The sequence below is a fragment of the Leucopleurus acutus genome (genome assembly GCF_964270905.1).
Source record: "Leucopleurus acutus genome assembly, chromosome: 17".
Taxonomy (NCBI): domain Eukaryota; kingdom Metazoa; phylum Chordata; class Mammalia; order Artiodactyla; family Delphinidae; genus Leucopleurus; species Leucopleurus acutus.
This window is the reverse complement of record NC_139159.1, coordinates 23,246,698-23,368,593: the sequence shown is the minus strand read 5'-3', so window position 1 is coordinate 23,368,593 and position 121,896 is coordinate 23,246,698. Positions and strand designations below refer to the sequence as shown.

The 121,896-nt window shown below is 38.1% G+C and overlaps 1 protein-coding gene across 1 annotated transcript; it reads left to right on the top strand.

The window, feature by feature from the left end:
- Positions 1–829: 829 nt before the first annotated feature.
- On the top strand, positions 830–102,955 carry MRPS28 (mitochondrial ribosomal protein S28; the record flags this gene model as incomplete). Its single annotated transcript, XM_082858874.1, has 3 exons — positions 830–1,045; positions 17,419–17,600; positions 102,534–102,955. The coding sequence occupies 3 exons, from the start codon at positions 830–832 to the stop codon at positions 102,700–102,702; spliced, it is 567 nt and encodes a 188-aa protein (XP_082715000.1). The 3' UTR covers positions 102,703–102,955.
- Positions 102,956–121,896: the final 18,941 nt, after the last annotated feature.

Genomic DNA, 121,896 nt, shown 5'->3' with positions numbered 1-121,896 from the left:
TAAAAATGCTGGGTAGAAGCTGGGTGGACAGCTTAATTCATAAACACTTCAAGCATGGAGTTAGGCTCGGTTTTGAAGAAGGTGGGCAAATTCTGGCAATTAACATGGGGCGGGTAGGGAGAAAAGCATAAGTGAGGGTGGGCCTCTGGTGGTGTATGTTTTGGCATTACGAAATTCCTTAATTCCCTAGAAGGGATTGTAGCTAAGAGGTGACCAAAAATGTCTCAAGTTAATATTTTTGTAACGAAACTTAGATCCGGGATTTCACAAGTGTTTGCGCCCTACCATGTGCCCGCTGTCAGGTATTCAACAGCAAAATTCCTGCCCTCAGTTTACAAATCGAGAGAGCAGACGCTAAACAAAAGTACTAGTAAGTAAACTACGTGGCATATTGTCTGGGATTCCAATTCTAAATAAGATAGTCAAGGAGAACCTCGCATTTGAGCAAAGACCTGAAGAGCGGTGGCGACCAGAGAGAGCCTTGCGGCCATCTGGGGAAGATATGCAGGCGGCGGGGCCAGCAAGAGTCGCATTACCAGAATTTACAGCAGTACAGGCACAAAGGGCACCCGCGAGGGCGAAATTGCTCCGAGTCAAAACCCTTTCCATGCAAAACTTAGCGGGTCGCTGCTAGCAGGGGACTTGAGCCACCAAGGATTTAGTCCCCCAATTTTACCTTAAGTCTCTCTCACACCACCCTTCTACCTTACACCGATTAGGCCACGCCCACCGGCCCACAGTGCTCCGCAAGTGGGCGGACCTCTCATTGCCCCGCCCCGTGACCTGCACGTTCGCGGAAAAGCCAAAGGTCAGAGGTTGTGGAGCCGTCATGGCGGCGCTGTGCCGGACCCGTGCCGTGACTGCCGACAGTCATTTTCTGCGAGTGCTTCTCTTCTTTCGGCCCTGTCGAGACGCAGGCACTGAAAGTGGCTCCGGAAGCGAGAGTTCTGATTCCACGGAGCCTAGGCCGCGCCTAGGCGGCTTCGCGAGCTCTTTGAAGCGGCACTCAGAGCTGCAGCGGAAGGCGGAGCTCGGGCGGATGAGAGTGAGTTGTGGGAGCTAAGCCAGCGACGCGTTGGCGGGCGGGGCCCGCCGTTGTGGGTGGAGCCGGGAGCCGGGACGGAGCCCGGCGTAGGGGGTGGGCCCGGCAGGGTGGGTGGGACCGAGAGGCGGGGACGGGGCCCGGCGTAGGGAGTACAGTTGGGGGCCGCGGTGTGGCTTGTCCCACCTGCTGGCCACTTAGAGCGTGTGGTGGTGTTTTTCTTCCGTTTGTTGTACTTTTGTACAGTATCTACATGCTGGGCGTGCGCTGCTCACATTGCTTTGCACGCGTCTTCCACAGGCGAGTGCTGGAAGGGAAACCAGCAGCGAGCGTTGATAGTGACGCGCCTAGGGCGACTCTTGGGACTCCGAGTAAAGTTGGACTCACACTGGGAGAGGCAGGGCCATCTGCTCCTCTTGTTCTACCCAGTAGCTGCAGTGTGCACCTTAGTGTCTGGCGTACCAGGCTCATAAATATTTCTTAATTCAGTGGAGAGGTGAATCAGAGAATTACTGTCACTATGAACTTGAGCAAGTAATGTAACTTGTCAATGCTTCACTTTCCTTTTCTGTAAATGACCTTTTTTTTTTTAATCCATCTGTCCGAGGCAATAATTTTGTAAAATGCGATAGAATTACTAGATAAATAAAATGGAAGAAATAGACGTAAATACAAGTCAGATTTTTTGAGTTAGCGGACATGAAATTGGATGTCTGGCAATATTAAACTGTATAAAAATAAACTGTCTCAATTTCTGTACTCATCGCCTTGGGAACCAGTACCAAACAGTTTACCGATGGGTAGTGTCGTGGGTTATAGAAAACTGCCCAGCATCTAGCACGGTGCTTGACTCTTAGTGGGCACTCCGTAAGTGTTTGCCCAATGCGTGAATAAATGAATAGAACAGAAAGTGCACATTTGAACTTCAGGACAATCTGAGCAGTCTTTGAATTGAGATCTTTGTGTGACTGCTCACAAACGGTTGTATAAGTGAGGATAGGACAGGCTTGAGCATGTGAATTAAATGTGCTACTCCAGAGTAATAACTGAGCAAAAACAATTGTCAGAGTAATAAGAAAACTGAAGGTACCACATTAGTTTTATTTTAGTGTTTATTGGAAGCTTTCAGTACTTTTGTGACATATTTATGATGAGGAATATGAGTATTTGTTAGGTATTGATGTAAAGGTTCAACTTTGTGAAAAATCTTTCACTTCACTCTTTGAAGTTTCTGGAACTATTTAATTGAAGAGTATCCTGAGATTACAAGATGAATAAAGTTCGTCTTTATTGTGTGATCAGGATTTTTGAAAACAATTGTAAAATATAAAAATAGTATTGCAAAAGGAGCATGTAAATAGCACTGAAGGTTACTATGGGAAATATAAAAGCCCCCTTTTTCTTTTCCTCACTTTCTCAAAGCTGGAAGGTGTATTTTTAATAAATGCATACTGCTAGAGATTTTATGTATGCATATATGAATATAAGCTAATTATATATATATATATATATATACTTTAAAACGTACACGTTTTGAACTACATTATTAATGTTTAACAGTGTAAGCTCTGGATTCAGACAGACTTGGTTTGAATTCTAATTTTTCTGTCATTTACTGGCTGTGTTTCCTTGGAAGGTTACTTGATATCCGTGTATCTTCTTTTCCTTTTTTTATAAAAGGAAAACCTGTCATGGGATTATTATGAGATTAAATGAATTCATTATTTAAACACTTAGCACAAGTACCTGATAATAAACACTCAGTATATTTTCATTGCTGCTGCTGAAAATTGCTATTCTCACTTAAGTATAACTTTGAATATTTTTCCTTATCATTATATATGTGTAGTGTAGTGTACTTACTGCTGTCCCTAGGTATCCACGGGGGTTTGGTGCCAGGACCCTCTGCCATACCAAAATCCCTGGATGCTCAAGTCCCTTATATAAACGGTGCAGGTAACCCTCTGCGGCTCCCGCATCTGTGAATACAGAGGTCTCACTGTATATCTCATTGAAAAAATACTTGTTTGGTATTCCATGGTGTGGATATAGCATAATTTATTTAACCAGGCCTTCACTAATGAGCTTCTAGGTTGTTTCTGGGGTTTTTTTGCCCCCTTAATACAGACAGTGGTACAGTGAGCATTTACATTTTTTTGCTTATTTATGGGATATATACTAGGTCAATGTGTACACACAGTTTGAGTTTTGATACATACAGACTGCACACTTCAACTTACAGTGCATGACAGTGCCTGTTTCCTCACCCACTTATACATGTGGGGTATTATAAGTGGATTTTCTTGGTAGTGGACAGTCAAAACAAAATACAAAAATTGGGAACTGGAGTTGTTTATCTCTCACCTCTGATACCAGTTTGTAATTTTTATCAAAATAACTGCATGTTCACATTTTTTGACTTAATAAGTAAATGCTATCAATTTGAACTCATAAAATACACCTATACCAACAAAATACTACACTTAATGTTATATATATTGGGGTTCTATGTAAGATTTAATTTGTAACATGGTTTCTGCTTAAAAAAATGTTTTTAGAAGGTAAACGGTTTGCTGTTCCCTAAACAAAGCATTATTTCTTTACCTTTGCTCTTTCCCCTAGAATTAGCTTCCCTGCCTGCAAATTCCATAGTAAAAATCACCTGTTCTTTTAGGCCTTGGTCATTTCACCAATCAGGTGAAACTCCTTCTGAATGTCTTGGGGCTTTGTTTTATGCTACCTTTATTTTACACACACAACTCTTTAAGTTATATTAGAGCCATTTGTGAACTTGTTTTATCCCGTCTCCTAGATTGTAATTCTTGAAGGTCGGGATAGTTTTTTATTTACCCTTTTCATTCCTTGCATAATGCCTTACACATAAGTAGGGATTTAATATATATTTGTTGATATGAATTGGAATAAGATTTACACAGTTTGATGTCCGAATAACTATAAATGAGAAATAACATCTCGTGTTACTGGATTAAAATGTATATATACATAGGAATGAAAGTTGACATCCTACCCATTGGTTTAATTCTTACTCTCAAAGTGCAGACGTGTATATATATGTGCACCTCAAAAATAAGTGATATTCAGTAAGAGCCAAGCAAGTGATCCTTAAAAGGGACTTTCCCCTGCAGGCAGGAATTTAATCAAGGACAGTTCATGGTGAATTCCCTATCCTAAAATTTCAGTGAGGTTACCAGTTAAAGGAATCTCAAGTTTAAATGACCTGAAAGGCCATTTACTCATCCATGCTCACTTATCCATTATCTTTTCCTTGATTCATTAGCTTTAAGATTGGTTTATGCATGTATCTCTTTAAGTGTTTTTTTGTTTGTTTATTTTTTTTTAGGATGGGACCAAGTCCTTTTCATTTTTGTAACCAACATAACACATACTTATGACTACAGGACCTGGTAAATGTTTGCTAAATACATTTTTAAAGTCAAATACCTTTTTTCCTTTTTTTTTTTTTTTTTTTTTTTTTACTATTTTAAAAACTTTAACCCTTTTATGTCACTTAGACAATAGAGATTTGTAGAACCTGTTAAGCCGATGGGGAGCTATGGTATAGTGAAAGATCCACCTTATAGCCACAGGGTGGCAATAGTTGAGCAAAGAATTGGTTTTCTGCTTTATGAATATTACTGTTTCTTAACAGTAGAGGGGGGCATATTACTTTTCAGCACATTGAAAAAATGGTTTGCAAGAGTTTTTGAGGCTACACAGAATGTTTTTTTTTTAAGATGGAGAATAACATTTTATTTTAGCTTATTTATATAGAATACTGATGTTATACTTTATAGTTTCATTTTAGCAATATATTAGATAGAGTTTATGTAAATATTTTTAAATGTTATTTTTTACTTTTTCATGAATATTTCTTATCGGTACTTTTTATTTCAAAATGCTGGAATATTCCAGAAGATAGAATATTTAAATCAGCTGTTTTGTCCTTTCAGAATACTGGGAAAATCCAAAAAATAGCTTACTTGAAGGATTTGTTTCAATTCTCTTATTTTTAGTATAAGTTTTAAGCCTTCTAAATTCATAAAATAGCAGTATTATACAGCTTTATTTAACCCTTTGTTTTCTCACTAGTTTTATATTGACAACTTAAAAAATTACACAAATGTTTTAAAAACTAATATGTAAAGGAATGATGAAAAATATTTCTGGTTTTAACCATGGTGCTCCCTGGTTTTTACATTAGAGAATTTTAGGAGAGGTATCTCCAACTAATAAATAAAACCTTCTGAAATGTCTAGTTTCACAGTAGAGTCTAACATTTTCAAAGCAGGTTTAGAGGAAATGACCAGCTAATATAAAAACAATGAAAGAGTGTATTGAGGTAGATATAAATCTCTAGGGAAAATAATTTTTTTAATCAACAGCTATAATATACCTATAAATAATACTATACACTTCCTACAAAGAAAAGATGAATATATTCTGTATGTATTTTGTTTTGTGGGTGGTCATATGCTCTGATCATACGCAGTCAGACTCTTAGGACTTCTCAAGTCAGCATTAGCTTTCACTAGTTGAATATCTTTCTTAACTCTTATTTTTGCTCAGGCATCTCACTCCCTTCTTTTAATGTGTTTGGATTTTGCTTTGTTTTTTCTTTTAAAGGTTATATTAAGATTTTCTCTTTTGATTAATTGTTCTAATGTGATTACAACTCTTAAGTTTGTTTTTATCTATAGGTATTAAATAACATAGGAAATAAAGGAAACTATCACATTTGAGTGGAGCCTGGTTTGTAGGGATTTGGGCCTGCACCTGGTAAAATGCCTAGTTGGTCAGTAGGCTGGGACATGTGAGATACAGAAGCAATCCCTGCTGTCATGGCAGCTTTGTTCTTGAACCCACTGGGGAGGTGAGCAGGAGTGGCTGGGGAAAGAGGTTGACTGACCTCCACATGACTAGTTATCTTATCCCTTGATTATTAAGATTCTTTTCTGCAGAAGAAATGATTCACATTTATTTTCTCACTCTGTCCATTCTATCTTCCTATCTTCCCAGACCTTCCCAGACCTTCTTGTTATCTATTTCCCAGTCATGTTCCTGCTAAATCCCTGACCATCCAGCAAAATCATTAGTCACTTCACACGAATCAATATAGATCCCACCTTAGGCCATCTCTCTTTCCAGGCAAAATGATCATTCAAGTATATGCTCATAGTCCTTTACTGCTGTCATTCAAAGGTACTCTAGCTCTGCACTACACTTCACCTAGGGAGGTCTGTCAGAATCTCATTCTACGTGTATATACTGCCACTGCCACATCTGCTGGGTTGTAAAACTCAAGTAGTAGAAGAGCTTACCTGATAGCCTAGACCTTTTACAGAGCCTTGTATTGTTCTGGGCACCACTCAAAACTGGCAACTTTTGGGGTTACTCGGTAAAAGAGTTGAAGAAGCATGTCCAAATGAGGTATTTGTTGCCTACAAAATTCAAAGAGACCCACTAGGCATTGAGCTTCTTTCTTAGTGGTAAGAAAGGGTAAGTTGATGTAGCCCAGACCATTGGCTCCCTAGGAATTTCACTAAGGCCCAGTATTTTTGTGGGATTTATTTCCCACCCACTGGCATATATGTGTCTTACCATGTGTCAGGAGGAGTTGCAGCTTTCTGCTTCCAGGTCTAATCAGCATATGAAATGGAGCAGCATGCTGTCCAGTGGAATGGAGTGGCAATCAAAGTCTTTGTAGACTAGATTGTGGCATAGAGCTAGAGAATTAATGTAACCTGGAGGTATATAGTCTTTACTAGCAGGTCTAGAAAAAGAAAGCATTTGTTAGATAATTATTGCATACCAGGTGCTGGAGGATATTTGATTTGCTCCAGCCATGAAATGACATCTGGAATAGCTGAAATCGGAGTTACCACTTGATTAAGTTTATGATAATAAATTGTCATTTTCTAAGACCTGTCTGTTTTCTGCAGGGCCTCACAGGCAAGTTGAATGGGCATGTGGTAGGAATCACCACCGTGCATCTTCCAGGTCCTTGATAGTGGCACTAATTGCTGCAATGCCTCTAGGAATGTGGTATTGCCTTTGATTTACTTGTTTGGTAGGTAGGGGAAGTTCTACTACCTACCAAACAAATTCATCTTTTACTTGACCTTCTGTACCTTAATAGCCTTCACTCCACAGATCAAGGAACCAGTGTAGGGATCCTGTCGGTTGCTGAGTATACCTATTCCAGTTGTGCATTCTGGAACTAGGGAGAGAACTATAGAGCAGATTCATGGGATAGAGCTGAGCTAAAACTCCATTTATCACGTGATCTCCGTAAGCCCCTGTTCTGACTGGCATTGAGTTGGTTCTTGAAGAGTTAGCATCAGTTCAGATAATCCCTGAAAGGTCTGATGATTTTTCCTTCCTCAGTGAACATTCTGGTAAATAGCCACAGCTCCTTTGGGGAAAGCTAGAAGGAAGATGGGTGATATAAATGTTTGCTTTTGTAGCGGGATCTTTCCTCAAGGGGACACAACCTTCATTCAGAAGGCTTGGTGTCTGAGAATTGCTTCAACTTTGGGAATTGGTTGAGGGGCCTTGATATTCATATGTGGTATTCAAGTCAGACTTCTGTTCTCTAGAACTAGAGTTTTCCCATCTATTTTATTTCTAAGGACACCATGACCAACCAGCCAACACCAAAGAGCTCTACAGGTCAGATTAGGTGGATTGCTGTTAGGCTCTGCTGCATCATGATAACAGTGCCCACCATGTTGTTGGCTAGTAAGTGCTGGCTTGACTCCTGCCACATTATCTACGTTGAATTCAGGGAGCTCTTGTTGGCAGCAGTTCTCACCGTCAGTCCTGGCCTACAGAGAATCACTGCCACACAGCTTTCAGGCATGTTGGTGCTCCCTTCACACAGGTACTTCTCTTAACCTTGGTGAAGTGAGTATCTTATAGATCCTCTTGGGGGCCATAGTAAGGAGTGGTGAACAGATCATAAACAGTAAATTCACTCCAGCATTCCATTCACTTCAAGCCTTTGGATACCTTTCTTTGTGGTATACTGAGGAAGTTCTGGTATTTCAGCTTCATCTAGTATAGCCTATAACTCTCAGCCATTTAAGCTAATGTATTGTATCTGAATCTCTGCTTAGTGAGCCTATATTGGTAAATTTGGCTCAAGGCAACACTGTCTTCCTCTCACCCTGATCCAGTATCCTTAGGATCCATTCCCACATATATCCTCAATTTCTGTGGATATAAATTAGCAAAATCATGCAAATCATTCTGGTTATCCAGTCTCCTCTTGTAACTATATTTCTCCCTATCCGGCATAATTATTCTCCTGCTACTATGATATACCTCTATTATAAAGGTTTCTAAACTTTTTTGATAATGCCCCTTCATTAAGAAATTTTTGAACACATCTTCCAATATTTACTTTATTTATTTCATTTATTTATTTTTGGCTTTGTTGGGTCTTCGTTGTGTGCAGGCTTAGTCTAGTTGCAGCGAGCAGGGGCTTCTCTTCATTGCAGTACGCGGGCTTCTCATTGCGGTGGCTTCTCTTGTTGTGGAGCACAGGCTCTAGGCACGTGGGCTTCAGTAGTTGTGGCATGCGGGCTTCAGTAGTTATGGCTCGTGGGCTCTAGAGCGCAGGCTCAGTAGCTGTGGCGCACAGGCTTAGTTGCTCCACGGCATGTGGGATCTTCCTTGACCAGGGCTCGAACCCGTGTCCCCTGCATTGGCAGGTGGATTCTTAACCACTGTGCCACCAGGGAAGCCCCAATATTTACTTTAAAAAGATTTATGTACTACAGTACTATTTATTATACACATTTTAAAGCATTCACAAAAAACAACAGTTTAAAGGGTGAAGTAAAAAAACCATCACTAGAAGTTCCAGAAGTTTCTTCTTTTGTTCTCTGGGTTATCATGGAGATAACTGTTCTTTCACATTTACTTGCCTTCTTTCCTTCAGCCTGCTCTCTAGGTTTGTATTCCTTGGTCCCAAGTCTCCTAAATCTTTCTGTGCACAGTCTCCCTTTAAGCTTCTCACAAGTGTTTCTTGCTTTCTTCCTCGATTTCGCTTGATAACACTACTTCTCAGATGGGTCTGAGAAGAAAAGGAGTCATTTTGGTTCTTGCTTCTCTACCATTTCAGACCACTGTTGTGTTAGAAATATTTAAGGAAAGATTTCTTGATAGAAATCTTCTCAATTCTTTGAGTTTTATTCTTCAGCATTTGACTCACAGCTTTTCTCTTTTCCCCTTCTTACTTGCCATCTTCATGGACTTCAGCATGTACATCGATGACTTTACTAACACTTGGGCAACAGAGATGCACATCGTATTCTAAGTATCATATTCTTAGACCTTCATTTCTACTTTCTTTTACTTGCAGATATACCATAATTTGTATGTATACAAATTCATTATCACTTGGAACGCTATCTTCAAGTTCTCAAACTCCTGAGCCCTCTTGGACCACAGTTTTACCCTCTTCACCTTCTCCATTTCCTGAATCCCACCTTTATCTACCAGTCTATCAACTTTTTTTCTGGGTCTACCTTTCTTCATACTCAGTCTGGAACTACTTGGCAGCCGTTCTATCTTAGGATCTCACTCCCTTAATCTTTTGTCTTGCCTTCCATCCTCGATCTCCCTAAATGCAACTGACATTGCTCCTATACCTGGCCTGCCATGTGCTCCTGGGTCTGCTGAGTGCAGGGTTTTTCAGTCTTGGCACTGGTGACACTTCGGACCAGATAATTCTTTGCTGTGGGGGCTGCCCTGTACATTGTAAGGTGTTTAACAGCATCCCCGGCCCCTACCCCGTGCATTCCAGTAACATCCCCAGTCATGGGAATCAAACATGTCTTCAGGCATTGACAAATGTCCCCGGGGAAGAAGGGGGATTTGGGGGGTGGGGAGAGGGAGGGCAGGCAAAATTGTTCTGTTTGAAAACCACTAGGGTTATCCATAAAACTTGATGGTGACTGGGTCTATAAGAAATTGATTAATATTTTGTTTAAAGCTACATTTTAGGAGGTGTTTGCCCTGTCAGAGGCACAGTTTGAGAGCTTTACGTATAGTCATGTGTTTATTTAATCCTCACAACAACCCTGTAAAATAGGTATAATTATTAACCCCATTTTATAGGTGAGTAAACAGCAGCACAGAGAGTCTAAGTGCATTGCCCCAACCACAGAGCTGGTAAGTGGTACCGCCAGGACGTGAACCATGTGGTTTGACTTCAGAGCCTTCAGGAGCCCGCCCTCCTACTCCAGGCCTTGCTAATTGCTGGTACCTTGCCAAAGACCTGTCATTTCCATTCTTTTCTTTCCTGATGGGCTAAGTTACCTATTGCTGCATAACCAACCCTCCTAACTTATTTCTCTAGACAATTTATTCAATTATTATTATGTTTTTTAGAGAAGAGAAAAAAAGTTTATTGTATTTATTTTGCCAGGGCAATAAATGCCTTATTATTAGGTATTGTGCACTTGGCCTTTCTGCCAGGTGTTCTGTGCTTGACAGAAAATTGCCTTCCCTGCCTGTATTCTTTTAATTATTCCCTTTGTTTTCAGCCTCTCTTCTCATTCCAGCTTTCTATAATTCCTGGCCTGATGGAGTCCAGCACCGTTATGGGCTTCTTCAGAATAGATTGACTTATTTTCACACTGCATGTGTTTTTAGCTGCAGTTTCCTTCATTCTGCTTCACTGGTTACCACCCTTCTACATGTTTTCAGTCCACTAAATAGTTGTTGAAATCTCATATACTTTTTGTCTCCATTTTCTTCTCTTTAATACTGAGGGTTTGTAATTTTTTCGTTCATTTTACCATCTGAATGGAATTTCAGGAGGGGAAAAGAGAAATGTAAGTACTCATTCTGCCATCTTGAACCACTAATCCATTAATTTTACTAAAAGAGCATTGTTACGAGCATAACATTTACTGGTTAGGGTTGAGGAAACTGAAGTTGTTGCAGCACAGTTAATAGAAGGGAGTCTTTTTTTTGTAATACATAAACATTTATTTCATTCTGATATCTTTTTTAAACATCTTTATTGGAGTATAATTGCTTTACGATGGTGTGTTAGTTTCTGCTTTATAACGAAGTGAATCAGCTATACATACACATATATCTCCATATCTTCTCCCTCTTGCATCTCCCTCCCACCCTCCCTATCCCACCCTTCTAGGTGGTCACAAAGCACCGAGCTGATCTCCCTGTGCTATGCGGCTACTTCCCACTAGCTATCTATTTTACATTTGGTAGTGTAAATATGTTCATGCCACTCTTTTTTTTTTTTTTTTTTTTCATGCCACTCTTTTACTTCGTTCCCGCTTATCTTTCTCCCTCCCCATGTCCTCAAGTTCATTCTCTACGTCTGCGTCTTTATTCCTGTCCTGCCCCTAGGTTCTTCAGAACCTTTTTTTTTTTAGATTCCATATGTATATATTAGCATATGGTATTTGTTTTTCTCTTTCTGACTTACTTCACTCCGAATGACAGACTCTAGGTCCATCCACCTCACTACAAATAACTCGATTTCGTTTCTTTTTATGGCTGAGTAATATTCCATTGTATATATGTGCCACATCTTCTTTATCCATTCATCTGTCGATGGACACTTAGGTTGCTTCCATGTCCTGGCTATTGTAAATAGAGCTGCAGTGAACATTGTGGTACATGACTCTTTTTGAATTATGGTTTTCTCAGGGTATATGCCCAGTAGTGGGAGTGCTGGATCATATGGTAGTTCTATTTTTCGTTTTTTAAGGAACCTCCATACTGTTCTCCATAGTGACTGTATCAATTTACATTCCCACCAACAGTGCAAGAGGGTTCCCTTTTCTCCACACCCTCTCCAGCATTTATTGTTTGTAGATTTTTTGATGATGGCCATTCTGACTGGTGTGAGGTGATACCTCATTGTAGTTTTTTTATATATAAATTTATTTTATTTTTATTTATTTTTGCCTGCGTTGGGTCGTTGTTACTGTGGGTGGGCTTTCTCTAGCTGCGGAGAGACGGGGCTACTCTTTGTTGTGGTGCGTGGTCTTCTCATTGCGGTGGCTTCTCTTGCTGCGGAGCACAGCCTCAGTAGTTGCGGCGCACGGGTTTAGTTGATCCACGGCATGTGGGATCTTCCTGGACCAGGGCTCAAACCAGTGTCTCCTGCATTGGCAGGCAGCTTCTTAACCACTGTGCCACCAGGGAAAGCCCCTCATTGTAGTTTTGATTTGCATTTCTCTAATGATTAGTGATGTTGAGCATCCTTTCATGTGTTTGTTGGCAATCTGTATATAGAAGGGAGTCATTTTTAAGTTACTTGTCAGAGAAGACACATGATGAAATGTTTTTCTTGCTAACTAATATGAATAAAGTACATAGAGCATTTCATTATTTTTGTTATTGTTTATGTTTAAAAAGGGACTGGGTAGGATTTGTCTTCCCTTTTCAATAGTTTATTACTTTAAAAAAACATTTTTATATTTTAGAATATTTAGGAATTCCTACTACTCAACTTGGTAGGTATCCAGTCTTTTCATTTACAAATGAGAAGGCAGACCTAGAGAGGTTAAAAGACTTATTACTCAAGATTTTTTAGTTATTTAGTCGCTGAGTTGACCATAGAACCCAGATTTCCTAAATATTTCTGTTATTCTACTGTACTATGTCCTTACTTTTAAGTTTTAAAATAATGTTTCTCTCTACTTTCCACCTGTTGAGGCAGTTGTATTTAAATCGCTGTTCAGCCTATCATGTGGCTGTGAGAAGCAGGTATGGTGATCGTCTGTGAAATGAGGTGGCTGGACTCGCTGATATCTTGTGTTTCCTTTAGTGCTAGTAGCCTCTGATTCCAAGCTATGTATTAAATGTCTTCATATGCATTATGTTTTTTTTAAGTTTATTTCTTTTTTTTCATTAATTAATTAATTAACTTATTTTCGGCTGTGTTGGGTCTTCGTTGCTGTGTGTATGGGCTTTCTCTAGTTGCGGCCAGCGGGGGCTACTCTTCGTTGTGGTGCATGGGCTTCTCATTGTGGTGGCTTCTCTTGTTGTGGAGCTCGGGCTCTAGGCGCGCGGTCTTCAGTAGTTGTGGCTCATGGGCTCTAGAGCGCAGGCTCAGTAGTTGTGGCACATGGGCTTAGTTGCTCCATGGCATGTGGGATCTTCCCGGACCAGGGCTTGGACTCGTGTCCCCTGCATTGGCAGGAGGATTCTTAACCACTGTGCCACCAAGGAAGTCCCTGCATGATAGTTTTATACATACATACATATGTACATGGGCTTTATATATTAAAAAATTTTAAGTACTACATATTCTTTGTGTTCTAGATTTTCTAATATAAATAATATAAAGAGGGCTTCTCTGGTGGCGCAGTGGTTGAGAGTCCGCCTGCTGATGCAGGGGACACGGGTTCATGCCCCGATCTGGAAAGATCCCACATGCCGCGGAGCTTCTAGGCCCGTGATCCATGGCCGCTGAGTCTGTGCGTCCAGAGCCTGTGCTCCGCAACGGGAGAGGCCACAACAGTGAGAGGCCCGTGTACCGCAAAAAAATAAAAATAAAAAATAATATAAAGAAAAAAGTTCTATATGTAAATTTTTACAGTTAACATTTGATATATTTCTTTTGAGGAATTTGTATCTATATAATATTACTGTAAACATATTTGTAAATTTATGTAAGTATGTATATGAATATGTGCACCATGGGAGTTCCCTGGTGGTCTAGTGGTTAGGATTTGGTGCTTTCACTGCCGTGGCCTGGGTTCAATACCTGGTTGGGGAACTGAGATCCCACAAATCGTGTGGTGTGGCAAAAAAAAAAAAAAAAAAAGTGCACTATTATTTTTAACTACCTACCAGACAGACAGTATTCCCTAAAATTTTATGGGTATCAGAAACCTAATAAGTGTGAAAATAACTTACTCTCTTACTTCTGCTGCACTGCTCTCCCACCTCGTCAGTGGCTCCCCTTTTCCCTTGCTTTCTACAGCCAATTGGGTATCAAGTCTTTGCTGTACTGTTTGGTAAATAGCTCTGTATCCCTTCTTCCCTATGGCCACTGCTTCAGTGTAGGCCCTTTATCATCTCTGCCCTAGTTACTGGAGGAGCTTCTCAACAGTTTGCCCCCTTTCCATTTCCCCCCCCACCCTTTCTCTGGTCCATTTTGCATACTGCTGCCAAAGTTTTTTTTTAAAACAAAGAACAAGTACTGTCACCCCATTAATGAGAAACTTCTTTTGATTTCCCACTGCTTATAGGATAATGTCTAACCCACTTAGCCTTTGGTATAGGACTCTTTACAACCTGAATGAGGGTAGCAATTGTTTTCAGCAATTTTTGGACCCTAATGTCTTCTCATGTTCGTTTAACTGTTTCATATATTTTCATATCAAGGCTAGAACGGAGTCTGGGGTACATGACAGGCACTCGGTATTCAACACATATTTGATGAATGAATGAATGAAAGTGGAACTATTACCTCTATCTGTAATTCATTTACCTTCCCCTGTTCTATCTGGGCAGTGCTATTCAACTTTCAGGCTTCAAAGGGAAAAAACAGTACAGCAGAGTAACAGGAATACTTTGGAAATCTGAGATTTATGACCAATACTTAAAGGAAGCAGTCCACCTTAAGGCACCTGCTTTACCTATGACAACTTTATGAATGAACTTTGTAGCAACATTTTCCATAAGCAGGATTAGACACTGAGATCTATGATACACCCAGAAGGTGACAGTGTGCCTGGAGTCTTTGCAGTCTGCAACAGCATGAGAGGAGCCTACAGTGTTGGTTGTCATCATGGATTGTGCTACATTTATTAGTTTTAGAAGCCATTTGACAAGTAAATGAGGAATTCAGAGATGATTCTAGACCATGTTTTTTTGAAGGAGGGCTTTGTCTAATTATTTGTTATAGCTTCCAAAAAGTATAGCAAGCATACAATTTAAAAGCAAATTCAGGTATTGATCAAGGTGTCTTATACTTGTGGTAAAATCATTTCACTCACTGAAAACACATTGACTTCCATTGTAAAATATAACAAAGTGAAGGCAAAAATAATGGAACAAAAAGCAATAGCATTCTGTTTTACTTGATTTTAAAATCTCCTTTAAAATAATTATTCATAATTTTATAAAGTTTATAATGTAAATATTTCACAACACATTTACTAAAAATCTCAAGAGATCATATTAAATAGTCAAGAACACTCTATTTTCTAAAACCTAGAGGGAAATACCATTTACTATCATACTAATCTCAGCCCTTCACAGTTGTAAAGGAGATTGTTGTTTTAGGAAGAGGCCCTAGTGATGGCTGAATTATCTTCAATAAGTATTCAAGTATTAGATCTACTATTGTATCTTCCTCTCATCTGCTGTTTTAATGACACCATGGCTTTAATTGAAAGTCTACCTGCCCCCCGTCCCCCCAAAAAAAAAACAGATGAAGAAGAAGAAGAATAGATATCAACCACAGAAGCGGAGTAATGGGAAAGCAGGTTATAGGGAAAAATGAGAAGGACCTTCCCAGGTTGTAAGCAGAATGAGACCCCCAAGCTGATAACCTGTCTGGTCTTGCCTGGAACAGTGCTCTTCCCAGCTGCTCTGGATGGTATAGTGGTTCCCAGCAGAGGGTTATAGTAGCTGCACTTGTCTCTGACAGCGTACTTCGTATTACTCTCTTTGCATCAAGAGGACAATTCATAGCTGTTTCTGTGTTGAACCTATAAGGTGTGTTTCACGCTTGGCTGTCTGCAAAAGAACTATTTTCAAGGTGCTTGTTTAAGGAATTAAATATTATACTGTGTAGAATCATAAAACTAGTATTATGGCTCAAAGTGTAATATTCCTGGCTACCTTTTCAGCTTTATTTGGCATCTAGGTCTACTGACTTGTCTTTGGTTTTAGATCAACCCTTATGTGCTAAGGATTCCTTCCCATTGGGTTTCAACCCACTGAAACAAATCTATCACCATATCCTCCCTCCAGCATCTAAGGGACTTGGTATCTGTCAGATGATTTGACTTTCTATTTCTTGAAGCAGAGGTCATAAACTTTTGGTTCATAGGTCAAAATGTGCTCTGATTTATAAAGTGAAAGACTTTTTTTCAATGTATAAACACCTAAAATTGGAAATTTTACATTAATATATGGATTTCTGGCTTTTCTTGGAAAATCAAAAGATGTGGCAACACTGGACTTGAACTGCAACTGCAGCTAGAGCTGAGTAGTGGCTATATTTGTAGTTTGGCATGTATTCTTCTGCTTAGTAAGCTCCTGGCTGGGCATTTGATTATTTTCTAATCCTTGGCGTATCCCATGCATTAACATTGTCATAAATATGGTTTTGTAGTTTTTAAAGTAAGTGTATTATCAAACTCTTAGTAATTCTCCCTTAAATAACAAATGTAAAATTCATTCCAGATACAGGATATACATAGGCAGATCAGATTGTTAATATTCTTCTGTGATGAGCTCTCACAAACAGAAACTCAGCTTCCCTTAGTTTGAACTGAAGTGCGCACACACCACACCACACACAAATTAAAGATGAGTAGAAGGCACAAATCTGTATTCGTGGATTTCTGAAAAAGCATGTGTTTGGAAAAAATTTTGGTAAGTTAAAAAAAAAAGTAATCGGCTTGCACTATATGTTCAGCCCTACCTCAAGTAAATTCAGTACGTCAGACGACTCCTAGAAAGTGAGTAGCACAAAATAATTAAAGCTGTCTTTGCTTTAAAATTTTACTTTAGGAAAAAGAAGAAAATTATAATGTTAAAATACAACATTAAAATGATAAAGTCAAGGCATTTGAAAATATTACATAACAAGAGCTCGTGTTCAGACTGCTAATTAAAGGACCCTTAATCATTTTTATCTTAATGCTCACTTAAATTTGTATTAAAGCATAGTTACTTTCATTAAACCAGTATTCGAAGGCATTTTGCTTTTTGCAGATGGTCAGTACTAGGAATGAAGCCAATTGCCTTCTTGGATGCCCTCCTCGCACACTCGCCTCCCTACCCCCTCCTTGCCCCAGGCCTGAAGCTTTGTCTAAGGGGGCTCCTTATCCCGCTCACATTCCAGATTCCACCCTGGGCCACCACATCTGCGCCATCCCCCACCAAGCACAGATGCCTGCTTTTCCCTGGCTCCTCTTCAAGAAGGAAAGGAAGGAAGAGGAAGTTGAAGAGCGTCCCAGGCTTTTTAAAGCAAAATTCCATTTCAGTATTTTTATTATTGCTACAAAACGTAAATATACAGCAAATTGACTTTTAAAAATTTCCCCTATAAGACATTACTGTACCTACCATATTATACCTTAGCAGTGAACTGTATGCATATAAATATCTCTTTTCATATTTAGGGCTCTCCAAAAGATGTGGAATCCTTCGCGTCTATGCTGAGACATTCTCCTCTTACACAGATGGGACCTGCCAAGGATAAACTAGTCATTGGACGAATCTTTCATATTGTGGAGAATGATCTTTATATAGATTTTGGTGGCAAGTTTCCTTGTGTATGTAAAAGACCGGAAGTGGATGGCGAGTAAGTAGAATCATTTCTAAGTGCTTTAAGCGTGTGCATAAAAGTTGAAATACCTCAAAAGTATTACTGGACTTTAATTGGTGATTTTTTGAAAAGACAGAAAATATGTTTATTTCTCTTCATCATGTCATATTAGTCAAGTTAGGCCAGATCCATGTCTTCTCAAAGCAGTGAGAGCAGTTTTGGGGAAGATTTGAATGTCCATCCTGATAATAAACCATTTCATGCCATAAAGTTAAAACCAGCTTGGGAATAATACATGCTGCTCAGGCCATTTTACGTGTAACTTTTTTGCCTCTTTTTTTTTTTTTTTTTACATCTTTATTGGAGTATTTGCCTCTTCTTTTCCACAGTCTCCATCTGCTTCTCAGAGAAATCTCTGCTTTCTGTTTCTTCATGTTCCTTTCTCTTACTTTAGCAAATTCTGATGCTTTATCATTTTCTTTTCTTACTATTTTGCATCTGCTCTCCGGATTATAATTTTTCCTGAACAGAATTCATTCTGTTTATAGTCTGTGTAGATAAAGATAATTGTGAATATAAATATGCCTTATGAAAACCACTAAGGTGGGAGACCTGGGAGTAGAATATAAAGAGTGAAAAGAGAGGTGGAACTAAGACTCTGAGATTGGAAAACAATAGTCATCAAGATAGAAATGAATTTTTTCCACCAATTTTTAATATACACATTTTTTTTAGATTTTAATATTTCTGACGCCAGGATGCATCTTATAGTTGATGCAATTTAATTGGCAATTTAAAAATTCTTAATAGTACATAAATTATGGTGACTCAGAATCAATGGCATCTTAGATAAGATGAATTACAGTGATGAAGAAGTTTGTGATGTTTAAGAATGAGTCAGACCATAGATATGAGTAAGGAAAGAGTCTACTCTAGTTCTGAGGGAGCAGTTACAAGAATGGGTTGCCTCTTTCCCGAGAGCTCTGGATACCTAAAGGTCTTCTTGATAACTGGGCTCACCCAGTTAGGAGACAGGAGCCCCTTCTACCTGAATCTGAATAGGACCTGACAAACTCAACTGAATACACATGTTCTCAGATCAGTGATATGTGAGTAGATACTTAACAGCCAGCTCTCCAATAAATAAAAGGCCTTGATTTGCCGATTTCTGTGGTATGAAATAGTTCCACCGTGGCCAATGTTAAGTTACCTGTGTGATGTCATTGAATGTGGAGTTGGAAATATGAGTGCACAGTCAGCTTTCACAAGCTGGTGCAGTCTGGCTCCAGCACACCTCTACTGCAGGTAGTCAGAAGCTAAACAGTGTCTTAGCAAGGTGAACGATGCAAACCAGGTGATACCTGGAAGAGAAAATGGGTTCTGTGCTACGTGGCATGAGAGGTAATGGCTAGGTCTTGACTTGCCCTGGTATATCAAATAACATACAAACTTAGTCAAAAATAGTAAAACCTAAAGAAATTTCTAAGTAAGACGTGTCTGTCCATCTAGATTTTAATACTGCAACCTGTATCTATTGTGTAATGGGGTATTGAAGGGATTAAATTAGATAATGTATGTAAAGATTTAGAACAGTGATTGGTATATAGTAAACAGATGCTACTATTATTATTCTTTAAATCCTGATGATTTAGGGTTTTTGTGACCTAATGATGACATCCCTCAAGAATTTCTATTGAGGGATTTTTCACCAGGCAAGTTGTGAAGATATGTGGTCTTAAAATTGTCCTTCAAGAGAGGCAACCTAAACTCTCTCATACTGTCAGCAGGAGCTGTAGCAGGTCATTTTTCATTAATAGAAAATATATCAGTAATTTGAAAATGAAGTACTGCTTTGTTTTATATAAAGAAATCCTCTCCTCTCTCCCCTACAATTGATAAGCTTTACATCATGCTACCATGGGTGCCACCCAGTTTTAGCGGCCATCCTTATTCTTACAAGCTGACCTAACATGCAGCCAGAACATCTGGTATTAGCTTTATAAAAAGATGTATTTTACATATAACTCTGCTGAATTATGGGTATTTCACCTGCTCAGTCAAATTTATTATAAATTGCAAATGCCAGTGATATACATGTTTCTTTATATTTGTGGATGGAATTTTGTTTGTGATATTTCTTTCATGGATATTTATTTCTTTATGGATATTCTTTTATCTAAAGTTTTTTCCCCCATTTTATGATATATTCTTGAGCATAAAATTTCAGAATGCTTTAGGTGTCTAGAATTTCTGATTTGATTCTTATGCCTTATTAACTAGGTCACAGAATTTTAAATATCAGTATTTTTGACTAGATATTTCTCTAATTAGTTCTATAATATGATTTGAATTTATTTTATGTGTAGTATAGCTCTAAATGGTTAAATATTGGAATCTGTTGCAACATTAATTAAATTAATTTTAATTAATTTAATTAAATTTCAGTTTAATGAATTGAAAAATTAAATTAACTGTTCATTGAAAACTATGTACATACCACATAAGCACACATCCTATTAACAGAAATTACTATATGGTTGAAACCCCCATCTCCACATGTACTCTCCTCCCAGTGAAGCAGTTTATTTAACAGAAGTGTTTGTGGGGGGAGAGCGGTGGCTCATAATAATTTTGCAAAATAAATTCTCTAGTCTAGGGGGCAGTCACTGTATTAGAGTCTTTTTTTTTTTTTCCTTAGGAGAATTAAATGCCTGTATCTCTTTGTTCTGTAGTTATCTGCCATAGTTACCTTTACTGCTTACATCTACCTGCCCAGTATCCAATCACTCTCACCAGGAATTCCCACTTAAACTTCCAAAGCACTCACAAAATCAGTATATTCATGATTGAGGATCATGAAAAGGGAGGAGCCATACTGGTGTAGGAGTTGATTTGTTCGTTCGTTTGTTCATTCATTCATTCATTTATTCAACAAACGCTTACTGGACCTCTTCAATTTGGCAGGCACTGTTGTAAATAAGGGCTGATAAAGAAGACAGACTAGCTCTCTGCTCTCATGAAGTTGGGGGAACTTAGTCTATTGGGGGAATGAGGAACAGATAGTAAACTAGTGCACAAATCAATTTTAGAAATTCATAAATAAGTAAGAAGTGGTAATATGGTGACAGGATGTCTGGCGAGTAGAAGATAACAGTAGTCAGAGAAGGCCTTTGACCTCTACTTCTATTGCTAAAAGTCTAAAATGCCACCAGATTGCTTCTTTTAAAAAAGGTGATAAACAACTGATAAGAATCCTAAATTGTTTTGGTTAACTGAATATTCTAATTAGCTAAGTTACAGCCTTTTAATAAGTTCTGTAACTTTTTTGTTTTAATTTTTTTTTTTTTTTTTTTGCGGTACGTGGGCCTCTCACTGTTGTGGACTCTCCCGTTGTGGAGCACAGGCTCCGGACACGCAGGCTCAGCGGCCATGGCGCACGGGCCCAGCCGCTCGCGGCATGTGGGATCTTCCCGGACCGGGGCACGAACCTGTGTCCCCTACATCAGCAGGCGGACTCTCAACCACTGTGCCACCAGGGAAGCCCTGTTTTAATATTTTTGATTATTGTTTAAAAGAACCAAGTTTTCAGTCTTTGACCCAAGAAGCTATAGAGTTATGCAGAAGGGCTTCAGAGATTGCCCTGGGAGTAGAGAGGGGAGTTAGGCCCTATTTCAGAGCAGCTCTGCGTTCATTGTTTTATGTTACAGTTCTGGGAGTGTTTTGTTTAAGGTGTTGTGGGGGAGTGGTGGTGAGTATTTGTATCACAAAAAAAAAGTTTGAAAAACACTTCTAAAAGAAAAATTAAGTCTAGAAAGATGTTATATTAATAGTAACAGAATATAAACTATAGTATTTAAGCATGAAAGGTAGTATTGTGATCTACTTTGAGTGAGTTGCAAAACAGAAATATTATAATTACATTCAGAAATTTTGGAGGTGTGGATGGGACCTAACTCTTACAATACCAACCTCAAAAGTTTTAACCATTATATGTTTTTAAATATCAATTTATGACTTGGAATCAGAAGTCAAATTATGACAAACCATAGTGACGCTGGTATTAATTTCTTTGGCAGTTTTCATTGAATTAACTGACTTGCTAAATTAATCAAGATTCTCTTTTATAAAACCCATTGACTCATACCAGCACTTAGACAATTAGGAATTAGTAGTCCTCTACTATAACTGGACACTTTTGCTTCTTTCAGTTGAGGTATGTGTTTAGCAAAAGCTAGTTGTGTTTATTCCAAAACCCATTTATATTATCGCTAGGTAATTTATTTGATTATTGCATAAATTAATAAAATATGAGCATAGAAAGGGTTTTTGTTCTTATACAAGCTGATTTTAATGTTTTAGAAAGGCTCCATAAAGGAGAGTTTTTTTAATGAAATTGCTATTGAATTAGTTTGAGCAAGTAAACCATAAAGATGCGGGGCGGGGGGCGGGAATCATAAAAATCTGGAAGGAATTGCTTTCCAAATGTCTTTTCTGTCCCTGCATTACTTTAAAGTGACTGACTCTGGCAATTGCAGACATTGCAGTCTAGGTATTGTTTATTTAAGGAGATCAGTGCAGAGCTCCAGCGAGTGAGCCTCTACTTAGCAAGAAAACCTGGCTCTGTGTCAGAATATTTGCATTAGTTGCTAAGTTAATATCTTTAGAGTATATGTGTATACTTTTTTAGTGAGTCCTCACTTTGACCTATTTTTCCATGAACCAACCTATGAGTCAGAGGGCTTCTACTGTGACTTAAAAATATAAAGCACTTTTCCCTTTAGACGTTTTTGTGTGTGTGTGTGTTATTAATACAGCACACAGTTTCACAAAATTTGTCCTAGTGTGGATTAAGATCATTTCCTTTCTATGTCTGATAATCCCAATAGCCAATTTTTTAAAAACTTATGTTGGCACTTTATGTACATCGTCAGATTTATTCTGCACAAGAAGCATAGAAAGTAGAAGATATTTTCCCCATTTTCCAAATGAAGAAAGTGAGTCTCTGAGCATAAATAAGGTGGTGCAGCCATACAATTATAGTTCACAAGGCAGGGATTCAATCCTAGGGCTGTGTGTATCCATCACCCAGGAATGTTCTTTCACTGTACTGTGCTACTCTCTAAATCCTACAACATACAGCTACTAAAGTGTCATAAAAACGTCCTAAAGTAGCCTCACGTATGAACCAGGTTTATACCAGGAACCCTGAAAACAGTATGGTGGTGAAGCTCTAATAGAGGTCTGTTAAAGACTGAGAGGTAGCCTGTTCTAATATCCTGGGTTATGGTGTCCATGTATAGTATATTTGAATAGTATTACCACCAATAAGCTAATGACCAGAGGGCCCAGGCTTTGTTTCATAATGGCTGTGAATCATAATTGTGGTGAGACCTGTAGTCACAGGAACTGGTTAACGTCTGACGATGATTAGTAGCTTAGAGTCAGAATGCCTCTTGTTATTTGGGAATGATATATTTCAAAAAAGTTTATTTTACGAATTGTAGAAAGTTGACTCTTTATGCATATAACACTTAATTTTTAATTGATTCGTTTTATAAAATGTGTCATTTATTTTCTTGAACCTTGTTAGACCTAAAGTTGTTTAACCTGTTTTTTGTCTTTGTTTTGATGACTCAAGGTCATAATTATAAACATTAATTCCTGTATTGTATCTCAACTCAAATATATAGAATTATTGTTTCTCAGCTACATAACCCTCCAGTTCTGTAGTTTTTGTGTTTCACCTTTGGGTGTCATCTTTCTTTTTCTACTGTTTTATCTGTGTCTGCATTTTTAGCTTTCTTAGACTTCCTAATTTTCCTCTCATATCTGATGCCTGAGAAATTGGTCACCAAAATTGTGCTTAAAAATAAGAACAACTAGAGTTTGAGTAAGGACCTCACAGCCTCTTATGTAAGTAAAGTGTATGTACTTTAGTACATGAACTTCAACATATATTTTGACCGCTCCTAAACTCCTCTGCTTAATTCTCATTGGGTTCTGTGGAGACTTGGTGTCACCAGATAACTAACTTCCTGATAAGTGAAGTGTAACCAGGTCAGGGTCTTGCCTGTGTTGACTGCCTGTTCACTGATGCCCTTGATAAGAGTTGTCACGTATCAGAAAAGTGTTTGCTGAACCAATCAAGGTGCTGAGTGTCTTGGATAAGAGCAGTTGTCGTGGTTGAGACTTTAACACCACCAGTAGGAATGGTAGCGAAAATAAGATAGGATTATTGGATCTCAAATACTACTTGAGATGGTGCCAATTCTTAACAGTGAATTTGTAAGTGAATGAGTAAATCTTTTAAGAATATTGTTACGTGCAAAGTATTGCTTTACGGCATTGATTAGTTTGGTTGGCTTGGAATGTACCTGTCGTACATTTTACCCATCTCAAGAACTAAGCTGTTGATTTTATTAATCTTTTTTTTTTTTTTTGCGGTACATGGGCCTCTCACCGTTGTGGCCTCTCCCGTTGCGGAGCACAGGCTCCGGATGCGCAGGCTCAGCGGCCATGGCTCACGGGCCCAGCTGCTACGCGGCATGTGGGATCCTCCCAAACTGGGGTACGAACCCGTGTCCCCTGCATCGGCAGGCGGACTCCCAACCACTGCGCCACCAGGGAAGCCCCTATTAATCTTACTTTTAAGTAAACTGGGCCATGGTACGATTTTTCACTGAGTCAGCAAACACTTAATGAGCAGCTCTTGTGTGCCACCTCTGCGTTTTATGCTAGAGATGTACAGATGAAAGACAATCCCTGCTTTCAGGGAGTTAGTGATTCAGTCAGGGGATAGAGAAGTAAACCGATATACATAGTACCGTATGAGTTCTATTTCCTGTGTCCTACAGGAACGGAGAAGAGGGCATTGATGATGGAGTCAGCTTGTGTCAGAGACGGTTTCCCAAAGGAGCTGAGTTCAACAGTTGAACTGAGTTGTAAAGGATGGGGAGGAGATACAAAGTGCAGAAAATGGGAGGGAGCTGTACTTGACAGAGTTTTCAGTGAGAGAGAGCCCGGCACTTCCGGGAACTCAAGTGGCTTAGTTGGCTTAAGTTTAAGAGGAGTGAAGGGGAAGAGTAGGGAGATGGGCAGGAGCCGGATCTTCAAGGGATTTATATACCATTCTAGAACATTGGGCCTTTATTCTGAAAGTGGTAAAGACACATTAAAGTATTGGAACAGGTAACATGGACCACACTTGTGTTTCAATGAGACCGTTCTGGCTGTGGTATGGTGTGGAGTACGTATTAGAAGAATGAAACCGGAGTTAGGGAGGCCAGTAAGGAAGCTTTTGGAAAGAAATGATAAGAATGTGAATTAAGTCTAGGGGTCAGGAAAGGAGACTTTTATTAATAATTTAGGAGATAGAAGAAACAGGTCTTGGTAACTGAGTAATGGTGGCTTGTGAGTCAGAGGAAAAGTTTCTGATGGTGTTGGATTTCAGACATGAATGACTACTAGATAGTAAATTGAGTTGTATTGGGGAGGTGGAGAAGGGAAATGTATTATATTGATACTTTTGCCTGCTTCAAAAATAAAAATTAAAATGCCCAGATTTAGATTAGTTTGATTCTCCTTTTCCCACTCCTAGTTATAATACTTCTGATTAGTATCAGTTAAGGAACATTCCTCTTTTTCACTGAAATATAAAATCCCTGTGGTTAAACCATGCATATCTTTTTGGTTAAAGAGTCTTATTCTCTAAATCTTTTTATTTCATTATGTTATATTTTAATTTTGATTTTTTTTAATAATTGTATACCTTTCTATAAAATCCTAAAGTTCAGTTTTACAAAGTCCATTGATTTCTTAATGTTTCATGAAGATTGCCTCTCTTAAAGCATTATTTCTACACCCAACATCTCTCTCAACACACATGATTAACAGCTCTGAAAATCGAAGCGTTTCAAAACAAGCATGATTGGCAGTTCTAAGGTAACTAGCACATGCACTGAATATTATTTGTACTTTTGTTTGACACTAAGGTGGAATACACAAGCTAATTTCCCAGTCTTTGTTTCTATTTCAGGTTGTGTGATGTATAGGGTCACATAAAGAGTTGGATAGATACTAAATGTTTCAAAAACTAAAGTTTTCAAGGTGTATTGGTAGGGGGAAAAAGAAAATAAGAATTTGAATTAAGTAGTTCTTTTTATTCCAGAGGACATGATTTACAGTTAAAAATATGCATGTTTTTAAATAGATTGGTGATTGAAAATCATTAGGTTTTCCTTAACAGATCTCTGATTATTTTTTTAGGATAAAGGAGCATCTGCTGTATTTAATTTTTTAATAAGAAATCTTAAGAATATTATAAATATTCTTATAAATACTATAAATCTTAAGAAAATTATAAACTATCTCAAGAATGATATGAGTTCATGAAACACATGTAATTCAGACTGGATAACATTAGACAAAAATGGGGGGATCATAGATGCAGAGAGCAGATCGGTGGTTGTCAAGGTGAGGTTGTGGGGTGGGTAGAATGGTGAAGGGGGTCAAAAAGTACATACTTCCAGTTATAAAATAAATAAGTCCTGGAGATAAAATGTACAGCCTGGTTACTACAGTAATACTGTGTTGCATATTTGAAAGTTGCTAAGAGAGTAGATCTTAAAAAGTTCTCATCACAAGAAAAAAATTTGTAGCTATTTATGGTGATGGATGTTAATTAAACTTCTGGTGATTATTTCGTAATATACACAAATATTGAACATTATGTTGTACTCTTGAAACTAATATAATGTCAAATGTCAATTATACCTCAATAAAAAAAAATTTTTTAATGAATAGCATTAAAGTTTCCCACCCACCCTCCTCACTCGGATATATGGCATAGCAGTGCTCTTTTGGATTGATTTTTTTCTATTGGATTCTACTTTGATTGATGTACAAAATTGATTTACTTTATGTGGCATATTCACATACATACAGCTATATTAACCCAGAGATTGTGTAAATTTACATGTCTAGTAAGTTTGCTGTATATGCCTTCCCAGGACTGTAAAGGTTAAAAGTGAATCTGGAAACTACTATGGTGGCTGCTTGTTAAGGAATGCAAGCAATTAAGTGTTCCCACAAAAGCTTTGAAGTTAATATCTTAATAGGACAATGAGGAGAAAAAGTCAAGGCTGCACTCCTACAATTGATTCAGGCTGTAGTTCTATTGACTTAAAAGTAGATTTTAGAAAAATTAAAAATTATCTTAATAGAAATTGTGAGTTCTATTTTAGTTTGTAGAATTTCGTATTAATTTAGATTGCCACTTGATAACATCTAGAGACTTTCAGGGACCCAGAATTTCAACATGTACTTTGTGGTTAGTAATAAGAACAATAATAGCTAACATTTGTTGAATCCTCTGTGCTAGGCACTTTGCTAAGAGATTTGCCTCTGTTTTTTAAAAATCTTTTTATTAATCTAAGGTAGATACTGTTAGAATCCTCATTAAAAAGCACTGAAGAAATGAAGGCTTACAGAGATTTTAAGTAACTTAAAAACTAGTCAGTGGCTAGTAAATAAGCAGACTGGTGAGAATGTTAGCTCTAAGTCCATATTGTCAACTCTACTTTTTGTATACTCATCAAATACACTTCCAGAATGAGTGTGTATGTGTGACTTGCTAATTTTCTCAGCAAATATTTATTGAGTATTTCAATTACAGTGTGCTGAATGCAGTTTAGAAGAACTGTATGGCATCTTTAGAAGGAAGGATGCATAGAGCCCAGCAACACAGAGGAATATATGAGTAAATGCCTAAATGAATGGTGTGGTTAAGCACAGAAGTGTTCAAAGGAGAACTGGAGAAGCGAGAGTTGAAATGGTTTCATGAACAAAAAAGAGGGCTTCTCAAGGAGATGGAACTTTGGCTAGATTCTGAAGCATAGGGGGAGGGGCACTGGGAGATGGATAATGAAAGAACAGTGGTGGGGGAGACGGCATGAGCAATGGCACAGAATTGAGAATGAGCTTGGGGGGATTGTATTAGTCATCTACATCTGTGCAACATATTACTCCAAAACTTAGTGGATTAAAACAATAAACATTTATTGTCTCACACAATTGCTGTGGGTCAGGAATCCATGGGTGTCTTCACTGGGCAGTCCTGGCTCAAGGTTTCTTATGAGCTTCAGTTAAGATATTGGCCAGGCTGAAGTCATCTGAAGGTTTGACGGGGGCTGCAGAATTTGCTTCCAAGGTGGCTCCTCACTTGCCTGGTAAGTTAGTGCTGGCTGTGGACAGGAGGCCTCAGGCCTCATCACATGACCTCTCCATGGGCTGCTTGAGTGTCCTCATGACATAGCAGTTAGCTTTCCCCTGAGTAAATAATCTAAGAGAGAGCTTGAGGTCGTTGTGATGTCTTTTATGACCTAGTCTCACATTGTCACTTGTGCCGTATTCTGTTCTTTAGAAGCAAGTCACTAAGCCTAGCCCATACTCAATGGGAGAGGAGTTAGTCCCCACCTTTTAGAGGGAGGTATATACATAATATGTGTACATATTTTAAAACCACCATGGGTCAAGAGCCCATGGCCTGGATGAAGTTTTAAGGAATAATGAAATATTTACTTTGCTAGACAGACAAGGATCCTGATAAAAAATTCTGAATTTCAAGCTGAAAAATTGTGATGGTGGAGATACAAAGGAGTTGTATTTGGGGATTGGTGTTTTTGAACGATGACACTGGTAGTGATGTGTGGGATGGAATGGATGGGCAAGGCCAGTTCTGAGACTGTCACAGTAATCCAGACAGTGGCTTACTAGGGGCTGGCCTGGAGTGAGAAGAAATGGGAAAGAAAAGCTTGGAGAGACTGTTTAAAGAATTGACTGATAGGCTTTGGTGACTGGGGCTTGAGGTTTCCAGCCCAGTGACTAGAAAAATGGAGGTCACAGCAAAAGGGAAGTTAGGTGGAGTTGCTGTTCATAGGGCAGGACATGGAGCTCAGGTTTTTTAATTATTAAAATTAATTAATTAATTATTTTTTGGCTGCATTAGGTCTTTGTTGCTGCAAGTGGGCTTTCTCTAGTTGCAGAGAGCGGGGGCTACTCTTCATTGCGGTGCACAGCCCTCTCATTGCGGTGGCTTCTCTTGTTGCAGAGCACAGGCTCTAAGCACGCGGGCTTCAGTAGTTGTGGCTCACAGGCTCTAGAGTGCAGACATAGTAGTTGTGGCACACGGGCTTAGTTGCTCCGCAGCATGTGGGATCTTCCCAGACCAGGGCTCGAACCCGTGTTCCCTGCACTGGCAGGCAAATTCTTAACCGCTGTGACACCAGGGAAGCCCGGAGCTCAGTTTTAGACATGTGGTTATTCTGTAGATGTTTGGCCATATGAAAGTGGATTTATGATAAATTAGGCTGTAGAATAACAGTAGACCTGAAATTAGCAACTTCATATTGGGCTCTAAGTTTCTATATCTTCTGACTTTATCAGCAAAACACACAACAAAACAAAAAAGAAAGGCAACGGCATCAGTGTAGATTCGTGTTTGTGCCACGTTAAGTGAGTGTGATTTTTTTTTTTCCCCAAAAAGAAATCTTGTGGTGTTCAGGTTCAAGCATCCTGTTGGAGCTGAATAGCTTTGTTTCTAAAAGTGAAAGGCAAATGTAGAAATAGTAGATGGGATCCTTTCGGAGAGGTAACATGTCTTGCCAGGTGTATTCAATATAGGATCATATTATATGACATCAACCAGAGTTCTGAAAATTCTTTCATTTCTAGTAGATTCTGCATTACTTTACCTTTTTCGATCTCAGGTCTCTTGTTCCTGTCTTCCACCTCCTTAGCATATCACCTTATCTTCTTCTTTATTAAGTTCATACATTAGTTTAATCTGTGTGAAATTGCTGGGTTTTTTAAAGTAAAAAAATAGTTGAATATCTGAAATTTCAAATGATTCAACCTAATACGCCCTGGCTTTCCTATTCTCTACCTTAAATTTTTTCTGTATCATCTTGTCTAAATTCTATAAAGTTTGAAACATTTTACCCTTCAAGCTATCATTCTGTTCCTCCCTGTCCCCCAAATTGCCCTTTTTTTCTAAATTTCCATTTCTTCCTCAGTTTAGCCCACCTGACTCTGCCCTCACCATTGTACTAATTGAAAACACCCTCTTAAATTCATCAGTGACCTTCTGGTCCCCTGCCCAGTCATTTTTGCTCAAGCTGTCTGTAATACTCAGCACTCTTTGTTGGCTGTTCCCTTTTCTGAAATTGTCATATACCTTCTTTTTCTTGGTTCTCCTTCTATTTCCCTGTTGTTTTTCTACACTCCTCTAAAAGTGCTTTATAAAATTTTTGAGGATAAAATGGTAGGAAGGAGATACAGTGGTTCTTGGAATGTGCAGGGAAGTTGAGTGGGGCAAGTATCAGGAAGAACATGGGCCCGGAGGGCAAGACGCCTTGGTTCTAATCCTACATCAGTCAGTGTGTACAGTGAAAGTTCCTTTATCCAAGAGTCTAAACCTAGGCTAATTTAACCAAGAGAATTGTTTAAAAAGGAGTGCTTTGGAGCTCCCCTAATTAAAAAAACCCAGCATTATAATAATTGAAAAATACTTTATAAGCCTGTAAATGACACTTACGTCTTCGTTTATATGTATCCCGTCTTCTTTTATTTGGTAAATTCAGTTTCAACATAGTCCTGTACTTGAAAATATGATGCTCTGCTTTGAGCTTGTTTTAATTTTTAAGAAAAGATTTTTCCATAAGTATACTACAGTTAGATTTCTTCTAAAGTTTTAATTCAGAACCTTAATTTTGGACCTAAAATAGAATACTTTGTGTTCATTTTAAAAATGCAGATTAGCTATTAATTAGCTTAATTAGTACTGATTGAGCATATTATAACGTTCACGTGGATTTTATGCTATTGCCTGTGTCATTTTTGAATTTATTAAGCAAATGATTCTTTCCTTGATGTATTTTCCTTGAAAGCATTTTCTTTTATATACAGTACTTTTTTGAAAATGTGGTTATCAATTATTGTTATGATATATAATGGAGAGAGCTATACCTCTTTCAGTGTGGAATATATGTTATTTGGCTTCCAAAAAATATATTGCTGTGAACGTACATAATTTGAGACTTAACGTTTTTGAGTTAACCTTACCTCAAAACTTCTACTTTATTCACCATCCATTTAGTTTTAGCCTTTACATTAATTTTTTATTTACTAGAAAGATACATGCCAAACTATTTTTGAAAGTTAACAACTACACATCAACTCTTTAGATCGCAATCTTTTCCAGGAACTAAATATCTTTTCCTAATTGCAGTTATCAGTATTTTAGCCTGTTTGCTGAATGTAATTTATTTAGAAACTTATTTTTGAATTTTGCTTGTTTTTCAAATATTGCACCTTCAGCATGAATTTTTTAAAGTTTCATTTATTTCACTGAAGGAAACGAAACATTCTGACATTTGAAGGAAAACGTTCCAAATGTGGTACCTAATGCTTAATATATGCGAGCTTGTGATATAAAATCTGTGTATGTTAGTAATGATGCTGATGATGTTGATGGTTGCTAACAGCAGCAGCCACTTCCTAATTTTTAGCACTGTTAGGATATTCTCCCTCTAAAGCAGTCTTAAGTCACTTTAAGAAAATAAACATATGCTATTTCTTTGGCAAAAATAATTTTAAAATATCTGGCATAGTGCCTTGCAGATTATAAGTTCACCATAAATATTCATTGCTCACTTTTTTTTTTGCGATACGCGGGCCTCTCACTGTTGTGGCCTCTCCGTTGCGGAGCACAGGCTCTGGACGCGCAGGCTCAGTGGCCATGGCTCACGGGCCTAACCGCTCCGCGGCACGTGCGATCTTCCTGGACCAGGGCACGAACCCATGTCCCCTGCATCGGCAGGTGGACTCTCAACCACTGCGCCACCAGGGAAGCCCCGTTGCTTACTTTTTTGATAGACAGGAGTCACAAAAGCATTTAGCTAACAGTAGGTATTGCAATTATTGGTTGATGTATACTGTTATTAGTTGCTCTTTGGTGTTATAAAGGAACAAAATTTCCTTCAATGAAGAGTAATGAGTATTCCTGTTTCAGTAAAGAAGTGAGATCATCGTAATTTTAAGAAGAAAAATAAAATTAATGTTGAATTAATGAGAATTTATTACTTTCCAGAATGAAAATTAGGATGTACTTGTTCTTGTCTTCATAGTTGTCTAACATTATCATAATCATTATAGCCAATGATTATTAGCTTTAGCTCTTATTATGTTGAGTCACTTTTCTAAGCATCGTAGTGGTTTAAGCTCATTGGCCCTGAAATAAGAATTCCTGAATTTGAATCCTGGCTGTACTACTTATTAATTGTGTGATCTTGGGCAAGTTGCTTAAATTCATGGAGCCTCAATTTTGTTGCCTTCAAAATAGATGAATGAAATGATTACTGCAAATGGCTTGTGTGAGAAATAAGATCATCATCATCATCATCATCATGAACAGCTGACATTACCTTTTCTACTTGTCAAACAGAAAACGATACCTTACTTACATATCTTACTATCTACTTACTATATACTTTACAGAGGAAGAAAAGTGAGCCCCAGAGAATTAAGTGACTTTTCAAATCATTTAGACTTGTGTCAGTTAAACTTAGCAGAAAACTTGAAGACTTGTGGATTAAACACATAGAGACTTATTTTTCTTGCATAAGAATCCTGGCTGCTGGAGCTTCCGGGGTTGCTTCAGCAGCCTGACAGCATTAGGGCTGCCTTCTCCTTGCGTCACAGGTACAATAAGGCTGCTGATTCTCCTGGGCTACATGTCTGTGTTCAAGAGAGGAAGAGAGTGGGGGAGGGTACAGTCAGCTTCTCTGTCCCTTTTATCAGGAAAACAAAAGCTTTTTTAGAAATCTCTTCCAGACTTCAGCCTACCTTTCCTTGATCAGACCTGTATAAGATGGCTCCGCCCTAACTGCAGAGAAAGCTCTGAAAACCAGCGTTTAATCTTTTCATTGTGGAGGCTGCAGAGGAGGAGTAATTCCCCTTCCGTTAACCGAGCCAGAGGGCCCTGCTGCTTTGCCTAAGATCCAATAACTCTTCAGTGGCAGAGCTGAGATTCTAGCCCAGGTGTATCTTGCTCCAAAGCCTATTTCTCCAACTCTGCCTCTCAAAGAATCAAGACCCCATCACAAACATTTTGAATAACCATTTTCCAACTTCCGTATGCAGGCACAGTTTTTCTTCTTGAAATTTTGTATTTTTCAGAATAAAAATTTATTTACCTTGTTAGTCTGGCTGAATTTTGAAGGTATAGGTTATGTGTCCCTCCCTATCTTCAAATAAAAATATAAACCCCAAATTAGTGACTGAATGCTTTTTCTATTAGAAATGATTACCAAGATATGTTTATTTCAGGGAATTTCTGATAACATTTTTCAGTTTTCTATAGTAAAAAAACATAATACATCATTAAGGTAGTGAGGTTTTGCCTCTTTCCGTTCTAATTATTATGTTTTAACTCATGGTAAATGAGTTTGTTCTATGCTCATTTCCTAAGGGGTGGTTATCCACTGATTTCATTTTCTGGAATAAAGTTATGTCACAATTCTTGGAAACTGCATATTTATTTTTTTGTTTTGTTTTTTCAGAGATGGGGGTGGGATGAGGAGTGGGTGAAATGAAGGTCATAATCCAAATTCTCTATTCAGCCCTCAAATATATAACCATAACTTACTCTTATTTTGTCTTTTTAATATTTGAGATAAGTTACATTGAATTTTGTAGAGAAAAAAAGGATAAGATACAGTAACATTTTGAACTAGGCAACATTATCCACATTTGTAGGCAAGCTGACTAAGCCTAGAGAAGTTAGGAAACTTCTGCAGTCAGTGAACTAGTACACGGTAGGGTTTGGAGTGGAGCCCGACCTGTTGCTCCATGCATCGAGAGGATAGAATCCTCAGCAGTCTGTTCACTTAAGACAGATCGTTCCGTTTCTTTTAAAATATTTAAATAACATGTTTATCAAATAAAACATACCTCTAGGTATCACTTTTTACATTTGAACAACTTTTTGTTGCAATAAGCTTTTGTAAAATAATCAAGAAACATTATTAAGTATAAGCCATAGTTTAACTTAAGCCATACCTTTTGATTTCTGTTTTACCAAATCACTTTACCAGAGATGTTATCAAGTAATATTTACCTCATGTAAGCTAAATTCACCCACATTGTTAGTGGTAAACCATCACTGACTAATAAACAAGTGAACTGTTCCCGTATTGACCTTTCTAGTCTGAATTGCAAAGTATGTCTTTCTAACTAATGACATTGTGATGTGGTCCATCTACATTTCTGTGTACATTTCTCTCTTTTCAGATTCATTTTTTTGAATTGGATAATTAACTAAGCAAAATGTTTCGAGTTGCATTTTTTATTATTAGGAAAGTAGAAAAAAGAAGTATTTATACATCTATAATTGTAAATATCATCAAATACTGTGTTCTTTTACATTAAAAATTTATGGGTTACTGAAAATGCATAAATTTCAATTTATGCAAGTATTCTTTCCCACTGTTCTATATACTTTTTTGTTTATTATAAAAAATATGCTACTGACCAAACCAAATCCAATTAATTCTGTTGGTTTCTTCATTTTAGATTAAAACTTTAATTCATTTATTTATTCTATTGATATATATTGATCACCACAATGTCAAAGCTAATGTTCTTCAGTGATCAAGCCAAATTACTAAAGTTACACCTATGTTGGAATTTCTGTTATAAATTTTTCTTTTTGTTTCAACTTGTAAAAGTAATGCAGTCTCATAGAAAAGCTATGGGAAATTCCCTAAGTAGGAAAATTTTGAAACTTCATAAGTCCAATTTTGTAACTGTGTATGGTGATGATGTTAACTAGACTTCTTGTGATGATCATCTTGCAGTGTATACAAGTATCGAATCATAATGTTGTTCACCTGAAACTAATATAACGTTATATGTCAATTATAACTCAATAAAAAAAAGTACTGCTAAAACTCTAAAAACAAAAGAAACAACAAAAAGAAAACCTTCATAGATCCACCAGTCATTTTGGTGAATTTCCTTTCAGTCTTTTCATCTAGACACAGGTTTTTGTTTTGGTTGTATATGGTTTTAATCTCTATATAATTTTGAATCACGAGTTTCTCAATTTTGTAGCATAGCCTTTTTCATTGTGAAGGATGCTTTATGTATCACTAAATATAACACAATTTCTTTAAGCAATCCTATTTATTAGACATTTAGGTTGTTTCTACTGTTTTAACTCTTATAAGTGGCACAGCCATGAACATCTTTGAGGGTAAGACTTCTAGGACTATTTCCTGAAGAAAGATTAAGTGGAATAACTAGGCTTAAAGGTTATTGATATTTTTCATGCTTAATCAAACAGATTGAACATTTCATAGGTTTTTTATTAATAGTATTTCCTTTTTTGTAAATTGTTAGTTGCTTTGCCTAGCTTATTTATCTTTTTGGGATTATAGTGTCTTCCTGAGCTATGTATATGAGCACTTGGTATAATTAAGGTTGTTCATCTTTTTATTTAAAAAATATTTTATTACAAAAGTAATTAAAGCTTATTGCAAAATACAATAAATTTACATAACTTAACAGAAATAAAGAACATCTAGTGAAAACATAATATTAAAAAAATTTCTTAAAGAAATCATATTTTTGAGTACTATTTTATAACTGGGTTTTCCCTCCAAATAGTTAGGTGTCTAAATATGTCATTATATATGGAATATATAGCATCCATTACTGTAATTTATTTGATGTTGTTGATGTTGTTTCCAGTTTTCACTATTTTTATAAACACTTCAGAGACAATTCTGTGCATAAATCTTGATATGATTATTGGATTATTTCCTTGAAATAAATTCTTTGGAATGGGAAGACTGGAAAGGATGTATATTCCTTAAAAATTTATACATATTTCCCATTTGCCACAAAGAAACTATTTGTCCCTAACACTAGTTATCATTTTATTTTTCATGTTTGCCAGTCTAATAGACAAAAATACTGTCATTGTTTTAATTTGCATTTCTGATGACTAGCAGTGGTGAACATCTTGCCATTTATTTAGTTCTGAAATGAATGTTGTATTCCAGTTTCATTGGCCTGTTCCAATTGCTCATTAGTCTTTGGATTTATCACGTTTTTATTAATTTATACCCTTTGTCATGCTGTTAAAACTATTTACTACCAGTATATTGTTGGTTACATTTGCCATACAACATTTTTCTATTATTATCTAATTGATTTTGCATATTTTTTCTTTTATAGTTTCTAGTTTGGTTGTCATACATAGAAAAACCATTCCCTCCATGGAAATATTGGCATATGTTTCCTTCTAGTATTTTGTAGTTTTATATTTCAGTCTTTTTTTTTTTTTTTTTTTTTTTTTTTTGCGGTACTTTCCTTCTAGTATTTTGTAGTTTTATATTTCAGTCTTTTTTTTTTTTTTTTTTGCGGTACGTGGGCCTCTCACTGTTGTGGCCTCTCCCGTTGCGGAGCACAGGCTCCGGACGCGCAGGCTCAGCGGCCATGGCTCACGGGCCCAGCCGCTCCGCGGCATGTGGGATCTTCCCCGACCGGGGCACGAACCCGTGTCCCCTGCATCGGCAGGCGGACTCTCAACCACTGTGCCACCAGGGAAGCCCAATATTTCAGTCTTTTTTTTAAACTGTTTAAAATTTATTTTGGGATAAGTCAGGACTCCTACGCCCCCCACCCCATAGTAATGATTACTAATATGCATTGAGCTCATATTACCTTCTTTTGTTATTCTTAAGACACATTTATTTGAATTTTAACCTCTCTTACTTCCTTGAAATCACTATTGTCCAGGTGACAACAATGACATAGTTGTCATTGCCTGCCCATATGCAGAATTAGTCTTGACTGTTTATATTATTAACTTATATTTTGAGCTGTGTTCTTGGTAGACTGTAAACCACAATGTATTGTGTCATTCTCAGCATTTTTTTCTTTAGTAAAATAGAGTAGGAGATATTAGAATGCACTGCATATAGCAAGACTAATTATAGCTTTTAGGAAACTTATTTCAGTTATGTGTTAATGTGTGTGTAGAAGGTAATTTCTTTATGGGGGTGCTGGGTTGTGATGTAAACCATGTTTCTTACTTTGTCAGCCATCATTGTCCAGAGATTGTAATGGTGAGGTTAAAGGCAGTTGTGGAAGACTGTAACCACTACTGACAAGAAAAGACAAAGTGGCTGGTGCTGGAATGGGATAAAAGCTCAGATTTCTGTGCACCTGGATCTTCTGAGGATCTTCACTCTCTCTTCTGCTCTTAATTATACTTTCCCCCTGGCCACTTGTCTACCTGCTGCTGTTCCCAATGTTGTAGACTTTGTCCTTGGCAGAAGCACCCAAGGGAGTTAGTCGTGCTTGGCCAAATTTTCTTTTAAGCTCTGCTTCACACTTAGTAGTCATAGATACTAACTTGCCTTGCCTTCCTATATAGGAAGCACACCTAGTATGTAGAAGCAAAGCCCGTCACTATCCAGAATATGCAGTTTACTGCATAGTTTATAAAGTTGTTGTTCCCAAATTGTTTACCACAAACCCATTGGACAATAACTCTTTATCATCTTTACTATATGGTTGTAGAAGCTAGCTTTCATTTTCTTTTCCAAATCAGCGTATTATCTTTACTTTGCCCTGTGAATATCCATCAGTTTTCCATCTTAAAGATAGTTTTTCTTCCTTCTAATGACTGAAAGTTTGAGCTATCACTTGATTAGATAAATTCTAATTTGGTTTTTTTTTTTTTTTTTGCGGTACGCGGGCCTCTCACTGTTGTGGCCTCTCCCGTAGCGGAGCACAGGCTCCAGACGCTCAGGCTCAGCGGCCATGGCTTACGGACCTAGCCGCTCTGCAGCATGTGGGATCTTCCCGGACCAGGGCACGAACTCGTGTCCCCTGCATCGGCAGGCGGACTCTCAACCACTGCGCCACCAGGGAAGCCCCCACTATCTGTTTAATTATTATCATTTTTAAAAGCAAGAACTTTCTGATGGATGAGAATATAAAATGCTGTAGCCACTTTGGAAAATAGTTTGGTTGTTCCTTAAATACTTAAACAGAATTACTGCATGACCCAGCAATTCCACTCCCAGGTATATAACCAGAAGAAATGAAAACATATGTCTACTCAGAAACTTATAAACAAATGTTCAAAACAGTATTATTCATAATAGCCAAAAGGTGGAAAGAACCCAAATGCCCACCAACTGATGAAATGATAAACAAAATGTGTGTGTGTATGTGTGTGTGTGTGTGTGTGTGTGTATGAATATGAATATTATTCAGCCATAAAAAGTAATGAAGATACAACTTGCCTGAACTTTGAAAATATTACACTAAGTGAAATAAGCCAGTCACAAAAGACTACATATTGTATAATTACATGTACATGAAATGTCCAGAACAGGCAAATATATTTAGAGGTAGAAAGTAGATTAGTCATTGCCTAGGGATGGGAGGATGAGGGGAGGGGCTTAAGGAGTTGATGGTTAAGGGCTGTAGAGTTTCTTTTTGGAGTGATGACGATGTTTAAGAATTGATTGTGATAATGGATGCACAACTCTTTTTAGTGAGTACAGTATACTTAAAGCCACTGAAGTGCTTACTTTAAATAGGTGAATTATATGGTATGTGAATTATATTTTATTTTTTTAATACAGTCATCATTATAATTCATGATTACATTAGAAACTGACATGGATCTCTTGAATAATAATAAATAAACCTAGGTTTTCATAGGCTTCTGCTTTCTTTTCATTCAGTTATGTAGTTAGAAAATCCAGTGTTTCCTTGAGAATGGTGGAAAAGGCCAAGTAATATCTTAGAGGCATTATGACAAATGTTCACCTCATAAGTACTCTGAAAGGGCCTCTGGGAGCCCAGGTCAAAAGACCATACTGTCTTATGAGAATTGCCGGTACTCAGTGTCTTCTGGAATTCCTTATAAATGTCAGTGGGCAGCTGGCCAACAGAACATTCCATTGCCCTACTGGTTTTCAAGGTGTGGTTCTGGGGCTACACGTTAGAATTTGCATTTCTAACCTCCTGTTCCCCTTTGATTTACCCTAATGGGCAATTTTTAAAAGGAGTCACATTGTACCTAAAGTTAGATTTTCATGCTGGCCATGCTTTTTTTTATAAAAATAGTGTATTACTCCCTTGGCCAACTCTCCCTGCCAGGTAAAAGACCCAAAAGCCTTATGTCACCTGCCAAAAAGCTAGGTGAGGCTCCTCCTCTCTCCCCAAATCAAGTTATTTGGAATCCCGAGCAAATGCAATCGCAGAACAATAGTATTTCCTGAAAAAGAGATGGCAGAGTAAGGGAGTCAGGACACTCAGTTTCTTTCTGTTTTGGTTTGTGAACTTGAGCAAGTCACGCATGGTCTTTGGTCCTCAGTCCCATCATCTTGTAGATCTTTTTACAGCCTTACCAACTCTAAAATCTATGATTTTAATTTGGGGGGAAATGATCTGATTACAGCTGTCAACAAATAGGCATTTAGACACACTGACTGCTTTTATTCATGGTTTCCCAAATTGCAGGCATGCTGATTTTGTAGGACTAATCCCGCTGCCCTCCTCTCCCTTATCATGGCTTCTAAAGGAAAGTCCATTGTTTGTTTATATTAAAGGCAGCATTTTCCCAAAGTTACTATACAGTGCAGTTCTCCTCATTTCTTAGCCCAAACAATACATGTGGTGCCACAGAGTCTACTGTCAAATAGCTTTAGTTGCTCCTTTATAAAACAAGCTAAGAGTAGCCCTTGTCACTGCCATGTTAGTCAGAGTATCTCAGCAAATAACCAGAGACTTTATTTATAGCAATGTATGTTTTGGATTTATAACATTTTATCTGTTATAGACATAGTATATTATTTGCTTGGTTACTTTATAATTGTGATAGTTTCATGCCACCCACCGTAGGTTGTTCTGCAGTGGTTATTCTAACCACAAATTAAGGAGTTATTTTTCTGTGGTTCAGTTATACACAAGAATTATATTGCAAGAGTTGCTGGAGCCCAAGTTCTGTAAACAGTTTTTTTGGAAGAAGTCTTTGTCTAACAGACTGACTAGATTGCTGGTACTCAGAACATTAGAGGATGGAATTTAGATGAGTAAAATGTAACTTGTCAATAAAATTGTTGAATATTGTGCTATAAAATGTCAGGTGAGAATTTGCCAACTGCCGTCTGTGTTGGTATATGGCAGCAGTCTTTTCAGTAGGACAGAACTGTAGGAATTTTCCTGTGCCTAGAACAGTGATGGTTTATACTTTGGGGGTCATAGGCCCGCTTAAGAATATAGTGAAATCACATTGTGTGTCTAGGAAAGTTCACACACGTGTATACATACACACATTTTGCATGTGATTGTACAGGGTTCACAGATTCCCCCAACTCATTCATTAACCTTCAGGGACCCATGAACCTAGGTTAAAAATCCATGATCTGGAAGTCTGGGAGCAAGGTAGATTTTATCTTCTGGGGTCACTAATGGTGATAATTTGGAGGTGGAGCCGTATGTTCTTCATGGCGGTGTATAAGGTGCGCTGGATTTGTTGAGTAGAGGCTCTTCCTATGATAAGCGCCATAGGAATGGCATCACACATGCCTGGCTCTCTGGTTTACTGCTGTGTCCAAATATGTATAATAGTAGGTGCTGGGTAAATATTTATTGAATGAATGAAGAGGTCCAAGGAGAAATGTGTTCTGTGGAAGAAGAGCTGACTCCTGTTTCCAGATCACTGTATCTTGTTTCTACCCTTTCTTAATAGCTGATAGTTCAGAAGCAAAATAAGACAAAATGAGAATGCATCTAGTAACATTACAGAGGATGCATCTGAGCACAAATATAGTTTTCCTATTTACTTCTCACCTTGCATAACCATAATTTTTCTTTTGTTGGAAATGGCCAAATTTTTCCCTCACTCTATCTTTTCCATTTCAGACATTACTTTAGTAATTAGAGAAAAGGCAGGATTCATAAAAAGTTTTTGTACTGTTTCTAATTATTTTGAAGACCTATAGGATTTCTTGAAATATATTTTTGGCTAAATTTTTAGTTTTATAAATAATGGAAATTTTGCTGTGTGAGAATTTAGTCCAGATTTTTAAGTTCTCTTACTATATATTTAAAAAATAATGGCTGAAAGCTAGGCTTAATATTTGCTTTCTTTTTTGAAATTCAAATAGGTATCTAAGATTTCTAAGTTTTTTCTGCTTCCCTAGTGAATGACTTCAAAAGACAATCCTTCCCATATAAATGCCTTTTTTTCCCTTAAATAGGTTTAGTGCATCATCCTCAGTCACCCTTTGAGAAGTAAATGAAGTTTCATTGAAGTTTATATATAAATTACCGTCTTTTTTTTGTTGTTGTTTTGTACCACAGCTAAGAAAGAGAGCTCTTAAATTGATTGACTTAATATAAAAGACTGGTTCATAGTCTAAGTGATATGAATAATTTCTAAACAGGAAGCTAATGGTTAATGACCATTTGCTATGATCCAGGCAAATGCTTTACATGTATTAACTCATTAACCTTACAGTATTATTATTCCTATTTTATAGTGTCGGCAACTGAGCACAGAGAGGTTGAGTAACTTGTCCAAGGCCCTGAGTCACTCACTTACTCATTAATAATTTGCAGAACCTGGATTCAAACATTTGGAGTCTGACTGCAGAGCCTATACTCTTAACGACCTCTAGACTGCCTCTTAAACTCTGTAATTAAGAATGGATAAATGCCAGAGGCAGTCAAGGAAGGCTTCACGAAAGAGTTCATATTTGAATTGATTCCTAAAGAATGAGTAGAAGATCCCTAAGTAGAGAAGAGAAGAAGGCAGAATGTGTGGACGCCTAGTAATATGAAAGGGTTGTGTGTTGTGAATAAGGCTGGGAAGGGAAAGTCGCAGGGGATGAGACTAGAAAGAGATTGAACTCAGGTTGTGAATTGACTTGTATTCTGTTCAGAGAGTCTTGGACTTTCCATAACACAAACCCAGAGATTGATTTTGGGCTGGTTACTTTAGAATCAAGAGGGGAGTTTGTTAAAAAGGCAAATTCCTGGGCTTCCCTGGTGGCGCAGTGGTTGAGAGTCCGCCTGCCGATGCAGGGGACACGGGTTTGTGCTCCGGTCCGGGAAGATCCCACATGCTGCGGAGCGGCTGGGCCCGTGAGCCATGGCCGCTGAGCCTGCGCGTCCGGAGCCTGTGCTCCGCAACGGGAGAGGCCACAACAGTGAGAGGCCCACATAACGCAAAAAAAAAAAAAAAAAAAAAGGCAAATTCCTAAGCCCCATTCTAAGAGATTCTGATTTAGAAAGGTTAGGATGAGGGGTAGGGATCTAAGTGGTTCTGATGTACAGACATGCTTGGGACCTCTGCTGCTGTGAAGAACTATCAGCAGTTTATAAGCAGGGGTGTGACAAGGACAAGATTTTGCTTTAAAATGGAAATTATTGAAGCTAGTACAAAATATATTGGACATTTGGAGGCAGAAAGGTCAATTAGGAGGCTCTTCTAAAAATTCAGAAAAGAGATAGTAAGATCTTGAATTAAGGGTCTTCCCTGGTGGCACAGTGGTTAAGAATCCGCCTGCCAATTCAGGGAACATGGGTTTGAGCCCTGGTCCGGGAAGATCCCACATGCCGCGGAGCAACGAAGCCTGTGCACTACAACTACTGAGCCTGTGCTCTAGAGCCCGCAAGCCACAACTACGGAGCCCGTGAGCTGTGACCACGGAAGCCTATGTGCCTAGGGTCTGTGCTCCACAACAAGAGAAGTTGCCGCAATGAGAAGCCCGTGCACCGGAATGAAGAGTAGCCCCTGCTCGCCGCAATTAGAGAAAAAGCCCAGACGCAGCAACGAACACCAAACGCAGCCATACATACATACATACATACATACATAAATATCTTGAATTAAAACTATGGTATTGTTGATGGAATTGAGGGGACTGATTAAAAAGATATTTCAGAGTAAGAATCGATAAATAAGCAGGAAGGAGACAGAGAAGAGATAGAGGATTATGCTAGGATTTATAGGCTGAGCGAATGGGTGGACAGTTATGCTTTACCTGAGAGATGAGCAAGATCCTTTTGCTATACTAACTTTTACTTATTTAGATATCTGTGTAGTCGACATAATATAAATAGTATGTATCAAATTATGTGAGTTGAGGCCAGGCAGACTGTTTAGTATAGGCAACAAAAACTCAAGATATTTAGTAAAGGCTCCAGGGAGAAGGAGCTCAGCAGTTCTGTCAGAAGTCTCTCTCCCCTAGCCAAATGCAGAGAAACTGGAGGGTCAGGTTCAAACATGACCTGTCAGCTTCTTGGGGCAGTGCTGGCCACACTTCTCTCTGCTGTACACTCTTGTTACTTGAGGAAATCTGCCCTCCACCTCTTTGTCTGAGCCCAATTAGTATCCCATCCCCCTACCCAAGACCTCAGGCAGTGTCTTCAACTTTGATTATCCAACTTGACACCTGCCTACCGGGCACAGAGCAATACAAAATTCCATCAGAAAGCATGTTGCTCATGCACAGCGCTTGTTTCTTGCTTATGCTGAGTGCCTTTTACAGTTTCTAACACAACAGCACTTTTAACTACCCCTGACCACCCAAGCAGTGGTCTGTGGGCAGCCATGTTGAAGCAGTGTGGCCTTTTCCACCTGATTAGACCAGAGTAGGCACCTATACCAAGCTGGAATCAAACCAAGTTCTATCCCCTGGATTTTGGAATTGTGAACAAGGGGAAGGTAATTAGTCTCTTTAACTTGTAAATTCAAGGGCTTTGAGTAGCCATATTTTATGCCATGCAGACTGGAGAACACAGAAAGCTGGTTCAAAGGAGGAGAGAATTATGCAGACATGTGGAGTGAAGACTGGTAAGAATCACGAGAGGGTTCACTGCCTGAGTCTCTCATGGCTTCTCAAAGTTTCTCGACCAGCCCTTGTTGAAGTCTGCTCCAGGGTTTCTGAAGGCACCTCTATATCCTTATAATGAATTCATTTTTTCTCTTTCTTCTTAAGCTAGTTTAAGTTAATTTCTGTTTGGGGGAGCTAAGAGTCAGTATCTACACATCAAATACTTCTTGTTCTCATTCTCCTTGGTTTTTCAAAGATATGCTACCAGGATGTGCTATCAGGCACACTAGGCTACCATTTTTGAAAGTATTTGGCTTTCAGACAACATCCTTGGATTCAGTGATTCAAAATACAGATCAGGCCTTCATATTTTCAGTTCAGCATATGAATTGGATTGAACATTACCAGAATTAGCCATTTAAAGTGGGAAACACAGTGGTGTGGGTTCCAACACAAGTTTTTTTAATCCAAGTACATATCCAGTATATCTCTAAACACTTATAATTCAGGGTTCTGGTTTTTAATGTTCTTTTCCTAACTTTTTTCAAATGATTCTTTGATTCTTGCCAAGTTTTATAGCTAGTTTTTGAATATAGAGAAAATTGGAATTTATTCAGTATCTTAGTCTCTTCAGGATGCTACAACAAAAATACCATACATGAGGTGCCTTGAACAGCAAGCCTTTATTTCTTACAGCCCTGGAGACTGGGAAGTCACATAATCTAGGCACTAGCAGATTTCGTGTTTGATGAGGATCTGCTTCCTGGTTCATAGCAGCTGTCTCCACGTTTTCTCACATGGCAGAAGGTTCAGGGGAGCTCTTTGGGGTCTCTTTTATTTTTTTATTTAATTTACTTTTTTGGTTGCATTGGGTCTTTGTTGCTGTGGGCGGGCTTTCTCTAGTTGCAGCGAGCGGGGGGCAAGCGGGGGCTACTCTTTGTTGCAGTGCACGGGCTTCTCATTGTGGTGGCTTCTCTTGTTGCAGAGCGTGATCTCTAGGCATGTGGGCTTCAGTAGTTTTGGCTCATGGGCTCTAGAGCACAAGTTCAGTAGTTGTGGCACACGGGCTTAGTTGCTCCGCGGCATGTGGGATCTTCCAGGACCAGGGCTTGAACCCATGTCACCTGCACTGGCAGGTGGATTCTTAACCACTGTGCCACCAGGGAAGTCCCTGGGGTCTCTTTTAGAAGGTCACTAACCCCATTCATGAGGGCTCTATCTATCCTTGTGACCTAATCACCTCCCAAAGGCCCCATCTCCAAATACCATCACCTTGGGCATTAGGATTTAACGTATGAATTTTGGGGGTACATAAACATTCTTTCTGTAGCGTTCAGGAATCAAGGGTGCTTTAAATGCATGTATGCAATTTGTCAAAAGTTTTTTTTTGAAGGACATTTACATTGGACTCAAAGAATGATAAATGTATATCTTCAAGATGGAAAATTTTAAGATGACAAACTAACTCAAACAGGTAATACCTTGGGATAGCCTAGTCAAGGAAGCTTCCTAATAAATATAAAGTAAGGTAGAGCATAATAAATAAATAATTATAATAAATAAATATAAATAAATAATTTATTTTACTAATAATAAATAAATAATTGTATTTAACGTAATAAATAAATTTATTTTATTTTGGTGGGGAAGTGTACCATGGTTTATTAATCAGTGCCCTGTTGATGGGCATCTGGATTGTTTCCAGACTTTTTTTTTTTAACTTTTTATTTTATATTGGAGTATAGCTGATTAACAAGTTGTGATAGTTTCAGGTGCATAGCAAAGGGACTCAGCCATACATATACATGTACCCATTCTCCCCCAAACTCCCCTCCCATCCAGGCTGCCACATAACATTGAGCAGAGTTCCCTGTGCTATACAGTAGTCCTTGTTGGTTATCCATTTTAAATATAGCAGTGTGTACCTGTTGATCCCAAACTCCCTGACTCTCCCTTCCCCCCATCATTCCCTTCCACCCCGTAACCATAAGTTCTTCCTCTCAAGTCTGGGAGTCTGCTTCTGTTTTGTAAATAAGTTCATTTGTATCATTTCTTTTTAGATTCTGCATAAAAGGGATATCATCTGATATTTCTGCATATAAGGGATATCATCTGATATTTCTCTTTCTCTGTCTGACTTACTTCACTCAATATGACAGTCTGTAGGTCCATCAATGTTGCTGCAAATGGCATTATTTCATTCTTTTTAACGGCTAATATTCCATTGTATATATGTAACACATCTTCTTTATCCATTCCTCTGTCAATGGACATTTAGGTTGCATCCATGTCTTGGCTATTGTAAATAGTGTCTTGGCTATTGTAAACAGTGCTGCAGTGAACATTGGGATGCACTTATTGTTTCGACCAAGAACATAATTTATTTTAATGAAAAAATATTGGTCACATTTTTATAGTTAGCATACATGATTATACTGTGCTAATCAAGTATTCTTCTTATGAATTATAAAAAACTAAAGCCAGACAAACTGCAGGCTGTTAAATAAATTAGTTTACAAGAATTAAAGTGCTTTATTAGTATATATTATGTTGTTATATAGTACAGTTGAACAACTTGGCTAATTTATATATTTTCATGTTATTTTCTAAGTCCCATTATTTCTTCTTTGAGGCGTGAGTTGTATAAAAGTGTATTTTAAATTTCCAAACAAGTAAGAATGTTTTATTATTAATTTCTAGCATAATTGTATTGTGACCAGAGGAAAAATACCAAATTTTTGAAATTTGTTAAAACTTCCTTTTTAGCCCAGTATTTGGTCAATTTTTGTAAATGTTCCATTTTCAAAGCAGTTTTAATGGTAGATTTGTCTTTTCTGCTAGTAATCCTTTAAATTTTTACTGTATATAACTTGAGACTGTTTTACCTCTTTCATACAAGTTTAGAACTTTCCTATCTTCTAGGTAATTTTCTTCTTTTTTCCCATTATGTAGTGACCCTTTATGTCTATAGAAATGTTAAAAGAAGCTCAAGTTTTGCAAAACCCAGCTTCAGTGCTCTGTTTATTCTTTGAGTTCCAGCTCTCTTTTCTTTTTCTGCCTTTCTATAATCAGTTCTAAATTGCTGACTCAGTGATACAATTAAAGAAAACATTTTTTGGTATTTTAACCACTGTGTTTATTTCTTTTTAGCAGGAGCTTTGGTCAGTTTACTTATCCTAACATACCGCTGGATATGGAAGTCTGTTACCTTTATTTTTAATTTAATTGTAATCAAGGTCATTCATGAATATTTGTCTATGTTTATACAAGTTTAGATTTTGAAGAATAAATTAAATCAGAGACATATGGAATGAATTTTTAAATAAGTGCAAAATTTTCCTTAAACTTCTGACATGGTTTTGCTTGGTATTGATGTTCCATTGACCAATACCATGAGAGATTTAAATGTGGGGAGGCATTCTGAAAGTTATTGAAATTGGGGACAGTTTTTTCTTTTTGTGATCATTTATATGCTTAAAGCATCTATCCTCAAGGCAGTTATTTTTCATTAGTTAACTTCTTTGCATTCTCAGAATCATTGCAGATATAATTAACATGTAAGATTAAATTCATAAGCGTGAAACTAATTATGGTTGTGTGGTAATGAAAGCAATTAAACAAAACTTTCTACTTTTTGACTCCTACTAGACTAGAAGTAGTCAGCAACTGCCTGTTCTTCAAAAAGGATATACCTTAAACATATTTTAATTAATAGTATATTATCATTTATGAGGCTACTTGTGGGTATATGGTTTGATTCTGTACCAGAATCTTCTACTGAAAGGACTTCTTTCCTTTGCTAAGTGTAAGAATAAGGATAGTACTACTTAGCAATTTGTTACAGTTGCTTTCATAGGAATATTAATGAAACGGTACAGTGTAGTGTTTATGAGCACTAGATGGGAAGTCATATTGCCTGGGTATACTTATTTAACAGTGTAATCTTAAGCAAGTTACTTAATGCTCTGTCCTTTAATTTCTTCACTGTAAAAATAATAGTACCTTAGATAAGTCACTTAAAAGAGTATCTGGACCCTAGAATATCAAGCATTTAATTAAAATTGCTGTTGTTTTCCCCCTTAGGAATATATATATTTTTTGGTATCTTTATCTTCTTTTTTAACATCTTTATTGGAGTATAATTGCTTTGGGAATAATTATTAGGCTGTACATTGATGTAGATTTTGGGAAAAATTCAAATCATATACCTTTTTTAAAGTTTTAATATTATTAAGCTTGTGTGTCTTATATATAGCTTATGTCACATGTATACCATCCATGAAGCTTGAATTTATTTACTAGAGACCACTACAGACAGCCTCTGGGTATGTGAAATATCCTCCTGGACTCAAGGATTAGCGATCTCAATCATCTGGTAAGAATTTTCTGTAGAGTCCTGAAAAAGCAGTTCTCTCTCTGTAGGAGTGGTAATGGAGTTTGTGATGTTAGTACTAGTTAGAGAATTATAGTAGTGGTTCTAATAGCAATAGGGGCTAGTGCTTAGTATAGGCAATATTTATTGAGTATTTACATAGTACCAGGTCCTGTTCTAGGTGCTTTACATGTAGTTTATCTTTACAGCAACCAGTGAAGTGTAGGTACTATTAATATATCAATAATTATTTTTTGGATAGAGAAATGGAGGGACATCCCACTTTACAGATGCAGAAATTAAGATTTGGAGGGGTTATACAAAGTCACACAGCTAGTAATTGGCAGAACCAGAATTTGAACACAGTCCTATCCCAAAACATGTACATAAACGCAGATGCATTTCTGCCAGGATGTTTTTGGCTCAGGGCAATGACATTTCATTCATCTTTCGCACTTGTCGCTTACTTTAGCTACGTTTCTTGGCCAGTTATCAAGCAAACCAATCTTAAGCCTATGGTACTGTCTATTCATAGTCTCCAATGAATTTTCTTAGAATTCTATTTTATCCCTGGGTTGGGTTCTTTATTGTTATACTCCCATTACCTTGGGAAGTAGGCATAAAGATAGATGTGTATATACTTGGGACAGTATGCTGTTAATATACAAGCAAAGAAATGCTCACTGCCAGCCTTGCTGATGCCTCGGATCCCTACCTGGATCTTGCCTCCTTACCTGCTCTTTGGCCTTATTCCTGTGGTCTCTAGTGAGTCCTGGCCTGCGTTACTTTAGTTCCATACTGTGAGCCAGTCCCAATTTCTCTTTGCACCTAACATAAGCTTTTGAAAAAGAAATATGAGAAATGTGACAGAAAGCAAAACTCCAAAAGACCAGTAATTCAATCAATTAGTATATTAATATCAAACCAATGGTGATTTTTCTGCTCTTTTCTGGGCACTCTAAATAATGCTTTCTTTGTATTTTAACGCAAAAATCACTTTATTTGGGTGAGCTGGGGTAGGAGGAGTTTTAGCAGGTGACTTTCCAGTTCTCTCTTGACCTGTTCTGTGCCTCTGGAGACAACTGCTGGCCACAGGGAAGAGTGTGGAGCATTCTTCCGCCTTCACTTCCTCAGCTCTTTAGCCCCCATTGAGCTGTGAACAGTGGCTGAGGACAAAAGCTGTATACACTGTACAAACAGAGCACCAAAGCAGCAGTACACTGAGTCATTCTTCGCTCTGTGTGAGAACTGAGGGGGACTCTATTCATTTCCTTTGTGCTGGTGTCTGTCAACAGCGCTGTTTGAGGCAAGGCCTATTGTGCTGGCCAGTGTTTCTTATTGACCTAAGTCTGTGCCTGCTATGTTCCCAGGGTCGAAGTTGCGAGTGAGAGAATGTTTGAAAAGGGGTAATCATAGGCTAAATGCATTTTGCTGCATTGTCATCTGACCTATTAAATCTAAACTGTGGTCTCCGTTAATGCAAACAGGTAATTATATAGTCACAGCTGCAGCTATTGACATCTGGTTACCACCCCCATAGGAAAAAAATATGTGTTTTTTTGTCTGTGTCGTGTCTAGGTTCTTATATGCTGGACATTAATGATTTTTAACTGAAAATAGATAATGGATTAGGAGGACTAAAAGAGCCGCAAGGTGGGTGCTTTAAAATAGCCTCTGCCACAGCTGTTTGCATATGTTTTCCTTTGATGACACAGTGCATTCCCATGACTCCAGAATGAGTAATCTCCATTCACTTTTAGTTTTTCAGGTGTGTAAGGTAAAGATAATTTTTATGTTTCCATCCCTTACGATCCCATCATACTAAGTCACTTTGGAAGGTCTACCTCTGATAACTTCGTCTTGATTGCTTGCCTACTGGTTTTATCCATTGTGTTTCATTGTCCCGATACCCCGGTATAGGACAGTATTTGCAAGAGCTCCACGCTCCCCAGTCGGTACAATTCTAAATACAAGTACATTGGAGTGAATTGAGGCCTTATGGCTATTAATTATATTAATAAATTCTGTGTTTTCTAGTTTCTTTCAGTATTCAAAGGAGCCAAAGTTATGAATAAATCAGTCCTGGTACATCACATCCTCAATGTCCTTTGGAGACAAAATACGTTTATATTAGTAGAAGAAAACATGTTTAGAAATATGTTCCCACCAACCATGAAAATCCATTTACCAAGAGAGCACTCTATACCTGTATTTCATTCACCTCCATAATTCATTATTTTACAGTATTTTTAAAAGCCTAGTAGGCGATTGACTCTGTGGTAGGTATTGGGTCACAATTTAAAAATAAAAATCTGCTGTCTTAGTTTTTCTGATTCACACTATTACTAGTAGCATTATGAAGTCTATCAGGACGGAACTGAGGCAGGAGACAGAGTAAAACAGTTTTAAGACCTTGTAACTTCGAGGTTTTTCTGATGCTTTGACATTTCCTGTCTCCTAAATCTTTTGCTGCAGTATGTCTCTAAGTGGGTAGTTACAAATCCCGTTGGGACCTTGAGGGGGAAGCACTCAGGATGCCTAAGCGCTTGGATTATGCTGCCCTTTGAGCCAGAGTCCTGTGGACTGGGCTCAACCCATGCCTCCTTGCTGTGCACGGCTCCGAGTGTGTTAGGGCTGGGTGCGGTGCGATGTTTGAGATTGTGGTGGTTATTCAGAGGATAGAAATTCATCACGGCCTCCTGTATCCTGGTACTGGAGATATAATGATGAATAATTGAAAACTCTTACACTCAGGGAACTCAGATTAAATGCCGCCTTTTTTTTTTTTTTTTTTTTTTTTTTTTTTTTTTTACCATCCTCAATACAAGCACAATTTTGGAAAAAAAAAATGGCCTTGTGATTGAATTTAATAGAATAAATGATACAATAAAATATCAAATACTGAATATATTCTGCATTTGAAAATGGGCAAAAATGAAGAAGTAACCTTTTTACTTTAAAAATTATATTTCCTGTTAATGTTCCTAAGTAAAGTTGGCATATTCTACGTGGAACAACACTATGTGAAATTAAAATATTTACTAAAATGCATGCTGGTCACTATGTTAACTCTCAGAAATGAAAACTATTTTCAAATTCTTACAATGAATTTTTTTTTTTTACAAATAATAATTTAAAAAATTTTAGTACTGTTTCATATATAGAATTATTTTGACAGATACCAAGTATAATCACTTCAAAAGGCTTTTCATATTTGTAAGAAATAACAAACCATATGCCATCTTGTAGAAGCCTTGATTTGGAAAGAACATGGCTCTTGGCCAGCAATTAATTAAGCCACTCTTTTGTTTGACCATATTGTGGTGTTGTATAGGTGTGAAATTTTCTGTCTTCACCAAATAGGAATATTCCTGTGTATCCATGATAGGTATTAGGGAAAGTAGTCAACTTTTGCTGTTATTTTCCTACAAAGTAATGGGAATTATAAGTACAAGTAACTGAAGCACAAGAAGAATTGGGAAAACTATTGGGATAAAATGGGAATATGAATTTGGTACTGGATAGCTGAAAAGTGACTCCTGTCACTTTGGTCCCTTTAAAATTGCCTCATTGTTATCAGGAAGGTAGAAGCTGAAAATCTGTAGATGTCTATTGCTACAGAATATAGAGTGAGAGAAGATTACTAAATTATCTGTTGTGTGTAGTGGGATACCCTGTTGTCAAAAAGAGAAAATAATTAGCCTGACCAATCAATTTCCTGCATTTCTCCTGAATCCAATTCAGATATTCTTAAATTATCTTCAAATGCAGATCTTCTATGATATCAGTTTGTAGGGGCTCAGTTAGGTTACTCAGTCTTCCTCTCATCATGCGACTTCACTTGCTTCTCATTAGAGCAGAATTAACTTTTTATTCAGGATATAGTAGTTAAACAGAGTTATGGGCTTGGGTCTAAAGATTGCAATCAGGGAAGGCTGGCCTCAACAGAGAGCTTCCTTTCACCCATTTTGACCATTGTCACTGCTTCCCCTCATTCATCCTCATTGCTGTTGATCTTAGCAAGAGACCCAGAGACACTATTGCTTTGCTTACAAATAAGGTTTTATGTTTGATCTTTTTCATTTTGTAAAAGATAAAGCACCTAAGTCTTAAAAGGGTGCTTTCTTTTTTTAATGAACAGCAGTGGCTCTGGGAATTTCAAAAGCTCTATAATGTTTTGTTCATATGGTAAAAAGGATTCACAACAGACATTGTGATCCGAATACTTGTTTTCTTTCTCTTAATGGAAAATTATTTCCCTGAGGTTAAATATGATTAAACTGTAGAAGTCTTCTGCACTTTACTCCAAACCCTAACAAATAAAACCAAACTCCACGTATATTTTGGAGTGGCTTCCTGAACCCTAGCCTTAGATATTGAGTTTCTCCTTTACAGTAAGTACTGGTAGCAATTACTGTACCGTGGTTACCTGCACGCACCCACCCACGCACCCTGCTGTGCACTGCTACAGTCTGGAATTTATCTTTATCTTTGGGAAGAGTGAAAGCATATCAAAGTGCTTCGCAAATAATTGTAGGTGGGTGCAGTACAGAGAGGGTTAACCATCCAGCATTTTCAGTGGCTTAATTAAGCTCTGGCAAAGAGCCAGGATCAGTAGAAAATGGGACAACCGCAGAAACCAGTGGGTTTCAGCATCTTGGCAAGGTCTGGAGCATTCAGCAGCAGTCTGTGCTTGTGCCTACCTGTTGTGGGAAAGTGAGAGGCTGTCCAGACAAGGGACAAAAGCAGCCAGGCATTTTCCCATCCAGCTTTCCTTTTGTATTTGTCTCTTTAAAAAGGAGGCAGGAGTACCTGTGATCCAGCAGACTGTAGTGGTTCACTGCACTGTGCTTTGCACCGTGCAAGGAGGGGCTAGTTTAAACCCCCTGAGGAAAGCCCTGTCACCTCTCTGAGGCTGCACTGTGTGGAAAGCAGTCTTCCCTGTAAAACAGGATGTTGTCAGGACTTGAGGTTTGGGAATGATCCATGGGGAGATTTGGCAGTGTTGAGAAGTTTCAATCAGTCAGTGTTTATTTAGCCTCAGTGTTTTTTCAAGAAAAGAAGTACTAGAGTTTTATTGTAGTTGTTATTGATAAAATTAATATTGATCATAAGATTATGAGCCTTTGAAATAAAATATCATTATCAATGTGTATTATTTTAAAAAACATACCCTAGTTTTGTGAAGTGTACAAACCTACACTTTACCAAGGATTGTAATTAAATACTTTCTGCTTCTCTTCTTAGCTAAAATAAATTGATTTGCTATTTGAATGGTTCATAACTCTCTTAGGACTAAAGCTTCTAATCTTTCCTTTATACCAAAAACCCATATTGTAAATGTGCTTGAATTTTTTTCTGCCAAAAAAATTTTCTGGGCAAAATTATTTCAGATAGGGGAAACCACTTTGCATTAGAAACGTCCTCTGTCCCATTTATTTAGAATTGTACTGTTTCATCTTTCAGGATGAAACCCAACTTTAAAAAACTAACTATAACAAAAATATAACAAAGTCTTGTATATCTTAGAGAAAGCTGTGTTGTCTTTTTATTTAGAAAAGCCAATTTTCCTATAATTATTAAAAATAGGTTTTTCAGCAATAAAAATAAAGTATTGATACATGCTAAAAAAAATTTAAAAATAATAAAATAAAATTAAAATAGGTAGAATACATCCCTGGGAGTAACAATTCTATTTTTTTTCATGTTCTATAGCCTTTGTATATTAATAACAGTATTTTGGAGCTGATTTGGTTTTACAATTAAAGTCAGATTAACAATAGAATGTCACTAGTTCAATAATCTTTGCTGCAGTTAAAATAACGTAATCCTGTACACCCTAATGTTTTATAAGCTCACATGTGAAAACAGGAAAGAATTTCATTTTAAAATCTGTTGTGTAGCTCCAGCTGTTAAAGGGCTACTGCCATTGTCTATACCACACATTTATTTTGGTACTCATTCATAGATGGGCTTGTATTATTTATTTAACTCTCCAAACTAGATTGTAACCCCATATCTATCTTTAAGGCAGTGTTGTACAAAGGCTTAGAGTGAGCCCTTATTAACTACAGTTGTGTAATTTGCTTGATTCAAGTGAGTTGAGCAGATCAAAAGTAGTTTGGGTATACTTGGGGGTTAAATTTGAAACATTTCTTACAAGATCTAAGAAAAATTCACCCTGACTTTTTTTTTTTTTTTTTTTTTTGCGGTACGCGGGCCTCTCACCGTTGCGGCCTCTCCCGCTGCAGAGCACAGGCTCTGGACGCGCAGGCTCAGCGGCCATGGCCCACGGGCCCAGCCGCTCCGCGGCATGTGGGATCTTCCCAGACCAGGGCACGAACCCCTGTCCCCTGCATCGACAGGTGGACTCCCAACCACTGCGCCACCAGGGAAGCCCCCACCCTGACTTTTTATACCAGCAGAATCTAGTGTCTGTAGTTTCGAGCACACGCCAACGTTTTTGAGTGTTTTAGCTGTGTGGACAGAGTGGAGCAGCGGGGCAGCTGCCACTCTCTACATCAGTTTGTGTTGATACACACCCATCAGCAAAGTCTCTGAACTCCCTTTTTTTTTTTTTTTTGTAAATGTCTTTAAAAACTTGTTGGTGTACCAATCAAAATTAGTTAGCAATAAAAATCATTTTTAAAATAGCCTTTGAGTTCCTCTGAATCTCAACATTTTCTCCTTCACTCACGGATCTCTTTTCATATGATGCTATCTGGGGGAGATTTGCAAAAGTGATGATAACATGTTTCTCTTCTAGCTCTTGCTTTGAAAATGTTGCAAAAGATAAAGACATTGTAATACAGCATTGATGAACCCTAAAAACATTATGCTAAATGAAAGAAGCCAGTCGCAAAAGACCACATATTGTATCATTCTCTTTATATGAAACATCCAGAACAGGCAAATCCACAGAGACAGAAGGTAGATTTGTCATTGCGAGGGGCCAGGAGAGGGGGAAATGGGGAGTTTCTGCTAATAAGTGCAAGGTTTCTCTTTGGGGTGATAAAAATGTTCTAAAATTAGGTGTGACCATAGTGGCACTAAATGAATATACTCTGTGAATATACTAAAAATCTGAATATACTCTGTGAATACACTAAAAATCACTGAATTGTATACTTTAAATGGGTAAATTTTATGATATGTAAATTATAGCTCAGAAGCTGTTTTAAAAAGCTGTAATAATGGGAAATATTGTAGATAAAAAAATTATTAATATTCTATGCTTATAGTTAACCTCTCCCAAAGTACCCCACTTTAGCATAGTAACTATAAGTTGTATGTGAACTAAACCATTAGCCTAGCTTGCAGTAATACTCACAATATAGCAGTTAATCTGTACAGTCCTGAAAGTTGACCATTTAAAAGACATTTTGTGTTCTTGGACCACATCATTATCAGCAGAGTTAAAATGCATTCATTCAGCAAATATTTGTTGACTTTCTACTATATTCCAGGTACGGTCCTACATGTTAAAAACACAAAGATGACCAGAGCATAGTTTTTACTCTCCAGAGTCTCACCATTAGGAGGGTGGACAGACAAAAGCAAAAGCATACCTAACGTGTGACAGTGTCATCATACTCGCCATCCTAGAGTGGGTTTTGGGAATGCTGTGTCTACCTCAAAGCACTTGGGAAGTTTCTTTGAGAATAGGAGTTTGGTCTAATTGGAGGAAAAAGACAATGGGCCAGAGAGATGAAAGCTTCTAGGCAGAGCGAATGAGTGGCTCATGCCAAGGCCCAGGGGACAAAGGGAAAACAAGACAAGCCCAGACAATTCAAGAACTGCAAGTGGCCCAGGTCTCATCTGAGGTCAGAGTTCATGTGGTGGGAGCTGCCACATGAGGCCAGCTGTGCCAGGAAGGCAGGCAAAGTTTCTAGTACCAAGGGCCTGATAGTCTTTGCTAAATTCTCAAAAGAACAGTTCTTAAGAACTGCTCATTTGTTATAAATTTGTTAATTTATAATCACTCAACTTAAGTGCAGAAAGGAAGTATTCAGTTCAGCCTTTCATTTTTTAGACCAAGGGCCAGAGAACTTTGTTCAAACTAGGACTGACACCTAGAACTCTTCTGAGTCCCATTCCAACGGGTTTGGTCCTATATCACTTGCCTTTGGAAAATCAGAGGCTGAAAAGTTTAGTAACCTGCAGTAAATGTTAGCTATTCTTAATTTTCAGAAACATTTCTAATACTGTCCAGTAATAACTAAGAAGTACTGAAAAATTGTCATCTTTACACATAGAAACACATAGAAAGTCAACTTTACCCATAGAACAAATGTTTCAACCAAAACCTTTGTTTCGAAATTTGATTAGAAGCATAGATTTATAAAGTGTATTACTTTTTTTTTTTTTTTTTTTTTTTTGCGGTATGCGGGCCTCTCACTGTTGTGGCCTCTCCCGTTGCGGAGCACAGGCTCCGGACGCGCAGCTCAGCGGCCATGGCTCACGGGCCCAGCCGCTCCGCGGCATGTGGGATCTTCCCGGACTGGGGGCAGGAACCCGTGTCCCCTGCATCGGCAGGCGGACTCTCAACCACTGCGCCACCAGGGAAGGCCCAAAGTATATGACTTTTTGTTTTAAGCCACTAAGTTTTGGAGTGGTATCTTACATAGAAAAAGATGACTGGCATAGATTCTAGTACCTGAAAGTAGAATACTGATATAAAAATAACCTAAGAATGTGACTTTGGCTTTGGGACCAGGCAGTGGATGGAAGCTGTATGAACATGTTAGCAGGAGCCTAAGGGGCATCAAGGAGACTGTCAGTGAGGGATTAGACGTTACTGGAAGTTGAAGGAAAGGGTATCTTTGTTGTAAAGTGGACGAAATTTGGCAACATAATCACAATAATATGGAAAATTGAAAATGTACCTAATGAACTAGATGACCTAGATAAGGAGCTTTCCAGGCAGAGGTTAAAGGTGCCCCCTGGCTTCTTCTACCCTTTATAATAAAATGAGAAGAGAGGAGAGATAAGCTAAAATACAAGATGCTAACTGTAAAATCAGCCAGGACTTGCTGGGTTCAAAAATAAATTTATTTTCTCATTCTTTGCCTCTCCAGATAGTAGATGATTCTAAAATTACGAAATGGCTTATGGGCAAAGGTGAAATCCAAGGGTGCTGTCAGGGAAACATGGTCTAAAGATGACGTCAAAGATGTCACTGTAAAACCCTTTATCCAGACCTCAGAATGATTTCATAAGGAGGTATCTTATATACCCTTTCAAATAGACAAAAGGTCCTCTTAAAATCTAAAGGGTGTGCCTCACTGATCTTCTTTCATTAAATAGATTAAATAGACCTTCTAATATTCTTAAGGACATTATTCGGTAACAGTTTTAAAGTTAGAGAAGGGCTTATCTCAACAAGATTTGTGGGTGTGACTTTGCTTTGGTCTAATGGAGTGAATTCCAGTATTACTCAGAAAATTCACAAAATTTTTAAGAGAATTGTATTGGAGGAGACACTGTTAGCTGTGACTAAAAGGGACAGAGACTGTCTAAAATGAAGAGGTATTTGGACTCCTGGATTTCTAAGGGGAGGAAACAGGCTGAGAAAACTACTATTCCACTGCAAATGCAGGCTACCTTTTATGAAAAAGGAAACATAGTTCAGAGGATGGAACCAAGAACCCAGAGGGCAGAGAAGAGCCCTAGAGAGTCATTCCCAGATAGTGGGACTAAGCCTTAATCAAGCATCTGGCAAGATTGACTGGATTTCGGAGTTGTTATGGGCCAGAACCTGCTATGTGCCTCCTTTTTCCCCCCTTTTTAGGACAGAGGGTCTAGAGCAGTTATCTTACGCCTGTCCCGCCAGTGTATGTTGGGTATTTATGTATAGAGGCGTGTACTTTGTTATTTTAGTTTATAGGGCTTCATATCAAGAGGAATGGCAATAAAGGATCTGTTCCCATGGAACCACACTAAAGGTGTCTCATTTGCACCTGGACTTGATTTAGATCATGAGATCTTGGACTTTGAGCCTTAGCCTGATGCCACCTTACTAAATGAGACTTTGTGGAGATCTTGGGAGGAGGGAATGTGTGTATTTTGTTTGAGAGGGGAAAGTAAATAATTTGTGGGCAGCATCAGACTGTGCTGATTTTTAAACATACCCACAAATTCTCTGATGCTCCTGCAATCTAGAGGTGGAGTCTAATTCCCTTCCTTTTGAAGATAGGCTTGTCTTACAGTACTCACTTTCACAAATTGAATGCACTGGAAGTGACTGAGGAAGTGACATGATTCTGAGGCTAGGTCATAAGACGATTCTACCTCGGTTTCTCTTTGGGAATTTAGCTGCCGTGCTGTGAGGGATCGCAGACCACATGGAGTGGCCAAAGGTAGGTAGTATTCTGGGTGATAGCCCCAGCTGAGGTCCCAGCCACATCCAGTGTCATGTGCCATGCCTGTGTCTGAGGAAGCGATGTGGGGAGCCCTGGGTGAGAACTGCTAGCTAATTTGGGGTTGGTAAGTTGCTTGGTCAGAGTGGTTATGAGTTTTGTCTTGTTTGGCAGTTAATCTTTTTTTTTTTCTTTTTTCAATCCTTTATTTGAAGAATACCACTCATAAAGAAAAGTGTACCGATCCTACTTATACAGCTCAATTATCCCAAAGTGAACACACATATGTAACCATCACCCAGGTTAAGAAATAGGAAACTACTAGGGACTTCCCTGGCGGTCCAGCGGTTAGGACTCTGTGCTTCCACTACAGGGAGCCCGGGTTCGATCCCTGGTCTGGGAACTAAGATCCTGCATGCCAGCGTGGTGTGGCCAAAAAAAAGAAAAACAGAAATAGGAAACTACTGGCACCTTAGGTGCCTCACATGTGCCCGCTCTCAATCACTACCTCCTCTCTCCTTTATACAGGTCATCCCCATCCTGACATCCACTGCCAGAGATTAATTTGGCTGCTTTTTACCTTTATTTAAGTGGAATCATAGAGTAGGTGGTTTTTTTGTCTGGCTTCTTTTGCTAGCCTGTTGATGACCATATTCGTGTGTGTGACAGTAGTGTATGCATTTTTGTCACCGGACAGCAGTGTACTAATGGAATTGAAACCTCACTGTCCTCTGCAGCAGCAGGAGAATTATGCATACGGCTTGTGTCATGAAATATGCAAGCAGAGTGGCATTGTATTTTTTAAAGCAAGAGAAAACGGCTGCAGCCTGCTGAGTGCAAGCAGCTGCTGCTTGATGTCTTCCACTGTGAGAGCACCTTTCTGACAGGTTCTCAGGCTCAAGTCTGAGGTCAGAACAGGATTAGGACAGGAACCCACTTTGCACTGACAGCTGCTCCGTTAGTCAGTGCACTGACTTCAGCTCCATGGCTTCCAAGGAATGTTTAATTAATTTTCTCACTACCAAAAGTTATCTCTGAGAAAGCTGTAATCGTGTTTTAACTGGGTTTTTTTTTTGTTTTTGTGATCGGTTATCATTTTTCCCCAAATCCGATGAAATTTTTGTCCCTAAAGCTCTTGGATGCTTTACCTAATACAAATTTATCAAATGTATCCAATTGTGAATGTTACTATCCAGTCTTCTCTTTATTATTATCCAGGAATAGATCATTTGCTTTGCAGACCTAGGCAGCTCTCAAGAGACACCCAATCATCCATCGTATTGAACAGCTGGTTCCCTGTAGCAGGAAAACTGCTCATGGGAAATAAGGAACTCTGTTGAGGGTGTGGAACGCTTCCCTATGTGGAGGACCCAGATACAAGGATGTGGGAGGAACTGAGCTAGTGAGGACAGGGATGCATCTGCTGTTGCTCTTTCTCTGATGGTGGCTTTGTTTTGTGGAGATGAAATTCCAGACCATTTGGATCTTGGCACCAGAATGCTTCATAGGAAGAACATTTCTACCTCTGCACGAAAGCTAATGTCATTCTCTTGCCAGATAGAATACAGTGAGATTTCTGTTTCCAGTGGAAATATGTTTGTTCCTATTCTCTATTTATTTGGTACACAGCTCATTGATGATGAGCTTAATTTTGGAAGGCCAGGGTAGGAAGAGAAAGAAAATAGGCTTACTAGAAAGTTAGTTTCTTTCTAATATACCATGTTAAATCCACCATGATGATACCCCTCAATCTATATGACTAAAATTGTTTCTATCTATCTAGCTATGATCTAGAAACCACTGAGAATATTCCAGCAAGTTTTGAAAGGGGGTGTTTTTGAATGGTTTGATTTAAAATATGGACAATGTAATACATAAAATTCACTTAGGGGAATAGGCATCTGTTTTCCAAAGTTGATAAAATAGGTTCTGTGAGATCTGTTATTACTACCAAAAGTGCAATATCTTATGTACCAAGATGTTTTCAGCGCTTAGAATTCTTCAGCTGCAGTTAACAGAAAGACCCACTTTAACTGTCTTAAACAATAAGGAAATTTATTAACTAAAATAACAAGGAATTCAGAGGTAGGACAGTTGTAATTTAGTTGTGATGAGTGCCCTGGGTCCTCCTCTTTGTAATTCTCTAGTCTAGACTAGCCCTCCTCTCCATATAGGTTTGTACTCAGGCTGATCCCTTTATGGTTGCAAAATAGTGGTGACAATGCCACCAGGTATCACATCCAGAATTGACAACTTAAAGATGCAGAAAAGGGGGTATCTCTTTCTTGTGTCTCTTTTTTTTTTTAATTTTTGTTTATTTATTGGCTGCGTTGGGTCTTTGTTTCTGTGTGTGGGCTTTCTCTAGCTGCGGCGAGCGGGGGCTACTCTTGGTTGCGGTGTACAGGCTTTGGTAGGGGGCTACTCGGCTTCTCATTGAGGCAGCTTCTCTTGTTGCAGAGCATGGGCTCTAGGTGCGCGGGCTACAGCAGTTATGGCTCACGGGCTCAGTAGTTGTGGCTCACGGGCTCTAAAGTGCAGGCTCAGTAGTTGCGGTGCACAGGCTTAGTTGCTCCGCGGCATGTGGGATCCTCCCGGACCAGGGCTCGAACCCGTGTCCCCTGCAGTGGCAGGCGGAGTCTTAACCACTGCGCCACCAGGGAAGTCCCCTTGTGTCTCTTTTAAGAGTAAGAAAACTTTCCCAGAAGTTCCCCTGCAGATATTCGTCTGTGCGTTATTGGTTGGAATTTCATCACATGCTAAGATACAAAGCAATCATTGACAGGGGGAGAGACCACCATGACTGATTCAGACTTGTCAGGATCCGCTAGGCTGGCTGCGAAATTTGCAGGATTCACTGCAAAGTGAAAATGTGATGCCCAAGCCAGGGGCAAGGAAATTAATCTTCCCTTCCCATGGTCCCACAACCCTAATTCACCATGGAGGGCAACCCCAGGAGATTGCTGCCTGTGTGCCAGGATGCACAGAGGAATTATGCCCTAATGTCCTGAGGCACATTGTATATAAAGAATTAACTTCTATACATATAGCTGATTAACTTTGTTATATAGCAGAAACTAACACAACATTGTAAAGCAGTTATACTCCAATAAAGCTGTTAAAAAAGAATTAACTTCTTATGATCCCTGGGAGAATTGATAAAATAGTCATTCAAACCATTATCTGTAGGGCTTCTGTCTCTGGCTGAACCCCAGTTGAGAAAGGCTGCTAGAGGGTCCACTGAAGACCAACGGCTTTGTTACTGTTTCATCCAAACTACCTAAAAATAAAGATCAACACCAAAATATTAGATAAGCAAATGTCCTATTGGTGATATGAGTATTATATGAAATATGAAAACCTTTTTAGTTGTACCCTTGGGGTGAAGGAGTGAGATCTAAAAGATGAAATATGGAAATACTAGTCAAACTTTATGGTCACATCCAGTATTTTATTTTTAGCTGGTGATTCTGTTAAGCCAGCCTCCCTCGCATCCCAGAGATTTGGTGTTTATTGGCAAATCGTTTTCCTATCAACAAAGTCACAAAAAATGATTTTCTGTCATGTGAGGGGAGCAACAATTACTATGAACCAACCTTCAAGTAGGTATATTATGCTAAGAACTATAATATACATATTAATTATGCCGTATAATATTTGGTCATAAGAGATACCTGGGAAGGTACAATTCAAGACAGTATTTAGTGAAATATAATCATGGTGACAGCACCAGTCCCTCTAAGTGTTAAAATTTAGAGCTCTGTTTTTGCTTCAGGTTCAGGCAAACCACTGCTTTATGCTGTATCATTGATGTAATTATCTTTACTCCACTAGTAATTGTCAGACACATCCCATGCTACTTGATTTCCCACTCTGTACCAACTCATGATAACAAAATAAATACCAGCTACCAAAACTAGACCAAAGTGTCACAAGAAAAGAGAACTACAGACAATATCTCATGAACTTGGATGTAAAAATCCTCAATGAAAGGCTAGCCGTCCAAAAGTAATTTTTTTAAAGGAGTAATACATCCTGACTCAAGTGGAGTTTTTTCTGGGAATGTAAGTTCACTCAGTGTAATTTATCATATTAATAGAATAATATTATCAGACACAGAGCATTTGACAAAATTCAACACACATTCATTAATTAACATTCAGCAAACTAGGAATAGAAGGGAACTTCTTCAACCTAATACAGGCATCTGTGAAAAACCTACAACTAAGATCAAACTTAATGGTGAAAGGTTCAGTATTTTCTAAGATCAGAAATAAGACACAGACGTCCATGGATGTCCCCTTTTCACCACTTTTTTTCAAAAGTAATTTTATTTTTTAATATTTAATTTATCTATTTATTTTTATTTTTGGCTGCCATCGGGTCTTTGTTGAGGCATGTGGGGTCGTCATTGTGGCATGCGGGATCTTTCATTTTGCCGAGGGGGGCTCTTCGTTGCAGTGTATGGGCTTCTCTCTAGTTATGGCACGCCGTCTCCAGAGCGTGCAGGCTCGGTAGTTGTGGCGTGGGCTTAGTTGCCCCGCAGCATGTGGGATCTTAGTTTCCCAACCAGGGATTGAACCCGTGTCCCCTGCACTGGAAGGCGGATTCTTTATCACTGGACCATCAGGGAAGTTCCCACTTTCACCCCTTCTATTCAACATTATACTGCAGGTCCTAGCCAGGGTAGTAATTAAGACATACAGTTTGGGGGCTTCCCTGGTGGCGCAGTGGTTGAGAGTCTGCCTGCCGATGCAAGGGACACGGCTTCGTGCCCCGGTTGGGGAGGATCCCACATGCCGCAGAGCGGCTGGGCCTGTGAGCCATGGCCGCTGAGCCTGCGCGTCCGGAGCCTGTGCTCCGCAACGGGAGAGGCCACAACAGTGAGAGGCCCGCGTACCGGAAAAAAAAAAAGACATACAGTTTGGAAAGGAAGAAGTGAAACTGTCTTTATTTGCAAAAATCACAGTCATATATGTGGAAAACCCAAAGAAATCAGCAAAAACCTAGTAGTACTAAAAGTAAACTTAGCAAAGTTGCAAGATATAGGATCAGTATACAAAAGCTAATGTATTTCTGTATACTAAGAAATAAACAATTAGAAAATTAAATTTTAAAAACTTTATTTACAATAGCATAAAAATGTCTAGGAATAAATTTAATGAAAGATGGATATGCAAAACCTCCACACCAAAACACAAAAGATCACAACAGGAAATTCAAGAAGACCTACATAAATGGAGGCATCAATATTGCAAATTAATCTATCGATTCAAAGCAATCTCAATCAAAGTCCTAGCAGACTTTTATGAAGAAATTGATGAGTTGATTTTTAAATTTATTGAAAAGGCAAAAGAACTAAAATAGCCAAAACAATCTTGATTGCTTCTTATCTGATTTCAGTACTTATTATAAAGTTACTGTAATGAACACAGTATGGTACTGACATAAGAAGAGACATATAGATCAAGGTTTGAAAGGGTTTGTTGGTTGGTTTTCATGGAGATCCTGCACATGTTTTATGTTTATTCCTAGATATTTTATCTTTTTGTTGTTGTTGTTGCTAGTGATATCTTTTCATCTACTATGTCTTCATACTAATTTTTGTTTATAACTATGATGACTGCTTGATTTTTGTATCTAGTCACTTTACTAAATGTATAGTTTGTAATACTTATTACTTTGATTATTTTAGGTTTTCCACAGCATAACCATCACTGTGAACAATGAAAATGTGTCACCTCCTTCCAATTTTTATGTTTTTCTGTTTCTTTTTGTTTTCTAAATACATTGGCTACATTAGCACTCCTTGTTATTAAAGTACAAGAGTACCAAGTTGCAGATTTTCTTTTTTGTCTATTAAGCTGATTTTTTAATACTTAGCATTCTGAAATTTTAAATTGAAATGATGCCTTTTAAGAAAAGCTTCTAATTTTAATTGGAAAGTAATCATTTTGTAGATCTATGATTAGTGACTTGCTGATACATTTTTTTCTTTACTGTAAAAGTAACTGGAAAATTTAGAAATTATGTAAGAACAAAGAAAGAAGAAAATGAATCCTGTCATTTGCAAGTAGTCATTGGAAATATAATGGTGTGTTGCATTCTAGGGATTTGTTTCCCAAGTAGGATATCTTGAACATAGAAGGTGTATTTTAATATGTAGTGAATGATATTTTTAAAAGCTAGCTATAATTTTGGCAAATTGGTTCTCTTCCTATAAGATTTTGAACCTTGGAGTAAATATTAAATTGGATTTCTGTCAAGAAAAGTAAGACTCTTTTGGCTAGGAGGATTGTTTGTATTTTCATTAGTAGGAAAGAGCTTATGTTCCAATATCTATTTCTGCCTCACTTCAAGCAAACACATATTAAGAGAGTAATCCAAGAATGCCACACTGTAGTATATCAAAACATGACTATTGTCATAGAATTTCCTGAGTTTTTTTTCAGGTGGAGGGAAGGGTGAGATGAGCCCAGAAGAGAGGTAACAGATTATTGCCATAGTCAAGGTGTGATTTAACTTTGACTTAATGATTTAACTTTGGACAGTGGTATTGGGGCTGTAACTTTGGACAGTGGTATTGGGGCTCATGAAATATTTAGAAAATAGTAAGCAATGGAATTGGTATTTAAAGTGGAGCATTGGGGTCAAAAAGGCTTTTTAGATTTCTATTTTAAGAACCTTGGATAAGAAAAATTTGAAATTCTGTTAGACCTTTTTGGATTGGTCCCTAACAAAAATTAGATTTAGTAGTTTTAGGAAGATTTCTCACTAATCTCTTTCACTCTTATTGTAAAATGTGGCTTTACAGTACGTACCTTGTAGTGTTGTTTGAAGGACTTAATAAGTTAATATTAAGAATATTGACTTGGGCTTCCCTGGTGGCACAGTGGTTGAGAGTCCGCCTGCCGATGCAGGGGACACAGGTTCATGCCCCGGTCCGGGAAGATCCCACATGCCGCGGAGTGGCTGGGCCCGTGAGCCATGGCCACTGAGCCTGCACGTCCGGAGCCTGTGCTCCACAATGGGAGAGGCCACAACAGCGAGAGGCCGCGTATCGCAAAAACAAACAAACAAACAAAAAACAATATTGACTTACTAAGAATATTGCACTGGGCACATATTAAGTTCCCAGTAAATGTTAGCTATTTTTCTTCTGATTTGCACAGCATTACTTGTATGGACTTGCTTTTTCTTTTATTCTCTCCCGCCTTTTTAGACTGTATAGTTTCTTTATATATAATTTTGAAAAATTTGAAGTCATTCATTATATTGACAATTAATGGGGTATTATATTTATTCAGGTAACATAGAAGTAAAGGAGGAAAGCTCTGGAGCTGCACATGTCCATTGAGTTGACTCCTTGACGTGAAAGCAATATTTAAATCTGTAAAAATACAGCATTCTTGTAAAATAGTAAAGGAATGGTTAACCTTGTTAAGTATATCTTAATAAAACCTCTTTTTAACTGGAAAACTATGGGAAAAAAAACAGCTACCTGAATGTCCACCACCTAGAATTAACAAAACACTGGTTTTGGTGGCGGTGGTTCTTCTTGTTATTGTTTTACTTCAGATTTCTTCTTAATCAAGGAGACAAATCAACAGGTTAAAAAAAATTGAGGCCCTCTCTTGTATAGTTGGGTGAGGCTAACTGAGACAGACCCAAACAAACCCCAGAATTCTAATGCCTTACCACTATTTCTCACTCATGTAACACTGCCATGTCACTGTTCCTGGGTAATGGCTGGCGATGTAAAGACCCAGACTCCTTTCATTTTATGGCTCCCGCATCTGCAGCACATGTTCCAAGGTCACAGTGCTCATGTGGATCAAGCTGATGGAAAAGGAAAGAGAAACTGTGGAAGGCATTCCCACTGATTAAGTTCCTTGGTCTTTGTGCGACCAGCCTCGTTTCTGCTCATATTCTTTCCATTGGTGAGAAAATGTCACATGACCCCATGTAAAGGTGCTGGGAATATAATCCTTGACCTGCCAGCAACAGCATGAAGAGGGTTCAGAAATCTATGGTTAATAGCCAGTTTTCTCTGGTATATTTAGTTTGTTTAACTCCCCCATACCATTTACCTTTCTCTCCAGGGGTAACTATCATCTTGAATATATAACATATAATATGTACTTTTTAATATTTTTACTCTATGTGTGCGTAGCCATAAAGAATATATGATACTGCTTTTTGTGTGTGTTTTTAATTAAAACATGTTATTTTATTTTAAAATGTTTTATTTTATATCATCTTGTAACATTTTAACTCAACACTGTATTTTTGATATCTATCCAAGAATCTACATTGAGATCTAGTTCATTCACTTTATCTGCTGTATAGATTCTACTCTATAGATATACCTCAGTGATTGTTCATACTTTTCCCTATTGATGAAACTTTAGGTGGTTTCTAGTTTTTAATATTTTAAATATTATGAGCATTAGCATTCTTATCTACATCTCCAGAGACAAATGCATTTGTTTCCTTATATTATCTGAAAGCTTAATCATTGGATTGAAGACTGTATATACATTTTCTGTTTTATTAAAATACTGCCAAATTGCTTTCTAACATTATTATTCCATTCAAAGCTTATGGTGGTTCCCATTTTCCCTCATATTCATCAAACTTTGGGGGGTTTTTTTTAAGACTTTATTTTATTTTGACAGTCTAATAGATGATATATTTTTATTTGCTTTTTCCTCATCACTATAAAGTGACGTTGAACGTCTTTTTTATATATTGGTCAATCAGGTTTCCTCTCCTATGGGTTGACTGTTCATATTCTTCGTCCATTTTTCTATTTGACTTTTTTTTTCCTACTGATTTATATATTTTTATATATTCTAGATATTCTTTCTTATATATGTTACAAATTACCTCTTTTCAAAATGTCCTTTTTGTACCTTTGTACCTTTTTCACAGTGACTTTTGTCATGCAAGCGTTTTAAATTTTGGTATAGTCAACTCTGCCCGTCTTTTCCTTCAGGAATGGCTCTTGCAGTCTTAAAACACAGCCTACAAATTCTTTGCACATTCTTCCCATCAAGGAAGGTCTGTATCCCCCCCTTGAATCTGGGCTATATGATTCCTTGAACAATAGACTAGCAGAGGTGACATTGTGCCTGTTTTGGGGCCCAGGCTTTAAGAAACTTATAACTTGCAATTCCTGTCTCGTGGGATGTTTTTGAAATACAACCACCATCCTGTGAGGAAGCCCAAGCCCCGTACAAAGTTACATGTGGACAACAACCAGCAGTCGGTTGTAACTTGCCATGTCTGTGAGTGAGCCGTCCTGGAACTGTCCCAGCCCAGTCACCCCAGCAGACATGGTGTGGAGCAGAGGTGTGCTGTCCCTGCTGAGTCCTGCCGAAATTTCAGATTCTTGAGCAGAAGAAATGATTGTGGTTATTCGAAGCCACTGTTTTAGGACAATTTGTTATCCAGCTGTAATAGTTGTATTCTGTGTGTCTCATCTGGAAAAGCCTTTTCTACCCTGAGGTCAAAAAGATATTTCCACTGTTTCTGTACAATGTATTCAAAGCTTGATTTTTCACACTTAGTTTCTGTAATATATCGGTAACTTATTGTTTTTATTGTGATAGTATACATATAACATAAAATTTACCATTTTAATCATTTAAAAGTATACAATTGGATGGCATTTAGTATGTTCACAGTGTTACGCAACCATCATCACTGTTTATTTCCAGAACATTTTCATCACCCTAAAAGGAAACTCTGTATCTATTATACAGCTTATCTTTGTGTATGGTTTGATATGGAGATATACGTAATTTTTTTTTCCAGATGTAAACCAACTTTCCCAATACATTTTATTGAATGGCCCTTCCTGTTTCTTACAAGATTAAAATGTTTTCTCTATTGTATACTAAGTTCCCTATGTATACTTAGGTTTGTTTCAGGACACTTTATTCTTCTCAGTTCTCTTGCTGAGGGATTTAGGAAAGTAAATTTATATTTATAAACACACTGCCTTTTGGGTAGGCTTCTTTCCAACATCCCTTTAGTAGTTCTCTCTGTACAGTTATGTGTATATATTTTTCTTTAATACGATAACAGATCTCTGAATGGCTTTCCATGTGAGCAGGATGCTAGGACTTTCCAAAATTACATACTGGCTTTGTCAAAACTTATTATAGGTTTTGTATAAAGTCATATGTTCCTATGCCAATCAATCTAACTATATTATTAATAAACACCCCTTGTTGATAGTAATAGTTGATTTGAAATTTTGTATTTGACAAGATTGTAGCTTTAAATAGGATTAATCTTAAGTATACATATCTTACTTCTGTTCCACACTGGCTTAAGCAAGTGTGGTCATGCTCTATTCTTGGGTTCCTTCTGTAGATAATGGTAACCTCCAAAGAAATTTGAAGCAGGTAAGGACTAGCTACTTCCTTTAACATCATTATCAAGTTATAATGAAAGCAAATCTCAGACCCAATTCTGCTGCACATAAAGACACACATACAGAGATTTGTTAACTAAGTATTAACAAGCAGGCACAGACAGGACAGTACTTGGAACAGGAGGAAATCCCTGTTCTCGGTCCTCAGAGGGGCTCTGCCCAACACCTTGCAGTAAAGGGGTCACTTAAAGGGGAATTCTGTCTCCTTTATACCAGCAACAGGCAAACAGAATCCTCCACGTTTCAGGCTGATAGAGGAGTGTTTGATTTAAAAGGAGGGCATCGTCCATCAAGGAAAGCATCCATGCCCAGTTGGTTCCTAGGCTTTTTTGGTGAAAGGATGGAACAAGTTGTTAAAATACTCTTTAGCCAGCCCATATTTCTTGAATGCTTTTTATTTCACAAATGGGAGCCCATTTTTAATATTCATCATGCTAGTTATGGGCCACTATATTCACCAATGAAACCTTTTCTGACATTCAGTATGGTGATTAGCAAAAGGTCAGTTGTCCACTGAAATACAGATATTAGAGGCACTTATAGGAGCCACCTTTAGAATATGGATTTTTATTATGACTACAATTGACCATCCCCTGAAATGTATGTAAGTGTATTTTAAATATTTCAAAGTAAATTACAGACATCATGATCAAGTATGGTGTACAGTATTTTTATTAAAATAAAAATGTTTTCTAAAAAAGAAATATAAATATCAGTTCTGCTTATAAACTCTATCTAGACTTTTAATCCATATTAAATATATTCAAAGAGGGCCATTTTAATGAAATAGAAACACTCTTACAAATGTTAGTTCCCATCAAATTATTGTCAGTCTCAAATTCAGTTGTACCCTGGGATGATTCTCAGATTATTCTGAAGCTTTATAACAGTGTTAATGTTAGAAAAATCAGTTGTTGTTTGTAACTCTTAAATTTTTGGACACAAATCTTTAAGATTCTTTGTTGCTTAATTTATTAAAATGAAAGTAGAAATCAGTACTGTTTATGTAGTAGTGAGGATTTGCCTCTGTGCATAGAATGCTGAAGAATCTAAAATTTTAAATATCAAAAACAATGTAATATCTCATAAAGAAAACAATTTGGAAACAGGATGCGTTACTGGTAGAAATTAGTTGTATTCATCCTTTCCTTGTTCTCTCGTAGCTATTGTCGCACAGCACACTCTACAGCAGTATGACAGGCAGGCAGCTGCCTACACAGCCATTGCCAGTACTAGAGATTTTTCTAGGCCTTTAGCACTCTTCTTTCATCTGTAAGGACAGGCAAGGCAGCTGTCTTTATGTATTGGTGTAGCGTTGGTTGGCATGGTTTGCTAAGGCAGCTGCTAGCCTGACTTCACAGCTGGGGAAATAGCACTTGGAATTAACAACAAAATTTAACAGAAGTATGAAAAAGACAATTGGCGGGGGCTGAGTGGGGGGGTGGGTCTTTTAATCTTAGATCTTGGCCAATTCAAATGGAGTAGGGCTATTGATTCCTCCTAAAAATATAGATAATTAATGGAAGGATATTGAAGTAGTTTTCATTGAGTTTCCTGCTAGCCTTTTATTCCCCCCCCACCGAATCTCCCCTTCCTGAGTTATTTAGGACAGGGACATACAACTGTTTGTTTTATTCAAAAGTAGGCCACATATTCAAAATTCCTTTTATCTGTAGACAGCACATGAGATTTTATCTTATATTAGCCATAGTTATTAATAACTTGTTAGAAACTTTTAAAATATTTATTAATTTTTTTTAGTATTGTTACAGCACTCTCAAGACCAGTCTAATTAACTTTAGGTGATAAAAGTGTACAAATAGTGGCCTAGTGTTGCCCAGAGATGCGTTTTGATGAAGTCAGTGAACACGCTGGTATTCTTGAGAACTCTTGGATAAATTCACATTGACCCGTAACAACTCTGACTTCCAGGCTTCTGGTACTGGTCCTCTCAGCTTTGTTCACAGAAATTTCATGAAAGAAACTAGTGTCACAGAACCAGATGGATACAAGTATTGCCTGGAATTGGTTATTTAGCCAGAAATTTGGGGATAATTCCGGGATTTTGAGACTCATCTTCAAAATTCCAGAGATGTCATGCCTTCACTTTGAGCAGAGTCAGTTCTTGAACCTGAGCCATCCTGAGATAGCTGCAAAGCATAGTTCATGCTGGTGACAATTTGTGGCTCTCTTGAAATTGTGACTTTATTTTTACCCATCTTCCAAATGTGTTGCTTCCTGAAGTGCAGCCTGGCCTGGCCAGGGAGAGTCAGTGCAGTCTCTGTCACCATCTCTCTACCCGCTTTCCTACAGGGTTAAAATACAGTCCCTGAACATCCTCAAGCAAATCAGAAATGTTCTCGTTTTTACCCGAAATTTTAAGTTCACTATTCTCAGACATCTTGTCCCCTCAGTAAGAAACTGTGTGCACTAGGGGGTCTAAGTTGAGTCTCAGACCTCCAGGAGCTTTAGCTGATGTAGCTTATTTACTAACTTCTTCAACATATTTCCTTGCCATCTGACCACATTAAACTAAGTTAAATAAACATACTACGCTTTTCCTTCTTCCATAGCAATGGTCAAAATAATTAACATGAGCATGAATATGAAAAACACTTTTCTTCTTAATCCCTTTCTCCCTACTGTACAATACTCAAGTTACAAATTCTTAGGATGGATGGTGCAATGGAAGATATACAAATCTATCTTCTCTTTAGATCTGAATAAATTGTTGACAGTTTTTTCTTTCTTTTGCAAGTAACAATGAACTTAACTTTTCAACATTTAAAACCAAACTTTCCAATTCATTTCCAGCTCATTAGTTCATGCTAGCTAGTTTGACTTAAAGAAAAATTTGAGCCTAAAATCTTGGAAGAGCTGTATTTCAAGCTCCTGTTGATTTAGGAGGGCTAAGAGCAGGAGGTTTGACTGGGTGACTTCTCAGAGAGCTTCAAGAATGTAAATTTTATACTATATTTAGTTTATTTTGCTCTGCAGATAGCTTTCTTAATCAATAATGGTTTAGTGTGGAGAACTGAGTGTGGCAAGTCTCTGGCTTTAAGATTGTACAAATGTAACAACAAGGACCACCTGTATAGCACAGGGAACTAAATTCAATATATTGTAATAACCTATAATGGAAAATAATCTGAAAAAGAACGTGTGCATGTGTGTGTGTGTGTATATATATATATATATATATATATATATATAAACTGAACATATACATAACTGAATATATATATAACTAAAAAATATATATATATATATAAATATAACTGAATCACTTTGCTGTACACCTGAAACTAACACAACATTGTAAATCAACTATACTTCAATTAAAAAAAAACGATTGTACAAACTCAATATGTTATATACAGAGAATAATAGAGGATGTGGAGAATAATAGTTACATCTTTGTGCTATTTGGAGCCTTTCTTCAGTTGGTGATCTGGAAGAATAGAGGGAGTAATGAAATGGATCAGGATGTTTATACTACCACATCTGGAATTGAGGAGGGGCTGGAATATTTGAGGATTTTCATATATTTCGCCAAATGATTAAATTTATAAAGTAACAGCCAAAGATTATCTCTTACCTCTTCTAAAGACACATATTTTTCTAATGTCCTACTAATCTGATTTAACATTCTAATTTTATATTTAGACATAGGATTATATAGGTGATTTCTCTATTAGTGGGGGGAAAGGGATTATACATATTTACAAATGATAGCTTCTTTTCAGGTATTTCAATACCTAGGTCCAAATAATAATGAAATATAATCAATGTTATATGCTTCATTGCTTTCTTCATGTGTGAGAAAACTTTCAACAATTCTTTCTACCCCAAGGGTACTATAGATTGCTTGTACTGTCAATACTTTTCTCCATTCCTTTTGTCCAGTACAATACACCTCCTTGTCCCTTTTTTTGAGAGTGGTGGTAGAATTTCACCTACCATTTAAAATGTAGATGATGCATTGTTTGGGCAAGTTGGCTTTGAAAAAAGTAGTTTAAATCTGAATGAATTATCACCTAGGTTGTGTGTGTACCTAGACCAGCAACCTGATACTGTGGGAAAGCTATACACCACCTTTGGAGACTGTGAAAAAAGAAAGATTCTGCTGTATAGTTTCTTTTGCTGTGACATAAAGGCAGTGCTTCTTAATCACTTGCCTGTTGTTCTTTCCAAATTTATGGTATATACCCCATCCTGCAAGACTGCTGTCAAGACCAAAGTTTATAAGAGAAACTTTAAAAATCATTTATCTAGAATAAGACTCCTATAATGACAGCTCTTCAGAACAGACCAGAGAACCTGAAAATAATGTGGGATTCTAAAAACAGTGGCCACAAAACCTCTGTAAAAACCTGGTCTCTTCTTAATACGTTTCTGCCCAATATGTAATCCCTTAATTTCACCCCAAATGTAAAGAATCAGAATATCTGGGGATGAGGCCCAGAAATCAGCCTTCAACACATCCCCCAACTGCTTCAAGCGCTAACTCAAAATGAATGTTTGTATACTTCCAACCCTCTTAAAGAGCTTCACCAACCCTCATTAACCTATATTTCTTAATAAGATTTTTTGGTTTCTCAGTCAAGAGGAGATCAGAAGTGGTTTACTTCTAAAACCATGTGGGAAATTGAGACAAGTACCAAGTCATCTTAATGACGACTGAGACCAGGCTGGGCTTTTTGTTTGTTTTTTTTGTTTTATTTCTTATTACAACATTGCTTGTACAATAAAATTTAAAATGCAGTTGTAGTCTCAGTGACCTAAAAATGGCAAGGAATTACGTGTATTGTAGGCAACTCTGACTAGCTATACTTTTTGTTTTAAAATCACCATGCAGGCAAAGTATTTAAAAAATAACAATGGGCTGATTGATGACATGGAAGATGTTTGTTTGCATGACTGCATCATGATGAGTCTTTAGGCATCGATATGACTCTCAGCAAGCAATGACTTTGTCAAAGGAGTATTGACCCGCTTTGAAATGTGTAAGAATGTGGTGTGACCACAAAAGATGTTTTTTTCAATGTGAGCAAAATCATTTTGAAGGGAAGGATGAAAATCATTCGTGAAACCAGGTAGCTGAATCCAGTCTTAAGGAATTTGTAGAGAAACTCTGCCCTGATCTTTCAGTAAGTATCTCTGAAACTGTGATTGCCGGTGCCTGTCTATAGAAACAGTACGCAGAAGCAGTAGTCACCACAGACATCCTGCCACCTCTCTCCCCCTTCCCACAGGCAGAGAATCCTCCATTCAGATTTTATGTTAAATGTTTGGTTTCACTTACTTAATATTTGTGAATGTATATAAAGATTAATTTTGTTTCTTTTTCATTTATTTATGTGATCAAATCAAAGTTCCTTGAACAGAAAACCTATTTATATCACTGAACTTTTAGTTCAGCTTCCCTAGAAATCAGGTTATGACTTGATAGTCTACTGTGCCTTTTTGACAGATTTGCCAAAAAAAAAAAATTGTCCAGTTATCTATAAATTCTCCTATATCAAACAGTTGGTTTGGATCTAACTTGTGTTAACAAATGGACTTTGCCAGTGTCTTGAGGATAGGGGAGACACTGGCAACAAGTAAGGTATCTTTGATCTGGTGGTGTCACTGCTGAAACCTCAACCATAAGGTGTTCCATAATTTCAGCATTCGATCAATCTACTTCTCTTGACCCTATAACGTGGTAAAAAGAGCACAGACTAGAGTCAGAGAGATCAGGGTCTGAATCCCAGCTCTACTGTTTACTAGCTCTGTGACTTTGGGAAAGTTTTTTCACTTGGAAAATGATGACAGTAACACCTACCTCTAAAGTTGTTTGTGTGAGAATAAATGAAATAACCTGTAAAGTACAAGAAGTACAATGCATGGCAAATAGCAAGACTTAGTTAAATTCCATTCAAAATAAAGTCCAGTGTTCAGCACAGGGCCTTTGTTTCTGTGGCACACCCTCCACCTGCGTCTTGGTGATACGGCGTTCACATTTCGCTTGACAGACAAGCATTCCCCTGCAGTATGTTTATTCAGTAATTAAACCAGAAGGAATCTGTATATCCTTTAAAAGTTGTATTATTTGTTGAGAGGTCTTCACATATCTAGTTAACTGTTCTGCCTTTAATTTTATTTATGAACATATTTGGTCATATACTAGTGAACATAAAGAACAGATGGATCAGTTAGCTTCTAGAATAATAACACTTTAAAAATATCACATGAAAACCCTGCTTGTGTACAGTGAGGGGAAATCCAGCTCACAAAGCAGGACACTTTTTATTGCTTTTCCAGTGATGGTTTTTAAATACCATGTAGTAAACTGGTGTCAATTAACAGAGTACAGCTCTGTCTGTCTCATTTATTTAACAGCTGCTTTGCAAAACACTTTTTTTGGTGGCCATTTTAAGCAGAAAATTTTATTTTTTTCAAAAGAAATACATAGGTTACTGTAGCAGAATCACAAATAAGCTATGTAATTTAAAACTGGTTTATAGAATGTATCGCAGAAAAAGAATGATATAACTCAAAGGATAAAGCCCACACTTTGTCTGCTTTCAGAATTCATAGATCTCTTTGCAGCTTCCTGGCTCCTGTGCAAGATGTCAGAGGAGAGTAAACAGATTAAATGGAAAGTAGTAGAGAATTCCTTTCATCCTTTTAGAATAAAACTGGAAAGTGATTTCCTTATTAATCCAGTTTTGTAGTATAAGGTAAGAAGGTAAAAAATGCTCTCTGTATTATCTTTGACTTAAAGAATAGAAAACTTCATTATTTTCCATTTATTCCATTTCTACCAATAAGTACACACACACACACACACAAAATTACAGTTGTTTCTTGTTTATGTTGTTTCATTGTTTTAATCTACTAAAAGTTAGAGGTACATTTCACATGGACTGGTCTTTCAGGCTATGAAATCAGTGTCAGCTCTAACTATCTTCATTAAACTTTTTGAGCTACAATTGGGTGATTGCCAACTACTACTTAAAGTGATAAATCTAAGAGATTTTTCCATTCTCAGTCTTAAATTATTGTAGTGATTCCCTCTTCCTGTTTGTCTCTTGCTACAGCTTTCATGTGAAATTTTACATGATTTTCAATGGAACAGTTTCTGAAAACCTGGGAAAATGTTAATGTATCTTTGAGAAGAAATGAATTACCCTTTATTTATTTAATGATAAGAAATTAAGTTTTTCCATCAATTCTAAGAAGAAATAATTCAGGGACTTTTTTCTGGTTTAAAACTAAGGGCATGTTTATTATAAAATAGAGAAATTTATTATTACACCACCATGAGAAAATACTATTGTTAACATTTTTTATTTTTCCTAAGCAGGCATATATTTTTAAAAGGTGGATTGCCATTATATGTCATATTTTATCACCTGCTATTTTCACTTAACTATGTAGTGAAATTTTTTATTATATATTCTCTTAAACTTCATTTTCTTGGTTGTATAGTACTCCTCGAAGAGTTGTATCATAATTTATTTAACAGAGCCTCTATAATTGGATATTTATCTGTTCCTAAGTTGTTTCTATTTTAAATAAAGCTACAGTAAACATCTGGGTGCCCATCTCTTCTCACTTGTTTTGGATAAAATCCAAAAAGTGAAATTGCTGGGCCAATTTGTATAAACACTTATACTGCCAAATTGCTCTCTAGAAAGGTAGTACTAATTTAAAATGCCAGCTATTCCATTCCTTTGCAAACATGTGTAGTCTGTTTTCAAATATTAACCATACTGATAGCAAAAGTATCTAGGTTTAATTTGCATCAATTTGATCACTAATGAAATTGAGCCTTTTTTTTTCTTTTGTTTAGGGAGCAGATAGAAGCTGTGGGTCTATAATACGTAATTTTCCTCTGGTCAATTCCTAGTCATATTCTTTGTGCATTTGTCTCTTGGTGCACCCTAATTTCTTTTACCTCTTTAAGCCCAAATATTGATTTGAGGTGAAGGTAAACATAATAGAAAAGTCTTTCTTCGGCATGAAACACCAAAATGTAATATTCTTATGGAAGTAATAGCTTTTGTTGTAAACTTTCTACAGGGAACATGTAGTTTACAAGTTTTTTATTCTTGTGAGTATATTACCATTTTTTAGTTTTTATTTGGATTTTTCACTCTATATAAGTAAAGTTCTAGAATATTCTCAGAATTGGGTAACTTCTTTTAGTTAATATACCTTTAAGGATCTTCATCTTTAAAGTCAATACTCTTCAGATGATCACAAGTCTAAGCTCATAGGGAATCAGGATTTGAATTTAATGTGTTTTCAGGATTTGGATTTAAAGTAATAATAGTAGATGGCAAATGTAGTTGTTTGTCACTTTAAACAAACAAACAAACAAATAAAAGGGAAGAGGACGGGAATGAAAGACCATTTCCTTACCAGCAATCACATAGTTTATTGTCTAGGAAATTAAAAAGAAGAAGAAAACAGAAAGTAAGAGAAAGAAAAAAGAAAAGAGCCAGTTTTGTGTACTGTCGAGCACACAGATGTTCCTCTTGGCAGCCACACAGTACTAGTCAGGATCGGGGTTTGTGCAGACGTAGAATGTGAGGCTTCTTTGTTGGAGACAAAGTGTTGCCTGTGGTGGGAATTGCTGCAGTGATGGGAAAGTATCGTAATGTATTGTTGGACCTCTGTGATTTTCAATAGAGACAGTACATTAAAGTAGCTTTGTGGGCAGTGGATTGTTTCAGCCAAGCCTGGCTAATAACACACTCATCTTGGCAAACTTTATTTAAAAGGTAGAGCTGGCATAGTTTTGTGGTCATGGAGCCTGTCCCATACTTGGGCATCAGAATTACTTTTGCAAGCACTTGTTTGATCTGACAAGAGAGTTTGTGACTGTGAAGTTAGAACTGTAACCAACTTTTCAAATGAAACTATTTCTTTTTTGGATAATTACTAATAAACTAGTCTATTTCGGAATTGTTATAGAAAATATCTTTTTAATTGAGTTGTTTCTTCTCCACCCACTCGTTCATTTGGGATGAGATTTTGTTATAAAACAGAAGATGCATGATTTACATTTTAGCAATCTCTTTGTGTATAGCTAGAGTGTGTTTTTGTTTAAATATAAATACTGTATTGTGAAATGGCTAAACCATACGTTTAAATCTAATCACTAGAAAGCAAAGATGAGTATTTAATTTGCCTGCCACGATTATCTGTCCTGATTTTCCTTACAGTTTACTTGAAGTAGAACAGTTACCCTAGATGTTAACTGTATTTTAAGGTTAACATTTAAACTTGAAGGATTGATAATTTAATTTTTTGTTGTTCCTTCCTTCCCCCCTTTTATGTTAAATATAATATTGGATGAATTTTTATGGCCTTTTAATTGCTTGTATAAAATCTGAACAAGAAGGGAAAGGAGATCTTTTTTAAAGTAGTAAAGACTGGTACCTTTAAGAAACCCCTAATTAGACAGGGTAGTTGAATGAGAGATTGAACTAGTATGTTCATAGAGCTTGTCAGAACTGTATATACCTAGTCAACTCTCTCTTTCAAAAGAAAAAAGTGAGACCCAGAGAAATTAACCTGGAATATTCTCTTTGTTAATGAGGTGTCAGAACCTGATTATAACCCTCCTAATTCTCACATCTAAGTTCTCTCTTATACATCCTTTAGTCTCCTCAAATCAAAGAACCTTCATTTACTACTATTGAAGGATTCATCAGCTATGTTCCTTACCTTCAAGAAACATAGGCATGCACTCATTAAAACTTACTGATAACAAAAGACTTAAATAGTTCAAGAGAATAGTAGAAGCTGTATCTCAGAGCACTACTTTAACAGCCGAAAGAACTGTGCAAACAATAGTTATTCTTACAACTCAGTAAAAGGATATATGTCTTCAGGCTGGGGGAGTCCAAGGAAGACCTGTTTCATAGAGGTTGGGTTTTGAGGTAGTTCTGGATTTTCTTGTCTACCTCACTGGTGAATTCCCACTCATTCTATAAAATTTAACATAACTGTCAGCTCTTCTCCTTATGGTTTCCTGACATTTTTTGCCCTAATAGAATTCTTTGTGTTTACATATACTACCTCTAGTATAGTAGTCCACATTTCACTGTAATTATCTCCCCTGCTAGACTCTAAACTCCTTGAGATCACAGATTTATTCTTTATATCCTGAATATCTCATTGTTATATAGTGGCAATAAATATGTGTTTCAAATAAATTTAACATTTGCTTGTACTCACACAAGTAGGAATTCATAATAACACATTGTTATGGAGTGAATTGTGTCCACTCAAAGTTCATATATTGGAGCCCTAACCCCCATTATGACTATATGGGATATAAGGAGGTAATAAAGGTTAAGTGAGGCCATAAGGGTGGGGACCTAATCCACTGGGATTGGTGTCCTTATAAAAGGAAGAAGAGACATAAGAGTACTCTCTTGCTGTGTGTGCACTGAGGAGGGGCCATGTGAGGACATAGTGAGAGGGCAGCAGTCTGCAAGCTGGGAGAGAGTCTTTTCCAGAAGCCACATCAGCCAGAACCTTGATCTTGGACTGCAGATCCCTAGCCTCCAGAACTATGAGAAAATGAATTTCTGATGTTTAAGACACCCAGTTTTGTTATAGCAGCCCAAGCACACTAATACACTTACATAGACCAACAAATGTAGGAGTAGACATTGCTTTAGGAAATTTAAAGTCTTGCCTCCCCAGATTGCACCACGCATCTTTGAAAACTTTGTCAACTGCTGTCTGTCTTTAAAAACTTCCAACTCTATTTCCAAGGCAGTTTGCCACCCCAGAGGACGTTAACAACCAGGCTCTGCCAGTTATAACAGGAAGTAGGTGGTTCTACACGTGCATAAATTGTATGTTAAAACAAGAAGAATACAAGCAGTATATTAAAAGGTTCAGCCCAGCTCTACTGTGATCCTGGATGAATTATAACCAAGACACACAGTGTTATCGGTAGGATTAGATCCAGCTGCTTTGATCCTGGAATTTGGTGTGCCAGCACAGCTATATCTCACTGCAACACCTTTGCCCATGGATAAGTTTCCTAATTAGCACTTCAGTCCTCCCCACCCAGAGTCTTTCCATCCTCACTTCCTACAGTTCATTTTCCAGAGAGTAGCCAGAGTGATCTTAAAAACAGAAATTTGATCATGTATTTCTCCAAAATAAATCCCAAACCTTTTCTATTGGGGTCTGAGGCACTATGGGTGGCCTGCCTCCTGCCTTCCTCTCTGCCCTCTCACTCCTCCCAGTGTCCCTGTCACCCAGTGCTCTCCAGACACGCTGGCCTTCTCTTACTTCTTTAAACATGACAACTTGTTCCTTTGAGCCTTTGAACTAACTGTGCCTCTGCCTGAAATGCCCTGCCCCCATCTTTACACAGCTGGCTCCTTTTTTGTCATTCAGAGCTTCCCTTAAATGTCACTTCTTCAGAGATGCCTCCCTTCACGACCCAGTCAAATGTCACCCCTTTCTGTCATATTATCACCTTATTTAAATTTTCTGCACAGCACTTCCTCCTACCTGATTTGTTTGCTTATTGTCTTTTCCTCCCTACCACAGTGTAAGCTCTATGAGCACTGGAACACTGTCTTTCTTGTACATTGGTTACTCCAGCACCTAGAACAGTGCCTGCCACAGATGGGCCTTTAAGAAATATTTGTTGAATAAATGAATGAATGAAGCAATGAAGCAACGAACAAACTGACAGGTTGGAACCCCAGACCCAGGGCAAGCACTCATGCTGGGCCCCCCTTTCTCAGGGCTCATGTTCTGTTCCTGTATCCTTTGTCACGGGGGTCCTACTCTCAACAGAAAGGCCCTCTAGGTCTAGAAACACATTTGGTCAAGAGTCCAGCTGCTTATCCAGTAGATTAGCAATCGACAGCCATCTAAAGTTAAACCCAATCTCTTTAAACAGGAGATCTTTGAAAACTTTTTTGTCAACTTCTGTCCAACCCCAACAGGAATCAACCGCTTGCCAAATCAGTTTGCCAGCCCCAGTAAGCCTTACAGCCAGACCTACATTGATTGTGACAGAACTAGTTATATGCCTGAACAATTTCTTTGTTAAATCAAGGCCTGTCCTGACTAGACTTTCACTGAGCATTTCCTAAGTCCTGTATATACATTCTCTTGTACAGTCTTCTCAGCAATCCTAGGAGGTAGGTACTGTGGTGATTCCCATTTTACAATAAAGGTAACCTTGCTCAAGATTACATAATGATCATAGAGTTGTTCGCAAAAAAATGAGTAAATTGGGGAACAGAATTGTTCTTAAACACTGTCAGTTTGTTATCCATGGTCCTAGTTATCACTGAACAATAAACCAATAAACCATGGCTTTCTTTAGCTATTAATATGACATGATATATGCTTTTTGAACAGAATTGTGCTATTCATTCACCCTTTTCTGGCAAGTTTAAAAGCTCCAGGATCTTGAGCTTTTTTCCCGCGTTTTGTAGGCACTGATTTAGGAAGTCCATGTACGTGGACAAGGAAAGCTATATACAGATAACCTCTATAAAATAGAATTTGAGAGCGGAAATGAATGCTCATCAAAGTTGAGTTTCTTGGGCTTCCCAGGTGGCGCAGTGGTTGAGAGACTGCCTGCCGATGCAGGGGACACGGGTTCGCTGCCCCGGTCCGGGAAGATCCCACATGCCGCGGAGCGGCTGGGCCCGTGAGCCATAGCCGCTGAGCCTACGCGTCAGGAGCCTGTGCTCCGCAGCGAGAGAGGCCACAACAGTGAGAGGCCCGCGTACTGCAAAAAAAAAAAAAAGAGTTGAGTTCCTTAATCCCTTTTTAGTAGTGAAGGAAAAAATTTTAATCACTATTCTTCCCCGTTTTGCTTTACTTTAAGAGCGTAAGAATTTATTCAGAGATGCGAATATTAGTCAAAATGCTATCCTAACACAGTTCTTTTGGAATTTTAGTATTTTTTGAATCTTGTTTCTGAGTAGTAAAAGCCTTGAAATAGTATCATTATCTAATCCCAAGGAAATAGTCACAGCCTCCTACTAAATAAAAATAAAAGCAAAAAAAAAAAGGCTCTTATTTACAATTTTTAATCACAAAGAAATGCTTTGATTTTGATTTGGAGACTCCAGAGTGTGTAATATTTCTTTTTTTTGCAGAATTTTATTCCAAAGATATTTGACTCTTAACAATATTTTACTCTATTAGCATTTAGAATAAAGTCACCCTAGAGATACCAATCTGCTCTGAAACAATTTCTTTTCTCAAATCAGAAGCAAAAAAATCATCAGCTGGCTGAGCAGAAGCCCCCTGGTCACTGTGCAGTCACACTCCTGTGCTGATAGGAATGACCCAGCGATCGGGGAGCACTTGCAGCATTCTGTAACACTCTGTCAACATGTAGGCTGCTGCTCAGGATTTGAAGTAAATCAATGTGGCCTTGAGATTGGAGCCCAGTTAAGGTGCACATATGACTAGTGGTGGAATGCACTGTGGTCAAATGTAGACTCCCAGTGTACAACTCCAGTTGCAGAAGTTTTGTGTAGCACATGAGAATGTATATTCACTGTAGTCTTCCACAAATGTTTATCAGGTGCCTATTATTTCTAGTGTAGTGCAGTGCTACAGAGGCAATTTCAAAAGTATCACATTAACATAAATTTATTAAAGAGAGCACGTTAACAGAAAAAGTTAGCTCTATTTGACCTCTGTCACTTTTCTCATTTGTATCCAAGCAGAGGGTGATTTAGAAATGGCCTACCTAGGGAAGTGACAAATAGAAGGGGTAAAACATATGTTTTTCCTGGTCAATTAACTGTGTATTCTATCTGAAACAAAATTTAGTTTGTCATCTAGCCAGCAGTCATGTCAGTAATCATCTTTAACTTCAGATTTCAGCTAGATGAATAAGTTAATCGTGCCTAGCGGATATTGCTATCCAGAAATAAGTCAAGGCACCAACATGGTCTGAAAGAGTTAAGTGCTGAAAGGTAAACTAAAAAGTGATCAGATTTTCAGTTTTTTATTGCATATCTGACCTACCGTCTGACCCTTTGGCTGCTCTTTTTTTGACTTGCTTTCCAGCTTTCATGCTTCCTGAATGGTGGAAGACCTAATAAGTATTCTGAGTCATAGAATCATAAAATTTTAGAAATGGAAGGAATCTTAGAAGTCATCTGATTCAGCCCTTACTGAATTCCAACTCCATCACTGCCGCAGTGCTCATCCGTCTTGAAAATTCCCTGTGATTTCCTCCATTAATGCACAAAACACCCAGTTCCTCTTCCAGCCAACTCTGTTAGAAGTTCTTCCTCATATTAAGCTGAAATCTGCTAAATCTGCCATTCTGTAACTTCTAACCATTTTTCTTATTTCTGCTTTATGGAGGCATACAAAGTAGATGCACAAAATAAATATTGTGACCTCTTTAATAATATCATTATCTAATCCTTGCCTTTCAAATTCTTCTGACAGGTATAAGGTCCTTTTTCAACTTTTTTTTCAACCTGTTAACTGCTCTCCTTCCCTTAATTTTTCATTCACATAATACAAGATTCTTTCACTGTCTTCTTTCCAAACAGGTGACAATTCCCTAGAGTGGTTAGAAAAGTGCAAGGAGATTGGGATTATCACGTGGGAAATGTGGAATATATACTTGTACTAATTCAGCCTAAATTACATTAACTTTGGGGGGGAACAAAATCGCATTGGTGACTCTTATTGAGCTTTCAGCGATCTAAAAGCACCTTATCACGTGAAATGCCTGTAAACAACTAGCTTTTCTGAATGTATGTAGTCAGTTTTCTGTTTTATTTTTAATTTTACAGAACTTCTCTAGGCTTCATTACCCTCAGTTTTAAAAGGGCATGAACCAGAGTGTTTAATGCATATACCCAGATTTGGGGGTGCAGATGACAAATATCAGCCCGGAACTGTAAAGTGCCAAGTCACAAGCTCTATTCCAAGCCCTAAGGGTCTCTCTTAAAACCAACCTGACTTCAGCCTTGTCAGCATGTGATAGGAGTGTTTGTGCTCCATTCCCTGCTTCCACTACCCCATCCCTAACCGCCCCCCCCAGCCCCCCCCCCACCAACCCCAGACACTGAGTCTCGTTCTACAGAGGAGGCTGTTTGAAACACTCTGGATTACATGAAATCTGCAGGCATGTATTTGATTCTTTTATGAAAGGTTTTTCTCTCTCTGACTCTTGCCAGCCCACAGAGGCTACTGAGATAACAATCTCTTAAGTATTTGGCTTTCCAAAAGACATCTGGTAAAGTCTCATGTCTTATTGAAAGGGCACAGAAATCAGGACTGACCTGCTAAAGTAGTCCTACCTCCCACCGAGGGAATTGATGGAAAATGGGTTTTCCCTCCATTTTTGCCTCCATGGGTTGGGAGGGAGCAGGATAGTTTCTCCCTTTCTTGTTGGTACCCCCTTACCCCAGTTGAGCAGGTGTTTGTTGAAAATTCAGTAATACTTATTTAATAAGTAACTAATTCAGAGAGACAGAAACAAGATTAAAAGAAAAAAGGAAGCTCTGAAAATGGGTTGGTAACAGTGAATTTAGAAGTCCTCTGTTCTCTTAATGTAGGCAAAACTACAGGAGTTAGGAATCTGGAGACAGTTTCTGCCATTGAAGGACATTATTAAGGACATTTTAGGGATGGGATCAGGAGATGACATCTGCCATAAGATAATTTTGAAGCTAAATTTGACAGTTGTTGTATATGCCAGCAAGTGTTAGGTGTTCAAGTGCCATGGAAGTGATTTTGAAAATCTTTTGGTCATGAAAATATATCCTTAACTGCAATAATCCTTATATGGCCAACCTAAAATGATCCAGCCCTTTGTATAGATGGAAATACATATTAATCTCTTCAGTTTTCATAATAGAAAAACAACGTTGCTCGTCTCACATTTGATATTTAAAATGTGCAGTTCTAACTTTGACCTTCTGTATAACGTCTGTGCTGCATGCACGTGTTAGGGAAATTAAAGCTTGAATTGAGCAAGACTCAGCTTGGCCCCCAAACTGCCGTGAACCATTCATTTGGAGTTTGATTGAGACAGAGACTCAGAGAATGTAACTTATGAACACTTTAACCAATACTTTTTGAACAAGACCCATTTGAGGAGTTTTTCCCCAAATATGCATGAATCTCCAGCTCTACCCTATTGATTTTGAGGGAGTAGGTCTGGGTTGGACTCCAGGCATCAGTATTTTTTTAAAAAAGAAAACACTGTAAAAAGCTTCCATAGGCAATTGATTGTGTTTTGCCTCTCAGCTCTGACTCCCTGCAGACTCACCAAGTCTGTCCTTATTAAGTAACCCCTGGATTTTATTACCCTCCTCCCTCAGCCCCAAATTCAGACTTAAAGAACGCCTTCAATGAGTTTCGTTTTCCTTTTCTTTCTTTCATATATATTGAAGGTTGCTGTCAGACTTATCCATTTGAACAGTGTTCTAGTTATCTTTAATAAAATTATATTTGAAGTTACTATCCTTTCAGTTATCTATTATACTTTATATAAGTATCAACGTAGTGAATTTCATAATAGCTACTATTTATTGAGTTCGTATATATGTGACAGGCACTCTCCATACCTTATAATGTGTTAGGCATCAAAGCAGCCTTGCCAGGTGTTATGTATCGCTTTACAGATAAGTAAACAGTCCATACGAGGTAAGTTTCTTGTACTCAGTCACAGTCAAATCTAGACCTTTCTATAACTTTTTTTAATTCACATCTTAATTGGAGTATAAATGCTCCACAATGCTGCGTTAGTTTCCTCTATACAATAAAGAGAATCAGCTATATGTATACACATATCCCCATATCCCCTCCCTCTTGAGCCTCCCTCCCACCCTCCCTATCTCATCCCTCTAGGTCATCACAGAGCATCGAGTTGATCTCCTTGTGCTATGCAGCTGCTTCCCACTAGCTATCTATTTTACATTTGTAGTGTATATATGTCAGTGCTACTCTCTCACTTCATCCCAGCTTCCCTTTCCCCCATGTGCCTTCAAGTCCATTCTCTAAGTTTGCATCTTCATTCCTCCCCTGCCACTAGGTTCATCAGTACCGCTTTTTTAGATTCCATGTATATGTGTTAGCATACGGTATTTGTTTTTCTCTTTCTGACTTACTTCACTCTGTATGACAGATTCTAGGTCCATCCACTTCACTACAGATAACTCAATTTCATTCCTTTTTATGGCTGAGTAATATTCCATTGTATATATGTGCCACATCTTCTTCATCAATTCATATGTTGATGGACACTTAGGTTGCTTTCATGTCCTGGCTATTGTAAATAGTGCTGCAATGAACATTGTGGTACATGACTCTTTTTAAATTATGGTTTTCTCAGGGTATATGCCCAGTAGTGGGATTGCTGGGTCGTATCGTAGTTCTGTTTTTCGTTTTTTAAGGGACCTCCATACTGTTCTCCATAGTGGCTGTGTCAATTTACATTCCCACCAACAGTGCAAGAGGGTTCCCTTTTCTCCACACGCTCTCCAGCATTTATTATTTGTAGATTTTTTGATGGTGGCCATTCTGACCGGTGAGAAGTGATAATTCATTGTAGTTTTGATTTGCATTTCTCTAATGATTAGTGACATTGAGCATCCTTTCATGTGTTTGTTGGCAATCTGTATATCTTCTTTGGAGAAATGTCTATTTAGGTCTTCTGCCCATTTTAGGATTGGGTTGTTTGTTTTTTTGATACTGAGCTGCATGAGCTGCTTGTATATTTTGGAGATTAATCCTTTGTCAGTTGCTTTGTTTGCAAATATTTTCTCCCGTTTTGAGGGTTGTCTTTGCATCTTCTTTATAGTTTCCTTTGCTGTGCAAAAGCTCTTAAGTTTCATTAGGTCCCATTTGTTTATTTTTGTTTTTATTTCCCTTACTCTAGGAGGTGGATCAAAAAGGATCTTGCTGTGATTTATGTCAAAGAGTGTTCTGCCTATGTTTTCCTCTAAGAGTTTTATAGTGTCCAGTGTCACATTTAGGTCTTTAATCCATTTTGAGTTTATTTTTGTGTGTGGCGTTAGGGAGTGTTCTAATTTCATTCTTTTACATTTAGCTGTCCAGTTTTCCCAGCACTACCTATTGAAGAGGCTGCCTTTCCTCCATTGTATATTCTTGCCTCCTTTGTCAAAGATAAGGTGACCATATGTGTGTGGGTTTATCTCTGAGCTTTCTATCCTGTACCATTGATCTATATTGCTGTTTTTGTGCCAGTACCATACTGTCTTGATTACTGTAGCTTTGTAGTGTAGTCTAAAGTCCGGGAGCCTGATTCCTCCAGCTCCGTTTTTCTTTCTTAAGATTGCTTTGGCTATTTGGGGCCTTTTGTGTTTCCATACAAATTGTAACATTTCTTCTTCTAGTTCTGTGAAAAATGCCATTGGTAATTTGATAGGGATTGCATTGAATCTGTAGATTGCTTTGGGTAGCATAGTCATTTTCACAATGTTGATTCTTCCAATCCAGGAACATGGTATATCTCTCCATCTGTTTATGTTATCTTTGATTTCTTTCATCAATGTTTTATACTTTCCTGAATACAGGTCTTTTTTTTTTTTTTTTTCTTTTTGCGGTATGCGGGCCTCTCCCTGTTGTGACCTCTTCCGTTGCGGAGCACAGGCTCCGGACGTGTAGGCTCAGTGGCCATGGCTCACAGGCCTAGCTGCTCCGTGGCATGTGGGATCTTCCCGGACTGGGGCACGAACCCGTGTCCCCTGCATCGGCAGGCAGACTCTCAACCACTGCGCCACCAGGGGAGCCCTAAATACAGGTCTTTTGCCTCCTTAGGTAGGTTTATTCCTAGGTATTTCATTCTTTTTATTGCAATGGTAAATGGGATTGTTTCCTTAATTTCTCTTTCTGATCTTTCGTTGTTAGTATATAGGAATGCAAGAGATTTCTGTGCATTAATTTTGTTTGTATCCTGCAACCTTACTAAATTCATTGATTAGTTCTAGTAGTTTTCTGGTGGCATCTTTTAAGATTTTCTATGTACAGTATCATGTCACTGGCAAAAGGTGACAGTTTTACTTCTTCCTTTCCAATTTGTATTCCTTTTATTTCTTTTTCTTCTCTAATTGCTGTGGCTAGGACTTCCAATACTGTGTTGAATAATAGTGGTGAGAGTGGACATCCTTGTCTTTTTCCTGATCTTAGAGGAAATGCTTTCAGTTTTTCACCATTGAGAATGGTGTTGGCTTGCGTTTGTCGTATATGGCTTTTATTATTTTGAGGTAGGTTCCCTCTATGCTCACTTTCTGTAGAGCTTTTATCATAAATGGATGTTTAATTTTGTCAAAAGCTTTTTCTGCATCTATTGAGATGATTATATGGTTTTTATTCTTTAATTTGCTAATATGGTGTATCACATTGTTTTGCATTTATTGAAGAATAGTTGCATCCCTGGGATAAATCCCACTTGATCGTGGTGTATGATCCTTTTAATATGTTGTTGGATTCTGTTTGCTAATATTTTGTTGAGGATTTTTGCATCTCTTTTCATCAGTGATATTGGTGTATAATTTTCTTTTTTTGTGTTATCTTTGTCTGGTTTTGGTATCAGGCTGATGGTGGCCTCATAGAATAAATTTGGGAGTGTTTCTCCCTCCACAATTTTTTGGAAGAGTTTCAGAAGGATAGATGTTAACTCTTCTCTAAACGTTTGAAAGAATTCGCCTGTGAAACCATCTGGTCCTGGACTTTTGTTTGTTGGAATATTTTTAATTACAGTTTCGATTTCATTACCTGTGATTGATTTGCTTATATTTTCTAATTCTTCCTGGTTCAGTCTTGGAAGATTGTACTTTTCCAAGAATTTGTCCATTTCTTCCAGGTTGACTATTTTATTGGCATACAGTTGCTTGTAGTAGTCCTATATGATCTTTTGTATTTCTGCAGTGTCAGTTGTAATCTTTCCTTTTTCATTTCTAATTTTACTGATTTGAGTCCTCTTCCTTTTTTTATTGATGAGTCTGGCTAAAGGTTTATCAATTTTGTTTATCTTCTCAAAGAACCAACTTTTAGTTTTATTGATCTTTGCTCGTGTTTTCTTCGTTTCTATTTCATTTATCTCTGCTCTGATCTTTATGATTTCTTTCCTTGTACTAACTTTGCGTTTTCTTTGTTCTTCTTTTTCTAGTTGCTTTAGGTGTAGGTTTAGATTGTTTATTTGAAGTTTTTCTTGTTTCTTGAGGTGAGCTTGAATTTCTATGAACTTCCCTTTTAGAACTGCTTTTGCTGCGTCCCATAGATTTTGGATTGTCTGGTTTTCATTGTCATTTGTTTCTAGGTATTTTTTAATTTCTTCTTTGATTTCTTCAGTGAACTCTTGGTTATTCAGCAATGCACTGTTTAGCCTCCATTTATTTGTGTTTTTTACTGTTTTTTTCCTGTAATTGATTTCTAATCTCTTAGCATTGTTGTTGGAAAAGATGCTTGATACGATTTCAGTTTTCTTAAATTTTCCAAGCCTTGATTTGTGACCCAAGATGTCATCTATTCTGGAGAACGTTCCATGTGCTCTTGAGAAGAAAGTGTTTTCTTGAGCTTTTGGGTGGAATGTCCTAAAAATATCAATTAAGTCTCTCTGGTCTGTTCTGTCATTTAAAGCTTGTGTTTCCTTATTTATTTTCTAACTGGATGATCTGTCTATTGGTGTAAGTGGGATGTTCCAGTCCCCCACTACTATTGTGTTACTGTCGATTTCTCCTTTTATGGCTGCTAGCATTTGCTTTATGTATTGAGGTGCTCCTATGTTGGGTGCATAAATATTTATAATTGTTATGTCTTCTTCTTGGATTGATCCCTTGATCATTATGCAGTGTCCTTCCTTATGTCTTGTAACAGTCTTTATTTTAAAGCCTATTTTATCTGATATGAGTATTGCTACTCCAGCTTTCTTGTGATTTCCATTTGCATGGAATATCTTTTTCCATCCCCTCACTTTCAGCCTGTATGTGTCCCTAGGCCTGAAGTGGGTTTCTTGTAGACAGCATATATAAGGGTCTTATTTTTTTATCCATTCAGCCAGTCTATGTCTTTTGGTTGGAACAGTTAATCCATTTACATTCAAGGTAATTATTGACATGTATGTTCCTATTACCATTTTCTTAATTGATTTGGTTTGGTTTTTGTAGGTCTTTTCCTTCTCTTGTGTTTCCCACTTAGAGAAGTTCCTTTAGCATTTGTTGTAAAGCTGGTTTGGGGGTGCTGAATTCTCGTAGTTTTTGCTGCCTGTAAAGCTTTTGATTTCTCCATCGAATCTGAATGAAATCCTTGCTGGGTAGAGAATATTGGTTGTAGGTTTTTCCCTTTCATCACTTTAAATATGTCCTGCCACTCCCTTCTGGCTTACAGAGTTTCTGCTGAAAGATCAGCTGTTAATCTTATGGGGGTTCCCTTGTAGGTAATTTGTTGCTTTTCCCTTGCTGCTTTTAATATTTTTTCTTTGTATTTAATTTTTGATAGCTTAATTAATATGTGCCTTGGCGTGTTTCTCTTTGGGTTTATCCTGTAAGGGACTCTCTGCACTTCCTGGACTTGATCGACTCTTTCCTTTCCATGTTAGGGAATTTTTCGACTATAATCTCTTCAAATATTTTCTCAAACCCTTTCTTTTTCTCTTCTTCTTCTGGGACCCCTATAATTTGAATATTGGTTCATTTAATGTTGTCCCAGAGGTCTCTGAGACTGTCCTCAATTCTTTTCATTCTTTTTTCTTTATTTTGCTCTCCAGCAGTTATTTCCACCATTTTATCTTCCAGCTCACTTATCCATTCTTCTGCCTCAGTTATTCTGCTATTGATTCCTTTCCGAGTATTTTTAATTTCAGTTACTGTGTTGTTCATCACTGTTTGTTTGCTCTTTACTTCTTCTAGATCCTTGTTAAACGTTTCTTGTATTTTCTCCATTCTGTTTCCAAGATTTTGGATCATCTTTATTATCATTACTCTGAATTCTTTTTCACATAGGTTGCCTATTTCGTCTTCATTTATTTGGTCTTGTAGGTTTTTACCTTGCTGTTTGTCTGTAACATTTTCTTGTCGTTTTTTTTTTTTTTTTTTTTTGATGGGTGGGGCTGTATTCCTGTCTTAGTGGTTGTTTGGCCTGAGGTATCCAGCAGTGGAGTTTTCAGGCAGTTGGATAGAGTCGGGTCTTGGTGGTGAGATGAAGACCGCCCGGAGGCCTCATTCTGATGAATATTCCCTGGGGTCTGAGGTTCTCTGATAGTCCAGTGGTTTGGACTTGGTGTCCCACCACAGGAGCTCGGGCCCAACCTCTGGCCTAGGAACCAAGTTCCCGCATGCCATGTGGTGTGGCAAAAAAAAAAAGAAAAAAGGAGCAGTACAATAACAAAGAATAAAAAATAAAATAAAATTAGAAAGATAAAAAATGTATTAGGAAAAATAAAAATATAATTGAAACAACTGCAACAAGGTAAACAAAACCACAACAGAAAAAAAAAAAAAGGGCCTTGGCTCTGGGGGGCAGAGTTTAGGTGGGGTTGGCTCTTAGGCAGGGATGGGGTTTAGGGTGGGGTGGGGCCTAGGTGGGGGTGGGGTTGACGTTTGAGCGTGGGGTGGGGCCTCTGCTTAAGACCTGTGCGGAAGGGGAGAGGCAGCACGTCCAAAGTGGGGCCTCCATAGTGTGGAGTTCTGGAGTTTGGAGGGAAGGCCCTGGGTGAGGGTGTGTGGGTGGGGTTTAGGCCCAGAGCCATTGGAGGGTGTCTCAGAGGGTGTCTCCGAGTGTAGAGGTAGGGCCCTGGGTTGGGGTGTAGGGGTGGGGCTTGGGCTCTGCACAGCAGGAGGGAGGCTCTGAGGGCAGAGGATTAGGCCTTGGAGCCCAACAGGCTCCCCGGTGCCTAAGTGGACAGGGAAAGCCTTGGCCGTGTTTCCTTCTGTTCCTCCCTGCCCCCCACCTACTGTCTCCCCCATGGTCTCCCCTTTTGGACCCCTTACCGTGGGTGGGTCCCGCTGGGTGTAGGAACTCCCTTCCTCCAACCACCCTCAGGGGTGCCGGTAGGTAGGTCAGACCTTTACTTTTGCTCCCCCTTCCCTCCTTCACACTCCCTCAGGACCCGCACAGCTGGAGGGGGCCTCGGTGGACAGAGGGTCAGGCCAGGGATCTCAGCAGGCTTCTGGGGGCCGAAGTGAGTGGGGGAAGCCTGGCCATGCTCCCTTTTGATCCCCCAGTTTCCCCCTTTGGGCGTGGGATCCCTTCTCCTCCCCCAGCCGCGCCTCAGGGCACCACTCCCGTCCAGCCTACACTTCTCCTCCCTCCCACTCCGGCCCCCCACTCCCCACATCCTACCCAGTCGCTAGGGGTTCCTCCCGTCCCCTTAGGTGTCCGTGGTCCCCCACTGGTGCCTGGTAGGTGCCCTAGTTGTGCGGAGACACGAATTCTGCGTCCTCCTAGTCTGCTATCTTGACTCCACTCCTCTATAACTTTTTAAAGCCCGTATTCCTTCCTCTGTTCTACACTGACAAAACTTATCTCTGGCAATAAATGTGTATATTTTCTTTTCTCATAAAACAAAACTTGTATACCACAAAATGTATCCTTTGCTTAGATGCTGTAATTCTGGCTCCAACTCTGATCTAATGTTAGTCATCAGCGTATCTCAGGTGCCTGAAAGCATTTATTCCTTATGTTTCCTTTGGAGTTTTTGGCCCCTCTAAATATAAATGTGTGTATATTCTTTTTCATTATATATGTATATTCTGACCAGCAACAAACATTTTGGTTTTTTTAAAAATAAATACAGAGTTGTTATAGTTATTAGGTTATAGGGTTTTCCTTTCCCTAATTTCTTGACACATCTTATTTTGTTAACTGTAAGAATAAAGTTATAACTATCATTATTGATGCTATATGTAATATATTACATTATATTTATATTCCACATTATTAAAAAGTGAAATTTATTGGACATTTAAAAATGTTGCATTTTCACATTTCATAAAACAAATCAATGTTTGAACAAGAGACAAAACTTCTGTTTGTGGAACGAAATACTTAACTGCCAGGGCAAGGTTAAAAAGAATTTGGTTTAAGGGAAAAACAAAATCATACGTTTATAGTAGAGTGGCAGAAAAAGATTAAAATTCTTATCCATGATGATAGCAATTTGAGGAAATGCATTTTAGTATTATGAACATTTTAAATTTTAATGAGTTGAATTATTGGAGAGCTACAGAGCTTATGAGCACTCTCTACCTTTATTTTGTTAACCATGGATGCTGTGCTTGATAAGACAGAATAGATAGTATGTGGTGAGTCAGTCTTGACAGGCATCTTACAGATTGAACAGAAAGAAGCAATAGACTAGAAACACTGTCAAGGAAACACAGTGATGGTACTTTGAAAAAGGGAGACAAATCTGAAATACACCACAGAGTCTGCATATAAAAGTTCTTGTTAATTGAATATTTAAGACTATAATAATATTTTATATATTTAATAAAAAGTCTTAAAATTTTGCATTTTGTATGTATATTTAATCAATTTTTCACTTAATAGCTCTCTATACTGTATCTGTTTTCAAACACTTAAAATTGTGTAAAAGTAGAATAAAATCATAGAACTGCAAAAGACCTTAGGTCTCTTCTAACATTGTGCTTTTCAAAACTGAGGAAATTGATGCCCAGACAGTTCATTTAAAGAAGAACAAAGTACATATATTCCCTCATGCTCACATGCAAATGCTCTCCCTCTCACACACACGCACACACACGGACAAAGTATGGGCTTAGTACAGAGATCAGCATTACTGTGAACATTTGTATGAATTAGAAAAGACAAATAGGTGGTAATTGAACCATTAGAAACATTGTAGCTTTCTCTCTTCAGAAAACAAAATTTTACTTCTAAAGTCTTAAAACTTTAACGAATTGTAAGAAAATCAGAAAAAGTTCTAAACTATTTTAACTTACTGGGATGAAAACATAGATGGTTAATGATTTCAAGAGAACTATTTTTAAAACCTCTGAGATCTATGATTACAGCAAGACAGCTAAATTGACTAGCAAAGTCAGAACTCCTTACAAGATTCTCTTTGGATACTGAGGTTCAATCCGAGCCTTGTATTTGTCGGCTTTGTATTATTTAATATATGTATATCAAAGAACTAGTCAGAGAGACTGTCTCTATTTTAAGTCTACGAGAACCGTCACCAGCATGCACTGACAGATGTTAAAGAATGTCTGTGGAAAGAATGTCAAAAACCTCTCCAAAGGAAAGTCTTTAAACCATGTCCTTAATACAGAAATGCAAAACCAGATTTAATTGCCCTTTTCCTAAACAGCTCAGACATGCAGGCTCATTTACTGCAGCATATGGTCTGCGAAAATGCGCAGTGGAAGAGAGCAGTGATGGTGAAGGCTGGCATTGAGTCCATTTAGGCTGGAGTTCACAAAGATCAGTCGGACGCAAGCACTTGAAGTTAAAGAAACACGCCAAGCAGTGAAAACACAGGCTATTTTCATTTTGAACATGCTTACTGGAGACATCCTATTTGCTTTCAAGACAACAGTATTCAATGTTTTATAATATGAAATACAGCATTTCTGAAAAACTAATATCCAAAGTTTTTTTTTCTAATTAAAAAAGGTATAAAAAATAGACAACTGGCATTAAGCCATGGAGACTTTTTTCTGATAATTTATTATTTGTTACCACTGAAAGTAACCATTTTTCTAGTGGGGAACAGTTAAAACAATGAGTTGGGTGGCAGCAACATGGTTTACATTTTATTTCAAAGGGAAGACATTATGAGACCATATGAAGAGGTAACTTCTTATCACTCCTAAAGGGATTAAGTTTACAGTTCTTGCAAGAAGTCAGAGGTAACTGAGAACTTAAGAAAAGGAAGAGGAGAAAAAAAATCTGTGAATCCTCTTATACAGCTTTGTGGTGTTGGCAAGTGACTTCCATGTATCTTAATTTTCTATCTGTAACATGGAAGAAGCTATCTTTACAGAGAATTTTGTTTTAACCTCTAAATATCTAAAAGACAGTTCAGTTGCTATGTGTCTAGTACAGTGTCACACAGATTTGAGGAAAAATACAAAAAATAACAGAAAGGAAAGAAACATTTGAGGAGTTAGGAATGGCAAACATGGATCTGATGGTTTATTATTGCTGGAATCTAATTAGTAATAGCTATTTATTATAACAAATTATTTCAGAGTTCTATTTTTCCTGTAAAACTAGCCTTTCTTCCAGTGTTATGTATTGTAGGGCAAATATGCTTACTATTTTTATTGTCAATTTGAAATTGTCTACAACTGCACTAAATGGCTATTTAAATTTAATTCAAATTAAATAAAATTTAAAATTTTGGTTCCTCACTCACATTAGTCATATTTCAAGTGCTCAATGACCACCTTATATGGAATGTTTCTGTCATTACAGAAAGTTATGTTGGGCAGTGGTGTTTTGGTATTATTGATATTTTAGTTAAGTTTTTATCAGTGCATTTCATTGAAAGGTGAGAAGATAAATCATATACTTTTAAATAGCAGGTGTGGAGGAGATGGATCTCCTCCCAATGCAAACAATAAGCCAAAGTTTAAGCTGTAAAGAAGGTACATTTTAGCCCATGTAGCAAGACACAAAAATGAAATGGTGGTGGTGTTATGGCAGTGTGATTTTCTGAAATAGTGAGCAACTCTTGCTAACATTGTGGACAAAGTCAGTCTTCCATTAATTTACACAGTAATCACATTCTTGGAAATTTAGTGTATACTTAAACCTTTATTTTTTTAATTAATTTATTTATTATTTATTTTTGGATGCATTGGGTCTTTGTTGCGGTGCACAGGCTTCTCATTGCAGTGGCCTCTCCTGTTGTGGAGCACGGGCTCTAGGCACGCAGGCTCAGTAGTTGTGGCTTGCAGGCTTAGTTGCTCCGCAGCATGTGGTATCCTCCCGGACCAGGGTTCGAACTCGTGTCCCCTGCATTGGCAGGTGAGTTCCTAACCACTGCGCCACCAGGGAAGCCCTAAACTCTTATTTTTAAAAAACCAACTCTTTGTATTTAGCAGACAGAGTTTTAGGCTTAGATAGTTATAAGCAGGTTTTTCACCCACATCAATGTCTGTCACAGATGCAGGACAACTCTGTTGTATGAAAGAGTTCTGTGCATTACAGAATGTCTCCATCCCATCCACCCCTACTAAATGGCAACCTGATCATTGCCATACAGTACTTCTGAACATTTCCAACACATTTTGGTATAATTATTTGCTATAAACAAACATTTATGGTATAAATATTCAAGATGGTGGGACCCATTCAGGTTCTTAAGAGTCATCTCAAGCCTTTTCCTTTGTTGGATACATTTTATTGATTTATCTTTTTATTCTATGTTTATTTTATTTATTATTTATTTTTTAATTGAAGTATAGTTAATTTACAGTGTTGTATTAGTTTCTGGTATACAGCAAAGTGATCTAGTTATACATGTATATATATTCTTTTTCATATTCTTTTCCATTATAGTTTATTACAAGGCATTGAATATAGTTCCCTGTGCTATACAGCAGGACCTTGTTTATTTATTTCACATACTGTAGTTTGCATCTGCTAATCCCAAATTCCTAATTTATCCCTCCCCCCCTTACCCCCCTTTTCCATATTTTTTAAAGTGAAAATATTATGCTTCTGTGGACCTAATTTTCTTTTTAACACCTGTCCTTATTCATTCCTAATAGTTTTAAACTTAAGGAAGTGACCAGGGTAATGAAAGAAAAATTCCTTCTCTACATATGCCATGGACTTTTGTCTTATATCCATTAGAAAATGAGGCTGTGGTAGAGGCTGGGTCTACCGCTTACCAACTGTGTGGCTGTGAGCAGTGGCCCAGTGAGCTTGTTCATTGAAGTCTTAGGTTTCATTAAGAAACACATTGGGAATTAAACAACAGATACAATTATCACAAGGCCATGTTGTTGTGTAGATGGAATGAGAACCCATTTCTTTTACCTCAAGAAACATTAACAGACTTAAAATCTAGCACAAAACTTTTTAATCTTATAGGTCTGTAGATGACCTTCAGGTAACCTGTGAACCTCTTAAAATTGTAGCAAAATTATGGGTATTTGTGCATTTTTAGAAGGAAGAGTCCATTGATGTAATCAAAGGAATGAGGAAAAACTAATTAAAATTTTAAAATAATAAAACCTCATTATAGAAAGAAGACATAGAGGAGATAGTGTCTGGTATATAAAGAAAGGGGATGGTTGATTAGGTTAGAAGTTAAGTCTGCTATTGAAACGGTAAATTTTTTTCCTTAATTTTTGAATTTTATTTATTTATTTTATACAGCAGGTTCTTATTAGTCATCAATTTTATACACATCAGTGTATACATGTCAATCCCAATCCCCCAATTCATCACACCACCACCACTACCCCCCTGTGGCTTTCCCCCATTGGTGTCCATACGTTTGTTTTCTACATCTGTGTCTCAACTTCTGCCCTGTAAACCGGTTCATCTGTACCATTTTTCTAGGTTCCACATACATGCGTTAATATACAATATTTGTTTTTCTCTTTCTGACTTACTTCACTCTGTATGACAGTCTCTAGATGTATCCATGTCTCTACAAATGACCTGATTTCATTCCTTTTTATGGCTGAGTAATATTCCATTGTATATGTGTACCACAGCTTCTTTATACATTTGTCTGTCCATGGGCATTTAGGTTGCTTCCATGTCCTGGCTATTGTAAATAGTGCTGCAATGAATATTGTGATACATGACTCTTTTTGAATTATGGTTTTCTCAGGGTATAGGCCAGTAGTGGGATTGCTGGGTCATATGGTAGTTCTATTTTTAATTTTTTAAGGAACCTCCGTACTGCTCCCCATAGAGGCTGTATCAATTTACATTCCCACCAACAGTGCAAGAGGGTTCCCTTTTCTCCACACCCTCTCCAGCATGAAATGGTAAATTTTAAAGGAAGCTAAAAAATGCTTCTTGGAAGAAAAAATAATGACCCTATTGAGTTGATCATCTTCCCCTTCCAAGAAATAGTATGTGCTAAAAATAGATTCATTGACAGCTTAACTCCATCAAGAATTAAGGAAGAGTGATAGGAGATAGGTAAAATTAGACAGCTCTACCTGCCCCTCAATCCTCAGTGTTCCTTGAACCACTGTCATAAAGAATACTAGAATAGATAAGTCACTGTGACTGACAATATATTCTACTTTCTTGTTTTCAGTTATATTGTGGTTAATGCTGGGAAGTGTGGACTGTTAAATGTGCAGTTCTCTGAATTTTACTTGCTTTTGTTCAGTGCTATTTTGCCTCACATCTTCAAAGGAAATTCAGCATTCATTTCAAGAGAAATTGTTTTCTTTCTTGTAGGACATTTATAATGTATTTATATATATTGCATGTTATATACATTATAGAATACATTTTAAGAGAGGAATGCTTATACCATTAAAATAAGTAAGATTTGAATCAAAGCAAATTATTGAAAGAAAACCCACCCCAAAAACATACCTTCTACAGAAATCCTTCATTGGTTTAATTATTACTTGGAATTATATCTGGGACCGCTCTTGTACTCCCCATCACGCCAAGGCTGGAGCATCAGGTGTCACTGGGTTTGTTTTGATGGTGATGGTGGTGGTGGTGGTGGTGGTGACTGATGCTGGTAGCTAACATTTATTGAGTATTTATAAGGGCTTGGCAGGTGTTAACTCATTTCATGCTCATAGGAACCTAGAAGGCATAATTATTCCCATTTTACAAATGAGGAAGCTGAAACAGAGAGATGAAGTAACAGCTCAGAGTTGCAGATTTATGGATAGAGCTGGGCACACATCTGGCCATCTGGCTCCAGAGTCTAGAGTCTTGACCACCACATTGCCTCTTCTGGATATTTATACTTAGGCCCAAATCTTTGAATAAATAGACCATTTAAGAACTGCATGAACAAGCTAGGGAAAGAGTTTACTGGCATTTTCATTTTAAATCTTGTTATGTGGAAAAGTGGAAACCCAAATGGGAAGACTAAGTAGTATTAAGTGATTGTCAAAGACTACAATACTGAAGGTTCACCTCACATTTCATTGGCAGAAATGGAGTTCTCAGAAATATATTAGTTATTTCTTTACTTCCCTTTAATAAAGTGTTTCAAACTTAAAGCGCGAGGGCGAGAGAGAGGCATGGACATATATACACTAACAAACGTAAGGTAGATAGCTAGTGGGAAGCAGCCGCATAGCACAGGGAGATCAGCTCGTGCTTTGTGACCGCCTGGAGGGGTGGGATAGGGAGGGTGGGAGGGTGGGAGGGAGGGAGACGCAAGAAGGAAGAGATATGGGAACATATGTATATGTATAACTGATTCACTTTGTTATAAAGCAGAAACTAACACACCATTGTAAAGCAATTATACTCCAATGAAGATGTTAAAAAAAAAAAAAAAGAAAAGTTAAAGCACAGATAAACTCCACATTAATTGTATGGCTCCTATTCCTGTTGAGTGAGGACTATGCTAACCTTTCCATGTCCCGGGTCTCCCAGAAAGGACAGTCTGTGTCTGGGAGAGGCAGCCCCACCCCCGCTGTCAGTAGGCTTTGTTCAAGGGACTGTTCTTAGGTGCCTTTCTCCATTATATATTGTCATTCCCTGACCTTTTTTTTTTTTTTTTTGATCTGTTTAAATTACTCACCCTAAAGTCTGTTGGCTTTTTCATCACTTATAGGAAACATCTGTTACCCTCAAAGGCTGTTAATGGTGGCCACAAAGTCCTGTCAGAGGTCCTCATTTTACTGGCCCTTTGTATGTGTGTAGGATGCTGTGTCTTGTATACAATAAAGGTAATTCTAGGCCAGATTTCTCTCAAATGCTGATCAGAGAAGACTGCATCCAAATCACCTGGGGAGCTTGTTAAAAAGGGAAATTCCCAAGTTCCACCCTAGATTTGCCAGCTCGCTCTCTGGGGTTGCTTCCCTCATTTGCATTTTTAATAAGCACCCCAGGTGCTTCTGATGTACTGGAAAGTGAAAAACCACTGTTCAAAAGGCTACATTAAATGAAATGTATACATCTCAGTACTGTAAGAGAGGCAGATGGGATTAAAGCCCTGCGCATAACGAACCTGTAGTCTGCTAGGGAAGAAACACATAGAAATAATGCACAGTGAAAATTAAGTACCATAAAAGTAGAAACAGCTACTTCCAGGTAGCAGAAGTCAGAGAATCTTCTAGAAGTTTTTTTTGTTTAGTGCAAGGTATATACATGTGGGTGATTCTTCATTCATTTAGCACATGTAAAGTCCTGCAGTTCCATTTTTCATCTCCTTTACCAACTCACTGGATAACTTCTAGAATTTGCATAATTTTTAGAGATGAAGACAAAACTTTCATATTATTAAAGGCTACTACACCTAAAAAAAGTTTTCCTTTCCATAAACTACCAAGCATACTGTGCACTCATGGTATTTCTGATTTTATTTTTTAACAGGAAATTGCTAGCATTTTATGACACAGAACCATCTACACTGATAGCTTCCCCTTCAGTGAGACCATGCCCAGAAATTGTGTCCCAAGTGTTTGTGAATGTTCAACCCTTTTCATAAAAAGTCACTGTTCCCCTTCATCATGGTTGTTTATAGGCCAGATATGAATAATGGAAGGAGAAGAGAACTAACTTTATTAACTACTGTGCACCAGGCACTGTGCCAGGCAAACTTCAGAGAGGTTAAGTAAATGAGCCAGGCCACACAGCTGCTAAGGCCAAGAGAATGGAAAGCCTAGGTAGTCGGTGTGGTGGCTTTTGCCAGCAAGCGTCTTGTTAATTTATTGACAAACATTTGAGGACCTGCTGCATTGGCACTGGAAGGATACAGAGATAAATACAGTGCCGGATCTTGGGGAGTATTCGATCTAATGAGAAATCGGAGATTTACACAGTTAACCAATACAGGTGAGTGAAGGGCACTGACATTTGCACTTACTGGGCTATGCGTTTTCAATATATAATATTATCCCATTTAACCATCCCAGCAAACCTGCCAAGTGGTCGAAGTCTGTTATATAGATGAGGGAATTGTGGTTCAGAGAAAGCAAGTTACCCAAGGTTACCCAACTCGTAAGTAGCAGGACTCAGATTTGCATCCAAGTCTGTGACTGCAAAACCTCTGTCTTCCTTGGCAATTCCAATGACAGAATCTGCATTCTGATAAGGGGAATGTGGAGGCTCTCAGGAGCTGCATTTGATGCATTCTACCTGGATACTTAGGAATCAATAGGATTTATTTAGAAGGAAAGGCCAAGCAGTGCTACAACAGAAGCAAAGGTGCAGAGCAGTAGAAGTGTGTGGGAATGGACGTTAGGCCATTTCCACATAAGCAGAGCAGATACGGAACCATCGTGAGAGGTAGACTAGGAAGGTGGGCTCCGGGAAGACCAGGTCCTACCTCAAGCTTTAGCTAAGGATGATGAGATCTGAAGGGCTAAGCTCAAGAAATATCTGTGTTAAAAAATAACAAAACTTGATAACTAATTGGATGTTGTGCGGGGGGGTGGCGGGGGGGAAGGTGGTCGACGTGAATCAAAGCTGATTAAATGAATCACTGGAGTAGTGCTGTAAGGACAAATGAAAGACTCCATTAGAACACAGGTTACAGCTCCAAGTAATGCAGAAAATAGTGTTCAGCTTTACCTTGTCTGTGAACTAGCTTGTTTTCCCAGTGGTTAATTCATATGGAATGTGTTCTATAACTGCTGTTTTCTAAGAATATAAAACTATGCCTTAATATTCTAGGATATCTCTTTAATTTTTTTAAACAGAGACAGAAAGTAAGGTCTATGCCGTCAGATACACACACCCATGTACATATATACATAAACATACATATAGAAGGACTATATGTGACTGACTAAATGTGACTGACATCATCATTTTCCAAATTTTACAAAAGGACATTTCCTTCTGTAACCAGAAAGAAAAATAACTTTAAAAAAAAAAAGCCAAATAGCCTAAATGTTTACTTGATGGACCACTTATAAATTCCTCCAGAATACCTAATCAAACATTGTTCATTATATGGTCTACTAAAATCATTTTCCAGTGACTTTTTTGGAGAACTCTGTTTCTTCATTTTCCGTTTATATAAAATTGTTTTAATTTTAATTTTAAGACTTAGAGTACTCTAGGTATATATTTTTAGATTTTTAAAGATTTGTGGTTTTCATTCAGTAGCCATATTTTCACTCTCCTGTACCTTTTCTTAATGTTGATGTTAAACTCTTAAAATAATTGATCAAGGAAGAAAGACAAATGAGTATCAGTTTTCATTTGGTATTATGAAATACTTGAATAATTTTTTTGACCAAATTGAGCCGTCATGCATGTTATGGCCAGCATTATACTTTAGTTACAGTTCAATCAATCCCCAGTACTAAGTACTTTGCACTTAGACTGTTTTCCATTTTGTTTTTGTAAAATTTCTTTTACTTTAAAAGAAGATTTTAATTTTAGAAGACAAAATGTTTCTGAAAACATTTTTTCCCCTTGATACTTTTTGACTTTAAAAATAACTGACATTAAAATAAATGTCAGTTTCAAGAACCAACTTGTTTGAATTTCAGTTTGGAATACATTTTTATTTAGGTTATAAAATCTTTGAAGGCAGCTTTAAGATGAAAATTCTGATACAAATAAATTACTTTTCTATCAAAAACAACTATTTCTCATATACTAGTGTTAATTTTGTTATCTTGAGCCAACACAAATTAAAATTAGAATTTGGGTTTTACTTTAAAGTAGTTGTTCATTTAGTGATATTCAGAATTAATGGAATTTTTTTTTCTTACTATTTAGGAAATACCAGAAAGGAACCAGAGTCCGGCTGCGACTATTAGATCTTGAACTTACATCTAGGTTCTTGGGAGCCACAACAGATACAACTATCCTAGAGGCTGAAGCAATTCTGTTAGGACTCCAGGAGAGTAAAGACTCAAAATCAAAAGAAGAACATCGTGAAAAATAAATGAACTTTGCTTAGCGTATTCACTCCTTTTTTGTTGAACCCAGGTATTCATCACGAATGCCATTAGACAATTATGAATAAATGATTGGAGAAGACATAGTAAATGCAAGCTATAATTATAGCTCTTATTTGTCAGAATTTTCTTTAGGTGTAGCTCTCCTCCTCCTATTTTTATACCCATTCTTTCCTTTGATTGGAATAGTGTAAACTGTACTGAGAAACTCTGTCATTCAATAAATATGTTTTGAGTGCACTCTTTGTGCATGGCACTGTTCTAAATACTTAAGAAACTGCAGTAAACAAGTTAGACAAAATTGCTTGCCTAGTATAGCTTACCTCTGGCTGGGGGAAATCCATACAAATAAGTAAAATATTTATATATAGTATGTTAGGGATATGTGCTGAGGACAGAAATAGAGCGGGAAGGGCAGAGGATCTGAATAGACATTTTTCCAAAGAAGACATACAGATGGCCAAGAGGTACATGAAAAGGTGCTCAAAGTCAGGGAAACGTGTCAAAACCACGAGATACCACCTCACACCTGTTGGAATGGCTGTCATGAAAAGGCAAGAAATAGCAAGTGTTGGCGAGGATGTGGAGTTTTAAAAGGGAACCCTTGTGCACTGTTTGTAGGAATGTCAGTTGATGCAGCCACTATGGCAAACAGTACGGGGGTTCCTCAAACAATTAGAATTATCACATGATCCAGCAATTCCACTTGTGGGTATTTCCAAAGAAAATGAAAATATTAACTCAAAAATATATGCACCCCCATGTTCATTGCAGCATTATTTACAATAGCCAAGGTATGGAAGCAACCTATGTGTCCATCAATGGATTAATGGATAAGGAAACTGATACACACACACACACATAATGGAATATTATTCAGCCATTAAAAAATAAGGAAATCTTGCCTTTTTTTTTTTTTTTTTTTTTTTTGGGACGCGGGCCTCTCACTGCTGTGGCCCCTCCCGTTGCGGAGCACAGGCTCTGGACGTGCAGGCTCAGCGGCCATGGCTCACGGGCCCAGCCGCTCCACGGCATGTGGGATCTTCCCGGGCCGAGGCACGAACCCGTGTCCCCTGCATCAGCAGGCGGACTCTCAACCACTGCACCACCAGGGAAGCCCAGGAGAGTAGATCTTAAAAGTTCTCATTACAAGGAAGAAAATTTTAAACTATGTATAGGGATGGATATTAACTAGACTTATTGTAGTGATCATTTCCCAATATACACAAATATCAAATCTTTCTGTACACCTGAAACTAATGTATTTCAATTATATATCAATTAAAAAAATAAAGCAAGGAATGGGGTTATGAGGTATCAGAGTGATAGACTGAAATTTAGGTTGTGCTGTCAATGGAAGCCCTCAGAATTTACTTTTTTTTTTTTTTGATGTAAAAGATTTTATTTTTCCAGTGATACGGTATTTAGAAAAAGCTCTTTAAAGAGCTTTTTTTTTAATTGAAATATAATTGACATATAATGGTATATTAGTTTCAGGTATACAACAGAATGATTCAATATTTATATATATTGCAAAATGATCACCACAGTAAGTCTAGTTAACATCCATCCCTGTATATAGTTACCAGGAATTCACTTGGATAATAACTGAAGGATTGAAGGAGCTAGTCCCATGAGTCCCTGGGAAAGAGTATTCTAACAGAGGGAACAGCTACTACAAAGGACCAGATTGTGCTTGTCCCAGTTAAGGGGCTTGGGAGGAAGCCATCGTAACTGAGCAGAAGAGGAATAGGAGATGAACCTGAAGAAGTGAGGGAGGTCTTGTTGGTCCTGGTGTGAACTTTGGCTTTTATTTACTCTGATTGGGGTGGAGGGTCTTTGCAGGATTCTCAGCAGAGGAAGGGTATAATCTGACTGACAATTTCACTGGATCCTGTACTAGCTGGGTAGACTGAAGATGAACAAGGGCAGCAGCAGCAAAATGTTAGGAGACTTTGCAGCAATCCAGGTGAGAGATGCTGGTAGCTTGGACCAGTGGAGTAGCAGTGGAGGTGGTGAGAAGTGATTGCAATCTGGGTATATTTTGAAGGTAGAGACCGTGGTATTTCCTAACATATTAGATATGGAGTGTGTGATAAAGAGGAGTGAGGGATGACTCCAAGGTTTTTGGCCTGTGCAACTAGAAGAATTGAATTGCCTTTAATTGGAAAGGGAAGAGCAGGTTTGAGGGGGACTATGAGGGCTGTTTTGGACTCGTTAAATTTGAGATGCCTATTAACGACTTAAGTGGAGATGTTCTGCTGGCAGTTGGATACGTGGATCTGGAATTCATGGGAGAGGTCCTGATGTAATATAAAAACTTGCAAATCATAAACACTTCATCGTACTTCACAAATTATGTAGGTCAAGCAACCCAGAACAAAGATGACCCATTAGACGAGTCCTGTATTAAGTAGGAATGGCCCATCTCTGGTACTCCCACCAAGCTCCATCATCGGAGATTCTCAGTATATCACCTCAGCATGAACACTGTTGGTGGATCCTGAAGGTACAGCAGCTAGATGCTGTCTATGACGTACACTTCACAAATCAGACTCTCACTCTTTTTTAAACCACTTCATTGAGGTATGATTGACATGTAAAAAGCTGTACACATTTAATATATACAATTCAAGGAGTTTGAGGAGAAGTCTACAGCCATGAAACCATCACACCATCAAGGCATAGACACATCCATCACCTCACAAAGGTTCTTCCCACCCCCTTTATTTATTTATTTTTTGAGGGAGACCTGAATAGTGTGTTTTTATGCCTACCACAGTTTCCAAACATCCAAGAGCCAATGTATAAAAACTACAGTTCTGATTTGTCTTTTGGTTTTCTGAGCAAGAATATAAACTTGAAATAAATGAATTATCAGTCATGACAGGTTTACCATATCTTTGTAGGTGTATAATTTTTTTTGAAATATAGATGTGTCATAAGTTTCTCAGCCCTTGCCAATGTCATTTTTATTTGGCCTAAGATTTAATTAATATGGCCAACTCTTTAGTTTTCCATTATGTAGAGAGGTACAGTGGTGTAGATTACCCTAATTATTCATATTTAGCTTTAGAATATACACCCTCCAGAAAGTAGGCATAGAGGGAACTTACCTCAACATAATAAAGGCCATATATGACAAACCCACAGCCAGCATTGTTCTCAATGGGGAAAAACTGAAACCATTTCCACGAAGGTCAGGAACAAGACAAGGTTGCCCACTCTCACCACTATTATTCAACATAGTTTTGGAAGTTTTAGCCACAGCAATCAGAGAAGAAAAATAAAAGGAATCCAAATCAGAAAAGAAGTAAAACTGTCACTGTTTGCAGATGACATGATACTATACATAGAGAATCCTAAAAATGCTACCAGAAAACGGCTAGAGCTAATCAATGAATTTGGTAAAGTAGCAGGATACAAAATTAATGCACAGAAATCTCTGGCATTCCTATACACTAATGATGAAAAATATGAAAGAGAAATTAAGGAAACACTCCCATTTACCATTGCAACAAAAAGAATAAAATACCTAGGAATAAACCTAATTAAGGAGACAAAAGACCTGTATGCAGAAAACTATAAGACACTGATGAAAGAAATTAAAGATGATACAAACAGATGGAGAGATATACCACGTTCTTGGATTAGAAGAATCAACATTGTGAAAATGACTATACTACCCAAAGCGATCTACAGATTCAATGCAATCCCTATCAAACTACCACTGGCATTTTTCACAGAACTAGAACAAAAAAATCTCACAATTTGTATTGAAACACAAAAGATCCCGAATAGCCAAAGCAATATTGAGAAAGAAAAACAGAGCTGGAGGAATCAGGCTCCCAGGCTTCAGACTATATTACAAAGCTACAGTAATCAAGACAGTATGGTACTGGCACAAAAACAGAAATATAGATCAATGGAACAGGATAGAAAGCCCAGAGATAAACCCATGCACATATGGTCACCTTGTCTTTGATAAAGGAGGCAAGAATGTACAATGGAGAAAAGGCAGCCTCTTCAATAAGTGGTGTTGGGAAAATTGGACAGCTACATGTAAAAGAATGAAATTAGAACACTCCCTAACACCATACAAAAAAATAAACTCAAAATGGATTAAAGACCTAAATGTAAGGCCAGAAACTATCAAACTCTTAGAGGAAAACATAGGCAGAACACTCTATGACATAAATCACAGCAAGATCCTTTTTGATCCACCTCCTAGGGAGATGGAAATAAAAACAAAAATAAACAAATGGGACCTAATGAAACTTAAGAGCTTTTGCACAGCAAAGGAAACTATAAACAAGATGAAAAGACAACCCTCAGAATGGGAGAAAATATTTGCAAACAAAGCAACTGACAAAGGATTAATCTCCAAAATATACAAGCAGCTCATGCAGCTCAATATCAAAAAAACAACCCAATCCAAAAATGGGCAGAAGACCTAAATAGACATTTCTCCAAAGAAGATATACAGATTGCCAACAAACACGTGAAAGGATGCTCCACGTCACTAATCATTAGAGAAATGCAAATCAAAGCTACAATAAGATATCACCTCACACCAGTCAGAATGGGCATCATCAAAAAATCTACAAACAATAAATGCTGGAGAGGGTGTGGAGAAAAGGGAACCCTCATGCACTGTTGTTGGGAATGTAAACTGATACAGCCACTATGGAGAACAGTATGGAGGTTCCTTAAAAAACGAAAAATAGAAATACTATACGACCCAGCAATCCCACTACTGGGCAAATAACCTGAGAAAACCATAATTCAAAAATAGTCATGTACCACAGTGCTCATTGCATCACAATTTACAATAGCCAGGACATGGAAGCAAGCTAAGTGTCCATCGACAGATGAATGGATAAAGAAGATGTGGCACATATATACAATGGAATATTACTCAGCCATAAAAAGAAACAAAATTGAGTTATTTGCAGTGAGGTGGATGGACCTAGAGACTGTCATACAGAGCGAAGTAAGTCAGAAAGAGAAAAAAAAATACCGTATGTTAATACATATATATGGAATCTAAAAAAATAATTTTTCTGAAGAACCTAGGGGAAGGACAAGAATAAAGATGCAGACATAGAGAATAGACTTGAGGACATGGGGTGGGGAAAGGGTAAGCTGGGACAAAGTGAGAGAGTGGCATGGACATATATACACTACCAAATGTAAAATAGATAGCTAGTTGGAAGCAGCTGCATAGCACAGTGAGATCAGCTCGGTGCTTTGTGTCCCCCTAGAGGGGTGGGATAGGGAGGGTGGGAGGGAGACGCAAGAGGGAGAGGTTATGGGGATATATATATACATATAGCTGATTCACTTTGTTACACAGCAGAAACTAACACACCATTGTAAAGCAATTATACTCCAATAAAGATGTTAAAAAAATAAATAAAAATAAAATTAAAAAGTATATATATTTTTCGATGAAGCAAATCCTTTTTTTAAATTGTGGTAAAATATACCTAATGTATGATTATCATTTTAACCATTTTTAAGTGTGCAATCCAGTGGCTTTAAGTATTGATACATGCTCATTGTTGTGCAACCATGACCACTATTGATCACCAGAACTTTTTCATCATCTCAAACTGAAGCTCTCTATCCATTAAGCAATAACTCCCTGTTTCTCTCTGCCCCCATCCTCCATAACCATAAGTCTATTGTACTTTTCTGTCTATAAATTTGACTACTCTAGGTAGTATTGTACAATAAGTGAAATCATACAATATTAATCCTTTCATGTCTGGTTTATCCCACTTAGCATAAATGTTTTCAAAATTCATCCATGTTGCAGCATGTATCAGAATTTCATTCCTTTCTAAAGCAGAATAATATTTATTGTATGTATATACCACATTTGTTTATCCATTCATCTATCAATGGACACTGAGTTGTTTCCAGGTTTTGGCTGCTGTGAATAATGCTGCTGTGAACGTTGTGCTAGAATATATTTTTGAACTTACAATTGAATGAGTCTGTGACCTAAACGGCTTAACGGCATGAAAGAAAAATATGCTATCCCATAATAAGTAATGGGGTGATTCAAGATAAGCTGGTTCATTGTACAGCATCTTCACAAACTCCTTTCTTGCACTCCTTTCAGGTGTTTGATGAAACCCATAACCACCCCCAGTGCTTTGCCAAAAAGAACTGGCCTCTTTCTGTATTTGCTGATTTGCCCTTTTCCATGCAAATGTTCTTTCTATTTCCATGGTGTTTCAAACAACTAGGAAAGACTTTAGAAATCATCTAGGCCAGGAATTTAAAACATTTATGGGCACAGAAACCCTTATTCAAATAAAATTTTACTTAGTGTGAAAGATTGAATTATTGATCTCAATTCTTCCCTTCAGTGTAGTAATACTGTAAATGCATACTCTCAGCGTGGTCTTATGATGATGAATTATACTTTCCTACCCCTTGACTTTGGACTTGGGCATATGACTTGCTTTGGCCAGTGGAATCTTAGTGACAGTGAACAGAGGCTGAAACATTCTTTAGTGTTTGGCTTTGCTCTATGGCACAGACCTTCAGAGCAGAGCCAAGCCTAATGGACCCACAGCCTGAAACAGAGCCATCCCAGACTTGTAGACCAGTGAGTGAAGTGAAAGCTTATTGTAAACCACTGACATTTTTGTGGCTGTTTGTTAAGCAGCAATAGCTAACTGATACAGAAATTAGTACCTAGAAGTGGCATTGGTCTTGGGATTGGGTGGTAGGCAGCAGGAAAATTGTTATGGGGGACTAGAAAAATAGCAGCCTGTGTTAAGTAGTAGCAAGACATTTGGTAAAACTGTCACCTGAGGTAACTTAGAAGATAGAAAACATACCTAATTAACAGAGACATTTGGCAAAAACTTTTGAGGCAGAATGTTGGAAGCATAAGCTGCATTTAATAAGGTACTACAAGAAATAGTTGAATTCAGGAAAAATTTAATCAAACCAGGGGTCTAGGCATTAAAACATTGCTCAAGCAAAAGTGAAATCCACAGTGTTGACATGACCTCAGGGTAAAGACCAAATCTAGAATGTAGCTAAAACATCTTGAAAGGACTTTTGAAAGGACTAAAATATGTCTAGCAGATTCTTTCAGATGGACAGAAGAACTCACAGAAATCATAAGGGCAAAGTGTCACAGAAGCCTGAATGTGCCCAAAGTGAAGTAATTAAGTTTAGAGAGATAAAGTCTTACCTCAAAAAAAAAAAAAAATTGTGGGTGTGCCTTTTGCATATGAAGTTTATTGGAATCAAATAAGTAGAAAGCTCCAAAAGTTTTGGGGAGATACCTTTTGACAGAAGTGCTTCCAGTCTAGACTAAAAGAGACTGAAACTGTTCAAGATATAAAAAGATTTCATGAACCCCAACTCCTACAGCCAGGAAGGGGTCTTTAAAAATGGCTTAGCTGATATGTTCTTATGTTCTTCTTATGTTCTCTTCACAAGATGGCAAGGAGTATGACAGAACAGAAAGAACCTCTTGAGAAGCCAGGAACAGTGGAGAAAGATGGACCTGAGAGCCAACCCTGTGAGGCAGAATAGGGGTCTAATCGACGAACACCCCTTACCTTAAGATGGGATTCCCATAATATTTACCTACTAGGATTTTAAAATTGCTGTGGTCCAGTGATTGCTGTGTGCCCTCTATTCTTTACCTTTTCAAATTGGAGTATTTATTGCAGTCATCATGTTCCACCATTACACATTAGGTGTTATAGTAATTATATATTGCAAAGTAAAAAATTACCCCCAAATTTAGCAGGTTAAAACAACACACATTTATTATGTCACAGTTTCTGTGGGTTCAGGACCCCAGGCACAATTTAACTGGGTCCTCTGATTCTGAGTCTGTCACAGGCCTTCATTCAAGTTGTCAGCCAGGGATGGGGTCTCATCTGAAGGTTTGACTGGGGAAGGGTCCTCGCCCACACTCACTTACATGGTTGGCAGGATTCAGTTTTCTGAGGGCTCCTATATGGAAGGCCTTAACTCCTTGGTGGCCTTTGAGTGGAGGTCACCCTCAGAGCTTCCTCCACATGGCACCTTGCTTCAACAAAGTCATCAAGATAAAAAGAGATCCATCTGCTGGCAAGATGGAAGTCACTATCTTATGTGACCTAATCACAAAAGTGACATCCCCTTAAAGTTGCCATATTCTATTGGTTAGAAGCAAGTTACTCAAGGGAAGAGGATAACTCAAGGCTATGAATGCCAAGAGGTGGGGACCATTGGAGTCATTTTAGAAGCTGCTTGCCTTAGGTATGTGGAAGGCAGATAATTTTCTATTTAGTTTATAGGTCTCTGGGTCAAGAGTAGCAGGGTCTGGACTTCATAGAGATCACAAGATCCTGGATGTTTTGCAGATGCCGTAATTGGATAAGGCTTGGGGAGGGGGCAGTCATCGGATACGAGTGAATAAGTTTTTCATGTGAGTAGGATGTAAATAGTTGTAACCAAGAGGACAACCATGACAGATTGGATTACTCACCCCAATTCTCCACTCCCCTGTAGTAGAACCCTTGCTATAGTCTCATGATGGATAGGGTGTAGAACCCTTGCTATTGGGGAACTCGTTTCTATAATTGATATAAGCTAAAAGATATAAGTAAGTTCAGGAAACATTTAGATGAATCTATGAATGGTAAACCCAGATTTGAGTAATAAAGGAAACCAGGGAGTTTGAAATGAATCCCAAAACTTCTGAGGCCAACATTAATGGAATACTAAGAGACTTTGAAACCACAGGCTGGTTAGACCATTGGGCTGACCCAGTATTGCATTTCTTATATTCATATCATTTGGTTTTAAAAATAAATACACATTTTAGTATAAATTCCTAAGGGAAACTTGTAGTTTATTTGAAAAGACTGTAACTTCCCCCCATGTTTCTTTTAAACTAATTACAAAGAACTCAGAGATGCTCTAAGCCAAAGGATGTAGGAAACTCTATGAATGAAAGTGTGTGATTTTATGTTCTCACACCTGCGTTCTATGTACGGGAAATGGAAAACAGGATTTTGAACATAGGATCTTAGCCTCCAGGTAAGAAATTATATGGGACCCTGAAATCATCCTGTGGACAGATGAAATCTTTAGAAACCAAAAAGTGGCTCAGATTACTACCATTTGCTTCACAAAATTGCCTGCTTGAAAAAACAATCCAACTTTTTTTTTTTTTTTTTTTACCATACTCTATAAGTCTCAAATCATTATGGTTTGGGAAAAATGCACATGAGACTGTGATAGCAATAATTACTTCAAATGAATAAAAGAAAGCAAGATATTGTGTTTTTTTTCCAGGCAACATTTAAATGCAGAATCCTTCATTTTTAGATGCAGTAAATACCACAGAAGCCAGTAGATAAAAATGATGTCCTAACTCCCAAAACCATACCAAAGCAGTGGGAATTCCACTCAGGCGGGCAGCTGAGACAAGGATTGTGGGTAAATGCTGCAAGCCTGTTGGTGGGAAATAATGGTACGTCTGAGTTATGTTGCTGCATAACTATCTTTTAGATATATTTAGTGATGACCAATGCACTAGTAAATTTCCAAAATAGAACCACAAAATAGATTACAATTTAGGTAATCCCATGCCTGTAATTTTGTTTTTAAAAAATATTCTGGGCCATTAGCCATTTCTATCTTTGTTAACACCTCTCCCTTCCTACTCATCCTCTGGTGCAGGTGTTAACAGAATTTGAAACGACTAATGGACCAGAAAAAGTCCTGGAAAATCTACCAAGTGGATACTATAATCAGCCTCCACATCTTCTAACTTAAATGTTCCTTGACAGGTGTGGAGCAAGAACTAGAAAAGACATTCTTCCACAAGAGCAAGAAGGAAAGTGATTATAAAGTGGGATCCTCTGGTAAACCACAGCTTAAAGTCTTACTCATGTGAGGTGAATTAATTTTGCAGTGGCTATCTTTAAATAATTCTCTAAGCCTAGGAAGTAATCCGTCATGGCTGTTTACAGTGTGGATTGGATGACCACTTGAGTCTGTAATGTTTAGGGAAGACTCTACAAAGTTTCCATGGTTATTCAGGGAAACAGACTCTGAACTCACCTATAACAAAGAACTTGAGCTCATTAGACAAGACTTGCGCATCCTTATAGGACCCGAGGGTATGTTTTGGCTTATGGTCCTAACGCCCTGTCCCAAGACAGAGACCAGCTTCTGCTTTCATCAGTGTTCCTTCACACAGCACCTCAAGCATATCTAGAGAGCTCCAAGTCAAGGCCCAGGGAAGCAAGACCCAAAGAAATTTAGGTGTCCTCTCTCCCCTGTGTCAGGGCCTGCTTGTCAGGTTTATTTCCCATTCCAAAGCCATCTTCCTCCCGATGAAAGACAGGGACTGTCCACAGAAGTATGCCTCTTCCCTGGAGCCTAGACAGGATTTGCATATTGGGATAAAACACTGTAATCTTCACATCTGTTGCAGAAAGGTATAGGGAGGCATGGTCATTAACTAATGTTCTCCAAACCTCATGGCTTCATCGGTGGTGACCTGCCTCCACTTTCCACCACAAAATCTCTATGCAGTTGTAATAGGGAAGACTCCATATTGGATCCATTTCTTTTACTTTAACCTTTGTATTCAATTGCTTTTGCTACAAGTTAATCACTAAAGGGATGTTGCCTATGGCTTAAAGTATACACAGTGGCCCATCTCTGGGAGCCCTGCGTCCCATGCCTGAGTGTTAAGCTCAAAAACTTTGTTTAGCTCAGAGGAAACATCCTGATCGGGCCCACCTGTGAATGGCTGCAGGGAAAGAAGAAATTAACACATCCTCTTCAGAGTCTGGCCAGAAAGAGGAAATAGTTGCAAAATCTTATCACCTCTTTTTGCTTTACCTCCTCCCCTCCCCCTCTTTGTTCTATAAAAGAAATTAGCATCCAAGCCCCAGGCAAGATGGTTCTTTGGGACACTAGTCCACCATCATCTTGATCTGCTGGCTTTCCAAATAAAGTCACTATTCCTTGCCCCAATAACTCACCTCTCAATTTATCAGCCTGTCATGTGATGAGCAGTATAAGCTTGAACTTGGAAACACAGTGAGTTCATACTAGCATTAGCAAAGGTGCCAAGACACCACATATTCTTTATGCTGTTTCTACTGCTCTCAATTTTCTCCCTATCATCTCTTCATCAATATACATTCAACACAAAATGCTTTCCCCAGTATAAGCCAAGTTTAGTACTTAAAAATAATTTTAGAGAAATATGGAAAACATAATCTACTATTTTTCTGACTAACCATTTCTAATGGTATGTTCACATGGTTGACATTTATTAGAAAAAAATTCTTTAAAAATTTTATGGATCAAAAATATGGTAAACTCTTGCTTAATCGGAGAGGTGTCAGTTTCTAGGGAAAATGTAAATGTCTACACAACAAAATCTTGCATACAAAACTCTAAAATGAATTACTCAGTCTCCTGCCCCCAAAATCATTTCCTGCTTTTTAAAATAGAGAATACTGAACAGGATTTAAAGTTTCCCTTTATGACTCAGGGCCACCATTATGGAAAACAATTTCATAATGATGTGATTTCCCAGGGATTACTAAGATGGGTAGAGTTGCCAGTTCCTACTGAGTGGCCCAGGATCATTGCACTCATTGAAGTTTTTATCTTGTTACCTATCACCTCCCTTGCTATCAGCTGATACTCTTTACTTATGTCAATTTACCTGCTTCTTCTAGGAATCCCCACACTGCTCTTAATCTAGCTTTGGGAGATTCTGATTATACACTAAATGACTCTCAATGACAATCCGTCAGTTCTTCTATTTGTTTTAAACATTTTTGCCCCCTCCTTTCTCTGCTGTCAGCTGTCACTTTTATTGGTGTCAGTGTGCTTTTCTGTTTCTAACTTAGATGCTTGTTTTACAGTAGCCTGGAAGAGGGTTGAGAGTAATTTTGTAGAATTGTAGAAATGTACATACATTTTGTGATATCTATTTTCTATCTGAAACCTGCCAATCCATTTTTTCCAGAACCACAGCTCTGTTTTAGATGTTAAAAACTGTTATCAGTCTATCATTGAAATGAAAGATTTTAGAAAAAAAGAGAAGACAAATAAAATAATTGACTAGGTTTCAAATCAATTTTGAGTGTCCTGGTACAATTTCCCAGGCCTAAAGTATCTGAGTAAAGAAGTGGATTGAAGAATGGTTGGATTAATTATTTCGACTTTGAAGCCTATTAGTACGTTGTAGATTTATCTCTTAGGGAGTTATTTACACTTTCTTAATAAACTGTTAATATGTCCAGGATAGGGATTAGGTTTCACTCATTGTCATGTCTTCTGTGCCCAACACAGTGTCAGACACAGAGAAAATGTTCATCTATATCTGTTTAATGTAATTTAGTGGATTCAGTGGCCATCACTGTACAAAATCCTCTATCAACAGAGAAAGTTTAGATGTTCTGCAAACTCTGCCCCCCAAGGTGGGAAGCAGACAGTTTTAGCAATAAGACTGGTACACATAATCTCCTGGATTCCCGTCCATTTTGCTCTTCCCTACCTCTACTCTTCACCTCCACTGCCACCCCGTGCTTTCTGAGCTACCACTTTGTTTTAGAGGCTTTGAACAGACGCTCTGAAAGATGATGCTATATGAACATATTTTGGGTGTCCATATGAGTCTGGTTCATATCTCCTGGTAATTTTCCAGCAAAAAGCTGGTTGCTGGGCCCATGTCTCCATGTTTAGCCTTTTGCTGGCCTGCAGGGCAAGGACAGAGAAGGTGACTGTGTGTGTGACTTGAAAGGATGTCTCATTATTTATTTTTTATTTTTTTTATTTTTTTTTATTTTTGTGGTATGCGGGCCTCTCACTGTCGTGGCCTCTCCCGTTGTGGAGCACAGGCTCCGGACGCGCAGGCTCAGCAGCCATGGCTCACGGGCTTAGTTGCTCCGCGGCATGTGGGATCCTCCCGGACCGGGGCATGAACCCGCGTCCCCTGCATTGGCAGGCGGACTCTCAACCACTGCGCCACCAGGGAAGCCCCAAGGATGTCTCATTATTTCATGTTAACTGGGCTCTTTCACTTCTACATTGGCACAAACATTAGAGTATTCACTATATTCATTGCAACCAGGGAAGAATTTCTTGAGTCTAAAGGTTGTGGGAAGTTTGAGGAGACAGAAAAGGAGAAGGCCCAGAATTCCATTCTCTCTTGGAGCATTCTGGTGCGTTCATGAATTGCATGCAGGTCTGGTAGACCTTCAATGTCCACTGCTTTCCTGCCTCTGAGTGCTTTTCCCTCCATCACTCATAGATGCTGTTTACCCCAGAGTTGACAGGCAGCTTTTTCCTCAAGGATGCTGGAAAGATGGTTCCATTGAAGCTAAGCATTTGGCTCCCTGTTCGATACCACAAAAAGTGGACAAGGATGCCTCTTAATCAAGTTTGTCCTCACAAAGAGATAATCTCTGCTCTTTGATTTGAGAACCACTCCTCTGCCCCCATTCTCATAGTAAACAATGGCTTGTTAAACTTTTCTCTGTGTCTATACACAAAACAACGTCACTCAAACAGAGTGAATAATTGCATGGTCTACACAGTATAACTTCCATCTGTTCCATCTGTGTTTCTTCTAGCCCAAGTCCCACAGATTAAGCTATGATGTAACAGGTGAAATATTTCTATTATTTACCTAAAAATGGAAATGCAAGCAGTGGGAGCTATGAAAGAGGCCTGGCTAGACTCAAACAACTGACATCAGACAGTCTTCTTACATATACTCTCACAGGCAAGTTCTAGGGAACTTGTTTGTTTATTTACGTATTAGGACTTCAGAACAGATAAGTTGAACTGCTCTTTTTCTGTGTCCATTCCAAGTTGTAGTTAAAATAATACAAAACAGCAACGACAATAAAAAAACATTTTTAAGTGATTGTGTACAGTTTTTTGGCACTAATATAAGCTGTATGCTGGAAGCTACTCATTTTTCTGACCTCAAGTTCAGGTCTATGAGTCTGATCCCCCAGGGAATAGATAAGAGAGGGCACCTTGTTTTTGTGGACTTGAAAGTGACTTTAAGTACATAACTTCCGGATGGATATTCTGGCCCATCAGGCTTTACCAAAATTTGTTTTGATATTGAGTTGTATGAGCTGCTTATATATACATTGGATACTCACAAGCCAATTAAAAAATGGGCAGAAGACCTGAATAGACATTTTTCCAAAGAGGTAATGCAGGTGGCCAACAGAAACATGAAAAGATGATCAACATTGCTAATCATCAGGGAAATGCAAATCAAAACCACAGTAAGATATCACCTCACACCTGTCAGAATGGCCATCATCAAAAAGAACACAAATAGCAAATGTTGGCAAGGATGTGGAGAAAAGGGAACCCTCAAATGCTGTTGGTGAGAATGTAAATTGGTGCAGCTACTGTGAAAAACAGTAAGGAGGTTTCTCAAAGAGCTAAAAATAGAACTACCATATGACCCAGCAATTCCACTCTGGTGTATATATCCAAGAAAAAAACCCAAAAAAACAAAAAAAATTAATTCAAAAAGATACATGCACCTCAATATTCATAGCAGCATCATGTACAATAGCCAAGATATGGAAGCAGGCTAAGTGTCCATCAACAGATGAATGGATAAAGAAGATGCAGTATATATATACAATGAAATACTACTCAGCCATACAAAGAATGAAATTTTGCCATTTGCAGCAACATGGGTGGACTTCGAGGACAAGTCCCCTCAGCCCCACAGTGTGTAGCCTCTGCCTGCAAATTCAGTGTCCAGCCAACCTCTATCTCCTCGCCTCTCTTATCGCACTTCCTGCCTCCCTGTCATTCAAGCCTCAGACTGTCTGGCTTAACTAGCCTTCCGGGTAGGCTGGACTCACCTATGGGCATTTCCATGGTAGTAGGTTCTTAAAAGAAACAAACAGAAGAAGCAGCAAACAGTAATATATTCTCCAAGCAGGTAGTATATTTTCAAATTTTCTTATGACTTGTTGGATTCCTTTCCAGCTTTTCATGGTCTTTTCACTTTGGTTTGCACATGTTTTAATATCCTCAAAATAGCTTATCTTGAAATCTTGCCTTCCATTTTGTAGAGAACCCAGAAGGAGAATGGCGCCTTTCTGAAAAGCCAAATAACTATGTGTCTTGTTGTAACAAACAGAATCGTTACTTAGGAGCAAAGTATCACCATAGTTAAATGCTCTCCAGATGGCTGCTCTGCCACCAGAGTATAAACAGATATTTTCTGGTCTGTATTTACCTCTTTAAAATGCAGCTCTTTAAAACACACACACACACACACACACACACACACACACACACACACACACACATGAAAGAATTAAGAGGTTCTCGTCTCTAACTTTGGACAATTAGTAGTATTTCCCCAAGGGGAGACAAAGGGGGATTAGAACCTGGCCTGTCACTATGGAAACTTGATCAGTTGGCTGGACTTCATGGAAGTCCGCCTGGACTGCGTGATGGAGGTCCCCATTCCTGGGAGCATTCCTACTCCCCAGAGGCTTTCAGTGAGGAATACTCAACAATGAGAAACAAGTAGAAAAGCTTAAACATCTCAGTGAGGAGAATCCAGTATGGGGATCATCTCTGACAGGGGCTTCCTTGAAAGACAGTGTGGCCATCACATTCCACCTGGTACTACTGTGGAGACCGGGGAACAAGGATGAACAAAGCCAATACAGTCCTGGCCTCCTGGAGCTTAACTTCAGTGGGGAAACAGATATTGTACCCATACTCTCAAAAATAAATATATAAGCAGAAATTTGGTAAGTTCCAGAAAGAAAAAGTTCTGTTTGCATGGGAATGTAACTGGGTGACTTGGTTTAGATCGGAGTCAGGAAAAGTCTCAGCAAGGATGGGGGAAACTGCGTGCAAGCACATATATGAAGACCCAAGGGCATGTGAGAGCTTGGCCAGATGCAGAGACAGAGACATCAATGGGCAGAAGTGTCAGGATCATTATGGGGTGAGTATTTTTTCAGGAGAAAATCAACAGTGATGGCTTTACAAACCTGACAACCTTGAAACTGCTTCTTTGAAGATAAAAAAAACGCAAAATTTTAACAGTTAATGCAGTAAAATTACCACTTGGTTATGGGTAATCTAAAAATATTCGTGTGAGCTGTATTCATTAGTTCAACCCTATGTAAGAGAAAAGGCAACAACAGTGGCTAAAGCTACAGAGAGGTTTCTTGTTCTCAGTGGCTGGTTGTTTGGTAGCTCAAGGTCTCTGTGATTCTTAGCCTTTTCCTCATGACTACAAGGTAGCTGCTTATGCTCCAGCTGCAGTCACTATCTCAACTTTCCAGGCAGGGACAGGAGTGATGTGTACATCAGGAAAGCAAAACTTTGGATGGTGCTTGTCAGTAGACATCATATAAATTTTTTTTTAGTGTCATGTGGCTTCTCCAAGTTGCCAGAGAAGACTGGAAGTATTTTTAATTTGGGCATCAAAATTGGGTTCTATAATTAAGGAAAAAAGGGAATATGGATGTTGGACGGGCAATTAGTTGCCTTTGCAACCTACAGTTTTTTAGCCTACTCTGTAGGTGGAAATCCTTTTTTCTACACCCATGCAAAATGTGTCACATGTATTTCAATAAATTATGACTTTGGGGCATGTGTTCATCATCTTCTCTATGATCCCCAACAGTCTGAAGGAGTCTTTTGCAGTATTAACTGGACTTCAACCAAAATGAATCTTCTCCAACGAATCATTCGATTAACCTTTGTGTTTAACACAAATTTGTTTCCCTTTAGGGTTGTATTTTGTCCAGTTCCCTAAAACCAGAGCATCAGATCCACTCTACTCCCCTGTTAGAGGCAGACAGACATGTGTTGGCTTCTGCAGCCTGTCTGCTGTAGTTTGGGAGTGAAAGAAAACCAAGAAATAAACTTTCTGAGTGGTTTAATCAATCCAAGATGCATGCTATTTTCAGATCATCTGTTGCTTTTGTATTTCAGAACTCTAGATTAGCTTTGCCCGTCAGTATATTCTGAGATCTTTGTTTAATTGAACATTCTCCTGGGTTGAACTTGAGGAACCAAGGAAATGATTGGGTCTGAGTGGTGGAAGGCTCCATTAGGTATCTGGGACACCACGACTTATATCCTCATGGTCTCATGTGTTATTTCAGCCAGTGTTGGGGTGACAAGTCTATGTAGGTTTTGGTACATTTTGTGCTGATAGTGCCCCTTAAGCACATAACCACATGTGGTGGCCAGCCTATATGTTGGCCCTTGATTATCTCTACCTTCTGGTATCTCAGTCTTGTATAGTTCTTCCCCACATTGTATCAGAATTGGTCTGTGTGGCCAATAACATAGATACTATTGGCTAGGTCATAGAAGACATCATAGCTTCCGCCTTATTCTCTCTCTTGGAACTCTCATTCTGGGAGAAGCTAGCTGCCATGCTGTAAGGGCACTCAAGCAGCCCTCTGGAGAGACCCACGTGACGAGTCAATAAAGGCTACTGCCAACAGCCAGTGAAGAACTGAGATATTCTGCCATCAGCTGTGAGAGTGAGCCTTCTTGGAAGCAGATCCCCCAGCCCTCATTAAGCCTTACAATGACAGAAGCCTGGGTCAACATCTTGAGTGACACTGAGCTATAATTACCCAGCTGCTCCTATATTCCTGACTCACAGAAACTATGAAATAATAATTGTTTGTGGTTTAAAACCACTAACTTTGGGGCTTATCTATTATGCAGCAATAGGTGTTATATCACATATTTTTGCTTTCTACCCTGGAGCACCGCAGATACTGATGACTGTTGGTTTGGCCCAAGTGTACACATAGATCAGGAAGTTAACACTCTTGATGATGATCTTTGACTAAAGAGATGGGAACTGATGGACCTGCTTCCTATCTTTCAAGAGGACGATTCTGGAAGACATTAAGTGGGTTTCTCGGGTGGCCCCTGAGAAGAATCAAGCCCTGTTTCCCACTGTCGTGTGTTCCCCTCCTTTGTTGCCTTACTTTCCCTGATCTCTCTCTCCTCCTTCCTAGGATCACCTCCCAAATGACCTATCTGCACAAAAGCCCTGGTATCAAGCTCTTCCTTCAGGGAAACCCAAGCTAAGATGAGGAGAGTGTGAATAAATACCACATGCCCCCCGAGCTGTTCTAAATGAGAACGTGAACGTTTGACTTAATGGATGAGAGCAGCAGCTTAGCCTAGCTTGAATGGAATATACAAATAAGGAGGTCGTTTTATTGGAGGACTTCTTTAGCAATATAATGATAAACTCTTGTTTCTTTTTCTTCACTTTTAAAAAAAAATTGAGCATTTTAGATGATGTCAGCTTTGAAAAGTTCCCAATTAGACATTTACATGTCAAGGGCCCTTATAAACCCTTTCTCTTGGCATTAATGAGGAATAAACTAGCTCCTGAGGCAAAAAAGCTACATTGTACATATTGCATTCCTCAGTCCTCAAAACAAGAGAACTTATTCTCAATAGGCATGATTGCCAAGTTCAGGCACAGTTAAGAAGTTTCTTAGGGCTTTGGTGTCCACAAAGGGAGTACCTCCACCCTACCAGCCTACACGGTGGTCTGCTGGAAGAGCAAGGGCTCGCTGGGAAAGTATTTTCCTAAGGATAAAGAATTCATACTTCTTTCACTGTGGGGTTGGGGGGTGGGGTATCTTTCTTGGTCTCTGTCCACATACAATCATTCTGTGTATGGCATGTTTTGGGGTGACAGTGGAATGAGTTTTCTCAATCTCATACCAGCCATGGAGCTCCAAGACAGTGAGAGACAAAGGTGGGTCTTTTAAAGTATGCTTTGGTCCATTTGTCTCTTTTCCATGAAAAGAATTGTCATCATGCACAAGGATTTCTTTTTCTTAACCGGAAGAATTCTTTTGCATTAACCTAATTTTATGAACCATCTGAAGTCTAAAGGACTACCGTAAAGCCATTTGACTTCCAAAATTAAGGCAACTGTAATGGCTGGGTTCCTTTGGCTATGACACCATTCTTTACCTGAGAGATGGTCAATAAAAGGAGGACAGAGCATCATTCCAAGTCTAAGTCCCTTTCCAACTGATTCAGACCCAGGCTTATATAGCACCCATTTACTTTTCATAGCCCTAACCCACCTTACAAATTCAAATTCAGATCTGTGA